The sequence below is a fragment of the Pinus tabuliformis genome, chromosome 8 (genome assembly GCF_031772625.1).
Source record: "Pinus tabuliformis cultivar Carrire ecotype Pingquan chromosome 8, CPIR1, whole genome shotgun sequence".
Classification (NCBI taxonomy): Eukaryota; Viridiplantae; Streptophyta; class Pinopsida; order Pinales; family Pinaceae; genus Pinus; species Pinus tabuliformis.
The window spans coordinates 337,498,509-337,642,687 of record NC_142294.1 but is presented as its reverse complement, the minus strand read 5'-3'; positions in this window follow the sequence as shown (position 1 = coordinate 337,642,687).

The following is a 144,179-nucleotide window of genomic DNA, read 5'->3' as shown; positions in this document are numbered from 1 at the left end:
ACCTCTTGTGGAGTCTTATCCTCCAACACTAATGAAGGTGACCTGTTGACCAAGTAACATGCAGTATCCACCACCTCTACCCAAAATTCTTGTCCTAACTCGGCACCGTTGAGAATGCTTCTTGCCCTTTCCATCAACGTCTTCTTCATTCTTTCTGCAACTCCATTTTGCTGAGGTGTATATGGAGTAGTCTTCTACCATGCTATACCACACTTCTTACAAAATTCTTCAAATTCCTTGCTACAAAACACTCCACCATTATCTTTCCTCAACACCTTTATCTTCTTCTCTATCTGATTTTCCACGAGATCCTTAAATTCTTTAAACCAGTCAAAGACTTCAGATTTCTTCTTAAGAAAATATATCTGTGTATTCCTTGAGAAGTCATCTTTAAACGATAGATAGTACACAAACTTACCTAGTTATGGAACCTTCATAGGTCCAAACACATCACTGTGTATAGGCTCTAATATCTATTTCACCCTCTTACTACCAGAGGGGAAACTCACCCGATTTTGCTTCCTGTATACACAATTTTCACAAAAATCAAAATCCAGAGAGCTATTACTCATACCTTCTACCATACCTTTACCATGAAGTATTCAAAGGCCCTTCTCTCCAATATGTCCAAGCCTTTGATGCCACAACATGGTATTTACTCCAGAGACCACTACATTTTTTGCTCCACTTTCAGGAACCACAAAACTATTGCACCCATCAATAACAATGCTACCTTACAGCTTGTACAGAGTTCCAATCTGAAATCCCCACATCAATACCAGTGCTCCCCGAACCATTTTGTAGGTATCCTTCTCAAACACCCTTTTTACACCTGCATCATCCAGCTTGCTTACAAAAATCAAATTTATGGCTAATGCATGAATATGTAGAACACCTGGAAGCATTCTAACCCTTCCATCTTGCAACTTTAACTTTACTTTTCCATGACCAATGATTCTAGCCTTCCTGTCATCCTCCAAGAAGACATCACCACCATCATATTTCTCATACTCGCAGAACCACTCTCTATGGGGAGTGAACTGAAAGGATACACCTAAGTCAATCAACCATGCCTCATGATCTACATGTGTACTTGAAGAAGCCATGTACTCATCCCCACCTTCATCTGAGGTGGTTTTCGCCTCTACAAAAGGAGCCTCATTAGATCCCTTTCGTTTGTGAGGAGCTTTAGATTTACAGTCCCTTTTATAGTGGCCTTCCTTTTCACATTTCTAGCACACCACCTTTACAGGCTTTCTTGGAGATTTAGATCTCCCTCTAGATTTAGATCTCCCACTTGATGACTTATTTTTGTTTCTGTTCTAGGACAGTCCTCATACAGACAAGGCATCACCATTCTCACTCTCCATATTTTTCCATCTTATCTCCTCCGTCAGTAAGGCTGAGACTTTTTCATCAAAATGTAAGGCAATTGCATTACTAGCTATTGCAATAACCAGACTATCCCATGAATATGGTAGAGAACACAACAAACTGATGCACTTATCTTCATCTGTAATTTTAATATCAACAGATGCTAACTAACTTACTACAGTATTAAATGCATTCATATGCTCTGTCACCAAGTCTCCATCTTTCATCCTTAGGATATACAGCTTTTTCCGTAGGAACAATTTATTCACTAGAGACTTAGATTGGTACAAAGTTCCTAACTTGTGTCACAAAGCCTTCACCGTAGCTTGTCTTGATACATTCAATAATACTAAATCTGAGACGCACAATCGTATTTTGCTCATTGCCTTCTGATCCAACATCTTCCATTTGTCATCGGATACTCCTGTTGGTTTAGTGCCCAGATCTACCACGATCGATTGATCTTTATCCACCAACAGATCTTCCATCTTGAGTTTCCACAACTCAAAACTTTGACCATTAAATTTCTCTATATCTATCTTTCCACTGCTCGCCATCTTCTTTCACCACCAGAATCGATCTCACAGATCTCCCATTGAACAGGGTCTACCACAGGCCCGAGTGAAACCCCTCAGCAACAAAGGCATCCCCTTGAAGCCAAAACAGCTTTGATACCAAATGTATGTTTTAATCCTGTACAGAAATTACCTGCATACAAATTCTAAAACACAAAAAATAAACAATGTGAGAGCATAACACTTAAAACACATATACAGAGAGATTTTCCCCTTGATCCCAAAACTGGGACTACCAGCTTGATTTCTCATTATTTTCCTTTGAATGTTACAATACTTATTTATACATGCCAAAGTATCCAATACCATGGACTGAAAAACCATCGCGTCCAAAACCATGGACTTAAAACCATCGTGTCCAAAAACCTGTGCGAAAATCATGCACAAAACAATAGGTGGGTCTGCCCAACCTAACATAGGGTCCAAACCCCCTATGACCTCCCCCCCTCTAACTCCCAGTTAACTACGTGGGCTACGGGTGCCCCTGAAACCCCCTGTGACCTCCCCCCCTCTAGCCCCCAGTTAACTACGTGGGCTAGTCATGGAAAGAATATAAGATAACCCAGCACGTTGATCACTTAGAGGTTGTCTTCCTTGCACCTGCATTTGTTCTAGAAATTAAGGAAAAAGAGAGAGAATCCCGAAGCCTCCATTTCCAAAAGCTTCGAGGATCTTTTGTAACCATTTACCTCAAATCAAACTCTCAAATCCTCTCCTATACCACCTTAGAGTTTCCATCCCTTATCCTTAGATCTCATCCTACCATCAAGAGTGGATCTCAATCCTAATATTGGTAAAAGAACAAGAACTCCCAACTTACCCCACTCCTCTCTATATTTACAACCTTCCATATGAAAGAGGTTGACTTTTGGAGAGTAATTCTACCTTTATGATGTTGTGAAGAGAGTTAGGTTTTCACGCATTTGGGGTGATTGGAGGTACACTCTAGACAGAGGAAAGACAAATCAACAACTTGGAGGAACTCTTTTACAATATCAACACCTATTTATGGTTGTAACTCACTCCATTTATATCAATACAAATAGTTCTTTTATTTTCCTACATGTTCTATCATTATTTCATATATTTCGATATGATGTCAATCTTTTGAGTGCAATAGATATATGATGCTTCATAGATCCCATAGTTTCTTAGCTTGTGTTTTCTAGCTATGCAAGTTCTAATTTTGGTAGTTGGAGATAAGATTGGAGCATTCAAGCCAATGAAGGGGCGAAACATAGGTAGATTCCAAGAAGTTTTCTTCCCTTTATCTACTCACTTTAAGGAAACCATTGCGTCCTTTGGCATTCTATTGTTATAGGATAGCCACCAAACCTAGGGGAGATATTTTTGTCCACAGTTATAAGTCCCGCAGAACAAATTGGTGACTCCACTAGGGAATAGTGTATTCCCTTGGTGGTTTCTTTATCCATTGTGGTTGCTTTACGCATGGACAGAAATATACCCATTAGGTTTGGTGGATAACCTAGAGCAACAAAATGACAAAGGACCCAATGTTTTTCTTAAATTAGGTAGATGAGGGGAATAAACCTACTTGAAATCTATGTATGTTTCGCTCCTCCTTTCGCTTGAATGCTCCAATCCTAGCTTCTACCACCAAAATTAGAAAATGTACAACCAGAAAACACAAGCCAAGAAGCTATCAGATATATGTAGCACCATTTATCTACTTTATTCAATAGATCGACATGGTATTGAAATATATGAAATAATAACATCACATATAGGAAAACAAAAGAACTCTTTGTATTGATATAAATGGATTGAGTTACAACCATAAATAGGTGTTGATATTGTAGAATAGATCCTCCAAGTTGTTGACTTTTCTTTCCTTTTTCACAAATTGTACCACCAATCACGCCAAATGGATGAAAACCTCACTCTCTTCATAGTATCATAAGGGCAGAATCACTCTCCAAAAGCCAACCTCTTTCATATGGAAGGTTGTAAATATATATAGGAGTGGGGTAACTTGGGAGTTTTTATCCTTTTCCCAATCTTGGGATTGAGATCCACTGTTGATGGGAGGATGATATCTAAGGTCAAGGGATGTAAACTCCAAGGTAGGGAATGATAGGATTCAAGAGTTTAATATGAGGTAAATGGTTACAACAAATCCTAGAAGTTTATGGGAATGGAGGCTTCGAGATTCTCTCCCTTTTTCCCATATTTCTAGAACCAACATAGGTGTAAAGAAGGAAACCTGTATGTGATCAACGTAGGCGACACTGGAGAAACATGTAGGTGAAATTTTTCTAGCAAGAAGCCAAGGAGAGTTGTTCCTAAAACTAGCTCAGATGATGCAGTTCAGGGTGAAAAATGTGGGGAATGAAAGAGTCATGCATAACTATTTGTGCAATGCCGATGCAAAGGGGGAATATGATGTTTGTTGATCCCATTAGGAGGTTGATTGATCACGTGAGACAAAATAGCCTATAACAGAGTGCCCCCTAAAGACAATGTCAAAGGTGATGACTGATGACTAAAGTGCTTTATCTTGTGACAAGTCGGGATCAAGAACAACTGATGAGATTCATATTTTGTTACAATCCATTTACATGATGACAACTTTTTTCAGAGGGAGGAATACATTATTGTGATCTCTATATAACTCATGAAATCACTGCCCGAATGGTAGAATGTAGATCGAGGGTTTTCTATCTCATTCACATGACCAATCAATGTACTAGTCTAACCATGTGAATCAATGAGATGAAGTCAAATAAGATGTACACCATCTGATTACTGGAAAATGATACAAGTCATCAACAGACGTGAGAGAAACCACTGATGATGTTAATGTCTCTCAAGTTACTCAAGTATAATTTGTATGGTGTGAATAAATTACTTGATGTCAAACACCACAACGAATCTTTCGGTTGAAGGCCATTGATGTTAACCTGTCACCAATAGTGAGGAAACTTGTCATTGATGTATGCAAGCACAAAGGTACCGATAGGTGTTTCTAAGTCAACTTCTAGGATAATGTGTCGTTGTCAAGAGTAAGCGACCTCTCGCGAGACGGCATTGATGTATACCCCATCAATGACATGAAATGAGTATGATGATTGAGATAGAATGATAAAAATGATGTTGAAATGGAACTTGATCAAGAAAGGAAAACATGTAATGAAGGCTTAAGAGTATTGGAACAAATATCAACTGAATGACTTCTCTTGAACACACAGGTGATATTGAAATGGAGTTGGCAGCATTGATCCAAAACTTAAATGGAGGTTTTGTGAAGGTATGATGAACTAAAAAAAAATAATATTACCCAAACCAAAAACCATGGAGATGAAGTGGAAGAGTGTCGTGTTCAAGAGCGACTCACTACCATTAACAAATGGAGAAACCTGTTTTCCCAATTTCCCCAACCATACTGGTTAGTACCTCCTTATTTTTTAACAAGCTTGAGGAGGATAACATATGCTTCATTTGTAAGTCCATCCTTCAAATGAATCCCTCAGAGTATATCAATTTCCTTTGGTAAGAATTGGTTTTGTTTTTTATTTGTTCTTCTCACAAGGTCTCTTGAAAACTTGTTTCATTTGATCATTGATCACTTGGATGAATTGTTTTTCTAGTCCTCATTTTGAGAACTGAATTTGAATCGATGATTGGACCATCTTAGTTTTCTCCATTTTGAAAATTAAGTGTCGTGAAAAGAATAAATCTTGCATTGACATTTAGGGTTTTCCATATATATTGATTTAGTAGTAGTCGCATGAAAATGGAATTGCGTTGAGAATCTTGTTTGCTGCATTTTCTATGTTGCACATTGTTTGTTTCTTCACTTCCTTCGGTAGATTTTCATCGAAGAGAAAGATTCCATTTCATAATGCTAGATTTTCATTTTAGGGAATTCATGTGATTTCGTGGTGAGACATAAAACTATAACTTAATTCAAGATGAACTTAATATTTACTAAATCAACCTAAGGAGCATTTGTAACATTAACAAAAACACATAGAGGTCAAGGCTAGAGACGTGTTCTAATGTCGTTAAATGCAGGAGTTGTCATTGTTTTCCAGCGTTGCATCCTAGGGATGAAATCCCGTTCCACATATGTGAGTTTATAGGACCATACTCCATGTACCTTTGGGTATATTGGTGGTACTTGACTGATGCAAAGTATATGGGAATGCTATCATTGAATGGTTATGCATTAGACAACACTACTACGGACTACACTCCCACGTATCATCGCGTATATTTTTGGATTCCCCAAGAGGTTGTTATCCATCCATAGGTAACCAAGTTTGTGGCCTTGTAAATCATGATACACTGATATGACAAGGAATTGTATGCATTGGTGAAAGGTGTAAAAAATTGGAAACACTAATTGATGGGTAATGAAACAATCATTCACATTGATCATCAACCATTGCAATACTTGCAATCTCAATCTAAGTTGGATAAATCAAGGCACTTCCGATGGATGGGTTTTCTTCAACAATTCCACTTGGTAATAAGGTATAAGAAAGGTATCTACAATAAATTTGTCGATATGTTGTCTAACCCTATTATTAGTGCAACTAATTTTCTCAAGCATAATTTTTTTTTGCATGAAAGTTATATTGAGCAATATGCATTAGACAATGACTTTCACAATGTTTATGCAAGCTTCAGTCAAGGTAACCAAGTAGAGGAATTGGATTATCATTTGCATGATAAATTGTTGTACTATCTTGGAAAGCTTCGTATTCCATAAGGGGAAAGATTCAACATTTTAAGAGAGGCACATACTTCTCTTATTGCTAGACATTTAGGTGTAAGTAAGGTGGTGGCACATCTACAAAGGTATTGTTATTTGCATCGTATTCTTGAAAGTGTGTCACATTTTATCAAAGGATGTTCATTACGTGCAGTCAGTAAGCCTAACAATAGGAAGTTAGGATTGTACACACCACTTACAATTCCTTCACGGCCACAGGAGAGTGTTGCTATGGATTTTGTAGGTGTTATTCCATTGTCAAAAAGAGGTCATGATTATTCGTATGTAGTTGTGGATAGGTTCAACAAATGTTTATTTTGATGCTATGTAAAAAGCAAGTTCCAACTAAACAAACAACTCAGTTATTATTTTAGAATGTATGGGTGCATTTTGGATTGCCCACATCTATTGTTAATGATTGAGATTCTTGCTTTGTTGGGAATTTTTAGTCCAACTTGTGGGGATTCATGGACACCAAATTGAAAAAGAGTACATCATTTCATCTGTAAACAGATGGTCACACAAAGATGGTGAATAGGAAAGTGATACATCTTTGTGAGTATTTCAATAAGCATCCTAAGTTGTGGGATGAAAAGTTGCACTATATTCAACATTCTCACAATTGGGTCAAGCACTCCTCAACTCAAAATTCACCATTTGAGACATGTTTGGGACACTTGCCTAAGTCTCTGGATTTTATTTTTTGAAGAGATGTTGCTATTGATGGTCATAGTGACATAGATAAAGAAAGAAGTTCCATTGAAAAAATCTAATTGGTAGACCAAAGAGTTCAAGAACAACTTGAAAAGAGCCAAGGTAAGTACAGATAAAGGCATGACAAGCATCATGTAGATCACAAGTTCCATGTCGGTGATGAAGTTTGGCTTCACATTAGTAAAGAGAGGCTCCAAGGAGAAGCTAAAAATCTAAAACCAATTACATATGGTCAATTCAAAATTTTGGAAAGGATTGGTAACAATTACTTCATGTTAGGGAAAGTTTTAAGAACCACCGTAGATTTATATGGATAATAAATGGGTAAGTCCCCATGATACATAGGAAAAATGGGAGGGTGTTTTATCATTAATATAATATGCATATATAATTTTTTTGGCAAATCTCTCAGTAGATTACATTATCTTGTAATGTCATGGAAAATCTTTCATTTAATTATAAAATCTTTTAAGATCTTGGCAAATATTTCAATGAATAATAAAACATTTTGAAGTCTTGCCAAATGTTTTGTTAAAGCATGAAACCATATATGATAATATGAAGACATATTCATTAAACTGTAATATACTAACATACATGTTTGGAAAAAAGAAACATAATGTTCTCTTCCTACGTACAATGTTGCAAGTTTCAGTGGCTGCGTTTGTAAAGGTTCTTACTATACACTCTTTCATATCCTTCTATTAGTTTTGATAATATTCCACAACAAAGTTCTTGTAGGTGTTGATCTTGACCACCAGTTTTATCAAGGTAGGATAGATTAATTTTTTCTCTACCACTTTTGTTAAGCTACCACTTTTGTCAAGATATGAAATTTCATTCTTCTTCCATAGACTCCAATTGAAAGATAAATAAAAACACATTAAGTTTGTTTACACCAACACGCCAATAAGTATCAAGCCCCAAGTATATAATATAAGAAAGTAGTAGGTATCCCAAAGGCCTGAAGGGGATCTAATGGAAAGAAGTGATTGTTTTCACAATCCTTCCAATCAATATATAAATATATAAATGTATATCTATTATTATTTTAATTGGAAATCTTCAATTAAATAATGAATTTTAATTAAGTCTCTCTCAATCTAAATTTCTTATTAGCATAATTCACTACCTTCATACATCTTGGATTTTTTAATAGCGTTGTAACATGTGGATTAATTTCCTTTTTGGTGCATAGAATCAACCTTTTAGGAAAATGTGGTGTAGTGGCCCAACACCTATAGATCATTACGACAAACTAAGCACTTTTTAGGACAATGTGGTGTAGTGGACCAACACCTATATATCATTACGACAAACTAAGAATAACAAAGAAGATGAAAGGTTGTACAAACGAAAATATTTTTCAGAAAACTAATCAAACATGAGTACGTTAACTTTTTCATGAAGGTATCATATTGAGAACATTTGAAAAATGGTGGGAAATCTGGGCAACCACTATCTCTCTTTTGTGAGGGTGATGTGGAAAGAGTGATAAGATTTCACTATTTTGAATTTTTTTTGTTAAATCAGAAAAAAACAATATTAATGGAGATATTGGTATTTTTTTACTAAATTTTGTGAAGTGACTAAATGTAGCTTTAACAATTCACCTTAAGATGTTTTTGACGATATAATTTCCTAACTTTATCTAATATCTTCATTATCATAAAAACCAACCTATATCCATCTTAACTCTGCATCTACCACTCTTAGAGGGATGAAATCTATTTATCCCTTTCAATACCTGGTAGACCTAGAATTAAGCTGGATCTAGGCTGATAGAATTACCCCTTTAAATAGTCTACTCTCACATGAGTACCATGGTATTACCATCGGTCAATACCATGGGGTATCATAAACCTGGAGGTTAAAAATTAGTATTAGTAATCTATAAAAATTAATAAAATTAATAATTCATTTTTATTTTATTTTTTATTTTAACCAAGTTAAAATGTTTAAGTGACATTAAATTAGAAGATCCATTTTTACTCTTGATCTACCAAGCCCTGCGAGGGATCCATTTTTTGTGGTAGTTTTCATATCACGATATTTGATCCCTCTCGGCGCTTAGTAGATCCTGAGTAAAGATGGATCTATGTTGATTTAATTCCCCTCTCTAAATAGGCTACATTCCACATGAATATCATGGGTCAATAACATGTGCCATCTCCCCGGATGCGGGTGGTCGCTAGACATTTGGCATACAAGGCTCGTCCAAAGGGCAGGTGTCCGCCCGGACGAGCCAAGCATGACGGAAGGACACACCATCAATCCACCAACCTGCAGCATTTAAGGAGGGGAGTAAAGGAGGTTGACAGAGGCGTCCTGTCGACATTCAAGGCGAGTCTTGAGAAGTGCATCATGGCACTTCATAACAGCATTCTCTCGGACATTCTTCCACCATCCCTTTCTGCAACTGTTTCGTTCTCGCCGGAGGTGACGGAGGTTCTGAACTTTGCCTGCCATTCTTGCCCAGAATGTGATTGTGGGTGTGTTGCTGCTGAAGAGTGGGGCAATTGGCAAGCTCACAAGCAAGCCAATTGCGCCTCTGAGAATTTGGTAACGCCTATCTGTCTGCGTCTTTCGTTCGCTCCTGTTCTGGCTTCGTTAGAAGGTAAGGGGGCACAGAGTTTCAGCTCGTATCCATGTCTTTTGTCAGCTCCTGTTCTGGCTTCGTTAGAAGGTGTGGAGGCACAGAGTCTCAGCTCTCAATCAAGCATTAAGAAAGAGGGTCAAGGCTCTGCGGCCACTGCTCTTGGCAATTGGGAAACTCAGACCTAGTCTGGGAGTATTTCTGGGCCGACAACGTTGTTACATTGTGGAATTGAGCGCTCTGCTCATAAGACCAGCATGCATCGCAATCGTGGAAGGGGCAGCAGTGGAAGGGGAGGTTATAGTGGCAGAGCCCCCTCGACTTCTTCCTCAATTGAGGAAACCTCTGAATGCAGAAGGCCGAGGGGAAGGCCTCCGGGCAGAGGCAGATTGGGGGAACCTCCTGCGCGCATGGATTGTGGGCATACGGAACACCCAATGGTGAGATACCGCCTCCCCTGCACCTTAGCCAATTCTACTTTCTTTGTGACTGTATCTGTGGAGCATTGCAGCAATCCTTGGGAAGATGAGGATGACAACCCTCGGGCCAACCCTCCGCGTGTTCCCGGGATTGTACCCATGGTGGATATGGAATTCCCTGCTGTTGAGATGATGCGGCCCTTACATGACCCGGGAGCGAGCCTGAGAGAGCCTGTTTGTGACTCAGGAGCTGGCCCAAGCGACCGTGGAGCGCGCAACCTTGGTAAAGCCATCCTACAGCCTCCACGCTGCAAGGCAGAAGATGATCCGCAGACCACTGATGAAGATTGACATGCCCAGCTCACGCTCCAGGTTTTACAGCAAGAATTTTTCTCAGTCAGCTTCCTATGCGGTTATATATGAGTCTGTCACTCTGTCTCTATGTAATGGTGTCGGTTTTATGTTATCTCTGTTCTGTGTCGATGTTCTTCAAGTGTTTATGTCCATGTGTCAGCTGCATGAGTGTGGCTCTAAGTCTTTATCCATGTGTCCTATGTCCATGTGTCCTATGTAATTCTGGCATGAATTCTCAGGTGTCTACTGTCTGTCCTCGGACAAATTTTACAGGGCCGCGGCCCCGTTGTAATTTTCACAATGTAACTCTGCTCTGGCTGTAATATAATAGTTTAGTTTTACTTAGAAAAAAAAATAACATGTGCCATCTTTATTTTTATGAATACTAATATTAGGGTTAATAATATTTTTTTGCATGGTATTAATAAATAATAATTTGTCCCATGGTATTTAGGCCATAGTATTTGGGCCATAGGCTTCAACTAAATATAACACATTTTTTTATTGTTCTTAAATGTAAGGTAACTTATGGAGTAAATATAGAAACATGTTTTTTTTATTTACCATACCTCTCAGTTATTTATATTTTTTATTAATTTATCATACCTCTTTTATAAATATGGTGTTTGGCCCATATGATTCACTTAAATAAAACCTCTCCTTTGAGCATTATTAAATAAAAAGAGGGTTATGGACTAAATATAAAAAGAGTTTTTTTTTATCTACCATACCTCTAGTTTATTTATATTTTTATTTATTTACCATAACTTTGGAGTAAGTATAAAAAGAGGCTTTATTTATTTACTATACCTCCACTTTATTTAAATTTTTGTTAAATTACCATACTTGTTTGATAAATATGAATTTGGCCCATAGGATCCACTTAAATAAAACCTCATTTTGATATTTCTTAAATAGAAAGAGGGTTATGGACTAAATATAAAAATAGGTTTTCTTTATTTACCATACCTCTAGTTTATTTATATTTTTATTTATTTACCATACCTTTGGAGTAAGTATAAAGAAAGGTTTTATTTATTTACCATACCTCCACTTTATTTACATCTTTATTTATTGGGACCAAACGCAACCTCCCAAACTAGAAAATAGGCAATTGCAAATGAATTTAACATTGAAAAGCAAAAAATCAAGTGATTGTAATGGAATATAACCTCCCAAACCAGGTGAATCAAGTCAAATGAGTCTTTTCATAGTTTATCCATCATTTTTGTTTGGGCTAAAATGAAAAAAATAATTATTTTTTAGATAAAAGTTGGGTTAAATATATGAAATGGGTTCTTTATAAAAACTTCACTCCTCTAAAATGAAAAACCCCTTAAATTTCACCTTTCCACTAAAATTCACCATTCTTCAGGTTGGATTTGTCTTCATAAATGCAAATTTATGTTGTTGTTAATGTTGACAACTTAAGGTTGTATGAACCCAGTTTGATTGAAGATCAAGGAGAAAACATCCAAATTTCTTCTATTGAGGATTTTTCTCCTGGATACCTTGATGAACTACAACAAGACACCATTCTTAAGATAAGAACAAGGTCTTCAAAACAAGGGAACGTGGATTACCTTTGAGTGGGTCTTAAGGCAACAAATCCTTCAAAGGCCAAATGGATCGAGATTGGAGAGGTGAGGGAAATTTACCCTCACCTATTGGACAACTAAAAGTGATATTTTGGGGTCCAAAAGGCTTCTATCGGGGAGGAATTATCAAGTGCTAAAAGAAATAGCTCAGAATTAAAAATTCTCGGATTGGTGTGTAACCTCCATGATCGCGTAGTTCTCATCATTTTGAATCTGATGCAACTTGTTTCACATGAAACGAATTCCGTATGCTCCCAAAAATGAGTTATTTTCTCTTTCCCAAATAGTCAAACTTCAAAAAAGAAAATTGACAACCAAGTCAGCAGTCCACACTGTTGACATGGTGCGGATTGGGCATTTATATGTAGTAGTTCCACTTGGTGAATGGGTTTTCATCATGAATCACAATGCGACAAGTGTCTTCTTGTTATTGTTTGAATTTTCGTGGTTTTGATTGGTTGGAGGGGCTGCCAACCATGGCCTAACACATGACCCAGCTGGAAGCCACCACATCATAGCCCAGGAGGCTATCAAAATTATGTTCAAAGTCTGGGCGGAGGCAACGCAGGTCAAACCTACGATATACCAACAATATTCCAAAGTCTCTACCAATAGGCCATTGAGGTGTTTCTTAACCTTATTATTTGTGGGTTCTTTTTGAAGTTCAATGTCACTCTGTTTGGGGGTATGGCCGACCAACGGGGCCTCACCTTGGTTATATTACCGTGCACATGACTATAGGCATAAGAGGAGTGGGGGCGAGACTGATGGGGGTGGGTCGTTAGCCTTAACCCCAAGAACATGGCCCCCCATGTAGCCACACTTTTTGGAACATAGGTGTTAGTGGGCATTTAAAGTATCTGACAATTTCACATGATTTTCAGCGAAATCATCACTCCGTTAGCGTGTTTTGGGGTGAAATTGTAGGATGCTGTCAGATTTTGGGGAATGTGTAGTGTGATTAGTAGAAGATTAGGAAAGACCATCACTTCTTCAATTTTTTACCAAATCAGGAGTATAAGGAGGCTACACAAGCATTTTTGGGCATTCTAGAGCCATTGGAATAGGTTTCAGAGTTTTCTAAGCATTGTAAAGTGATGTGTTCACACTTTTGAGAATAATATAGAGGGTCAAGCCATTTTAACTCGAACCAAAGAGATGTAGCCTAGGAGGTGTGAACTCCTTCATCATGTGTTGTTGTGATAACGTTTATGGTGATGTTTATGTCTATTATATGTTGTCATTCAGTCATTTTTCTATGAAAATTTGCACATACAAATTACATAAAAACACTCAAAAACTCATGTTTAAACTTGCAAACAATCTCACAAATCCTCAAGCATATTTAATATAAATTGAAAATGAGTTTTAGTACATGAAAACTAACTTTCTAAATCAAATTAGAAAGTTAATATGGAATTTCAATGATATATATATATATATATATATATATATATATATATATATATATATATATATATATATATATATATATATATATATATATATATATATATAGATATATATATATATATATAATTGTGATCTACTCTCCATGTAATAACTTTTGCACATGGAAATACTTCTCATATTATAAAAGCATTATGGATATCTAATTTTCCTAATTTTTACACTGCATAAGTTTCCTCCCATATTTATTGATCTAGCTTGATAGTCTTAGATATCCATTTTTTATCCTTAATGAAAGATATTGCTTCACCTAATGAATGTAATTTTTAATCCTTATTTAACATAATTATATGAGTATATAGGAATCCCAAATTATTTAGTTATTATTTCCATGTAGAAGTAATTATCCTTTGTTTTTTCTTGATTGATATAGTTACCTATTCCAAATTCCCTTCACCAAGCTACTTTACTCTTGGATATTATTATACAATTTTATTTCCTATAGAAACCATGGAACCACATATACAAGCATGCATTTGATCAATTTACATAACATAAGAAATGAAATTTTTTAATTATGGAATAAAAAAATTCTAATTGCCAAAAGCCGACCTCATGATTCAAGGTTGAATTATTTTTTTCTAAGTATCAAATGACCTACATAGATTTGAGCAAATACTTTTCCCAAATTATTATGAGCGCGGTTACTCACTTTCAAATAATTGGTTCATTTACATTCAAGGTTGAATTATTCTTTTCAAATTATCAAATGACCTACATATATTTGAGCAAATATTTTTCCCAAATTATTATGAACATGATTACTCATTTTTCAAATAATAGTTTCTTTAATATGGTGAAATTTTCATAATAACTAAATGTGAATGCAATAAAGGAAATATCTTCAAATATAGTTAAGTTGCTGAAATTGAACATGCATCAATAGTTGGTACCCTCAGGAGGTTACACATATCATTAAGGATTTATTGGTAACTTTCGATTATGTTATCTTTCTGAATACTAAGAGGGAAGGTAATAAGGCCATAAATTGCTTAGCTAAGTAGGGGAGTGGTGGAAGATATGCTGTAGTGGATGAAGAATGGAAGGATTGGCTAGAGCACAATGTTATCTCAGAGTTGAAATAGTGGATGGAATAGGAAAAACAATAAACAAAGGTGATGATCCCAGATGGGGGTGTTTCATTGATTATATGTCACCAGACTCCCATTTTCGGGGGAATGGCACATCATTCCACCCATGATTAACATGAAAGTAGTCCATTTGGCCAAGTTGGAGGGAAGATTTGGTGATCGTTCCCTAGCATCCATTTGGTAGGTATCACATCACATGTGGGCATATATTGGTTTTTGTAGAGACTTCATATGGCAGAGGAAATGTCAGTTTAAATTCACAAGGATAGGGAATGTGTGTTTAGGAGGGTTATTGAAATATCATCTAGTTATCCAGATCAAGTAAAGTTGTGATCTCATACATGGGAATACATATGGTAGTGCATCACCCTCAGAAAAGACCGAGGCCTATTTATTACCTCATCACTTGAAAACTTCTTGGGATGATAGCTTCGTGGGATAAGTACCACACATGGCACTTAGTGGGCATTTTGATTCAACTTGGGCTCACATCTGATAAACGTTGGATTGCTCCTATTGCGGTATATAACAATTTGTTTCATGAAGCAGGGCGGTGAACCCTTCAAATCACATTAAGGTGGAGAACCTTTATTTTCTTCTATATAGGGCTCATTTTGGTTTGTCGCCTTCCTCTCAGCATTACTCAATGTTATGAACATAGATTATGTAAAAATAAATAAAAATAGAAAATAAATAATAATCGAAATAAGATAAATTTAATAATAAATAAAAGTAAATTAACTAATGGTTAGTTAGTTAATAATGAAAAGGCATGTCTTAGAGACATGCCTATTTGTGAAAGGGTACTTACCTAGCTATATATACAAGACCTTCATTCTCATTTGTACTCATCCTACATCAATTCTTTTATTCAATATAGAATTACAATTACTCTCCTACGATGCATATCTTTGTTTACAAATTATTTTAAATATTTCAGCTACGTATACAACTTTTGGTCGTTACATTGGTATCATAGTTGTTCAATCCTATAGTTGCTCAACTATTGCACAGAGGCATGTTCTCCAATCCACGTCTTTCACGGTCAAATTCATCAACATTGTTGTCGTTGAAGCTCTAGAATTTGGAGTTTCTGCATTTCACTATCAAGCATTTGGCCATTCAAATAAAAAATTAAAATTAATATATATGGAGAGAAAATAAAAGTAAAAGAAAAAAAAAGATTAAAAAAAATATAGAAAAAAAATCAAATTCAAAAAAACGAAAAAAAATAAAAAATAAAATAAAATAAGTGCATATAAATATTAAAGAAAAATATTTAAAAATAAAAAATAAATATAGTTTGATGTAAATTTTGAAGGAGAACATTCATATATATATAAAAGGTTCTACATTATTGATAAAAAGTGCATAATAAAGATAAGAGGGAATCTTTCCAAATATATTTAAAATTATATGTAAGAGAAATAAGAGGAGGAAGAGTATATAATATTATATCGATTCTTCATTAAGTGGTTTACAAGCACGTGGCTATAGAAACCCATGTTAATTGCCCATTGTATTTTAAAAGTAAAAGAAAAACAAAAGGAATAAAAAATCTCTTTATGTGAACGGTAAGTTTTATATTTTACGTGGAGAAGCCCGTGGTTTTAGAAACCCGTGGTAATTCCCCATGGTATTTTAAAAGTAAAAGAAAAACAAAAGCAATACAAAATCTTTTACGTGAATGGTAAGTTATACATTTTACGTGAAGAGTAGATAATATTATTTTGATTCTTCATTAAGTGTTTTACAAGCCCATGGTTTTAGAAACCAATGGTAATTGCCTGTGGTATTTTAAAAGTAAAAGAAAAACAAAAGGAATACAAAATACCTTTACGTGAATGTTAAGTTTTACTTGTTACGTGGAGAACATTAATAGAGTCAAAACTACATAAGTGAACATATATTTTATAATATATGCCAAAGGTGAATAGCCATATTTCAATAGGGTTGTAACTTTTCAAAAGGAAAAAAAATATTATAAATAAAGGATATATAAAGAGAAGTATTATATTATAAAGGGGTATTTAAAGAAAATTTCAAGTCATAAAATTATTGAAGATATATAAGTACAAAGCGGCTATTATTATAAAAGGTTACATGAGGAGAAAATATCAGTTAAGAGTTTACATTAAAGTGAAGTTGAATTAATGTTTAACGAGTTATATGAAATTTAAAAAATAAATACAAAGTACAATAAGATATTTAAAAGAAGCAAATTGAAACAGTATTTAGATATTCTTTTTAAAATACAAAAGGAAAAAAAGTGTAAGTAGAATAACATAGAAAGAATAAGAAGAATTACATAAAAAGAATACAAGGGAGTTTTGAAATATTAAGGATAATAGGAATTTGGATTAAAAGAGTTTTGAATATCTATATCTATATATATATATATATATATATATATATATATATATATATATATTAAAATGGCACTTTTAAAGGAGGTTTGAAGTACAAAGTCCAAAGGAACTTTAAATATAATACCTCAAGTCATCTTGACAAAACAAATGGGATCAATCATTGAAAAAGATGATGGATCTCAATTCAAAAATGATGAAGGAAGAAAGGTTTTCCTATAATGGTCTTTCATTTACAGATCACATAGTAATTACATTAAAAGGGAGTATCCAAGGAAGAGAAGTTAATGTCACCATCAACCCAAGCAATGATAAAAATTAAATATCAACATCAACTTGGAAAATCAACTATTAATTCCAGAGCTAAGAAATGGCGTAAAAAAAAATATTTTTGACCAAAATGAGTATAAAATAAGTGATCTACAAGTGACAATACGTCATTATGACTACATATCCCAATTTCATGTTGTAAGGACCGATAAAAACACCGATGTCATACTCGGTCAACCCTGGTTTAAGGATTTGGGTACATTCATGTTAAACATAACGAAACAAGTTTTCATGTTTCCTTATAAAGGTAAGATGGTCATGTTTCAAGACATAACAAGTAAATCAAAATCAGTAAAACCTTCATTAGAATAGCCTAGGGATATCTCATACTTGATTTTTCAGGATAACATAAAAATGATATCAAAGAAGCAAAAAGAGCTTGAAGAAATCATTTGCAGCAAAGATAAAGAAATTTTGTGCCTCAGAGTTCACCAAGAAAAACTACTCGAACAAGTCAAGAAAGCTCAAGCATCAAGAAGGAACTCAACGAGCATTTATGAGAACAAGAAGAAGAAAATTTACATTTAAACAACCTTATCCAAACATTAGTAGAAGAAATCAAGTGTTTAAAAGATTAGAAGCATGAAGGCCAAAATGAAGTTGACTCAGAGAATAGGGAATGCTTACGTCTCAAAAATCATAATCAAAATCTGCTCAAACAGATTACAAATCTTAAGGATGAAAATAAATCATTGACTAATAGGGTCAAAGAACATGTCACAAATGAAGCATCAAAATCTCTAGACGTAAAAGTCCAAAGTAAAGAAACAAACATTAATACCACTAATATCGTAGTTCAGGAAAATCCACACCCTATTGAAGTAAAAATATTCTCAGTGGTTTTCATTCAAATATAAGAGACACCAAATGAGGATTGAATAGTTAAGTCAACAACAATAATGCCTAATGGAAATTAGGAAATTTTCAAAAAAAAGTTTAAGGAAATTCAGACAAGAAAAAATCCTTATCTAAATCTGAATCGCAAGAGTAGACACCTTCATTAATGTACAAATATATATCACGTAGAACATAAACAAACTTATGTTTTTAAGAATATTGAAGTGAGCTCAATCTATTCATATGATAACTATTCACCACACATCTCCAAGATTCAAAAGATTCCCCAGAAGATTAATCTAGGATGGTCTGATCTGTTTTCAGTACAACAATTCTTTCTATCACTCAGAACATCATATCATCTTGTATCAACAAAGATAAAATCTCAGAATAGTAGAAGAGATCCAATTCTTCATCAGTAAGCTTTGAGGACCAAACTTTTTGAAGGAGAAGGAGATGTTATGAACATAAATTATGTAAAAATAAATAAAAATAGATAATAAATAATAATCATAATAATATAAATATAATAATAAATAAAAGTAAGTTAACTAATGGTTAGTTAATGAAAATGCATGTCTTAGAGACATGCCTATTTGTGAAAAGGTACTTACCTGGCTATATATATCGAACCCTCATTCTCATTTGTACTCATCCTACATCAATTCTTTTATTCAATATACAATTACAATTACTGTCTTATGATGCATGTCTTTGTTTACGGAGTATTTTAAATACTTCTATTGCGTATACGACTCTTGGTTGTTACACAAACTCAACTAATATCATCTTTTATAAAATATGTATTTCAATTATGGGATTTTGTCCTTAACTAGAGTCCTCAAGTCAACCTAAATGTTCTTTTTGGTTGTTTTCATATGTTATTTTAGTATACATCACGTTACGTATCACTCCTATTCATTGGTTTTGGTGTCGTATGTCCTACAATTATGTTGTTTAGGCTATCTACAATATTTTAGTAAGTATTTGTTCTAAGGTGCTTTACAGTTGAGGGAAACGAGTTACAATAAGAGGGCCAATTTTATGCGTGTGCTTTCTTCATAATACCTTGTCTATGCCTTCATTTTAGCTTTGTTAGGCCACGAGGTAACACCTCAAATGTAGTGGTATTATTCTTTCAGGTTCTTCATTGTTATATACAAGAGGGAGTGACTATTCAGTTCATCTCCCGATGACTCTCCATTTTCTTTATTATTTATTTACACTAATTGCAGTTGTTCAACCAATCCCTATGATTAGGTGTCAACATTACCCTCCTTAATCTGAAGGGATGTTGGTGAGTCCAATCATCATTCTGAATCTTTCAAGCTTTTCTCTTCCAAGCGCTTCAGTGAAAATGTCTGTAATTTGCTCATTAGTGGAACAATGGTAAAGATGGATTGTTTTGGCCTCAACATGATGTCGAATCAGATGATATTTTTTATTGATGTGCTTCATTCGATCATGGAACTTTGGGTTCTTGGCCAACTTGTAGAGCTATAAAAAGGGTCTCTTTCACCTCTAATTACCTCACATTAATATGTCAATCCGGGAACGTTTGGTTATTTCAAAGAGTGACTCAATCCAAGGCTATTTGTCAGAGTAAGGCAAGTAGTACAGCATCCTACAAAATACAAGAGTAATCTGATGCTTGTCTATAACTAAGTTTCTTCACATTACTAAAGCACACACTCTCAAAATATCAGTCAAGGGTCCAACAGCAGTAGTCCATCCCTTTGGAAACTGATGGAAAAGGAAGCTAGAACATAGATCACGGGTCTGGGAGTAAGGCAGTAAATGCAGAGGCTCACTACAGCCACAGATCGTCTCTCACACCAAATGCGAGTAAATGAAATAGCAGATAGAAATGGAACGGCAAATAGGAAATTAAATAGTAAATCTAGAAAGGAACAGCAATGCTTAAAATGGAACAGCAATTCTGAAATGGAACAGCAATCACTAAACCTCGAGAGTAACAATCACACTTTATACTATCAACTCAAAAGCTCTTATCGTAATCAAAACTCCAATCTTTCTTTCTCCAAACGAATCACGCAATCTACTAAAGGAACAATAATAACTCTCAATTATGGAACAACATGTGAAAGTCATACACACATAATATTCTAAGAAAGTAATCTGAATTTAATCTCAATCATCAACAGGAATTATAACTGTGTTTCCAAATGGAACAGCATGGATTCTGAATCATAAAGAACACACCTTTCAGATAATTACCTTAACACACATACTCAGCTTAGAAGCTTCATAAGACAAGGATAATATTGTTGAATCTAATAAGATTTCATCCACTTCGAAAGTATTGATAATATAACGTAGAGTCAATGGAAAGAAAATTAAAGAATGAATCTTAGCAAAGCATGTAATGTAACTTATAAAGCATATCAGGTTACCAACTAGTGACAATAAGCAAACCACGCAGAAATCAAATCCTAGTGATACAGAAGCAAGTGTCCTCCGGGGCCAGGCCCTTAGCCTCAAGGGTACACCGCTTTAAGCTAATCCAGATGCGAAGATGAGATAATCACCAAGTTTATATTAATGCATAAAACAGAAAGTGCAATGAGCCAAGTTCAACGAGACTCGACTAACAATCTCCCCTTAGACTAACAGTGTTGTCCCTTTATATAAGGATAACGGCAGAGATGTCTAAGTGATAAGATAAATAAAGCAGCGATCCCTCAGGATCGAAGATCCTGAGGGATTTGCAAAAACTGTTAACCCCTAATCACTTCTTTCTCTTCCACCGAGCTGGTGCCTTTTCCACCTTCGGACCGGTTTACTTCAGCTTGCTTTGCCTTTTCTGCACTCGGTCCTTCGTCAAAGGGACAACAGTTACCCTGTTCTTATCTTCTTCTTTGGAACAACAGCTCCTTGTTTCTACCCTTTCCTGCATAGGAAAATGACAATTATCAGTGGATAAGTCTTTGCATACTAATTCCACATATTCTACCATAATTCACTATTGTTTTCCTCATTCATGATGTGAAAGATTCATAAGTCCTACTGAAAAGCCACTAAAATGATCATTAAAAACATACCTTTTTAGTACTCCACACACCCCCCTGCTTACCCTATTTCATGCCCTCATGAAAACATTGTACTTGACATGTAAAGCAGTGAGAGAGTAGGCTAGAGAAGGAATCTCATCTGGAGGCCTACAGCCATGGTGAGTGACTAGGTAGTCAAAGAACTGGCCTGTTTGACCCTCAGGCATCTCATATAGGGCTTGATATCTGGGTGCAGGGTGCTAGATAATTGGACTGCAGAATCTATATCCTAACCAGGATGGCCCTGCCCTCAAGATGCTTTCGCCATAGAGGTTCAAACGATTGGCGGCTAACTGAAAATTCTCATACTTAAATGGCTCCCTGAGTTGGATGTTTGGATTAGAGGTTCGGTACCGGAATTTGGCTGCATCAATGGCGAGGTCTTTGATAGAAAGAAAATATTCTAAACTTTGTCGAATGAGTGCCTCGTGCATGGGTCCTAATGTTTCAATGACACCCAGAGTTCTCATAAGGTTTCTATGTGCTCTCCATAGCTGTGCTGGGTCCCTAGGCTCAGCCCTTACCCACAGGTCTAGGCCATTTTCCTGTCTCTGAAAAGTGTTATAGGCTTTGAGCCATTTAATCTGATTGACCCCGAATGAGATGAATGCTTGCAATTGAATGTCCCCAACAAAAGGGCCAGGGTTCAACTCAGTTTCCTGATCTAGCACGAGGTTATGCAAATAGAATTCACATAGCAATCTCTGGACCTTCACCCCATAATGTTTACAACAATCTATAAAGTCATTGACAATATTAATTTGTATTGGGGCACCTGCTTTAATAGCCTTTATCTTTAATTGCAAGTATTGCTCCAATAAAAACAAAGCATAGTTTTTGGCAGGGGCCCTACATGCTAAAACGTCATTGTATAAAGAACACAAGGTATCCATCTGTTTGATAACAGTATCTAACCTACGGGTTACCTTTGCAACTTTCTCCTGTTCCTTTTGCCACCCTTCAAAGGCCTGGCTTTCAGATTGATTAACATTTCGTAGTTGCTGTTGGAGTTCTTCATACTTCTCACGAGGGACTGTCTACTCTCTAAGCCTCTCCATCTCTTGTTGAGCCTCTTTCAATCCTTTGTGCAGGGTCCTTGTCTTTGGATCTCTTTTCCATGCATCAGTGGAGGCCAGGAGTTTTACCTGAACTTTCTTATTTCGTTGCTTTGAGTTCAGAACCCTTATCACCCCTGAGGGTGGTGCCTCTGTTTGAATCTCCTTGTTGTCTTTTTCTATTTTAACACGAATACCGACTGGCAGCTGTTCCTTTTCAAATGGAACAACAGTCTGTCCCTCAGCTTTATTTGGAACAACAGCTGAACTTTCAGCTTCATTTGGAACAACAGCTGGGCCTTCAGCTTGATTTGGAATGTCAGTTGGGCCTTCGACTTGATTTGGAATGTCAGCTGAGCCTTCGGCTTCATTTGAAATATCAGCTGGGCCTTCGGCTTCATTTGGAACAGTAGCTGGGCCTCCATCTTCAATTGGAACAGCAGTTGGATTTTGGGCAGGGTTTTGATCAACAGAGCGATTTTTAGTCCTCCGTCGTTTTATCCTGCGGTTTCTTACTACAGTGGTCATCTTTTTCTTACTAGCGATATTCCTTGTCCTCTGCCTTGCTTTCAGAATCCTGATCTGCTGGTGGAGCTGGGCTATTATGCTCAGTAAGCTCCGCTGTTCCTTTCGTAATTCTCTAATTTCCAATGTTTTGTTAGAAGGAACAGCAGGCTTTTTGCTGCGTTATGGGCCTTGACTAGTCCCTTGATTTTTCTCCTGGGGTACTTCTTCACTATGTTGTGTTGGCTGTTCTGGGGTAAGAACCCTAGCTGATTCCGTGGCTTCGCTTTCTATTCTCACTTCTTTTGGAATTTCTTCTGGTGTCGTGGGAACAGATTGTTCCCTCTCGGTATCTCCTATCTCTTTTTCGGGCAGATTTCCTTCCTCTACCTCCTCTGCATGTGGTTTTTCAGGTGCATCTTCTTCCTGGGGTTTTTCGCGGAGGTATGGTGGAGTGGAACGTTAGCCATACTCACCCATATTGGCCAAGATTGCGGCCAATTCCTCTTCTCCTACTGGGTCCTGTGGTGGGCTACCTACCTGCTGTCCCATTTCCTCCTCCTGCCTGGATTGTCCATCTTCTGCCTCAGGATGCTCAATTTCTATTTCAGGGTTCTCGGCTTCTATCTCAGGGTGTTCAACTTCTGTCTCAGGGGGCTCGGCTTCTGTCTCAGGGTGTTCAACTTCTGTCTCAGGGGGCTCGGCTACTTCATCGTTTTCTTCTTCGGATTGCTTAGCCTTCTCGGCCTCCCCTTCCTTTTCTCCTTCAACTTGTTCTTCTTCTATCTCTGGTCGTGTGGGTTGTTCATCCTCAATTACCACTGGCTGGCTAGTGCTTTCCTGGAGTTTTTCCAGCCTTCCTCTTATTCGGGCTAACCGGACTGATTTTCTGCGTTTCTCTGGCTGTTCCGGTGTCTCAGTGTCATGCTTCCGTTTTACTGACTCCTGGCGGGTTTCTGGTCGTTCGGATGTGCTTGCAACAGGTTTTTGTTGTCTTAATTCTCTGCGTTTTTCCGGACGTTTTGGTGTGCTTAGAGTATGTTTACGTTTTGGGGAAGGTGCTGTCGCTCTCCCCTCAATTATTGCAATTAATTCTTTCCAGCTGCTTTGCTGCTGGGTAAGACTATGACTAACTATTAATCGGATTAATCCATGGTGGCTGACAACTGATTCTACATGCTGTGCCTTTTTCAGGCTTCGTGCGGTGTCATGGAGTAAAGAATTCAAAAGTGCAGGAAGGTTTACAGAGCATTTATGTTTTAAAACAACTAAGAGTTTAAGGTGTCGTGGCCTTACGACGTCTTTTCTCCCCTCACAGGTGATGTAGCTTTGCACTGTTCTCACTAGTTCTGCCCAGGGTTCTCCTAGCGTTGCTAGCAGGACTCCCTTCCCTTTAACTGTTAAGCTCTGGCCTTCGTCTTGGAAAATTTCCATGATCTTCTGGAGTCTTTCCTTCTTCAATGTCCATACAGGTCCGGTGGCTGGTAGTCCTGAGACTTTGGCAATTATGTCGTCGGTGACTGCTATTTGCTTCCCCCGCACCGTGGAGTGATCCTCCTGTAGATTCTGCATAAATTCCATTGCTACTGTTTCATTGGACTCCTTCAGGCGACTGAGATAAGTCAGTTTCCCTGCTCTTTCCAAGATCTCCCGAGCAGTAGTGGAGACTGTCAACTTTTGTGGTTTGCTTCGAACTGCCCTACCTCCCATGGTTTCACTGTGGAATCACAATGGAACAGCAGCTGCTTGTGCTGTTTCAAACACAGAGAGAGTAGTGATTGGCGAATTTGGAAAAAAACATAGAGTATGCAATAGAAATGAGTTATGAACAACAACTTGTATATAAAAAAAATAGAACTGTCATGCTGTTAAGCCATGCCATTTCCTGGTATGCTATCTTTCCCGAATAATGAGCTGACACATAACCCGAGGAATCATGAGGTGAACCTCCCCCCCCCCCACAATGTGATAGGCTGCCCTAGCCGTCAAAGAAAGGATCGGCACCCCGATCTATAACCAAGTCATAAAGGAACAACGTATGAAAATATGCCATGTTTAGAAAAACAACCGTTTGCTGAAATCGAGGCGTAAAGTTGGATCGCATATTACGTAAGATGCTGCTACGATATGATGCGAGGCTAGGGATAGGACGTCTGTCATACTTGCCAAATCTCAAGTGGTCATTGTCACCTCCTTTGCCATGATTTGGTGTAATAAATGTCCATGTGGTATATAAATTGGGAGATAATATATGATTAGTGCCTAGGGTATAAGAAAGAAAAGAGTATTAGTATCTTGTCTATTGGGGTAATTAATGTGACCTGGATACCATTAACAGTGCTCTGCGGGTTACAGGTGTCCATAACCTTGGTAGAGTTGTTTATTTCACCCGCGGAACCATGATCCTTTGTGTGCATATTAAGGACTGCGATGTCAAAGTGTAGGTCATTATGCTGGCTTGGTAACCAGGTAGCCATAATGCCATTCATGAGGAGGGGGCAAAAAGTGGGCAGTCCGTCTCATGATGAGACCTCCTGTTCCAAGGTTTTTTCTTTTACTATACCTTTTGGACCATATCCCTGGTGTGGTGGCCATAGTGGGAATGCCACTTCGCTTCCATACTTATGATCATGGTAGGCTGGCTCTTGATGAGACCCCCTATCCTGCATTTGACAATTTATAATTCATTTTCTTTTTTTTTCTCTTTTTGATAAAGTACTATTCCCTATATATCAACAAAGGGTGGTTCAACACTCCTTAAGAGTAGGAATGGTAGAAGAAGTCTTATCATCTCAATAGGAGGATATAAACCCTTTTCTCTTATTTCTGAACAAAATCAAAGAAAAGAATGGCATGATAAAAGATAACCAATCAGGGCAAGATTAGTAAGACAATGATAGCAAAAGATAAGTACATCATTCCTTCTATCCTCTTACCAATACATAGCCTTATAAAGATAGCGATTTATAATTGCCTGATTTCAGTGTGTTGTGATTTGGATTCATTGCATAAGTGCATTGCTTGTCTCTAAAAGACTTTGAAAGAATAGGGGAAAGAAGCATCCTTACTTAGACCAGCAAGAGGTTAGCTGTGTCACAAAGAGAGAAGAAGTATACTAGATGAATAAAGGAGCATGAGTTCAAAAAGTGCAAATGTCGTTCCTTTTGAAAAAGAAACAACAGAACACATCAATGTCCTCCCTTTTGAAAAAGGAACATCAAAAATCAAAATGTGTTGTTCCTTTTGAAAAGGAACAATAGAAAATCCAAACGTGTTGTTCCTTTTGAAAAGGAACAATAGAAAATAAAAACGTGTTGTTCCTTTTGAAAAGGAACAACAGAAAATCAAAACGTGTTGTTCCTTTTGAAAAGGAACAGCAGAAAATCAAAACGTGCTGTTCCTTTTGAAAAGGAACAACAAAAAATCAAAACGTGTTGTTCCTTTTGAAAAGGAACAGCAGAAAATCAAAATGTGTTGTTCCTTTTGAAAAGGAACAACAGAAAATCAAAACATTCTGTTCCTTTTGAAAAGGAACAGTAGAAAATCAACAAGTGTTGTTCCTTTTGAAAAGGAACAACAAAAAATCAAAACGTGCTATTCCTTTTGAAAAGGAACAGCAGAAAATCAACAAGTGCTGTTCCTTTTGAAAAGGAACAGCAGAAAATCAAAACGTGTTGTTCCTTTTGAAAAGGAATAGCAGAAAATCAACAAGTGTTGTTCCTTTTGAAAAGGAACAACAAAAAATCAAAACGTGTTGTTCCTTTTGAAAAGGAATAGCAAAAAATCAACAAGTGCAAAAGGAACAAAAGAAAATCAAAAAGTGTTGTTCCTTTTGAAAAGGAACAATAGAAACATGCAAATGCCATTCGGCAAAAAAATTGAAATCTATGTATGCACAACAAGTTTGAAAAAAAAGATTATGTACAAATTGTGAAAAGAAATAAATTCCTTAATGAATTACGGATGAGGAAGATTTCTCTTCCTCCCCTAAGATCTCCATATCAGCGTCTCTGCGTAGCTGTTGGCAGAAGGATTCCCGAGTGAGTGGTTTACGATAGAGACGAACCCGGTGGCCATTCACTTTGAAGGTGTATCCAGACCCGTCAATGGTAGTTAAAGTGATGGTCCCATTGTCATGTACCTTCTGGATTTTGTATGGTCCTAACCAATGAGTCCAGAGTTTCCCAAGGAAATCCTGAAACCGAGAGTCATATAATAGGGCCCAATCTCCTTCATGAAAGACTTTTTTTTTTATAAGGGCATCATGCCATTTAGCTCGCTGCTGTTCAATCAATGCTGTATTTTGTAGTGCAGAGAGCCTGATTTCGTCCAATTCATTGATCTGCTGTAGTCGATTAATCTGTGCCTCAGTTAAATCTAAGCCGACTTCTTGTGCTGTTCATAATGTTTGAATTTCAAATTCTATAGGGAAAATGTGTTGTTTTCCAAAAACTAGTTGATAAGGTGAGTAACCAGTGGTGCTTCTCCGTGTTGTTCTATAGGCCCAAAGTGCTTCAGGTAGTCGGGCAGCCCGGTCACGCCTATGTGAGGCAATGGTTTTTGTTAGGATCGATTCTATTATCTTATTGGTGCTTTCTACTTGTCTGTTGGCCTGTGGGTGATATGGAGTAGTGATTTTGTGCTGGACATGATAATTATTAAGTGTTGCTGCTAATCTATGGCCAGCAAATTGTGGTCCTCCATTGTGATTATTTCCCTTGGAAGGCCATAACGCACAAATAGATGGAAGAGGAACTGTATACCAGAGTCTTATGTGGCCCTAGGCAATGCTTCTACTTCAACCCACTTGGTGACATATTCTGTTGACACCAAGATATATGTTCTCTGATTTGATGAGGGGTTGATGGGTCAAACGAAATCAAGAGCCCATCGCTCAAATGGTTCGATGACTAACTGAGATTTAAGGGGCATCTCATTAACTTGACCAGGACGTCCTGCTCGCTAGCAACTGTCACAGGCTTGGACAAATTTCTTTGCATCTCTGAAAATCGTGGGCCAGTAATATCCTGTCTGTAATAATTTGTGTCTCGTTCTACGCTCAGCAAAGTGTCCCCCACATGGTCCGTCGTGAGAGGCTTTTAGGATGTCAAAGATTTCATCTTCTCAAACACATCTCCTAATATGCATGTCTGCCCCTGTATGAAACAAATAGCCCCCAATCCAAGAAAATCGAGTACTCTTCTGAACAATCTGTTTTCGCTCATTAGGGGTTAAGTGTTTTGGTAGTTTACCTACTGCAAGGTAATTGACAACATCGGCATACCAGGGCGTTCGAACGGCAACAACAAACAGATGTTCGTCTGGAAATTTATCTTCAACTGCTGCTGCATCGACTGGCTTTGGCATTCTTGAGAGAAAATCGGCTACAGGGTTCTCTTTGCTAGGCCAGTCCTTGACTGTGATATCGAATTCCTGCAATAAAATCAACCATCTAGTTATTCTGGCATTTGTGACAGGCTTATTTGCTAAGTATTTTATGGCAGAATGATCCGTATACAAAATAACAGGATAGCCTGTAATATAATGTCTAAATTTATTGACAGCATGTATTACAGCTAGGAATTCCTTTTCAGTAACAGTGTGATTTAATTCAGCAGGGGATAAATTTTTGTTGATATAATAGATAGCATATGGTTTTTTATCTTCTTCCTTCCCAAGGACTGTGCCAATGGCTGTATCTGAGGCATCAGCTGATATTTGAAATGGCAGGTCGCAGTTTGGTCCTCACAGGACTGGGGCTGTAGATACAAGCTTCTTTAAATCCTTGAAAGCACATTCACATTTGTCTGTCCAAAGAAAATCAACGTTGCCAGTTAGTGCATATAAAGGTGCAGAAATATGTGAATAATGTTCTATAAATCGTCTATAATATCCAGAAAATCCAAGAAAGTTGCGTACCTCTGTTTGAGTAGTAGGAGTGGGAATAAGCAAAAGTATTTGGATCTTGGCCGGGTCTACCTGAATGGCGGCTGCTGAAATATAATGTCCTAGAATAAGTCCTTCAGTCATCATCATGTAACATTTTTCGTGACTTAAGCAGAGCCTGGTAGCTATAAAGCGTTGTAGGAATTTTTCTAGGGTATTTAGTGCTGGATCAAAATCATCTCCATAGGGTGTAAATTCATCCATATACACTTCAATTCAGTCATTTATTAGATCTGCAAAAATGCTAAGGATAGCCCTTTGGAATGTGGCATGAGCATTACATAGGCCAAATGGTAGGACTCGGTACGAAAATGTCCCCCAAGGACAAGTGAAAGTTGTTTTGTCCTGGTCTTCAGGGGCAATATGAATCTGATTGTATCTACTGAAGCCATCCAGGAAGGAAAAGAATTTTTTCCCTACCAGAGTATCTAGCACTTGGTCTATGAATGGGAGTGGAAAGTGGTCTTTTTGTGTTGCTTTATTGAGTTCTCTGTAATCCACACAAATTCTCCATTTCCCATTCTTCTTTGGTACTACCACAAGTGGAGAGACCGATTTACTGTCAGAAAGAGGATAAATAAAATTAACATCTAACAGTTTCTGAAGCTCTGCTTTAACCACATCTTTTAAATGAGGATTGAGTCTTCTCTGCGGTTGGCGGACAGGTCTAACATCTTTTTCTATATAAATGTGGTGTGTGCACAAATGTGGGTCGATTCCTTTCATATCAGGGTAATCCCATGCAAATGCCTGTTGATATTTTCTTAATACATGGATGAGCTTAGTTTCTTGTTCAGGTGTGAGGTTGGCATTGATATTTAAAGTTTTTCCCAGTTCAATTTCCACAATTTTACTATTTGCGACAGAAGTAACAGGTATTGTTTGATCATGTGTGTCTTTCAGAGGATTTTCCTTTAATTCATTATCAAATGTTGCTTCTATCATGTGACATTGTGTGCAGGATTCAAGTTCAGTTTGACTGATGAAATTATTAATGACATCATCTTCTGTTTGATCTTTAAAATCAAGTGCCTCTTGCAACGTTAATGGATATCTAATGTTATCAGTAAGGTATGATACAAGATACTTGTTAGTTCTAATTATTGTGAGACTTGGCTGCGCTGGAGGGTATAGAACCAAATTCTTAATATCGGGTCCTTTAGTTATGGTCATATTTCCTTGCCGGCAACCAATGTAAGCATCGGTGGTGGCAAGCCAAGGCCTTCCTAGGATTAGTGGGTGTCCATCAAGTCGGGTTTTTGGATTAATTATCAGGAAATCAGTCGGATATTCCCAGGAGTCTACAGAGACCATGACATCGTGTAGAGTACCTTCCGGTCTAATCACAGATCGGTTAGCTAATTCTAACAATGTAGAGGTAGGTTCTATAGATGTAATGCCGAGCTTTTGACAGGTGGTGGTTGTTAAAATATTGATTGCAGCTCCTAGATCAACTAAGGCATTAGACAAGGTCTGACTGTAAATTTGAACAGTTACAATTGGATTTCCTGGGTCTTCATATTTGATGGGTGTTTCTTTCCCGAATAAGAGATCAGATAAAGTGCCGACTACTTGGACTCTTGGATTAGTTGTTATATTCCTCCTTGGTTTCTTTATGCACAATCCTTTAATAGTTTTTGCATATATAGGAATGTCTTGAATGGTTTGGAGGAACGGGATTTTTATGTACAAATTTTGTAATTCCCCCAGAATGTCAAAGTCAGGGTACTGTAAAGGTCGAGGTATGACTAATCGTTCTGGGAATCGGGGAGAGGATGTGGTTGCTTGATTATGAGACTGCTGATTATTTACATCCTCTCGTTGCAGTTGATGTCTCTTACTAACTGATCTTCATTATGAACTGTTTTATCCCCCTCATTTTGAATGATACATCCAGATCGTAATTGAAGATCATTACACTCCTGCAGATTAGGTCCTATTTCTGGTGATTCAATGATTTGAAGAGATTGGACTGGTCTGTTATTTGGATTGGGGTTGGGTTGGGCTGGGAGTTGCGGTCTCAAATTAGACTGGGGATTTTGTTGTAGAGCTGGCAGAGTAGGTTGAGGGAGCGGAATAGTTCCTACTGGCTGTTGCATCGGTCTTTGCCAGTTCATCTGCCAGGATGAACCTTGTGAAGTAGGGGGAGTCCATTGCGGAGGATATGGGCTATTTTGCCAATATGGTGAATTATAAGGGAAATTCGGCCAACTAGATTGATTTGGATGATTCAGCCATGGGTTTGAAGAAGGAAACGGTGGTGGTGACCAATTTGGGAATGGGGGTGGGGGCTGATTTTGCCACATATTATATTGTTGAGCGTTATATTGTGGAGGTTGAAAAGAAGAGGTTGGGTCTGAAAACATACCGGATTGTCTTTGCTGCCACTAGCGGCGCTGGTTGATCAAGTACACTGATTCTGGTTCTTCCTCTGCTTCCTTATATACTGCCTTTAATCCAGGAAGTGAGGGGCAGCTTTCCGTAAGATGATCGTTTGTACAGATGGCACATGTTTGGACTTTATCTAGTGGACACTCCTTGTGGCTATGTTTTTTTCTGCATCGGGGGCAGAAAATTGCCAAATTCTGTTCTGCCTCCATCTGCTTCTGCTTGGCCTGCAACATATCAAGTTGTGTAGTTAGTGCCCCTAGAATATCAGTTTTAAAATTTTCTAATAAATTTCCAATCTCCACACGCGTTACTCCTTCTGTTTCTATCTTATTGTCTCTTGCAAACCGATCATATTCTGTCGGTTTTATTCTTGTGCTGCCTCTCGAACTCCTGATACATAGATCAATAATGTCAGCAAAATTCTCTCGATAAATATCCCCTTTTCCCATAATGTTTAATGTTTCGATCCACTATTCTTTCATGCCCCTAATCAATGCAGTTTTTAACACATTGTCAGGTAAAGGTAGTGATGCATAAGGAGATCTTTGTAAATTATATTGAAAACGTTCCACATATTCTTCTAATGTTTCGTTTGGTTTGGCTATCATTTGAAATATTTCATCTTTCAATTCTCTAGACCTACAATAATCCTGATATTTTTTTATGAAGGATTCTTTCATCTGATCCCAATTGTTGATGACCCCACCACCTAGTCCCATAAACCATCTTAGAGCAGCCCCTTTTAATGTTGAGGGGAATAATTTCAATTTCTGCGGATCGGTGGTGTAATCATATCCCCTACCCAACACATCGAATTCATATAAAAATGCATCTGGATCTTCTGATGTAAGACCGTGAAAGGTTGGGATATGTTGAAGAGGGATAGCTTTCATGGGTGCATTTGCTGCAGAATCCACTATAGGATATTGTAATGTAGAGGTTTGAGTATTTGGCTGATTCTGAGCCATAGGATCAAATATGTGCCAATAACCTTCTGGGATATCTAGGAGGGTATTCCTAGGTCGAGAGGGAACGATTTTAGCAGGGATAGTTTTAACAACACTTCCTTTATATGGGATAAGAGGAATACCTGATGTTTGAGGGGATTGAATTCCTTCAACAATGATTTTCGTAGCACTCCCCTTATCTGGGATGTTTACTGGCTGATCTGTTCCAATGAGAGATTTTGGTTCTTCTGTTTCCCCTATTTCTCCTTCTCCTTCACAAAAGTTACTGAAATTCCCTTCCTGCAATAGTTCTGGAGTAGAATTTTCAATTTCCTGAAAGTCCTACTCTTCAGTTTGACCATGCACCTCAGCAAAGGCTACAAATAGTGATCTTGTGGCCTGAAGGGAACTAGTAGGCTGCTTAGAAATGGTTTTCCTGAAACCTACTGATGGCTGAGACTTTGTTTTCTTATAGATTTCGTCTATGGAAGTTGTTCGGCCAAGGGTCACCGGCCCCTTGGCTTTTTCAGGTTTGGATGGAAGCTTGATATTCTTTTCTGGTTTTTTCTTCTTAGGCATGCACTCAAATAAACTACTAAGTTCTAATCAAAGAAAAAGCAAATCTGTTAGGAAAGCGGACAATGGAGTAGGGCTTTTAGATGCTCCGTACGTAGGTTCTTACCTTTCGCTTTTAAAATCCAACTCTTTCCCAGCAGGTTCGTACACCACTCTGAGGAAACAAATGGCTACACTCTTTCCCCCGCAACGGTGCCAAAATGTAGAGCTATAAAAAGGGTCTCTTTCACCTCTAATTACCTCACATTAATATGTCAATCCGGGAACGTTTGGTTATTTCAAAGAGTGACTCAATCCAAGGCTATTTGTCAGAGTAATGCAAGTAGTACAACGTCCTACAAAATACAAGAGTAAACTGATGCTTGTCCATAACTAAGTTTCTTCACATTTCTAAAGCACACACTCTCAAAATATTAGTCAAGGGTACGACACCAGTAGTCCATCCCTTTGGAAACTGATGGAAAAGGAAACTAGAGCATAGATCACGGGTCTGGGAGCAAGGCAGTAAATGAAGAGGCTCACTACAGCCACAGATCGTCTCTCGCACCAAATGCGAGTAAATGGAACAGCAGATAGAAATGGAACGACAAATAGGAAATTAAATAGTAAATCTAGAAAGGAACAACAATCACTAAACCTCGCTAGTAACAATCACACTTTATACTATCACCTCAAAAGCTCTTATCGTAATCAAAACTCTAATCTTTCTTTCTCCAAACGAATCACGTAATCTACTAAAGGAACAATAATAACTCTCAATTATTGAACAGCATGTGAAAGTCATACACACATAATATTCTAAGCAAGTAATCAAAATTTAATCTCAATCATCAACAGGAATTATAACTGTGTTTGAAAATGGAACAGCATGGATTCTGAATCATAAAGAACACACCATTCGGATAATTACCTTAACGCACATACTCAGCCTAGAAGCTTCATAAGACAAGGATAATACTGTTGAATCTAATAAGATTTCATCCACTCCGAAAGTATTGATAATATAACGCAGAGTCAATGGAAAGAAAATTAATGAATGAATCTTAGCAGAGCATGTAATGTAACTTATAAAGCATATCAGGTTACCAACTAGTGATGATAAGCAAACCACGTAGAAATCAAATCGTAGTGATACAGAAGCAAGTGTCCTCCGGGGCCGGGCCCTTAGCCTTAAGGGTACACCGCTTTAAGCTAATCCAGACGCGAAGATGAGATAATCACCAAGTTTATATTAATGCATAAAACAGAAAGTGCAATGAGCCAAGCTCAACGAGACTTGATGATCAAAGTTAAGTCTTAACAAAAAGTTACATAAAAAGTCTCCCCTCAGACTAACAGTGCCGTCCCTTTATATAACGATAACGGCGGAGATGTCTAAGTGATAAGATAAATAAAGCAGCGATCCCTCAAGATCGAAGATCCTGAGGGATTTGCAAAAACAATTAACCCCTAATCACTTCTTTCTCTTTCGCTAAGCTGGTGCCTTTTCCTCCTTTTCCGGACTGGTTTGCTTCAGCTTGCTTTGCCTTGTTTGCACTCGGTCCTTCGTCCAAGGGACAACAGTTACCGTGTTCTTATCTTCTTATTTGGAATAGCAGCTCCTCGTTTCTACCCTTTCGTTCACAGGAAAATGACAATTATCAGCGGATAAGTCTTTGCATACTAATTCCACGTATTCTACCATAATTCACTATTGTTTTCCTCATTCATGATGTGAAAGATTCATAAGTCCTACTGAAAAGCCACTAAAATGATCATTAAAATCATACCTTTTTAGTACTCCACACAACTTTATTTCCAAGGTATTGTCAATCATGAGTGGAGTCGATTGTACTTCTTTTGCCTGCAAACATCCAAGAATTTTCGTGAGCCACACAATTTCTTTCGTTGCCTCAACTGCTGCCACATATTCTACCTCTGTTGTGGAATTTGCTACAACTGATTGTTTGCGTGATGTCTAGGAGACATCTCCTGATCTAAGACTCATAGCATAACCTGAAGTAGATACCCCAGTTTCTTTATCTCCATCGAAGTCTGAATTAGAGTATCCAATGAAGCTGAAGTCATCCACCTATGTATACTTGATTCCAAAGTATTTAGTTCCCTTCAAGTACATTAGAACTCTTTTTGCAGTAGACCAATGTCCCTCACAAATCTTTTTCATAAACCTATAGAGGAATTGAATAGAAATCAAAATGTCTATTCTAGTAGTAGTTAGGTAGTTGAGACTTCCTACAAGTTGTCTATACTTTGTTGCATCCTCAAATTCTTTTCCTTGAATGTATCTAAGCTTTAAGTTTTGTTCCGTTGGAGTAGTCAGAGGATTGCATTCAATCATGCCAAACCTATTCAAAATATCTCCAATGTACACCTTTTGAGAAATGAATATGGATTTCGGATGTTGAGTTACTTGAATACCAAGATAGTAATGAACATAGCCCAAATTAGTCATTTCAAAACCTTTCCTCAATTCCTTCTCTATGGATGCAATGTAGCTCTCATTGTTCCCTGTCATCAAAATATCATCTACATATACCACAAGATATACAACTATTTTTCCAACCTTCTTTTAAACAAAGTTGCATCATCATGATCATAATGTTTGAAATTGAGTTTCAGAAGATGCTCAGTTAGTTTTTCATACCACGATCACGGTGCTTTTTTGAGGCCATACAAGTATTTCACAAGTTTGCTACTTTATGTTCATGTTCTTTCACAACAAATCCTTCAAGCTAGGAGATATAAACATTCTCTTTTATATCTCCATTCAATAAAACATTTTTTACATCCATTTGATGGAATTTCAAACCATTCTGAGCTGTTAGGGAAAAGAGTGTCTGGATGGTAGCCCATTTTGCTATGGGGGCAAAAGTGTCCTCATAATCGACCCCTTCCTTCTGTGCAAAACCTTTTTCCACAAGCCTGGATTTATGCTTGTCAAGTGAGCCATCAACTTTATACTTGTTCTTGTAGATCGACGTGTAGCCAATTTGTTGGGTTCTCAATGGAGGATCAACCAGCTTCCAAGTGCCATTCTTTATTAAGGCATCATACTCCCTTTTCATTGCTTCTTTCCATTCATCATGAGAAGCAGATTCTTTGAAGGAAGTTGGTTCAAAATCTGTAGAAAAATTCAATTCACAATCATAAGAACATCCATATCAATAGGTGAATCCGAGTCATCTACATCACCTCCATTTTGCCGGTATGAATTTCTAGTTCCTGTCTTTCCAACCTCATCAGGATGAACACTTTCACGTGTCTTTGTCAGCCATTTTGGGGGACCTTTCTGAGATGGTCTAGGCTACTCCGTTCATTCAGTTGGGACTGAATCAATATCGAGTCTCCCAATTCTATTAATCACATCACTCAAATTATCATTCATTTTTTACGTTTCATGCATGGGAGAGAGTGCTTCAAAAGAAGATTCCACAGGTTGATCTAGTATAGGAATCCCGTGTGCAAGATGTGGAATCTGATTATCAAATTCTTGAAATGATTTTGAATTTATGAATCTATCCAAGAGATCAAGTTGTCACTGAACAACATTGTCAGTTTTAGATGATTCAAGGAATGTTACATCTTTAGATAGAAAAAACTTTTTATTGACTTCATCATAAAGACGGTATGCTTTGGAGGTGTTCAAATACCCCAGGAAGATATACTTACGAATTCTTGCACAAAGTTTGCTTTTATGTACCTTTGGTATCAAGGCATAACATGTGGAACCAATGACCTTGAGATGCTTTACCGAAGGAATGTGCCCGTACCACATTTAATAAGGAGTCTTGTTTCTAATAGCATTAGATGGACATCTATTCTTTACATATACAGAACATATAACTACATCAACCCAAAACATCAATTTTGCACTTATGAAGAACATCACGGAGCACACCACATTTAATATTGTCCTATTCATTCTTTCAGGTAATCCATTATGTTGGGGATTATAAGGCACAATTATTTGATATTTGATCCCATGTGGCAAAGATAGTTTTCAAATTCATTTGAAGTGTATTCTTCTCCATTATAAGTGTGAATAGAGCCAATATGAGATTGTGCATCATTTTCAATCGATGTATGAAAGTTATTGAATCTTTGAAAAGAATTAGATTTGTTCTTCAATAAATAAACCTAGAACATTCTGGTGTAGCCATCAATAAATGTCATCATATATTTATTTCCATTTGCAGAAGGAACAGGCATTGGGCCACATAAATCTGAATTAAGGAGTTCAAGTTTTCTATGTGCTCTAGAATGTGAATCATGAAAAGACTGTTTGCTATGCTTTCCTAGAATTCAAGCATCACATTGCTTAAGTTTCCTAGGAATTGTAGCCAAACCAGTAACACCATTTTTCTTCAACAAGCAAAGGATTTCATAGTTCAAGTGTCCAAATCTAGCATGCCATAATATGGAAATGTACCTTCTTCATAATGAGAATTGTATGAGAGATTTTGTGCACAAGCAGAGGTACCCTGCAGCTTGAGAAGCCTTTCTTCTTTTATTCCCGTCATGACAAGTGAGTGGTATGATGCTTTTCTCACCTCAAGCTGGCCATCAAACATATGAATGGAGTGTCCTTGCTAGCAGATGTGGACCAAGGACAACAGGTTTCTACTCAGCTATGGGAGATACAAAACATGATGAAGAAGAAATTCTTGAAGACCAGGCAGTTTAAGCCTAATTGTTCCAAGCCCTAATGGCTTGAGTTTTGATTTATCTGCAAAGTATACTGCTCCATCAACATTTTCATTAAATTATTCAAAATAATCTCTTCTAAATTCATGTGGCAAGTTGCTCCTAAATCAAGCAACCAATCATTTTTCCAAGAAGCAAGTGAAGCTTTAAATAAGCCTTCATTTACTCCAATATTACAGTGTGCCACAACATAGTGAGTGGATTCAAGTGCTTTAACTTTCTCTTTGTCATTAATTGTACCTTTTGGTTTGTTTCTTTCCTGCTCAATTCTATCCCAAGGAAACTTGTTTGTGGATGCATCATGCGATCCATCTCTTTTGCATCATATGCAGTGCAAATCTAACTTTTCTCCTTGAGAGTATTTGGCCTCCCTTCCTTTGAAATTTCTGACCTCTTCCTCTTCGACCAATCCTTCCTCTGGAAGAATCTTGAGCAAGATTCTTTTCTCTATCAGCAAGGCACACAGCCTCTTCAAAAAACTGAGGAGTTGTCTTCTTCTTAAAATCTTTCTCTCTTTCAGCAATTTTTTTCACAAGGGAGTCAAGGGTAATATCTTTGAGGATTCCATTTGCTTGCAATGACTCAAGATAATTTGAGTAAGTGGGATAAAGTGCCTTGAGAAAAGCTATCAGAGGAATATCAAGTTCAAAATTAGTGACTTTGATATCATGCATAATAGATTTTACGTCTGATGAAAGGGCAAGAGGATCATCATTTTGTAATTCAAGGGTGAACAGTTTAATCATGAGTTGAACAACTTCAAGTGCAAAGTGTGAGTCATAGAGTTCCTTCAGTTTTTGTAAGGCTTCGAAAGAATTTGAAAATGGAAAAATATGGCAGCTCACCTCTTCATTTACTAATGCTACAATCAATGCATAAGCCTTGTTGTTCTTATTTTCCCAAATGGCTAATTCCTTATCTGAGGTAGGTTGTTCTCGCTCTTTGTCCCCATTTCCAACACACACTCCTTTCCACAGCTCATTAAAAATGAGAGTGTGTTTGATTTTCCACGACCATTCTGGATAGTTCTCCTTGCTGGTGAGAACCACTTCCACAATAGATATTAATGAATGCATTTTAAAAATCTGTGTATTGTAAAAGTACTTCTGCTGCCAATGTATACAATTTGTACTTCTGGTGGTAAAACAATCACAATATGATATGTATAGGGTGGAGGTATTACTGGGGGATGGTATATTTGGGAGAGGGAGTATGTAGGGGAGATATTAGAAATAAATCGGATTTATTTACCGTGTAATGGAGTTATATGGAGGCACTGCGAGTGGTGGGACTTGTCCTGCAAGTTAAGAGGGAGAGGATACCCTATAGCAGATATATGTGGAGCAATGAAGATGTGGGAGTAGTGTAGTGTGGGAGGAGGGGTTGTATGGTCTAAGGAGCAGCGCAGTGTGGTACGAGGGGTCATATGGTCTGAGGAGCAATGTAGCGTGGGAGGAGGGGCCGTATGGTCTAAGGAGCAGTGCAACGTGGTAGGATTTTAATGCAACGTATGGAGTGAGTAGAGTGGAAGTCTGTGGATATCTTATATTTCACAGTTACAATTCTATTGTGGGTAACCCGGGAGTGGTATGGCCACATAGCGTATATAATAGGTAGTGGCAGGCCTTTGTAATATGACAGCATGCAAGTCGTATGGAGTATGGGAGGTGCTCGACAGTGTGGGAGTGATGGTATGGGAGCATATACTTTCATAACAATGCATTCATAACAATAAGAAAAGGTGTATTAAACAATGTGATGGAGGTTCTATGAATGGTACCAACGTGAGGGAGGTGTTATGAAAACAATGTTGAAAACATTGTGGCTCAGAGCCATAATGGCACCATAACAGTTGAGTCTTGTCCCCCAGTGGTGTTCCCTCCTCGGCCTTCGATTTTTCTTCTGCAAGTTTTGGACTTAGCGGAGTTTTGATTTGGGAGTGCTAATATCCGAATTGGAGGTGTCAATAGTAGATGCTGGAATAGGCACCATAATACACTCAAAGGTGTTAGTTCTACAATATGAGCAGAACATAGGTAGAATAGGTGGAATAGGAGTTACAAGGGAAGGGATGCTAAAAATAGAGTTGGCTCTGATACCATGTCAGGCCAGGAGGTAACTCCTCAAATGTAATTTTATTATTCATTCATTTTGTTCATTATTACATACAAGAGGGAGTGACTATTCAATTCATCTTCAGATGACTCTCCATTTTCTCTATTATTTATTTACACTAATTAGAGTTGTTCACCCAATCCCTGTGATTATGTGTCAACAAGTTTGTTGTTGTTCTTCCCTCCACTGACCTTCAATCCTTAGAGGCATCCAAAGTTTCGTTCAATTCCCTGGTTCTGGTCATGGGCATTTGGTATAGTGGGTATTTTTCAAATTTTTTTCTATTTTGTCCTCTATTGAGCTTCCAAGAATTCTTTTATTAAGTACTCTCAAGTTCTTGTCTATAAAGGGTTCAACATTAGATTGGGTTAGGGGTCCTCCTATATTTTTCTCGATGATATACATATCGGATTTTCCATTCATAAGAGTAACCCTCTTGATAATTTTTACATAGTCCTTCAAGTTCTAACTGGGTTATCCTTCCCACTCTTTAGTCCAAGTCACTTCACCTAGTTGTCCCAATTCTCAGGCTCTGCTTTCCTGGAGCTAGTAGTTGTCTTTCATGGCCCCTTGTCAATGACTACTCAGTCGTAGAGGAGGTTCATATGGAGAGTCCTCTTCAAGACAATGTAGACTCTTCAAATCAGATCCTCCTGCTAGATTTTTTGATGTGGTTCCCTTGGAGGTCTAAAAGGAAATCCGCATGTCAGAAGCTAAAGAGTTCGAAGACTACATGTATTTCTCATATTTTGAAGTTTGCAGTGGTGAAACTAAATGTGGGCTAGACTCCGGTAAAATTCAAAAGATGAGGCTATATTTCATGAATTCGATATCGACACATAGGTACATGGATACTCTTCCTCACATGGTGTTCTGAGATGAGAAAGTTCATAATTATAAGCTCTTTGTGCGTGAGGAGGAATTTAAGAAGATTCTCTAGGATATTTGCTATGATATCGCTAAAATTATGGTGTGATTGAGCAATCAAGAATGTTATGTCATCGAAGGCTCTACTACTGATTCAAATGCCACTCCATATGTTGAAGCAGTTACAAATGCTCAACCAATCAATATCACCATTGTAGTCTCTTCTCCATATCACTTGTTCATTATCTTGGATGAATAAGTCCAACTTTCGTTCGATTCTATTTCATGGTTTCATAGTTAGTGGTTTCTATTTTTTTTTTATCATCCTTTTTTTTGCATGGTGATGCATGTTAATGAATAAAATGATCAACTACTAGTATCTCTTGAATTTTTTGTTTGGTTGGTTGGTTAACATCTTAATAGTTTACTCTTTAGTGGTATGCTTTTGTTATATACTTATAAATATACTACTATTTTGACTAGGACAATATTGGGCTATTCAAAATACCTTATGTAGTTTTGTTTTTTTGGATATAAATAGAAATCATGGTCGAATATTACAAAAATAAAGTACATGCATATAATTCTACATTAGAAACTGAAATTTTACGTTTCCCGTGAGAAATTTGTAATAGGCTACACATTCAAGTTTAAAACCTAAAATCAATGTGGAGAAATGGGAGGGGCCTAATATTTTAACAAGATCATCCCATTCAAAAATTTTATTTTTTTAAAGACAATTTATAGGTTGAATTTTAAAGAATTATTTAAATCAGATAACATTTATCTTAACTCGTAATGAATGAAAATAGAAGTTTCATGACCAATTACAAGTCCATAATTTTGAGTTAAGTACTTAGATATATATATTTAGAATATAGAGAGGACAATATTGAAATGGAATGTATGTATATATATCTATTGAATATCATAAATGATAGAATGTATGCTTAGTGAATGGTAGTGTCACTACTCTCGATACTGAAAATCAATTTGAAAGAATCATTTCATATAAAAAGTGGAAGCATGTACAACCTCAATTTAATTCAAATGTTAATATAAAATTGTTAAGTAATAGAGAAGGTATCATGTTAAGCATAAATCCCCATGTAAATTAATAGATGATAAGTTATATTTAAAAAGAATTACAATTGTTGTCTATACCCTTCAGTTGTGATTGTATCATTTTTCTCCTATGTATATACAAATGAGATCGAGCATAGAATTATGTTATCTCCTTATATATACATGTGTTCTATTCTAGAAGGATATTTTCCACTTGAGGAGGCATATACTTCATTGTTTTGTCTATTTCTCAAGGAATATATCCTCTTCTCCATCTATTTTTAAGTGATCTTGATATTTTTTTGTAACAATAATACAACATTTATGGTGAAGATTTGGAATTAGTGATATTTATATGATAGAACTATAAAACCATATTAGTATGTGAAATTTCTTAATGCAAGCACATGAATGTTTTATCATCCAATTTATTTTTAAACTATAAAAGGAATGATTAATGAGTAAATTAGGATAAAAAACTAGGAACATGGACAATAATTTGTTTAAGTAGTCCTTATAAGCGGATCTAATTTGAAAATGTGGCCTGGTTGGGGCATTGATAACAAAAATTAGTCTAAATAGTAATGAAGTGGCGCTAAATTAAGCTAAATAAACTATCATTTAACCAAGGTTTCAAGAATACTAAGTAACACCACTCTTATAACTATTTGAAGTAATCTATGCCAATAGGGGTGGTTGAATGCAATAATCGGTAGATTGGTCAGGTGAGTCTCCTCCTTGATGCAATTTGAAACCATGAATAGGTGGAATGTGTGGCACATGAAATTCCACCATGGAAGCTTTGAGATGGTTGGTTGTCTTATTATATGCACTAGTGGAATCAAAAGGTTGTTGTTATCGGTCTTGGCTATGGGCGATAATGAAGGTGGTATAGGAGAAGACTCATTTGTGTAGGATATGATGCTATGCAAACTTCTTTGGCTCTGGCACTTAGTGGATTTGTATTCTACCTGAATTATCAAACTTCATGGATATACTATTGAAAGAGTATAGCACTAGGTTTAGTACCTGGGAGAGCTACGTAGTTGGGGACTTTAGAGTGAGGTGAACTGGAAGAAATTGAGGAGGTTTCTAAGATGTTTGTGGGGAATTGAGTCATGGAACTAGTTCCCAGACCCAGTTATCATAGTAAGCTCAATTAATGACTCCCTTATATCTGTAGTTTTTTTTTAATTATTTCAAGGAGAAGGTAGCTATATGGCGGTTGGACCTATGGTTGTTGTCTTTCTATTTTTAAATTGTCCTAGACTTTCAATTCAGTGTAGAATATTGTTATTTATTGTTGAATTACATTCTATAATACTCGAGTTGATATTAGTGAGTGGGGTGTGGGAGCAAGCTCAAAACTTGTGTCAAATACTTGCTAGAAGTGGCTTGAGAGAAGGGTGGAATACATGGCCTCAGGTTATTTTTAGTCTTTTGGAGGAGAATATTTTTGTTACAATGGGTTTTTGGTGGTGAGCATACACCAGTTTAGGTGGATGGCTAGCATATTAATGTCTTGGTCGCTAGACCTGTCGTGTATTGTGGAATTCGAGTGGTCAGGACCTGTGGTTACGTCATCAATGAAAAGTCACAATGGTGTGTGGGGGAGTGAGTTTGTAGCTCAAAATCATGGTTTTTTTATTGTTGGTTTTTAGAGGCCACTAGACCTTTCAACTAATAAAATCATGCATCTCCTTGAGAATTGGGGTATGAAAATAGAAGGACAGATGGAGATATTCGAACAAAGGGGAAACGAGGGAAGGGAGGTAGGGTGATGAGGCTAGGGTGTGGTGCATTATGAGATGATGTTATAGATAGATGGGAATGGACCAGAAAGTTGAGATTTAGGAGGTGGTAGCCCCTAACCCTAAATAGTCACTTAGAAGTGTTGTTTTACCCGCTTCTTTAGACAACTTGGGATCACAATTACAATAAGTTACAATGCTCCTAGAATATTTGCATGAAAATAGGCGTGGAAACCAAAATTAACATATAAAATTCATGAATGACTTACATAGGAACTAATTAGATATGATGGACAACTTTGCATCACTATGACCTGGAAAAACAAGATTTATTAGGTGCTTAGAGAAATCTGAGGGGCATATAATACAGGTTGAATTCAATGCTCCCTCGACGCTTGGTCACCCTACTCATCCTAATATAGGCCTAGACCATCCACCTTTTCATTGATGCATGTGGGTTTTGTACTCATCTTAGGAATATTTTGTTTGTATTGCTCTTTCTAGTTTTTAATCCTATTAATGTTTTGACATTTCATCAAATATTTTAATTCTATTATTCTAGCCAACAAATCCAGTAGGATTTTTTTAGTTGGAGCTATTGATAAGGAAAGAAAGAAATGAAAAACTGAATCGAAACCAATAATAATTACACAAGTAATACACGATGTTTACGTGGTAAAACCTTGGCAGGGTGTCCAGGAAACATCCATGGGGCATGGGATTAGATTTTCTATTAAACAAGTATTGATTCTCCTTTATTACAACAATTCGGGCATTCATCATTTTATGGGAGGCTCTTCCGTTACATAATAGTTTTAATTATAAAACCAACTTGGCATTAAATACTATTTTACTCATATTTACAATTAGTTGTCAAATTCCAAGAAACTCCACCTTGACAACAAATTTTCCTAATCCCTTGCCCATACCCATTTATCATCTCTTCTACAAGCCAAAAGAAGCTAAACACCATCGCAGCTTCCCTACTATAACTGGCATCGTGAATATGTCTTCACAATTCTCCTGAGTATGGACCTTCTTGAGAGCTACTTTTCTGCCATTAATCACATGTCACAGAAAATGATACCTTACATCAGTGTGCTTGGTCTTGCTGTGATAAGATGGATTTCTAGCCAAGTGAATAGAACTCTAACTGTCACAGAGTACATTCACTTTCTCCTATGTCCTTCCAATCTCATCAAGTAGACCCTTTAACCAAATTGCTTCTTACTGGCATCTGAAGTAGCTATATATTCTACTTCGGTAGTGGACAACACAACTGTTTCTTGAAGCTTTGACATCCAACTAATTTCTCCACCTGTAAGAGTAAAGACATGCTCCATAGCATATCATCTTTTGTCCAAATCACCTGCATAATCAACATCTGCATATCCGTAGACTGATTCTTGACTGCCATTAATGATGATGCAATGGTCACTTGTGCCTCTTAGATATCGAATCACCCATTTCACTGCTCACTAATGTTCTTCACTTGGATTTGCCATAAACCTACTAACAACTCCAACTGCATGTGAAATGTCAGGTCTTGTAGATACCAGCGCATACACTAAGTTGCCTACAGCATTTTCATATGGTATATGAGACATATACTGCTTTTCTTCATCAGTTCTAGGACTCAAAACCAAAGAAAGCATAAAATGGGAAGCTAATGGAACATTAACAGGTTTCACATTGTTCATACACAACTTTTCAAGTACTCTCTCCACATACTTTTGCTGTGATAACCAAAGCTTACCATTTTTCATGTCTTTATATATCTCCATTCCCAAGATATGTTTTGCTACTCCAACATCCTTCATATCAAACATCCTAGAGAGATGAGACCTTAAATTGTTGACCTCTTCCATGATTTTGCTTACAATAAGCATATTATCAACATACAAAAGTAAGATAATCAATATGCCACGGAAATTCTTGAAGTATAAAAAATTATCATACTCACTTCTAATAAACTTCTAGCTCACCATGAAGGAGTTAAAGTTCTTGTACCATTGCCTAGGAGATTGCCTGAGACCTGTTGAAGCCCCGAAAATTGGATCTACAACAAGGGGGATACCCACCTGGTCTGGACCTTGGTTAGCAGCTCCTTTTCCATTCGGTATAGTCGGTCCGACTAGGGATATGGGACCAGTTTCCCAATTTATTTGTGTGTGTGTGAAGAATTGATATTTCCTTTCTAAAAGTTCCTAAGTGAGATGCTCTAATTCTAACTCTAATCTAATAACATGCAAATTGTATTCTAATAAGAAGAAATATCTAAGTCTACACTAACCCAGGGTGTAATCCTTCTGTTATGTGATCTAAAATGATTTCAGATAACAATTGGTAATAAAGATCATTCAACTGTTATGAGAAAAGAATTCAATACAGATAAACCACTTCGTATAAAAAGTTAGACGAAACAGTTGTGAAAGGCATAGCTCATAATAAGCTACTCATAAGCTACTCATACATTAAGCATAAATAAATAGCTATCACCGTACAAAAGTGCCAAATGATAAATCACGCATTCACGCATAAATATATAAACAACTAAACTTGAATATCACTTTCACACAAAGGGAGAAATAGTTAAGAGATAAAAGTACCATTTATAACTAGTTCTACTCATGAGCTTCAAGCGATAATGATTTATCTCTTCTTAATCCAACATCCACTAAGAGTACAGAAGTGCAACTTCAGTAGCAGATATTAAATACAGGTATCAATAAATCTTGTTCCATTCATTCATCAAAACCTCCGCAGAGGGTACAAAAGTGCATGTTCTGGGGATAAGTTTTTGACAAATTTTAGGACCCTTCTCTATATGCATGAGAAGGGTTTAAATACTACTAACTAAATCTAAAAATAACTTATTACAAAAATGTAGGATGTGGTTTAAATGATCGTCCTCATTTTAGGCAAAAATGAAACAAAATTAAAACCAATGTTGAGTCTAAAACTAAAACTACTAACTATTTCTGTATTTGATCCTTGAAATCACACACGTTCAACATATGTTTGAGAAGAGTTCGTTGGCCAACTTCCGACTTTAGTTGTGCTGTGAAAACAAAATTGGCAAGAGTTGGCACCATCTTCTCGGCAGAGTTGATGATACACTTGAGAGTCATGCACTGCCTTTGTGGTTTTACCAAGTATGCCCAATAATAATCCAAATTCAATTTAGTTAACCTTTGGATTGATTCTGCCTTTTCCTGAGCCTTCTATCTCCAGTCTATTTGTAGTTGTTGTACTTATGTACATACCATATTGAAGATGTTTCACACAGTTGCTACTGGTTTTATGATTCAAGTTTTACTTTTTACTAATCCTCTAGCGTTCTTTTTATGAATTTCTGGGCTTACAAGTGACTGATCACTTAGAAGCTTTCCTTTTCAAGAAGTTTTGCCACTCAGAAACTGACTCCGTTTCTTGATCCGGGCTTCCTTCGTGTGTTTTTCACCTTTTATGCATTTTCTTTTAGTGGATATAAAGCTCAAATTTTGTGAAAATAATGATTTCGTAAGCTCTTGACCCTGAGTTTTAAATTGATGTTTTTTATGTCATCGTTGTCCATTACCCATTTAACCATGTTCATGTATGGAAGAATTTTGGGCCTCGCCGCTATCTTGTGTAAGAACAAACATGCTAGCTCTGTAATGGTTGCCTCAGAAGAACTATGTGAGCCTACAGTAGCCTCAACCTCCATCACTCTTGGATTCTCTTCCTCAAGTAGACTATACATGCCTTCCCATGTAGCAATACCAGCGTCTCTGTTACAGGCAGTGTCTGTATACAAGGGTGCCATTTCTTTCTCTTCAGAGATCGGGGCTTTGCCTTTCTTTCCCATCATATCCTGAATACTGCTTTGTATCATTCTCTGTTCTCCGTTCCTATTGTTTACAAATGAGGTGAGAGTCATGATAAGGAAAAGGTGATAGGAAAGCTTTAAATGCCAAAGACATATAAAATATACCACCTTACGTGAACTGGCTTTTCGATAAGCACAAAACCATATTCCATTAATGACTGGCAACTAACTCATTAATTAGCATTAAAGTGCATAACCAGGTCTCGGTTTATGGAAAATACTTTTTTGAACAACGAGCCCGAAAGATCTTTGATGAAGCGATTTTGTTATTTTCTTCGCAATATCGCAGATCGCAACATCACAAGATTTCTAGCTTCACTATATAGCAATGTCACAAATTCACAATATCGCTTTGTCGTTCTATCGCAGGAGTGTGGCATATAACAATTTTCGTTAATATGTTTTCTGCGACATGTGATTTGCGATATGTGCCATCGCATATTGGAAGTTTGAGGTTTTTCAGCGTAAGTGATTTTTTAGGCATGCAATGTGATAAATGTTTTCTTAATGCGTAGTTTTGCATCATGATCTCACAATCTTAGAATTTGGCTTGCAAGGAGGTATTCATTATCTTTTTGCGATGTGATATTTCCTAAGGAATAATTTTGTCTTATCTTATCATAAAACTTAGACTTTTTAGATTTTTCAAGGATATTTTCCTATGTTTATGATGGTAAGTTTTATTAAAAAAGGAAATACAAGCACTAATTGATTTTTTAAATTTTTGACTAAGGGTCCCCACTTAATAACACTAAATAAGAAGGGGGGTTCTTGCTGGCCACAACAATTGGTGATTCACTTCGAAGAACCAGTTATCTCTACTTTTCTTTTGGATTTTCTAAACTTCCAAAACAGAAAATTTTCTAAAAAATTAAACTTTATTATAGAAAGACAAAGTACATTATGCTTTTACCTGTCAATGATATCTCATTTCTTCTATTTTCAACTTTGATTATTTACTCCCTCAAGCTAGTCCTTGTATCTACATCAGCCATTACCTGGTTTATAAAGATCAAAACAAAGACTTCTCTATAAATTAGTTTTGAATATGCTCATTTGTCATAGGTAGAGCCTATACTGCCAGCAAGCATTTATAGCCTCGACAGGGTTCCCTGTTACCCAGCAATGATCCTGTATCCTACTTATAGAAATTTACAACTTTCAAAGAGAAATCCATATCCACACTTATTGCTTTCATTTTCTTTATTACCCTTAAAGAACAATGTCTTGGTTTGGTAGCCAATTTATGACACAGTCATTCACTGATTTATAACTTTGCCGAAAAAGTTGGCTCATGATGAGACCCCTTGTCTTTTGGTTGCAACAATCTTAAGTCATTCCCCTGTTGTGGTATGCAGTATTGGCAAAGTCAGCAAGATATAATATCTATGATCATGATAAGTCACCTCGTGATGAGACCTCTTAATCTTTAAGTTAAAGTGTATCTTTTGATCATTCTCTGAACATTGCAATTTCCTAGGTGGGGAGGAAGTCATTGTTTCTTTAAGATGGCTGTGGACGACAATAGTAGAGTTTTTGGAAAGAGCTTTTCTATAGAGAATCTTAGTTTTATTATTGATGCCTTTCATTGGACTGATACAAAACAATTTCCCACTAAAGGTTGCTTTTCATCAAAATTTACAAAGTCGAAACTGGTATCATTTCTAGGCGTAGAGCCTTTAAATGTATCTTTCAATAATAATGATCAATTTTTTAAATAATTCTATTTATACAAGTGAAAAAACAAAATCTAAAAGATAATTTGTGTCCTTTTCATAAATCACAAATGTAACCATTTACAACCGGTTTTACTATGAAACTAAAACAACTACTCTACAAAATAGAAGAATGATTCTCCTATGGAAAATATTTTTTGAGGATCTGTCTATTAACAGGTAAAGAATCTCTTTTTCCTGTTAAATCCTATAACATAAAAGTGGACGGACCTATAACTTCTATGATTTTGAAAGGGCCAAGCCACATTCTTTGAAATTTTGTATGTTTCCCTTTTTCTTCATGAGCCTTGTCCCATTTTAAAACTAGATCTCCCATCTGAAAGTCTTTTCTATATATCATGTTTGAATCAAAAGAGGCTTTTACTAATTCTTGATGATGAGCATGAGTTATTTTAGCCTATTCTTGTTGTTCTTCTAACTTAATTATTTCCAGCTGCCTTAGTTGTAAGGAAGAAGTTGGCGCTTCATCAATATATTGAACCAAGGCTAAAGAAGGAATTGCCAAATGAGTTGGAAGAACCACTACTTTCCCATAAACTAAATTGAATGGAGAAGTGCCAATGGAGGCTTTCTGTGTTATTCGATCTACCCATAAAGCATATATTAAAGATTTGTGCCAATTTTTATGTTTTTGATCAATGGTTCACTTAATGATTCTGATTAAATTTTTATTTGTAGATTTAGCTAACCCATTCCCTTGTGGGTAATAGTTGGTAGAGTATTTAAGCTTGAAACCCCTTTTGAGTGCAAATTCAATCAAAGCATTACCAGAAAAATATGATGCATTATCAAACATTAAAGCAGAAGGCAACCCAAGCCTGGTGATTATGAACTGATCTATGAACTCGATGATATTTTTAGCATTAGAAGTCTTCAGTGGAACTTCTTCTACCCATTTAGTAAAGTAATCTGTTGCTGTAAGGATATATCTATGATGTTTAGAACAGTGAGGAATAATCTCACCTATTATGTTCGATCCCCACTGATCGAAAGGCTTCTCAATGTTAACTGGTTATAGTGGCAAGGATGGTCTCCTTTGTCTCCCAGCAGCCGTTTAACAGACTTGACATTTGCTCACTTAGTTATGTGAATCTTTGAATAATGTGGGCCAGTAATAACCTGCGCGTAAGATTTTATGAGCAGTAGCATTTCTAGCATAGTGTCTGCCTACTGTCCCATCATGGAGTTCCTGCAATACTATTTCAACTTCAGATTTCTCAAGACATCCAAGGAGAATAGAATCATAATTTATTCTAAAAAGAACATCATTCACGAGCTGCTGATATTGTTTGGCTTTCAACCTTAGAGCTCTTTTTTTGGTATATCGAGGTTTGAAGAATCATATCCATTCTTTAGATAATAAATGATATTAGCGTATAATGACTCAACATCGTTTAGGCTTACCTCATACATTTGTATCTCTGCAGATGGAATTTCGGACATAAGAAATGCTCCGGCCAGCATTATGCAAAAGCTTTGACCTTCTACAATACTTGTTGGTTTGATTTCTACGTCATATACTTGTAAGGTAGTGACCCAATTGGCTCTTTTCTCACCCACATCCTTCTGTACCAGAAGATTTCTTACCGCTGGAAACAGTACTATGATTTTTGTATGTGTTTCGAGTAAAAAAGGTCTGAAATATTTAATTTCTTTGAAAACAGCATAAGCTTGTTTCTCCACATCTAAATAATTCAACTCAGCCCCTTGTAAATTGGAACTAAAAAATGCAATTGGGGCTTCTCCCTTTTCTTGATTTGCTTGAGTGAGTATCGCAGCATATGATCTATCAGAGGCAAATGTATATAAAATAAAAGGATCGGAAAAATTTGGAGTTGCTAAAGATGGAGCATTAACAATCGCTTGTTTGATCAGATTGAATGCCTCCTGTTCATCTTGGCCCCATTTAAAGTTTTAGTTCTTTTTAATCATTGCTTGTAAAGGAGACACGATTCTTGAAAAATCTGGAACAAATCTCTTTACAAAGTTAATTTTTCCAAGAAAATATTGCATGTCTTTCTTGTTGTGAGGTAGGGGTATTGCGGAAATCTCCTTGATTCTATCAGGATCAATGTGAATTCCAGATTTTGACACTATGAATCCAAGAATTTTTCCTTCATTTAATGTGAAAAAGTATTTTTTTGGGTTAAGTGAAATTCCATACCTCTGACAACATTCGAACATTTGTTTTAAATCTCTAAGATGATTGTTTTGTTTCTTGGAATATACAGTTATATCATCTAAATAGATTACGACTGATTTATTAACTAACCGCTTGAATGCGATGTCCATGGCTCTCTGGAATGTGGCACCAACATTAATCAGACCAAATGGCATCTTTTGATATGCGTATGTGCCCCATTTAGTTCTGAATGTGGTCTTTAATTGATCATTGGGATGTACCAACACTTGATTGTATCCTGAGAATCCATCCAAGAAGGAAATCAATTCTGACCCTGCGACTGCCTGCAATATTTGTTCCATGGGAGGCAAAGGAAATTATCCTTTTGGCAGGCTTTGTTAAGATTTAGAAAGTCAATGCAGATTCTAATGTCTCCGTTTTTATTTCTAACAGGGACCATATTGGAAACCCATTCAGAATTTTGAATGGGAAAAATTATTTTGGCTTTCAATAATTTATTGAGTTCAGATTTGACCTGGTTTTCTAGATTGGGATGGATCTTTCTCAACTTTTGTTGGATAGGTTTTTCATCCTCTATCATTGGAATAGTATGTTGGATGATGGAGGTGCCGTACATTTTGAGTTCATCGTAATTCCAAGCAAAGACACTTTGGAATTGTCTCAAGAGATGAATATAGGCTAATTTTTCTTCAAGAGCTAGATCAAGGCCTAGATTGATATTCTGTGGTTTGGTATCAGTTCCTAGATTTACTAATTCATAGTTGAAAGTTGAACTTTGGAGTTTTGGATTGGTAGATCTTTTATACCGATCTTTCAAATCATAAAGGTCTTCTAACTTCACTACTGACTTAGGTATGGCATTGTTAGTGCTATCTTGTTGCAATTGTTGGTCATGTTGATCTTCGTCAATTATTTGATTGGTGTAAGATCCTTTAGATGTGAGGAAACTCACAATATCGGGATCGTCATTAAAAATCCTCCAATTGGTAATGTTATTAGGAATAGATGGTCTAAAAATTAATTCAATTGAAAATCGATCAGGGCTAAAATCTTCTGAACGAATGAGTTTGGAAGCTACGTTAGCTAAGAGGTCTGAACTAGCATTCTGGAGTCTAGGAATTGTTGAAATATTAAATGCTATAAAGCATTCAGTTAGATCTTGAACTAAAGATTGGTAATTTTTTAAATGACCTGATAAACAATGTATAGTATTACGTAACTATCTCATTACAATTTCAAAATCTCCAAAAACTTGAAGGTATTTGATGTCTAATCTGATTGCTTTGTATAACCCTTGGACTAAAGCCTCGTATTCTATGGTATTGTTGGTACAATCAAATTTGAGTCTGCAAGTTAGCATAGTTTTATCTCCCTCTAGACTTATTAACATGCATCCTGCTCCTGCTCCTTCATTAGACTTAGAACCGTCAAAAAATAATTTCCAAAATAAATATTTATTTACAGGACTGTCTATAAAATTAATACATTTAGAACTATCTGTTTGAGAAAAAATTTCTGCTTGAGATAAAACAGAATGTTCTAAGTAATGTGAGATATGAGCATTAAAATTTCCTAGGAAAGAATCTACTGAGTAGTTTCCAATGATGTTATTGATGTATGCTACTGGTTCATTTTCTCCCTCCAGTTCTGTTACTATGTCTTTCTGATGTCTTTCCCGCTCAACTTTTATTTGATTTGGTTTACCATTGTAAGGGAGCCACATGTGTGACCAGTCAGTTGCAATGTATCCATGAATTTTTTTGACCAATCTCTGCTAAGAATTAAGCCATAAAATTCCGGAATATCAGCAACTAAAATGTCGATAACTTGACATACCTTTGGGTTGGATGACAACCTTATGGTAACCTGATTTAATTCGCCAGTCACTTTGACTTTCAATCGATCTAATTGAACTATGCGCACAACGGATTTTTGTGTTTGAACATTCAATTTTGCACATATTGACTTTGGTAGAATATTCGATGAAGCTTCAGAATCCACTAAGCAATTATGCAAATTTTTATTGAAAATTTCATAAGTAAGAAGAAATGGGGGAGTATGAGATCTCGATCTTCCTCCAATTAAGGCGATATCATTTGGATCAACTTTATTGATCGTGTTAGTTGGAGGTATTCCCATGTCATGGGAAGCTTGAGAGATTACAGTGGCGGGTAAAGATGCAACTGGTACAGCATGTAATTCTTTCAAAAGTATCTTCTGCTGGTGTTTTAACTTGCTCAATTCATAAAAAGTGATATTGGCCCTAGTATTTTTCATGTCTTCTATGATATTATACTCCATCTCATCCGAAACGGTTAATGTTTTAGATGGAGTTGATGGGTTTGTTTGGACTAGGCTGGTTTGAGTCACTTTAGGTGTCGTTTTCTTGGTTGTGACTTTATCCTTAGTCATTGAGCTTGCGCTTTTTGGCTTAAGTTTAGGTTGAGAAGGATCAAGCTGATTTCTATTGTGAGTAGTAACTGGGGATGCCTCTTGATCCTCTTCATCTAGGAGGATGAAATCCCACATACCTTGTAACTCTACAACTTCTTCTTCATCGGTATGTTCCTCAGTAGCGATTTCCTCTTCTTCTTCTTCGGATTCAACACTTATAATAGGATTAGGGGGTTTGGAATCGGTCTAAGGGTTTCTTTTAAAGGTCTACATGGCTTTTTAGAAGAAGTTTCTACCACTTGTTTCTTAATGTCGACCATCTCGTTAGACATGGTCTTCAAAACTTTTTGTAATCCTTCTAAATCAAATGGATATTTCGATTGTTTTTTCTTGGGATCTTCCTTGAAGGAAACGTTCTTAGATTTTCGTTCTTATATCACGTTTTTCTTTTCTAGGGCTATAATACATTTCTCTACTGCTATTGCTTCTTTCATATTTTTGACTAAAGTTGATTTGTTATCCCTATCAAAAAAGATTGCTATGTTTGATGGTAAAGCAGTGATGTACCATTCACTTCGCACTTCTTCGCTAGGCTAGGAAGCAATAGAAATTTTGTTTAACAGTTTATTGAAACGTGAATTGAAATCTTTGATAGGTTCTTTTAACTTAGCCCTAAGGTTAGATAGGTCGTTGATCAATTTCGCCATAGACCTGTCATCACTGAACTTAGTCAGGAATTGTTCTTGGAAAATCTCCCAACTAGTAATAGATCCAGACAGTAATGAGGAATACCATGATCTGGTTGTTCCTTGCAGAGTATAAGGGAAAAGTCAGATGACAACATCTTCGTTGGTAACTCCATTGAGATTTATGGATAGCATAAAGTTATTTATGTGTTCTTCCACTAGCATGCCTACCTCAGGATTAAACTTAGGCATCCATTTTTCAGGATGGGTCGGTAATTGACTCAAGGGTGTAGGCATTAAGACTGCCCCTGGGTTATTCCATGGAGATTGGGCCATTGCTGAACTACTAACAGAGGAAAGTACAGAAGATGATCCCTATGGTTGAGAAGATGAGGATATTACGACTCTAGATGATTGAGAAGGAGATGTAGGAGTACCGGTGGACGGATGGACAATGATATGAATTGGAGGAGTGGATGGTTGACTTCGTGGTGGAGAGGTTGAGATGGATGATGATGATTAAAGAGTCTTGCTATCAGACCCTTTAGGAGATTTCCTTGCTCTCTTCCTTGTCGGTAGAGGTAACTCGGTTGGCTGAACGCCAAATTTTTTGCTCTTTAATCTGGTAAGAGGAGGTAAGGGAAAATTTTAGGGGCTAATGTTCGCCCAGTGGGCAAATTTTCCATGATTATTCCACAAAAAAGATTCGCCAATTTCCAATTTTATAAAAGACGATTCGCCCAAATTTTAGAATATAAAATTATTTTACCTTAAAAATCGCCAACATTATAGAAAGACTATATATAAAATAATTATAAATTTGATTAATTTTACAAATATATCAATAAACATTTATAATTTGCATATTAGGGATTAGTGAGATTCGCCAATGTTTTAAACTTCAAGAAAATTTTCCATCCTTAAAATTTTCCTTATATTGCAAAGTCATGCTTCCTTGAGATTTATGAGATCTTTGAGGAGATATAGAAAATCGTTGAAGCTTTTGAATCAAAGATTCAACTTCAGGAGGTTCAATAGTAGATTGTTCTGAAATGTTAGGGTTTGTAGCAACAGTTGTTGCTCTTGCGACTTCTGGCTCTAGATTTAAAGATTCTAAATGCGATGGAGAAGTCGGGGGAGATGGTGAGGGCGATTTACTCTCAGAATGGTATTTAGATTTAAACTTGCTTGCCATTCATAGTTCGAGGCCCTCCTTCTAGCGCCAAATATGTTGAAGCCCCGAAAATCAGGTTTACAACAACATGGATACCCACCCGGTTTGGACCTTGGTTAGTAGCACCTTTTCTGTTTGGTATAGTGGGTCTGACTAGGGATATGGGACCAGTTTCCCAATTTATATGTGTGTGTGTGAAGAATTGATATTTCCTTTCTAAAAGTTCCTATGTGAGATGCTCTATTTCTAACTCTAATCTAATAACATGCAAATTGTATTCTAATAAGCAAAAATATCTAAGTCTACACTAACCCAGGGTGTAATCCTTCTGTTATGCAATCTAAAATGATTTCGGATAACAATTGATAATAAATATTATTCAAGTGTTATGAGAAAAGAATTCAATACAGATAAACCACTTCGTATAAAAAGTTAGACGAAACAGTTGTGAAAGGCATATCGCATAATAAGCTACTCATAAGCTACTCATACATTAAGCATAAATAAATAGCTATCACCATAAAAAAGTTCCAAATGATAACTCAAGCATTCATGCATCAATATATAAAGAAGAAGTTAAAGAAAAAGTTAAAGAAAAAGTTAATCCCCTCCTGCGAAACGGTCCCTAGAATCTATGGATTACCCAAGATCCATAAGGAAGGGGTCCCCCTTAGACCAATTGTTAATACTATTGGTTCCCCAACCTATGAACTTGCCAAATATGTTGCTAAAATTCTAAAACCCCTTGTTGGAAATACTGATTCCTTCATCAAGGACTCCAAGGACTTTGTGAATCTGATTAGAAATGAGAGGTTGGAGCGTGATGATATCCTGGTCAGCTTTGACGTAGTATCCCTATTCACAAAAATCCCTCTTGATGAAGCCATTCAGGTTATAAAAGATGTGACTGATCCAGGGACTGCAAAGCTAGCTGAGATCTGCTTAAGGTCAACTGTGTTCACTTTTCAAGGAATATTTTATGAGCAGACTTCCGGTGTGGCAATGGGATCACCCCTTTCGCCAATTGTGGCCAACCTATACATGGAATACTTTGAAAAGAAGGCCCTGAATTCATATCCTTTAAAGCCAGCCTGGTGGAAGCGGTTTGTCGATGATACCAATATAAAATGGACTCATGGTAAAGCAGAACTCGACAAGTTTTTCAGTCACTTAAATTCTATCTCTCCAGAAATAAAATTTACGATGGAGCTTGAAGAAAACAAGATCATCCCATTTTTAGACGTTCTTATCATCAGAAAAGAGGATGGCTCTTTGGGCCATAAGGTTTTCAGGAAATCAACCCACACAGAAAGTTACCTCCATGCTGATTCCCACCATCACCCAGCCTAGAAGTTTGGTGTTCTAAACACTCTTGCCATTAGAGCCCTTCGAATTTCTGACTCGGAGCATCTGGATGAAGAAAAGAAGCATCTAGTTTCAACTTTTAAGAGTATAGGCTACAAAGAGCATGAAATTAATAAGGCCATTAAGAAAGCTGAAAGAAAGTTGTTATCGCAGGAACCTAAGACTCAAGACAAAACTCAAGATGGTAGAGTTTTTCTTCCCTATATCCATGGAGTTATAGACAAAATCGCTAAAATCCTGAAAAAGAAAAACATTATCACACATTTCTCAGCACCTGGTACTATCAAGCAAGGTTTGAAGTCTGTAAAAGATGATATTGACAAACATCAACTTAAAGGAGTCTATAAAATAGATTGTTCTTGTGGAAAAAGCTACATTGGTGAAACAAGTCGCTTCCTCAAGACAAGACTCGAGGAACATGGTGCTGATATTAGGAACGGAAGATCTCGTACTTCAGCCTTGGCAGAGCACTCCTCGAAGACTAAACACCATATCTGTCTAGAAGACGCATCAATTATCGCAAGGGAAGAGCAGCACCAGAGACGAAAGATAAGAGAAGCACTTGAAATTATCAAGCATCCTCATAATCTGAACAGAGACAATGGTATGGAGATCAGCGGGAGCTGGCTTCCCTTGATCAGGGAAATAAAAATCGCAAACACATCCCCAGGTAAAACCCTCATCAGGTAAGTTTTCCCTCTCCCTCTCCTTTCTTCTGTTTTAGTCTGTCCTTTTATTAATTTCTTAGTAGAACAACTTCCATTAAAAAGCTATTCTTATATTAATTTCTATAAAGCCTTTAAGTAAGGTGTTAATTATTATATTAATTAGTTATAAATATTAGTTATTTCTAATGGTTAATATGATTTAGTTAATATATTAAATAAAATTATATAGGAATTAATATTTTCCCTAGTTTTATATTGATTAAATATATTAATTTCTATATATCTATTAATTAATATATTAATTATTATATTAATCAATTATAATTATTCATTATTTATAATTGTTAATATAAGCTAGTTTAATATATTATTTTAATTTATATAAAAACAAATATATTTTAGTTTAATAAGCTAATCTAAGTTTTTTAGTTCTATCCCTAATTTAATCTTAGGTTTGCATTATTCCAGCAATCTTAATAAATAATAATAGAATAATAATAATAAGTAAATGATGAAAGCAAAATAATATTAGTTTATAAAAGTTAATTAATATTAGAGCCGACAGTTTGTATTTCTCATCACTATTTATTCCTTCTGAGTTGCTCTTCTTGTACCATCATTCTCATATCCTGATGATGGATCCCATTTGGGATTCGAAACGTTGGTATAAAAATGTTCAAACTGTGGATTCTCCGGTCAATGATTCAAAAGATACAAGCCACAGATCTCTTAAATCCAATATATAAACAACTGAACTTGAATATCACTTTAACACAAAGGTAGAAATAGTTAAGAGATAAAAGTACCATTTATAACTAGTTCTACTCATGAGCTTCAAGCGACAATGATTTATCTCTTCTTAATCGAACATCCACTAAGAGTACAGAAGTGCAACATCAGTAGCAGATATTAAATACAAGTATCAATAAATCCTGTTCCATTCATTCATCAAAACCTCCTCAGAGGGTACAAAAGTGCATGTTCTGCGGATAAGTTTTTGAAAAATTTCAGGACCCTTCTCTAAATGCATGAGAAGGGTTTAAATACTACTAAATAAATCTAAACATAACTTATTACAAAATTGTACGACGCAGTTTAAATGATCGTCCTCATTTTAGGCAAAAATAAAACAAAATTAGAACTAATGTTGAGTCTAAAACTAAAACTACTAACTATTTTTGTATATGATCCTTCAAATCACACGCGTTTTGCATTTGTTTGAGAAGAGTCGGCTGGCCGACTTCTCACTTTATCTGTGTTGTGAAAACCGAATCGGCAAGAGTTTTCGCCATCTTCTTGGCAGAGTTGATGATACACTTGAGAGTCATGCACTAGCTATGTGGTTTTACCAAGTATGCCCAGTGATAATCCCAATTCAATTTAGTTAACCTTTGGATTGATTCTACCTTTTTTTGAGCCTTCTGTCTCCAGTCTATTTGTAGTTGTTGTACTTATGTACACACCATATTGAAGATGTTTCGGACAATTGCTACTGGTTTTAGGATTCAAGTTTTACTTTTTACTTATCCTTTAGCATTATTTTTACGAATTTCTGGGCTTACAGGTGACTGAGCAATTATAAGCTTGCATTTTCAAGATGTTTTTCCCAGCGATGCACGATTAGTGCTAGGTGCTAATCGCGCATCGAAAACTACCTCCATTTCTTCATTCGGGCTTCCTTGGTGCGTTTTTTTCCTTTTACACATTTTATTTTAGTGGATATAAAGCTCAAATTTTGTGAAAATAATGATTCCATAAGCTCTTGACCCTGAGTTTTAAATTGTCTGTTTTTTATGTCAACGTTGTCGAGTACCCATTTAACCATGTCTGTGTATGGAAGAATTTTGGGCCTCGCCACTATCTTGTGTAAGAACGAACAAGCTAGGTCTATAATGGATGCCTCAGAAGAACTATGTGAGCCTGCAGTAGCCTCAACCTCCATCACTTTGGGATTCTCTTCCTTGAGTAAACTATACATGCCTTCCCATGTAGCAATACCAGCGTCTCTGTTATAAGCAATGTCTGTATACAAGGGCGCCATTTCTTTCTCTTCAGAGATCAGGGCTTTGCCTTTCTTTCCCATCATATCCTAAATAATGCTTTGTATCGTTCTCTGTTCTCCGTTCCTACGGTTTACCAATGAGGTGAGAGTCATGATAAGGAAAAAGTGACGGGAAAGCTTTAAATGCTGAAGACATATAAAATATACCGCCTTACGTGAACTGGCTTTTCGATAAGCACAAAACCATATTCCATTAATGACTGGCAACTAACTCATTAATTAACATTAAAGCGCATAACCAGGTCTCGGTTCATGGAAAATACTTTTTTGAACAACGAGCCCGAAAGATCTGCGATGAAGCGATTTTGTGATTTTCTTTGCAATATCTCAGATCGTAACATCGCAAGGTTGCTGGCTTCACTATATTGCAATGTCGCAAATTCACAATATCGCTTTGCCACTCTATCGCAAAATCGCAATATCGCAATATTGCAGGAGCGTGGCATATGACAATTTTTCTTTAATTTGTTTTCTGCGACATGCGATTTGCGATATGCGCCATCGCATATTGGTAGTTTGAGGTTTTTCAGCGTAAGTGATTTTTTAGGTATGCGATGTGATAAATGTTTTCTTAATGCGTAGTTTCACATCACGATCTTGCAATCTTAAAATTTGTCTTGCAAGAAGGTATTCATTATCTTTTTGTGATGCGATATTTCCTAAGGAATAATTTTGTCTTATCTTATCATAAAACTTAGACATTTTAGATTTTTCAGGGATATTCTCCTATGTTTATGATGGTAAGTTTTATTAAAAAAGGAAATACAAGCACTAATTGATTTTTTTAAATTTTTTACTAAGGGTCCCCACTTCTTTAGTATTAGTAATAACAGTAAATAAGAAGGGGGGTTGTTGCTGGCCACAACAAGACCATACAATGATTTCTTGAGCTTACAAACTAATCTTCTATTGTGACCTTGTACAAAACTTTCTGGTTGTTCCATATATAACTCTTCACTGAAATCACCATGTAGAAAAGTTGTTTTAACATCTAGCTGTTCTAAATCAAGGTTCGGTAATGCAGTTAGTGCCAACACAATATGAATAGAAACAAGCTTTACAACTGGTGAAAAAATCTCATGAAAGTTGATACCTTCAACCTGAGAATACCCTTTTGCTACCACTCTTTCCTTATACCTTTCGATACTTCCATCAACTTTTCGTTTCAGTTTGAAGACCCATTTCCATCCAACAACACTTCTCCCTTCATGAAGTTCTACAAGATCCCAAGTATTGTTCTTGGCTAAGGAATACATTTCTTCTTCCATGGCCTTCTTCCATTTTTCGCTATCTGTATCATCTACTGCTTCCTGATAACAAGAAGGTTCCCCATCTTCAGTAATGAAAGCAAAATATGAAGCAGAATCTTCATACCTTTTGGGAGTTTTTCTTTCCCTTAGAGACCTTCTTAGAGTGACTGGTTGCTGAACTGGTTCAGAAACATCAAGAGCTTCCTTTGTATCTTCAACACCTTTTCCTCTAGACTTTTCTTCTTGATTTTGACTTTCAAAGAAAGGTCTAGCCTCCAGCTAAATTTATTGATTTCGCGATACCTGTTCATGTTCAATTCTTTCAACATTTAATTTTAAAAGAGAAGATTCATCAAATGTTAAATCTCTTCTATTGACTATCTTCCATGGCGTAGGATCCCACAACCTGTACCCTTTCATCACATAGTCATACCCAACAAAGACATAACATTTCGATTTTGGATCTAATTTTGAATGCTGATTTTTAGGAATAAGAGCATAAGCATCACAACCAAATATCCTTAAATTTGAATAATCACAAGACTGGTCTGACCAAACTTCTTCAGGAATTCTACAATTAATTGCTACTGAAGGTGATCTGTTAACTAAATAACAAGAAGTGGATACTGCTTCTACCCACAACTCCTTTTGCAAGTTAGCATTGTTGATCATGCTTTTGGATCTTTCCATAAGAGTCTGATTCATACGTTCAATAATACCATTTTTTTTAGTATAAACGATAGTTTTGTGTCTAACAATTCCTTCATCATTATAATATCATTTGAATTCTATAGAAGTAAATTCACCATCATTGTCAGTTCTTAAACATTTAATTGATTTTCCTATTCTTTTTTCTACCATTGCTTTAAATTGTTTAAAGACATTGAATACATCAACTTTCGTTTTTAGCAGAAAGACCCAAAATTTATGAGAGATATCATCAATAAATGTCAAAAAAATATAAAGCACCCCCATATGGTACAACAAGAGATGGTCCCCATAGATCATAATGAATATAGTCTAAACTCTCTTTACTATTATGCCTTCTAGTTTTAAATCTCTCTTTACATTGTTTCCCATACACAGAACGTTTATAGAAATCCAACTTCAAGAATTCCAAATCAGGAAGTGATTTACGCTTCATCAGTACTTAAAGACCTTTATCGCTCATGTGACCCAATCACTGATGTGATAGGTGAGTACTTTCTTCTTCTTTCTCCGCCACAACTTCTGCTTCACTAACCTGAGTACTTCCTTTGAGTCTATAAAGATTTCCAACGTTTTATGCTTTCATAACAACTAGGGCACCTTTAGAGACTTTCAACACTCCATTCTAACTTGCAAACTTATAACCATCCGAATCCAACACAGCCAAAGAAATCAAAATTTTCTTCAATTCAGGTACATGTCTAACACTAGTTAATGTTCTAACTATGTTATCATACATTTTAATCCTAATATTTCCCATCTCAACAGTCTGACATGATACATTATTACCCAAATACACATAACTACCACTTACATCTTCATATGAAGTAAACCAATTTCTCTATGGACACATGTGATGAGAAGCACCAGAGTAAAACAACCAACTTCCAAACTTCTTAGAGAAATTACTAAAGGTAAATTCTCATCTATCATACATAATTATTCAAAAAATAAAACTTTGTCTATCATACCTGAATCAACCTAATTTGTTTCTTTCTTTCGGTTATCAGACACTTTTCGTTTCCAACAGTCTTTCTTGAGGAGTCCAATTTAATTGTAGTGTGAACATTTTCCATTACACTTATTTCCATTTGGTTTTGATGTGGAAGACCCCCTTGTTTTTTCTCCTCTCTCCTTTGACTGCCCTCTGGTTATAATGGCTTCTGGTGCAATTGTCTCAATACTGGATTTCCTCCATACTTCTTCATATAAGGGAGCTTACAAAACTATTTCAAATTTCAAAGAATCAACAGTGCTCAAACTGATTGAATTTATGAAGTGGTCACATGACATGGGAATAGAACACAACAATGTTATAGCTTTTTCTTCTTCCTGAATTTTAACTTCCACATCTAATAATTGACATATAAGTGTACTAAAAACATTTAGATGTTCTGCAACTTTTGCACCCTCCTTCATCTGAAGACTATATAATTGTCTTTTTAAATGAATTCTATTGGTTAACGATTTTGTCATATATATTTTTTCCAGTTTTTCCCATAAATCTGCAGTTGTACTCTCTTCAACAATGTTGAAGAGAAATTCATCCACCAAGCATAACCTGATGGTGATGAGAGCTCAGGTATCCAAGTCCTCTGAGTCTGAACCTGTCATGCTAGTAGGTTTCTTATTTTCTTCATCCAAAGCTTTGTGAAACCCTTGTTGCACCAACAAATCCCCAACTTTTAGTTTCCATAGAGAAAAGTTGTTCTTGCCGGTGAATTTCTCCACCTCGAACTTTGTGTTTATCATCTTGGCCATCTCATTCCTCCTAGGGTTTCGGTCTTTCAACTAAAATATTATGATTTTCCTTCTTCAGCTAGGGTTTTCAAAAAAATTATTTCTAATTTTGATTTTCTAGACAAATCAAATCAGAAAATCCTTTTTGATTTGATTTTCAGCACAAAATCTAATTATGTTGCCTTGTTTTTTTTAACTCTAAAAATTTCTCAATTCTCTTAATTAATTTCCACAATTTCTTTACAACACATTCTCCACATAGTCCTTTTTATAAAATAAATAAATAAATCTTGAAATTGACCAAAAACTCTAAACCCTATTTCTAGAAAACTTCCAAAAAACTTCAAAGAAATCCTCCTTTTTTTTCATCGGTTGATGATTCCTTAAGCCATAAAAAAAAAAAAAAAAAAAAAAAAAAATCTTCTCTAAAAAAAAAAAAATTAGAAATACCTGGCTTTCATTTCAATCCCCGAGACAGGAGGCTTCTCATAAGTCATCAGCAGATTTGGAGGATGTGTCATTTCTTTCTTAGACAATGGATACCTGGCTTTCATTTCATGGCTTCTCCCTTTTTTTTGTAGCTCGACCTCCAGATACACGCAATAAACTGTGGCTCCCAAAAGAACCGACTCTCTACCTTAGTTGGCCCTCAAACTTTGGTGGATGCCTCTAGGGTTCTCAAAACTAGCTCTCTCTTGTAGAGTTCACATATTTTTTAAAAAACTTCCACCAGGCAGACACACCATTCTTTCTTTTTGGCTCTGACAAACCAACAAACAGACCTCACAACAAAGAATACACCAGTTGGGCTTGGTAGCAGATTCTTGACAAGAACATCGGATACAATAGTCAAGCTCTTCCCTTCAGTGACAAGTTATCTTTCTTTCTCGGTGGGTATCCTCGACTTTGACTAGTGGCTTTAAACAAAATGACAACATCATATGGGCTCATTCAAATGAACCCTCTCTCCTCCAATCGAACTTCCTCAACCACCCAACTCACCCAACTCACTCTGATACCAATTGTTTGTTGGATCAGTTGATAAAGAAAGAGAGAAATGAAAAACTTAATGGAAACCAACAATAATTACACGATTAAAACACAATGTTTACGTGGTAAAACATTGACAGGGTGTCAAGGAAACATCTGCGGGGCAAGGTTTTGGATTTTCTATTAAACCAATAATGATTAACCCTTATTACAACAATTCGGGCATTCATCATTTTATAGGAGGCTCTTCCATTATATAACAGTTTTCATTATAAAACTAACTTTACTCATATATACAATTACTTGTCAAATTCCAACAAAATGGCATTGGAAGGAAAAAAAATTAACTATCTACTTTATAATATTTTAATTAATTAGTAAAAATATTACTATTTCAATTCATCTACAAATTATTATTTTTTTAACTTTACTTCTTAAATTACAACTAAATGGTACTAGATACATTTATAGGAATTAAAATGTCTCCATATTGTTCATAAAAATACTAAACAAATATATCATTACACTTATTAATTAACTAGCTTATGGATAATGAAAAAATTTGGACAAAATTCCAAATAATATAATGTAAAATTTTACTAAATATTGAAAATTAAAAAAAAACTATATTAAAACCAAAAATACAAAAATTCCAATTACTAAAATCTAAAATTCTATGAAATTGGATTATTATAACTATTAAAATTACTTCAAAAACTCTACTACAACCAGAAGTAAAGAATATTATATGTTTCTCAGACCTATTGAACGAGACGGTTACAAAATGATAACGGCTGTCATCCTATCATTCTCAGTGACCGTGATTTCCCATTATCTTCTTAGTCAGTATTTGTTTTTCCTTTCATGGGTTGATCACTTGGCCCAAATATTTTTATTATATCCTTATATATTTAGTTTATTACATTTCATTTTTAATAAATATCTTTTACTTTTAACAATGTATATGTTCCCTTACTCAACAGCATAATATTAGGCTGATGTTGATATATATTATGTTAGGTTGATGTTGATATATATTATGTTGTTCATATTTATAGTTATTTTCCTTACATTATTCTGAATGTTGTCTATGTTCGACTTATAATTTTCTTCTTCATTTACTCACAACCATTACAAGGTCAATATTTTGATTTCCCACTATATTCTTAATCATTATGTCTTCGTACACTTTCCATTGATGGGTCCATCATTTCACCCAAATCTTTGGATTATATCATTATATATAATGATTATCTCATTTCAGGTTTGGATAAATATTTTTTCCTTTCGAAAATATATTCATTCAGTTGCTCAACATCATAATAACATCATTCATTCAGTTACTCAACATCATAATATTAGATTGATGTTGATATTTATAGTTATTTTCCCTTCATTATTTTCAATATTATCTATTATATTGGGTTTGTAGTTTTTTTTATCGGCTATTTTTTATAATATTAATATTTTTTACATTATAATTTTAGATTGATGTTGAAATTTATAGTTCTTTTATCTCTATTATTTTCAAAGTTATTTATTATATTGGATTTACAATTTTCTTTTTCATTAACCACAACCTTTACAATGTCAATATTTTTAATTTATCGTTGAAAATTTTAATGACTATATAAGTCACTATTATTACTATATTCTTATAAATATTTTATCAATTTTATATTGCTACTTAAATATTTTCAACTCAACAAGTTAGTCTAATCATATTATTTTAGTTATTGTAGTGTGAAGCTTAAGCCTGGTTGATAAAAATATTTAGCAAAACTTATTATATCTATATTGAAGCATTATCTTTAATAGTTATGTTAAGGTATTTAAGATTGTCCATTTTATTTGTCTTAAAACATTTTTTTTACTTATTATTTATCTTAATATTTCTCTTATACCCACCTAGTTTATGACATATAAGGGAACTAAATATTGTAGTATAATCATTCAAATTCCATATCCTAGTGTACGGGTATTCTTCTATTTTAAATTACACTTCAATATATTTTGTATAACTTCTAATTAACATCAACCATCAGGTATTCTCATTTTTCTTTCATTTAACTAATACACAACGTGACAATATATCATCTTTGAGAATACTTCCCACAATTTCTTTGATTATTATAATTGGATCCAACCTTCATATTTTACAATAAATTTTTCTTTTTCTCAGCAACACTAACTACTACTGTATTAATATGTACAGATAAAACTTACATCCAAGAGGACTGGCTGCCCATGTCCAGCTGTGGCTCCATGGGCAGCTTTAACTGACTCAAAATTCTCTTGCACCTGGCTATAATTCCAGTCTTGACCAGTGCACCAGCAACCAAAAAGATCCCATACAGTTCTACAAAAGCCCACGCAGGGGCATATTTCAAATGACATGTAACCCAGAATTCTACGAAAGCTGCATGTATGACCCGAAACAGAGAAACTACATTGTTTTCGAACACGACCCAGAACAGAGAAGGAAACATGTATCAACAAAAGACTTGAGACTAACAACATGAGACATAAGACAAGAGGAGGGAAACCGACCACGATCCCATACCCATCCGAAAAAAGCGAGGGAGTGCCGCTGGGAACTATTCTTCTGGTTCCGCTTCCAGGATACGAGCCCAGCCTTGTCCCTCGGGGTATCCGTCCCACATTTCCATGGAGGCTGGCAATTCTGGTTCACGAGCGCAGCCTGGTGCTTGCTGGGACCCCAGCAGTGAATTGCCCCCCGAACTTGATGCCTCTCCCATTGGACGCTTCCCTTTGTCAACCGCGGGATTTTCCTCAGCCAGGGGCTGCTGCAGTCCGCCAACATGCTCCTCAGGATTTTCCACTGCAAGGGGCAGCTCAATTCCACCCTCATTCTCCTCCGGGATCCTGGTGAACAGGACTGAAATGTGGGCGTTAATGCCCGCATTGTCCCTGGAGCTCCCCAAAGTAAAAGTAACTGAGCCAAACGCAGGAAGTCTTGGCGCACCCTCGTTGGATCCCCCAGCCTCCACAAACTGACTTGCCCGAACAGGGGAAGCTCCCACTCGTCGATGACAGTAACAGCAGCAGCAATGGTGGTGAGCGTCCGCTGCAGGTGAGCGAGAGGAGCTACCACGCCCTGAGCCCCTTCCTCTTCTGCACGGCATCCTTTCTCGCACCATGCTTCCCTCGTCTTCCTTCTTAAGCAATTCTCCCCTCCAATTTGGCTCGGGACAGAACTCAATTGCACACAGGCAAGAACCAGGAATAACCAGCAGCGTGCCAGCCTCACCCAAATCAGCAATGTCACCGCTCTTCTCCGAGCCCTGGGCAAATACAACGTCGAACTGAGCTTCGCCTGCCCACATTCCCAAATTCTTAATGCCTTCAACATTCCTTTGGAGTACTCCCGCATTGAAGGCGATCTGCGACCTCTTCATTATTCCCAGCGCCTTCATTAAGGCCATTAATCTGCATTGCCCGGCTTAAGGTGATGGCGGCGTGAGGCATTAAAGACCTCCGGCCTTCACGTGGCCTCCCTCGTTGGGCAAGTGGCTCTTCCTGAGCTGGCGACGTAGCACCCGCATCCGGGAATATTTTACAATAAATTATGTAAACCAAAATAATTAATTAGAACTGTAAAAATATGAATGAACATTGTCTTGTAGTTTCATTATTTGGAAATGTAATTTAATATCACCTAATATGTTCACATTGAATCCCCTTTCCTGTTGATAGTAGGTATGTGCATTATTTTCATCTGCTATTAATCTATTTATTTGTCTATATATTATAGACAATAATAATAAATGGCCTCTCTCAAGGAGGTGGTGAAAGGATAGTAATGTAGTTCCTTAGAGGATAAATTAAAAATTATTACAGATATAAGTTAAGAAAATATTAAGTAACCAGGAAGAATGATATGCCTTGTGGAATATATTAAAACTAATAAAAATAATATCTCCTTCTCAAGAAAATAATTATCATATGGAAATACGACAACATCAACTGTCATTTTAACTGAGTACTATTTTAATAAGCCTAACACTTATCCTCATTCATAAAAGAATAATTTATTGCTTTCATTCATTCTTGTAGTTTATTTCTTTTCATGTTGTATGGAAATTATATACTATGATATACACTCGTGAAACTTAAGTGTAATGAGATCTGTTCAAAACCCTTTGGATTAAGGAAAGATTCATCCCCCGTCATATTCCTTGAATACCCTTTGCAACCAAAAAAAAAAATGTATGCCATAGCATTAGCAACGATTCCTAACAAAACGGTGAGACATGGTGGAGGGAAATCGCATAGGATTTTCGTCTAATGGTGGTTGGAATGTTGGCTTCACAATGTGGAGTTACCACATTCTCATATTTGTGCATTAAATCACAATTCAAGCCACCATTTTTTGTATGTGCAATGCATTAGTTGGAATGTTGGCTTCACAATGTGGAGTGACCACATTCTCATATTTGTGCATTAAAACACAATTCATGCCGCCATTTTTTTATGTGCAATGCATCAATGTTGTAGGTCAATTAATTTTATCATGGGAATTTTGGAGCTATAGGAATTGTGGCACTATGTTTTTAAATTTAGAAATTTTGATTTAAATTTGGAGGTTGCATCTTATCCATGCAATATCACATCCACTTCCTCTTTATTTACGTTGTTTGACGGAAAATTTAATATGTTCATAGATCAAAGCGTACAACTATGAATTTTCATTATTTTTCCTTTAGATGTTGATGTATAGTAGCAATTGAGGTCCATATAATAGTTTTAATGGTGATACTTCCATTCTAATTCCAACTATGGTAGATTCTACGGATATCAGGAGTGTGTCGGAATACAGGGGACAATATGGTGGCTCAAACGGGTAATAGGAAAGGATGAACAAGATGAATATTCACAAGTGAAGCAGTGCTTTTAGAGCTCCAAGAAACATGCATAGCCCTTAGTTTATGAATGGATCAACTAATAGCCTCCCTCTCCTCTACAATGGAAATTGGGGTAGAGCTAAGAGCATTGATACACATGGAATGGGAATATTGATAATATGCAAAGGAAATCAGAAGATTTTCATTTGAAACTAGCTCAATCATATTCATTAGTGGAGACCTCCTCATTCTCAATTAATTTGTCTTGTAAATCTATGTTTAAATTAAGTTGAACACCCCCTAGTAATTCTAGACGTAGAGGAAGCTATCTCTACTTAAAATATAAGCTAAATTTTCTTAATGGTTAATTTTTATTAAATTGGACATGTACTTTGTATATTTTACTCATTTAAAACTCCGAAGGTATCTAATTTTTTGAATTTTTTAAGAAAAAGGGCTAATAATGGGTCTCATGTAGTGTAGTGTAGTGATGAGTAGATTTTTTTTTCCAAATATGCTCTACTATGTACTCTTTATGTGCCTTTACACATTTTTTCTAACACAATTTATTAATCAATGTCAATAAAGAAAAGCATGATTTTTCTTTTTTTTCATTAATTATTTTTGTTAAATTTTGTTAATTTTTTTTCTATAAAATGTGTTAGATTTATAAAGTTATATTATTAATTTTATACAATTAATTATTTCAAGAAATTTCAACTAAATTCATTTATACATTTTACTTAATATAAATCATTACTTCACTAAAAATTATATAAATGATTTTCAATTAAAAACAAAAAGTTAAAACATCTATACATTACAGTCACAAATAATCTTACTTAAAATTAAAATTAAAATAATTAAATAAATAAATAAAAAACATCATCTCCTTAGACTTTGAATCTTCAACAACTAAGTGAGATAGTCCTTTCAAAAATCTAAAATTTCTAGAATACTAATGCTTTAGTTTTAAACTTGTATGCTAACTTATTTTAGCCTCATAAACGAAATCAACATATCTTATTTTTAGGTTGTGTCTTGTGCAAGATTATCTGGTCATTAATGATTCTCTCGCATCATTGCTTATGATATGAAACCTCTTTCGATAATTTATTTTTAGAATTTAATGTAATAATATTTTTCATATTATATTGATTCTGTAAGATGATTTCCTCCATTATTCCCAAACATTGCAGTCAAGACAAAGCATCCTTATGCGACACTTGCTTGAGTCGAAGGTGGGGAATTTTACTAAATTTAGAATAAATTTAAAGAAAATTATTAGAATCCATGTTGTATAACTTCTTATACATAAGGTGGCTAATCATAGTGACTCTTTTAATGGGAACATTATTTTCTCCTATCAGTTGTATCAGGTTGTAGGTTATAAACTCCTTTTGAATCTATCTAATATTCCTCTATTAATTTCTAGATATAATAAAATGTCAAACCTCACAACAATATAAAATAAAATAAATGAAAGCACAAGTATGAGCCCTTTTTTTTATTATCTCAAATCCAAATATATGTCTACTCACAGTTGTTTTCAATCTTATTGCAAGCTTTCCAACCTCGTTGTTTTCTCAATGTTATAATTTCAAAAGATATTATTATGGATTTTGATTCTTGGATTATTGTATAAAGGATCTTCCTCCAAGGAATTGTATCATAAATAAAAGTACCATAGGTGATCCTTTCGATTTAGTTATCATGACTCTAGTTTTGTGTATATTTATAGTCATATTCATCTTGGAGAATAAATCCTACTCTATTTTGAGTTTCTTGCTATGATTGTTATAGTACCAACCAAGTTATTGAAGCTTCCAATAATACCAGTGAAAGACCTAGATCAATATATGATATAAGCAATGTAGTCTACAAAATGTATCTCCCTTACATTTAAGTAACTATCAACAAGATCTCCCATATCCTTAGGAACAAAAGCATTAGAACAACCTTTAAACCTATTAGAACCTTTCATAGCCACCTTATATCCATCAAATATCTTATTGATCCCAAGAATAAACTTATGTTGAAGAAATTTGTTGTTGTCTAAAAATTATAATACAACAACATTATGTTGAGCAAAAACACAATCACTCCCATTCCCCATATTTGGTAAAACACTCAATAAAAATGAAACACCACATTTGTATTGAGAATGTGAATATCTTGTTAAGGATTAGCCACTACCACTAGAGAAAATTAAAAGAGACAATTGAAGAAAAAATTGATTCTCACTGTGTACTAAAAATTTGTCTATATAATCCTTTTCCCTCTCACTTTTATTCTCAAATTCTTTTGTTTGCTCTTACTCCATATATCCTCCTTATCATAATACAATTACTTAAATATTTCATATATATAATTATTTATTTTAATTACAATAATGTACTAATATTATAATTAATAATATATTATACTTTTAACTTATTATTTCATAATCAATATCAAATACTAATAATAAATTTAATTGTACCCTATAACATATGTAATAGAAACAATAAATATTAATATTAATATAATTAACATTAATTATCACAATAAAGAGCTATTACATTACCTATAATGATGTACAAATATATTAATATTATTAATTCATTTAACCATTATGTAATACATATTATCATATAATATATAGCTTAAGATATTATTTCTATTAATGTTGATTAATATTAATATCCGTATTAATTATTATCAATAATATGAATGCAAATAGTATTTACATTAATATATATTAATAATATAATAAAGTTTCATAAAATTAGAAATCTTTATACCTAATTTAAGGTTTTTTATATATTAATTTTTCTACCTAACCTCAGTTTATTCATTATTTATTACTATTTGGCATGATTATGTTTCTTCAACATTTTTATTCTTATGATGAGCCGTATTAGTAAGTTTGAAACATTGATAATCAAAAAGTCTCATGCAATGGATTGATAAACAAATTCTCAACAAAACTCAAATCGTAGAAGCCTCAAAACTATATGATTGTAATAACTCCCTTTTAAAATAACAATATCATCAAGATAAATGAGAAGAGTTATGACACGCCAATGAGCTTGGGGCCAAGATTTATGACCATAGAAATGAGTGTTGGTTGAACACAAACTTTATCTTCCAAACACTCTTCTATCTTATCAAATATATGCCAAAAGGGGTAAGGGATGAGTGACACCATTTCCTGACTCGAATATTGCATTTATCTTTTCATCCAAACCTCACTAGATCTCTGCTTCAAATTAACATTTTCATATAGCCTTGTCACATCAACCCTCAAGTTGAGAGGAAAAATTATCTCTTCTAACCTATTCCATACCTTTACTAGAGGAATGAAATCAAAATCTTTCGTGACATTGAGAAAACAAAAACATTTACTAGTATTATTATTGTGGCATTCCTAAGAAATAATTCGAAGTATAACAAGGTGGTGCATGTTTGAATGATATCTCCTAAAAATAGATTGGACTTTATCTCTTTTAAAATGGCTCTCATGTCGAAGGATAATCTTCATTTTCAAAATAATCTTATACATCTAGGCTAAAATGTGGTTGATCATAATTTTCCTATAATCAGAGGGGAATTTTGTAGCCCTAGTCTTAAAGATAGGGATAATAAGGATCCACATCCAAGGCTTGGGGAAGCCTTAATTCACTACTAAATTCAAGATATTGTGTATGTGTGGAATGAGGATAGATTCTCCTATTTTAAAATTTTAATATTTTTATTCATCAATATCCTTATCTCCTTAGCTTTCCCATTAGTGGATTGCTTAACCTTAAACTCAATGTCTTTCTAGGATAGTATATCATCATCTATAGGAATATGTGTTAAAACTATTGCTTACTTTAGATTTTTTCAGGTTTTTTTTTGGAGATTGTTGAGATATTATATTGACCTCTATCTCCAATTTTTGCATAAGTTCGATGTAAAAATGCTTATATAAGTGTATTCTATTTAGATTTTTACTTAGAATAATAATTTAAACTTTTGTCTTTGTGAACATTTTTTTCCAATTTAGCATTCGAGTATGTGGATATAGGTTTAACTCCTTTATGAGAGGGCTTAGGAAAATGTGAGAGGTGAGAATAATTTACCATAGAAATATGTTAGAGTAGATATATTGGTGTATTGAGTGAATATTGTTTTATCGATGATAGTTGGGTGTGGTGTATCATATGGATTTGCCTGAGTGTATGGAAAAATGAATGTAGATTAAAGTTGGATAAGAAAATGATGACTATCTAAATAACATGTGTGTAGCTAAAAGTTTTGGCTTATTGACTAAGTTTATGTTGTAAAGAGACATTCAACCTGTAGAGTGGTGCATGGAATCAATACTCTCACATTTTCCACTCATGATGAGTTAATTAATTTGTGTCGATCGTCTAGGAAATCAAGTTATCACAAGTTCCACAAAGACAACTTGATTCAAAAATAGTCAATTTATTTACGCCCAAGGCTTGCTTGACTGAAGCAAAGTGCTCCATATAGATGCAAGATAAATGTTGTAGTTGCCTAAAATTGACTCTATTCAGAATCAAGTTGTCACTGGAAAGTTGCATATTTCATGGGTCAATTAATAAATAGCTCATGAATTCCCTTCCCCCTTCATACAAAGGTCATGTGGTTACATGAAAAATTCTCTATCATAACCTAAACCTTTGCAAAAATTAATTTATACATAATTAGTTTTTTTAATATCATGTATGTCTTTCAAGTAAACATGTTCCATAATTTTCAATTGAGATGTTTTCTACAAAGCACCATTTTTATGGTATAGAAATCCAATACATTATACACGTCGTTGGGTGTGAACCCTTTCAACTATTACTTTGTTTGTCCCCAAGAGCGAGAAGACCAACCACAAAAGAAAGAATAATGGTGTCGATTTGTGAAATGAATTATATATATATATATATATATATATATATATATATATATATATATATATATATATTACGGAACTTATATGATGAAGAAACAATCATAAAACAAAGTAACATAATTTGTAACATAATTTAAGATAGTGGTTCATGGTGTACTTTGCTTCTACCATAACACATTTGCTAATTAGATTGTGTACAATTTATTATAAGCTAGTATTTGTTGATATACTTCATTGCTCCAAAAAACAATGGTTACTAGTTACCTTTTTCAGTTTGTGAGCTTTTGTATGTGAAAAAGTTAGGTTGTATGATTTTCTATTGGATACCTTTAATATCTAGGCTACTTTCCTATATAATTGGATAACATATCAAGTTATGTATGTCAACAAATAGAAGTATGTCAATAAAATGATCAGTGTCGAAACTATTTTTTGAAGTATTTTAAGAATCATTAGTCAGTAAAAATATCATTGAAATTGAAAATAAATTGTATCTTCAATGGATGACGTGATAGCTCATAATGAATGGCTTAGAAGGAGTGTAGTCTATGAGATACGTATTGGATACAAATGTTGATGAAGAGAAAATCATATAGACATAACAGTCCAAAAATACTTTTATGTGATTTCAATATTATTATTTCTAATGAAAGCATTAAGAGAAATTATTAGAATTAATGTTTTCCTTAGAGTCGGCTAGAGATTTTTGGATATTGTTGAGATATTATTTCAACCTCCATCTCAAGTTTGGAGTAAGTTGAATCCTACACAATTATAAGTGTCTTATATCTTGGTTTTTAGTGAGACTAACAACTAAAAGTGTTTTCTTTATACATATTTTTTTCTAATTTCACATAATCTTATTACAATCACATTAAAAAAAGTTATATCTACTTCACACTCAAAAATTATTATTTAATCATATTACAATGAGTGCATTAAAATCATAAATAAATAAATAAGAAAAGAAATATATTTTAAATGGAAAACATGTTGAATAAATTTCGTTACATGAAATCAATTTCTTATTAATAGAACCATCATCTGGTAATCATAGAAATTACCTGTGAAGTTTCCTCATGCACCTAATTACCCATGAAGTTATGTATGTCGACAAGTTGAAGTATGTCAATAAAATGATTAAGTGTCAAAACTATTTTTTGAAGTATTTTAAGAATCATCAATCACTGCAAATATATCATTGAAATTCAAAGTAAATTGTATGTTCAATGGAAAGAGTGATAGCTCATAATGAATGATTTAGAAGGACCATATTCTATGAGATCCATATTGGATGGAAATTTTGATGAAGATAAAACCATATAGACACAAGAATCCAAAAATAATTTTATGTGATTTCAATATTATTATTTCTAATTTAAGCATTAAGAGAGATTATTAGAATTAATGTTTTCCTTAGAATTGGCTAAAAATTGTTGGATATTGTTGAGATATTATTTCAACCTCCATCTCAAGTTTGAAGTAAGTTGAATCCTAAATCATTATAAGTATATTATATCTTGGTTTTTAGTGAAAATAACAACTAAAAGTGTTTTCGTTATACATATTTTTTTTTCTAATTTCACATAATCTTATTACAATCATATTAAAAAAAAATTATATCTACTTTACACTCAAAAATTATTATTTAATCATATTACAATCAGTATATTAAAATCATAAGTAAATAAATAAATATGAAAAGAAATATAATTTAAATGGAAAACATGTTGAATAAATTTTGTTACATGAGATCATTAGAAATTACCTGTGAAGTTTCCCATGCTCTTAATTACCCACCATAGGTAATCCATGCTTACAAGAAATTTCCTGTGGATTTTTTTTTATATTCTTAAAGAAACATTATATTTCCTGGTGTAATCACCAAGTTTAAGAGTGTTCCAAAACTTCTCGAATATTAAAGGATTAAAATTAAAAATATATGCATCTTAAAGTATTATACAATAAAAAATTAAGGCAAGGACTTAGAAAGGAATAATATTTTACCAACTTTCCATTTTATATTATATGGCTTTGATTGGTGCATAAATTTGATTATTCTCTTTTAAATATTATGTTATATATATTTCTTTATTTCAAATTCTACTTTGGAAGATTTGATAAACCCCCCCTATTGATCCTACTCTGTCCATTGATTCTTCTAATATAAAACGAAAGCTTCACGAAAATAATATTTTTTTTTTCATAAAACAGTGCATTTTTGGTTTCATGTGCTTTACAATGAATTTTTCAATTCTAACTCGGTAATCATGTTCTTGGCCCTTCTTGTTTTTGGAGATCATTAGTACAAGTGTGTTATATCGTGGCTCTAATTGAACACTACTACATGTGCTCCTCTATGTTTGATTGGTTTTCCTTTATTCACCTAAAAAAATATTAAGATATAGACTTTTGTAGTATTAAATTATATATTAATAATTTTAAAATATAAATTTAAATTAATTTTTAAAATAGTTAAATTGAAAAGTAAGTTTAAAATCTTCCAATATTTTAAACTGGCTATTAAATAACAGTTAAAAATTAGTTGTTATAAGAATATTGGATAATATGTAGTACAATATGTTCAACATAGTGTGTGCAAATTACCCTAGAAAGATATCATGTGATACTTTGAAATAGTGATAATTCAAATTTAAATGAAACATAGATCATGATTATTAAAACTACTTTTGCTTAATTCAAAACCTATTAATTTAAAAAAAAAAACATCAAATCTATTTGTGTATTGTTTTATGTTCAAATTTATTTAAAACATAAAATGTTAAAATTTCATCAATTACTTTGAAATAATGATTATTCAATTCTAAATGATATACAAATTATGATTATTAAAACTAATTTTTATTAATTGAAAAATAATTAAATTAATAAAATTCGTTAAACTTATTTCAAAGAAATGCAATGTTGTTATAATCTACTAGAACATAAAAATTGCAAATTTTCCAAATACTCAATAAATGGTTTCCAAATATGAATAAAAATAGATGTTAAATAAAACAAGACGAAATATTATCTTTACTCTATAAATTCATGGAAATAAATACAACATTATTTGTAAATGATATATAATTTTAAAAATAGTTTATACAAGACAGATCGCATCATCAACAATTTATAATAAATTAAGAAAACTGTTATTATTTCAGAAAATAAATGCGATTAATATTAATTAGAATCATGTCAGAATGAGAGAAATGTAAGAGTTTATTAATTTTTAATTATATATATATATATATATATATATATATATATATATATATATATATATATATATAGATATATATATATATATATTTTAAATTTTTAACTTTACTTTATTGGTTAATAAATAGATTCTTTCTGTATTATTCAATGTGTCTAAAAAATAGGAATAAGAATAAAAGAAGTTATAAAATTAATTATATATATATATATAATTTTTATTATAAAATTTAATTAATGAATAAAATTGAAATTAAAATAATAAAAAGATAAAAATTTTATTTAAATAATAAGAAAAATGAATATTTTCTTAAACTAAATTATTTGAATAAAAATATATTTAGATATAATTCATATTAATATATTTATTTTATTTTCAAAATTGTATAGTAATTTTTTTTATTAATTTGACGGATGAAAAATTTAAATCTTAAATCTTATGATTTATACACTATTTTATAATAATAAAAAATGCCAAAAAAATATAATAATCTTTTATAAACTTATTACTAATCATTAAAATACCAATCTCTTATCTAAATTATCAGGTATATTAATTAAAAATATATCTTAATTAAAAATAAAAATAGATTACTTTCTATCCAATTATAAATTTTACAGATTTGAAAAATATAAATATATTCTTGTAACAAGAAACAAACTTCAATTTGAAAACCAATAGAGTAGTGTTTAATGTCTTAATTAGGTAATCGCAAAAAAATAGTGAACTAGTGATCCACGATTGGAAATTTATCCGGCCGCGTCAACAATGAATATTGAAAGAGAAAGCAAACAAAATCATTTTTTAAAACAAAATAAGACTTCGGCCACGTAATATGGTTAGAAACAAATGATGGGATGGATTTGAATTACCAAATTGAAAAACTGGTGAACTCATGATTTGTGATAGTAACTCTATCCTTGGCATTATCATTAAGTTATTAAGTTTGTATAGAAACAATAGGCTGATTTAAGCAAAATATAATAGGTATACTTACTTCATCAAACTCTCAAGAGAGATTAAATCTTTTAGTATTCAAACACTATATAAAAATTATAAAAAAATGGAACGATTTAATAATAATAATAATAATTTATTTATATAAACTAAACTAAATTAAATGTAATATTAGAAAATATTAATAATAAAACATTTATAAATAAATAGTGTTTTTTTTTAAATATTTACTATAATATTTAAATTTTAAATATTTGAACATTTTCAATACATAGATTTCAAGATAAAATAAACCAATTATTAAACTTTTTATTTTATGTTTTTATAATATATTTTTTTTATTCTATTAATTTTTTATTTTATGTTTTTATAATATATTTTTTTATTCTATTAATTATGTGTTGGTTGCCCCCAGATGTGGGTGAATAGTTGGCTCAGAGGTACGAATCCGGTGTGGAGGGTGGGCGCGTGGCCATCCACAAGCGCCAAATGTTACGGTTGCAGGTGGGCGACATGGTCTCGCACAAACCCATTAATGGCAGTGTTAATGTTGCTCTCCCCAGAGTTAGTTTTATTTGCAATGGCGCTTGGGTTATTCTTCCATCAGGTCTCTCCTCCACGCGCTTCCAGACTTTGTTATATTTGCAATGGCGCTTGGGTTATTCTTCCATCAGGTCTCTCCTCCGCGCGCTTCCAGACTCAGCAAGGTTGCAGCTCCCTGCTGCACCTCAACCGCTAACTCCAACCTCCGCCTTCCGTCAGCTCTGATTCAAGGCGTTGATAAAGTTCAGCGTGCTCAGTTTCCTCTTTACACGGTGTGCTTGTTCCTCAAGCGCTTACCTGTCATTCCCTCTGTGCTCGCTGGTCTCGCTCGTCGTAGAATGTCAAAGGAATGACCCAGAATGGGACGCAGACGAGGCAGTTATCGCGGTCATGGCTCCCGCCATCCATCTTCTACCACCTCGGAACCTTCCTTGGACGCTTCGGAATTCTGCTGCAATAGATACCCGGCTACCAGAAGTGACAGGGTTAGAGGAAGGGGGCAAGCAACAACTGAAGTTTGCTCGCATCATTCTCATACGCACACTACCCGTTTTCACATTCCTTGCTCTCTAGGAAATTCATCTTTTATTGTTTCAGGCTCTGTCGAAATGTGTGAGGTAGCGATAAGTTTGAGGGAAGTTAATTATGAGTCTCCCCTATAGTAGAGGATGGTTAACCAGCACGTTACCCAGTGCCAAGACTCAGGTGGTTTGCACACTATGAAGACAAATGTAGATGCCGGCCCCAACGCCTGCGGGAGGTGACCCTTGAAGTTCTGCGGCCCATCCTTATGATTCCAAAGACTCAGATCATTTTGGGTGCAGAATTGTTGAAGAACAACCATCAACCTCGGAAGATGAATGAACTTGTCTGCACCTACGGTCTTTTTTTTGGTCAGTTGGCAAAGAAAGATGCTTGTAAGTTCACTGATTCTGGTCTCTGTCAATTTTACATGTCGGTCTCTACTATGAGGCAGTGTTTTTCTCATATGCTGGTGTCTGTTAACGTCTATGCTTATGGTGGAACTTGTCCAAGTACTAGCTACGCGCAAGTCAGTCCTGGTCACTGTATGGGTCAGTTTCTAGTCACTGTTTGGATCAATTTTGGTATGGTCATTGTCAAGATTTGGAATCCTATGTTCTCCGAGACAACAAATCCTGATGCAAGTCATTATGTAGGTTCTCTGTTTGGCATGTCAAGAGTTTTTTGTAAGAATGCCAACTCCATGGCTAGAACTTTCGTGGCCTCGGCCTCTCTGTAATATCATTTTGTATCAATATAGGAGTAGACCAATTGAGAAAAAAAACATTTATATGTTGGTTGCCATGCTCAAAAATAAATATTTTATTTTTATGTTATTTGCAATTCACTTAATAAAATCAAACTTGTTTCTGGTAAATTATAAAATTATTTTTCTAATCATTTATTTTTTAAAACTTTTTTATAATGATGATGATGATGATGATTGATGTTTACTAAGATCAATATGGTTTATTAGACATTAAAAGAGTAAGAGATTATTTGTATGATCAAATAGAAAAGAGAGATTCTTTGTCCATAGTTTTGTTGACTTTAACAAATGAATAAAGTTGGTAGTATGACAAAGATTATGAAAAGTAACATGGATGTAAGCAATTTTAATTTTAATTACTTGTGATTTATAGGTTTTTTTAACAAAATATAAAAACAATATATACACTAATCATAAAAATTCTAATACTACTAAATATTTTATAAATATTTATATACATATTTTTATTTCTACGAGTTGAGAGCTCATTCTATAGCCCAGTGAGATGGGTAAGTATGTCCACTATGTCCATCCATCATAAAAATTGAACTTTTGCTCAAAAAAAAAATTGTCCCTAAAAAAATTAGATCCCTCTCGATTTTTAATAAAATTCCTCCTTATATTAAAAGGTTATCAACAAAACGTTATTAAACTACTTAGCAAGATATAATTTACTTTACTAACTCGGCTTAGTCTGCATAGAGCAATAGTCGAGACACGGAAACCTCATCTAAATTAAAAACTTTTAAAACCCTTATATTGTCCCATATAAAACTTAACCCCTTATACTACTCTATATAGGTAATGTTTGTGGCATATAAATGCTAAAATGCACTTTTTATATTTAACATTTGTGGTTCAACTTCTCAGCAACCCCCAACTAAATATACGACTACTTAGGGAACTTGAACTTAGTCATGATATAAATTCTATTTAATAACTGTACTTATATGCCTCCCGATAGATAAATTGTGTTTAAATTACAAGTCTCAACAACCCTTTTAGGTAATTATCGGGATGCTACACGTTAAAGATAATAATTTTTATTTTATTTTTATTATAAAGTACCATGTGTTTTAAGTATTCAGTTCTATTTTTAATGGTTTATTAGTTTTTTTACCAAATTTTTTTGTTTATTTATTATTTAATTTTAGAAATTTAATGTTTGTTATTTAATATTATTATTATTTTATTTATTTGTAAGGTGATTGATTAATATTTTTTTATAGGTTGTTTAGTAACTTCCATTTATGTTAATTATTATTTTTTTCTAGGTTTCTAGGTTTTTAATTTTATTTTCTGTTTATTTTGTTTTTTTTCCCTTTTCTATTATTTCAGTTATTTCTACATATACTATTATATTAAAAATAAATTTTAAAAATTTAATTATAAAAAATTATATATATTAATAAAAAATAAATTGTGTTTAAATTACAAGTCCTACACATTAAGAATAATAATTTTAATTTTTTTTACTATACAGTAGCATGCGTGTATTCAGTTTTATTTTTAATTGTTTATTAGTTTTTTTTGACCAAAAATTTATATGGTTTATCTATTATTTAACATTGGAAATTTAATGTTTATATTTATTATTATTATTTTCTTTATATTTATTATTATTATTTTATTTTATTTATTTGTAAGGTGATTGATTGAGGCTTTATTATAGGTTATTTCGTAATTTCCATTTATCTTAATTACTGTTTTTTTTAGGATTTTACATTTTTAGTTTTATTTTCTTTTTCTTTTTATTTTTTTCCTTTTTCTATTACTTCCGTTTTTATTTATAATTTTTCTCGATATACTGTTATATTAAAATAAATTTTAAAAATTTAATTATAAAAAATTATATATATTAATAAAAAATAAAAAACACATACACATATCCAATTATATATATATTAATATTAGTTACTCATATTTGTTTTTTTGCGATGAGATTCAACAATATTATTAATTGTTTTATTTTTGTAATACAATGTTTATATTTATTATTTTTTAGTTTAATAAAATTATATTTAAACTAAAAGACTGCTATATAATATTTATTAATTAATCAATAAACTCTATATAATCTATATGTATATCATATAAACTTTTATATTATTTACCATAATCAGACTTTTTCTCATCTCCCGAATCAACCTATTAGCCATTCTATTGGCAATTACCCTCAGAACATTGTCAAGCTCCCTCACACCATTGCCCACGCTCAGACGCAAGTGATTCAATCCCATCTAGCTGAATTAGTTTTGAAGTAAATATTTTTTTTAATAGGAAGGGATGCGTAAGGTTTTGTAATTTTGATAAAACTAATTTTAAAATTATAATATCACTTATTTGATTTCATAGATTGAACATAAGATTTTGTAATTTTGATGAAACTAATTTTAAAATTATAATAATCATTTCTTTGATTCCATACATTGGAAATTTAAACTAATATTAAATGATACAGCTGTAATAATTTTTATTGATGCGTAAATGATGTTATAAATATATTTTTTAATTTCGTTCATCGTATTTTTTTGGTAACGTTGCTCAGTATGGTTATTAAAGATAAGTAAATTGATAAATATAAAAAGATAAAACGAATTTTTTGGGATATGAGATATAATTTGGATAATATAATGATAAGATTGTCTAGCAATGAATATTATGTGACATTAAAGATAAGTAAATTGATAAATATAGAAAGATAAAACGAATTTTTTGGAATATGAGATATAACTTGGATAATATAATGATAAGATTGTCCAGCAATGAATATTATGTGACATTGAATCAAATGAACACTATCTATATCCAGCATCTCTACAAGTGAACTCTTCTACAACATCACCAGTAATTATCTTTGATTGAAAATTGTCAACTTTGCAGCTCTATGGGTTATATAGTAAAAAATGCGTTTTTCCGTAAAGAGTCTTATAAATCTTTTTGCAAATACTAAAGGCATATATATAATGGCATACAAAATATAATTTTGGTAAAAATAGTAAACAAGAAGATTTAGCTTTTTCAAATTAAAAAAATGTTCTTTTTATAAACAGTCGTATAAATATCTTTTCAAATATTAGTCTTTAAAAGGAATATATGTAATAGGATAAAAAAAGGGTTTTCATAGGATTGGTAAACAAGAAGTTAGTTTAGTTATGGTACATGGCATTTTTACAAATATTTTTGGAAAATGTGTAAGCAAAATCTTAAAACAAAAGATTTACCAAATTATTTAGAAATCTAATAAAAGTTTTATTTAAAAAACATTAGTTTTTGAGATAATTAATAAACATCAATAAAAATATTTGAAAAACACTTAAAAAAATAATTTAAATATATCATTAAAAATATTCATGAAACAAATAAAAATTAAATTAGACAAATTTAAATTCTATAAATAATTGATTATGTAAAATATTTATCACACAATTAGTTATAAATAACTCATTATATGAGATATTTATGATACGATTAATATATTAGATGGTTCATTTTTATATAATATATTACAAAAAGAGTGGATAAAACAATGGTGTTTATGTTAAATAATAAACTGTGTTTTCATAAATTTATTGAAAATAACTTTATGCATGATTTACTAATAAAATGATACACTTTCATTAATCTTATATCATGATTTAGGAATACATCTTCATTAATCTTATATCATGATTTAGAAATAAAATACTACACATTCATTAATCCTATATCAGCTGATATATATAGATATAAATATAAATTCGTTTGAGATACTGAATTGCAATTGGTGGATGTTTTTTTTTTTTTCCCCTGGGAAAAAGTCGTAATTTCTATTAGTACCGAAGCATATTCATATGGAGGCAGCAGTTCCTGTCAAGTTCATAGTCTGTAAATTGGTGAATGCTATATATATACATTTTATACTATAAAAAGCTATAAGATATATACTTCCTTTCTTTCTTTTTTGTCGGTATGTTTCACATTATTAGTTGGTTCATACATATGGTAGTATAGTAATTATTTGATTGTAAATTTTAATTTTTATATAATATATATTTTGGATAACGTTTGAGTAGTATAGTAATTATTTGATTGTAAATTTTTAATTTATATATAATATATATTTAAATAACATATTAGTTTTTAGTAAATAAAAAAATATTAAAAATATATATTGTTTATTTTATATAAACAATATAAACATTTTTTCTTTTGTATAAACTTTGCAGTAATCATGAATTTAAGCTCAGAAGGAATATAATTAAATTTTCTGGAACATGTAAACATACCTGGGACACCACGCTTCTGCTTCTTTGTTAGCCTTCCTGGCAATTGCCTCCTTGCATGCTCGCTCGCTGAACCTGAACATGGTTTCTGGTCCCAGACCCTCAGTAAATGCTAATAAAAGTATATTTATAGCTATAAAAAAAGTATCAGGTGAAATACAATATGTACATATGGGTATTAAAAAAGTATTAGGTGAAATACAATATGTACATATGGGTAGTTAGGTTGAAATCGAAGGGCAAGTAAAGCGCGCATGAATTTGACTTATTGTTAGAGGGGCTCAGCGCAGCCGAAACTCCACCTTCCAAACCGTCAACTGTTGAGGTAGTTAGATTTTATTATCATCCGAATGGACAGCGCCCTATTCATTATTATCAATATCTAGTTTGACTTGCATAAATATTTTAATAATCAGTTTTCAAGGGACCGTGGTCGCAACAACACTCCACCTTTGAGGACTGTCTAACCTTCTCCTAAAGACCATGATGATGATAAGGCCTCCGTTTTCCACATACTCGTGAGTTTTTTTGGAGTTCACTGGTTCACCTACTACTCGTTGGTCTGTATAGTACTTTACAAGGGACCCAGTACTGGAATTTGCCGACCAAGTTGTCCTATTTTAGCTATCAAATATTTATCAAAATCTTCCGTTGCCCTATCATAAAAATAGGGTGATTAGTGTGGAAGGTAGCCCATAAAAAGTACAGTGAACAGTGCCAAAAAGGCATAAATTATAGGAAGTTAGAAACCATCTTTCCAAATTGGAGCCATTAGAGATCAGTGAAATCTCGGTTGGGATAGCCTAAGTTTCTCATGTTAATAGAGATTTCTCTTTTAAGAAAAGCTGTGCGAAAAGGCAAATTGATAAGCAGATGATAAATATATATATAGTTTAATGCAGCTCTGTGTAGTGATATCATGCTATTACCGCAGCTTGTAGGGTCTGATTACCGGTACCAGCTTATACGGAAAGAACGATTCGAAGGTAAATGAGAGAAGCAAGAGTTATGGGATCAACGGCTCCGAAGCATAATCGGTTAGCGGACAGTCCCATCAATATTACCATATCACTCCGAAGTCGTCTACCCACTAAGTTCAGTAAATTTATTTAGACTGGTGATTGATTTTTTTTAAAATTAATTTAAAGTAGTGATTGATTTTTTTATAGTAAAAAAACAAATTCAGCATCATCAAAATCTCTTAATACTCCTATAACAATAATTATTGTTTTCAATGGTCTGAATTTAAAAATGAAATATACACGCGCCGATATTGACATTGCGGCGGTGCAACGGTTATGGCAGCATGATCATATTTTATAGGTAATAATATGCTTTTAGTATGGAGGATTGAAGTAATTTTTAGGTTCTAGGAATATTCTATAATCATGATTAATAATATCCTATAATAATATCCTATTATATTGTACATAGTTTGGTTTTTCTTTATATCCAATAAACAAATCTGCCAAAACTCAGCCTGGTAAATAATAATAATAAAATTATGAGTAAATGAATGCCCCTGCGTGAGATAGGAGTTCAACTTTTTTAACTAGTGTATTGGTGCTAACTTTTGTTTATGGAGGGGAAAACACCAAAAATGACAAATGAAAGATTTTGTCGTCTTTTCGTTGTGACGAAGCATTCAGTTGATTACATTAAATATTTTCAAGGGTTTCTGAATTTCAACCATATTTGTAGGCGTGACTTATAAGCAATATGAAAACAAGTTCCATCAACAATTCTAGTTTTTGAAGTTTTGATGTTTAGAATAAATTTACAATAATTTCACTCTTGTGATATGTAACAATAGAAACAATAGCTAAACTCCTAGCTCTTAACATTTTCTATTACAGCTCCTTTTTCAAAAATTCTCTTCAACAACAAACACAAAATAACTAGAGAGGTAGATGTTGGTATTCCTCTGGATCTATTTCCACATTGGGACCTTCTCAAAACCTCTCTCCTCCAGGGTACGCGTTCAGCAGATGATGACCATTTGGTGTGGTCATTATCTCCTTCCTCCTCTCATGCAATTGTCAAGGATATTTACATGGATCTTACAGCCCTCTCAAACAGAGTGAACAGCAAGCGCTTTGCAGCACTCTGGTGGAATTTAGGCTGCCCTCTCAAAGTGACCTTATTCACGTGGCTGGTGTTTTCAAACAAAAATCTGATTGGGAGTCCTTGCGAAAGCGCTCTTGGCATGGGCCTAGTAGATGCGCCCTCTGCAAGATGGACGAGGAAACCAATTTTCACCTATTTTTCAAATGTCTTCTCAACAAATCTAGTCAGAACTTGCTCAGCTCTTCTCTTTCCCGCACCTTTGTTTCATCTCAGTTGAGGCAGCTTTTGCATGGTGGGGAAGACAGACTGCCTCCCTTCGTCCTATCCTTCCCATCGCTCTATGGAGCCTCTGGAAATGGAGGAACAAATTTTTTTTTGAAGACTCATCCCTTTCCTCCATTTATGTCCTGTCTCTCTTCTCCGCTCTCTTTTCTCCTGCCCGCTGATGCTGTTTCGTTGTGGGATTTTTGTCCATATCATGGCTGCCTATGCTTGCAGCCCCTTTTGGTTTCCCTCTCTTCATCCTCAGATGCTATATATTTTGATTATCAGCTCTCTCTCAGGCGATCCATGCTACAAATCCATCAGATCAACAGATCTTCTATGTCGGTCTCTCTTTTCAGATGATCATCCATCGCTCTTTTCAGATCTATCATGTCCATTTTGTATATATTCCCTCAATATAATATAAAGCTTTTTCTTCTGAAAAAATAAAAATAAAAAAGTCGAGGGGGCTGAACATCGTTCCCTACCTGCCGTTGATTTTGGTGGGGACAATCTCATTCGTCTAAAAGCGCCAATTCATTATTACAAAATTACAAAAACATCTCATCGTCTTGTATTCACCATTTAAACCATATTTTTGCTAATTTAATCCCGACAAAAATCATACAATGGGCAGCGAATTGCCTTTTTTTTAGAGTATTTTAATTCATTGTTATTTAAACCATACTTTTGCTAATTTAATCCGGACAAAAATCATACAATGGGCAGCGAATTGCCTTTTTTACCAGTATTTTAATTCATTGTACTGTCTTTTCCCTAAGTATATTTTCGTATAGATGTCTTAGGTTATTGAATTTGGTATAATTTTAGTTACAATAACTCACGGATAAATAGTTTAGAAAAATACCAACGCTCTTCTTAATAATCTATAATTCTACCATAACATTGCTCTTCGTTATTGTTTTGCTGTAAATTCTTATTTGCAAAACCTCCCTGTCCTTGGATTCTTTAATCACGGTACTCACTCTTTAACTTAGTTACAAGTTCGGCCGTAATTGCCATAAAAATTGGAAAATACGCCCGTTCGATTCCGTCCGGCAGAAAAATCGCCTTCTTTTTTATGAAATTTAATATTTAAAAAATAATGTTTATTTATTTTTATTAAAAAATGTTATAATAAATTATAAATGGTATATTAAAAATCGTTGATGGTATATTAAAAGCAATCGTGATGTAATTTGGTAAAATTTTTAGTTAATATAAAATTTAATATTTAAAAACTTAAAACACAGAAATTTCTATATTAAAAAAATTACAATTTGGAAAAGATATTTTGTTAATAAAAATTTTAATCTTTAAAAAATTAAAAAGAAATTATTTAAAAAATACAATTATGATTTAATTTGGAAATTATATCTTCTTAATAGAAATTATAATATTTAAAAAAAACAAATAATGAAAATTTCTATTTTAAAAAAAATTGTAAATAGTAAATTACATATTAAAAATATTGGAATGGTGAAAAATAGTAAATTTATATTAAAATATAGTAGAAAATAGTAAGTTTGTAATGGCTAAATATAATAAATTCTTATAACAAAAAATAATAAATTCTTATTTATAAATATTTGTAAAATATAGAGGACCATAAATATCTTGAGCTAGTTTTAAATTCCGGCCAGAATCACCTAAGGTTCAAACGAGGTTGCTATAAAGACCCTATGGCCTGGTTAAACCATTGGGAGATCGCTAGAATATTGCATTGCAAAGCATTAATAACATTAAAAATATTATTACTTCTAAGTTCAAAGAAAAAATGTGGTGTAAAAAAGATTTAGCAGTTAAAAGAAAATTAAGATATTATAAGGAAGTCATCAACCCCACCCTAGAAGATCAAAAGTATCTCTCTGTTTTAGCTAACTCAAAGAAGAAAATTAATATAGCCAAGATTAGAATGAACTCTCATGAGCTCCATAGTGAAATGGGTAGTTGGGCAGTTCCTAAAACACCATGGATGGAAAGGTTCTGCCATCTCTGTGAGAATATGAACATCGAGGATGAAAATCACTTCCTCTTAGAGTGACCCGCATACAACCACATTAGATCTCAGTTTCAAAATCTTTTTTGCAATACTGACCTTCTTATCCTTTTATGTTGTCAAAATTATAGTGTGCTAGGGAGGCTTTTGTCCAAGTTTTTTGAGCATATGAATAAAATCTTAAATCAAACTAAATAATTCATTTCTTTAGGTCCAATAGTGATGGCTTAGGTGCAGGCGTTAAAGACAATCTCCCTAATCTACCTGCAAGTTCTTCTATATCTTGATCAATTTCCCTTTCTTCAATTCTTGGCGCATCAGTCATTAAACTGATATTTCATTTCTTTTAAAAAAATAACACGGTCATGTTTTATTATCAAACAGTGGCTTTCGGGAATTCTTAAAAGAAATATCCCTTTTTGTGGACTTACGCATACAACAAATATATATTCATGTTATATATTCCTCTTGCATCAGCGACGTTTATAGACAGAATTTTACCATGGGCAAAGGCTTGTGTATATGTATCGCATCGGTGATAGTTATGTATCACCGCCCTCTATGCTAGTTTCACCGATATATATATATAAGTCGCAATCGCCAAAGCGATGGTCTTCTTCCCTTCGAATCAGCGGATCCGATGCACTAATACATGGCCTTTAATAAATCGGTGGTTCCGCTTTTCGGCAGTCGACTCACTTAACAACTCTTCTACCTCCGAGATAATGGACCTAGCGATACATATATGTTGCAATTTATATTAATTCGGCTCCAAATTTGGAACTCAGCCCTTTGTCACGCTATGGCTCATTTCGGACCAGAAGGCTCTGTAAATCGGGCATTCAACTATCAGTTCCAACAAACCTCTTGACGCCGATATGGTCTCGAATCAACGTGGGTAAGAAATTACAGTTATAAGATTTCAAATATACCACGGCCACTTAATGAAATTATGCAAGAATTCTTGCTATAAGCAGAGACATATGCGCTATTATAAAATCGAGCCTGTATAAACCATAAAATGAAAAGGGAAACGATTCAATGATTAACATACAACATTTGTAGTGTGAGGAAATAGGAACCTTTCAACACCATCGCACTATCCAATAATCGACAAGTACATATTACTCTACACATGCATATCACAGAGTCGTTTAATAAGAGACACCGAGAAAACAAATTTTTCCAAAATAATACTATGGCGCTCGCCCCTCTCTTTTGTCTGATGAGAGCTTTGCTGCCTCTTTATTTATAACTAAGGATAGGCCCTCTCGGTCCTTATCCGATACAAAGAAAAGCATGCTTTACAGGATGATTTAAAGCTTGATAAGCTCTGTTACAAATAGCATGATTTATTGCTAGAATTTATTCTATTTTTAACTAAGAAAGCATAGAAATTGCAGGCTAAAGGACCCCACTCCCTTGCCTGTAAATTTTTTTTGGATTTTTGGAATAATTTGGAAGATTTTTCCCCTCTGAGTCACATGCTCCCGCACCAGACTCCTGAGGACAAAATTCTTCATGGGCTCCTATCCATGAACTCATCTATAGATTTGCCCAATTTCTGTAGAATGTCTTCTGTAACCCAAGTAGCTTCAGCGATCGGCTGTCCCTTCCATTTCACCAGATACTGGAAATACTCTCGTGCCCTTGTCTTCTTATACACTTTCTTGTCCAGAATTATTTCTGGCTGTAAATTCTTGGCTGTGGGTAACTATTTTACGCAGTCAATCTCTGGAGTCTCTTGATCCTGTGCTGTATCATCTGCAGCTTCATTCTCATACGTGTACAAGTCTGCAATATTAAAAATTGGTGATATTCCCACACCAGGTGGTAATTCAATTTCACAGGCATTTGGAGAGAATTTCCTCAGTATCCTACATGGTCCAATTTTCTTGGATTTTAACTTATTATACTTTCCCTTTGGAAATCTCTCATTTCTGAGGTGTGCTAAAACCAGGTCTCCAACTTCAAAGTTCATTTGTCTTCTCCTCATGTCTGCTCTGGTTTTATATTGAATGTTGCTATCCTGTAGATGTTGTTTCACCTGTTCATGTATCGCCTGCATTCTTGAAGCAAAGTCTTCACCTTCTGCACTTTTCATTTCTTCTTTTCCCAAATTCCTTAATTTAGATATTCCCCTTGGGTGCATTCCATAAACAATATAGAATGGGCTCTGTTCTGTGCTCCTGTTCGGTGGATCATTATATGCATATTCAACTTGTGGTAACACTTGATCCCATTGCTTTGGATGCTCTGCAGTAGAGCTCCTCAAAAGATTGCCTAAACTTCTATTCACAACTTCAGTCTATCCATCGGTTTGTGGATGATAAGCAGAACTGAAACTTAATTTAGTTCATAGCTTCCTCCATAGTGTTCTCCAGAAATGTCCAACGAACTTTGAATCCCTGTCTGAAACAATACTTTTGGGCAATCCATGTAATCTTACAATTTCTTTAAAAAACAAGTTAGCAATATGAGAAGCGTCACTAGTTTTATAACATGGAATAAAGTGTGACATTTTTGAAAATCTGTCCACTACCACAAAAATTGAATCATAGCCTCTTTGAGTCTTTGGCAATCCTAGCACAAAATCCATACTTACCATATCCCAAGGCCTATCTGGAATTGGCAATGGATTATACAACCCTGTGTTCTGGCTCCTTCCCTTTGCATACTGGCAGACTTTACAATTTCTTACATATTTCTCTACTTCAGATTTCATTTTCGGCCAAAAGTAAAATCTGTTGAGCTGTTCAAAGGTCTTCTCTCTACCAAAATGTCCTGCAAGTCCTCCACTATGCTTCTCTTTGATTAAATTCTCTCTCATTGAACAGTTGGGTATGCACAACTGATTTTTCTTAAATAACAGTCCATCTTGTATAAAATAATCCAACCACTTGCTCCTGTCCGCCAAAACAAGATTCTTACAAGCTTCAAATGCCTCCTTAAAATCTGAATCGGTCTCATATAATTCCTTAAGAAAAGAAAAACCCAACACTTGGATTTGACTTTCTTGGAGCAATACACTTCTCCTACTTAAGGCATCTGCGACTTTGTTTGACTGTCCAGTTATATGCTTCAACACAAAATGAAAGCCTTGAAGATATTCTACCCATTTAGCATGTCTCTGGCTGAGTTTGGGCTCTTGCATTATAAACTTCAATGCATGGTTATCTGAATAAAGAATAAATTCTTTTAACATTAAATAATGCCTCCACTTCTTTAGTGCGTGCACAACTGCATAAAACTCCTTATCATAAGAAGAATACTTCCTTTTTACATCATTTAGCTTTTCACTGAAATAAGCGATTGGTCTATCTTCTTGGCTTAAAACTCCTCCAATTGCTTCTGCGCTAGCATCACACTTAACTTGAAAAGTTTTGTTAAAATCAGGAAGAACCAAAACAGGCTTTTCAGTTATTTTCTTCTTTAACAGCTGAAAATTCCTCTCTGCTTCAGCAGTCCACTTAAATGGTTGTTTATCTTTTCTTATGGTCTCAATAATAGGTGCATTAATCTTACTAAAATTCTTAATGAATTTTCTGTAAAAACTATCAAGACCATGAAAACTCCCTACCTCAAAAATACTCTTGGGTGAAGGCCACTCCACAATTGCTTTGATCTTTTCTGGATCCATCTTTAATCCTTCAGCTGAGATAACAAATCCCAAGTACACCAGCTCCTCTTTCATAAATAAACACTTCTTCAGATTCAACAATAATTTTTCTTGCTGTAGCTTCTGTAGAACATAATTTAAATGCCTCAAGTGTTCCTCCTTGGATCTGCTATAAACTAATATGTCGTCCAGATATACTATTACAAATTTACCAATGAATTCTGTAAGAACTTCATTCATAAGCCTCATGAATGTACTTGGTGCATTGGACAACCCAAAAGGCATCACTCTCCATTCATATAATCCTTCATTGGTCTTAAAAGCGGTTTTCCATTCATCCCCTTCTCTTATCCTTATCTGATGATAGCCACTTTTAAGATCTAACTTTGAAAAATATTTTGCGCCAGACAAGCAATCCATTAAATCTTCAATTCTGGGTAATGGAAATCGGTACCTGATTGTAATCTTATTGATGGCTCTTGAATCTGTACACATTCTCCAGCCTCCATCTTTCTTCGGACTCAACACTGTTGGCACTGCACAAGGACTCAGGCTTTCTTTGATTAACCCCTTGTCAAGCAATTCTTGCACCTATTTCTTAACTTCTTCCTTTTCTGCAAGAGTCATTCTATACGCTACTTTGTTAGGTAGACTTTCTCCAGGAATCAAGTCTATATGATGACTGATTTTTCGAATTGGCGGTAATCATTAGGCAAATCATCAACAATAATATCATAATAATTCTCCAGCATTTCTTGAATTTCAACGGGTAATTCAGAAATTTTAGTAGAAGTCAATATTACATTGGGCTTGCAAATTACGGCAAAATTTACCTCATTTTCTTCAATCTGCTTCAAGTATTCCTTCCCTCCAAGTAACAGAGCTTTTGGATCAGTCTTCTGTCCCGTTACATCTTCTTCTTGCAAAGGCAACAATGTATGATTAACACCATCTTTTCCAAACTTGTAGGTGTTTCTCTTTCCGTCATGTATGGCTCCTCTGTCATATTGCCAATGCCTCCCAAGCAATATGTGACACACGTCCATAGGCATCACATCACAAACAATTTTATCTTTATACTTGCCCAATTGAAATTCCACTTCACACTGTTCACTTACCAATAGTTGATGTCCCTTTTGTAACCATGACACCTTATAAGGTGTTGGGTGCTTCATTGTCTTCAGCTTCAACTTCTCCAATACTTCTGTAGAGACCAAATTATCAATGCTACCACTATCAATGATCATCTGGCAACATTTTCCTTGGACTTTGCACACTGTCCTGAATAAAGTTTTTCTTTGTGGCGGTTCAGCATCCACCTCCTTCATTGGCTTAAGTAAGACTTTATTAACCACCAGAGATTCTCCTCTTTCTGGTGTATTTTCTTCTTCTGCTACTGCTGCCGCTGCCGCTTCTTCTTCAGCTGGAGCAACAATTGCATTCCTCTGCTTTATATCTGCATTCTCTGGGCACTCAAAAGCTCTGTGTCCCAGCTTGTTACATCTATAACATCTTATTTCTCTGCCTCTTCCTCTGCCTCCTCTTCCACTGGAAAAACCCCCTCTGCCTCTTGCATCACCTTCTCTGGGTGCATGCTGGGTTGAGCTACTGCTAGCTCCATCTCTAGGTGCTGTAGATCTTCCTCTACCACCTTGACTTCCTTTTCCTCTGAATGTCCCTCTCCCTTTGGCAGACTGCTTCCTTATGAGTTTTTCTTTAGCTTTCAGCGCTATCTGATAAGCTTCCTCTACTGTTTTAGGAGACAACAGACTTATCTCATTCTAAATGTCCATCCTGAGACCATTCATATATCTAGCCACATTCTCATCTGTGTCTTGGGCTTCTCCAGCTCTTATGCTCACTTTATAAAACTCTTTTGTATATTCTTTTACTGTTAAAGCTCTCTATCTAAGATTTTGCATTTGTCTAAACAATGTTTGCTGATAATTACTTGGCAAGAACTTACCTCTTAACTTTGCTACCATTCAGCTCCAATTCTTGATTGGCTGTTTACCAAGTCTCTTCCTTTCCGCCTGCACACCATCCCACCAGAGTGCTGCGTGGCCTTTTAACTTGGTGACAACAAACTTTACTTTCTTCTCATCTTCTGTTTCCTCATAATCGAAGAATTTCTCCATGCTGTTAATCCAGTCGATCAATTCTTCTGGATTCAGTCCTCCTTGATATACGGGTACTAATTGGTTCCATGGCGTGGCTGTGGATTTTAACACTGACTGAAAGAACTTCATCTCAGGAGTAACCTATAGAGCTTCCTCCTCTTCAGCAGCTTCAATTTCAGGTTCACTAACATCTCCATCATCTATATTTCTATATGAAGTTAATGCATCCACTCTAGCTCGCAGCTCTTCTACTGTTTCCATTAGTTCGGCATCTGCAGCAGGTCGTCCTCTTCCACCACGTCCTCGTCCTCTTCCAACTCTGAAAGCCATCCTTCTTCTGCTCCTGAGATTCAATTCAATGTCAGTTGTTGGCTCTGATACCACTAATGATGGCTTTGGTGCAGGCGTTAAAGACAATCTCCCTAATCTACCTGCAAGTTCTTCTATATCTTGATCAATTTCCCTTTCTTCAGTTCTTGGCGTATCAGTCATTAAACTGATATTTCATTTCTTTTAAAAAAACACCACGGTCATGTTTTATTATCAAACAGTGGCTTTCGGGAATTCTTAAAAGAAATATCCCTTTTTGTGGACTTACGCATACAAAAAATATATATTCACGTTATATATTCCTCTTGCATCAGTGATGTTTATAAACAGAATTTTACCATGGGCAAAGGCTTGTGTATATGTATCGCATCGGTGATAGTTATGTATCGCCGCCCTCTATGCTAGTTTCGTTGATATATATATAAGTCGCAATTGCCAAAGCGATGGTCTTCTTCCCTTCGAATCAGCGGATCCGATGCACTAATACACGGCCTTTAATAAATCGGTGGTTCCGCTTTTCGGCAGTCGACTCACTTAACAACTCTTCTACCTCCGAGATAATGGACCTAGCGATACATATATGTTGCAATTTATATTAATTCAGCTCCAAATTCGGAACTCGGCCCTTTGTCACGCTATGGCTCCTTTCAGACCAAAAGGCTTTGTAAATCGGGCATTCAACTATCAGTTCCAACGAACCTCTTGACGCCGATATGGTCTCGGATCAACGTGGGTAAGAAATTACAGTTATAAGATTTCAAATATACCACGGCCACTTAATGAAATTATGAAAGAGTTCTTGCTATAAGCAGAGACATATGCGCTATTATAAAATCAAGCCTGTATAAACCATAAAATGAAAAGGGAAACGATTCAATGATTAACATACAACATTTTTAGTGTGAGGAAATAGGAACCTTTCGACACCGTCGCACTATCCAATAATTGACAAGTACATATTACTCTACACATGCATATCACAGAGTCGTTTAATAAGAGACACCGAGAGAACAAATTTTTCCAAAATAATACTATGGCGCTCGCCCCTCTCTTCTGTCTGATGAGAGATTTGCTGCCTCTTTATTTATAACTAAGGATAGGCCCTCTCGGTCCTTATCCGATACAAAGAAAAGCATGCTTTACAGGATGATTTGAAGCTTGATAAGCTATGTTACAAATAGCATGATTTATTGCTAGAATTTATTCTATTTTTAACTAAGAAAGCATAGAAATTGCAGGCTAAAGGACCCCACTCCCTTGCCTGTAAAGTTTTTTTGGATTTTTGGAATAATTTAGAATATTTTTCCCCTCTGAGTCACATGCTCCCGCATCAAATAGACCAAAGTTTTCTTTCAGTGGACATTCACCACCACCATCATCATCATCATCATAAAATTTCAAATTTTTTCATATTGAATTTTATATAGCAATATGTTTTTCCAAAATTGGTGAGCATGTTTGTTATAAATATTTGTAATATCCAATTTTTCCATATTGAATTTAATATACACTTTTTTCTCTATTGAATTTTATATAGTAGTATTCTTTTTCAAATTGGGTAAGTATTCTTGGTACACTCTAATGCTCTTCCCCACCCTTAACAAAATCAAAAACCATGAATTAAGATTTGGTGTGTGTTTCTCTCTTCATGTCTATTTTGGATTGGGTAGAATAGGCAACCTTCAACTCGGTAAAAGAGATTAGATTTTTTTTGTTATTATATAATATCTCTATTTTTCATTTTTAAAAGTTATATTAAAATTTATGATTTGACGTTGTTACACTTTTTTAAAATTATATTGTTTTATAGTTTTTTAAATAAAATTATATAATATTAAATATACCTATAATATTTTAATTGTTTTAATTTATAAATAATTGATTCATATAAACATATAGAGAAATATTTTATAATTTAAAAAAATATTAATAAGATGTATATTTCTCTATTTTTTTACCTATTAAATTTTAAGAAATCAATTTTTCTTATATCTAATTAAATTCGAATTCAAATTCAAATTTGATAACTATAACAATTACTCTCTTTAAAATATCTTTGGATGTCCATAAAATTTTTAAGATAGAGTGTTGACTCCCATTGTTTTTGCTCGCGTTGGCAACATTCATTTCCTTAGTTATGTTTCTAACTTTTCCTCCGGTTGTCTATATTCTTTTCTTTAAATCTCTTTCCAAATTAAATAATAAATCTTACCGTCTAAAAATTAATTATTTTTTTAATTCTTAATTTTAAGTAAAAAATTCAATTATGTTTTATTTAATATTATTAGTTAATGTTAGTAGTAATATAAATCACAAAATCATAATTTAATTAAATATATGTTAAAACAAAAATAATATTAACGAGTAGAGATTTATTTGTACTTTGAATGGACTAAAATTTTAAAGAGATTAAATTTCTCACAATGCAATTTTCTTTTCCTTTGCAAAAGTTAAAGACAAATTTAAATTTCTAGAAATTTGGTTCTTTTAGACACTTATAGATCTAGAGTTAAAATAGATTTATATTGTTACTTTATAATATTATTTATGTTTACATATATTTCACATCATTATATATAGAAATATTCTTATTTTTTATTTTATTAAATCTTTGAATATATATATATATATATATATATATATATATATATATATAGTAAGATTGGGAGAAAGTAATGAAAGGACATCTTTTGTTCTAGGGCAAAGAAGGACACTTTAATCACCCATTGATTACCAGATTTTTAATCATCAATAATGTGGTGTCAAAGAGGTTGTAATGCCCCTCAATTATTCTAAATATTTTGTTTTACTTACTTTTACTGCAAAGACTTGGTAAGCCATGGGCTATGTAGAAAGCCTAGTGGAAAACATTAATGCTGAACGTTTATTTTTATTTTATATAAAAGAGATTATTACAAGCCATGGAATTCAAGGTGAAAAGACACTAAATTAAATTTTTTTTACTTACTAGATAGTTAGAGGATAATTGCACCATTTCAATTGGGAAAAGAAGTTAAGGGGGAATGAGACGAAGCCTGAGGAAAATAAGAAAGGAGAGGTAAATAAACTAGTACCTTGAATAGGATGTTGTTAAGGAAAGACAAGATGTTGTCAATTATGGTATCCTTGGCTTGGTTGGGGAATTCCTATGTTCGACTTGTTATAGACCATGGTCTATGTAGAAATCCTAGTGGAAAACATTAATACTTAATGTATATTTTTATTTTATATAAAAGAGGTTATGACGAGTCATGGAATTCAAGGTGAAAGTCACTAATTTAAAAGCTTTTCACTTACTATATAGTTAGAGGATAATTACATCCTTTCCGTATAGATATACCATTTCAATTAGGAAAAGAAGCCAAAGGCGAATGAGAGGCAGCGTAAGGCAACTAAGAAAGGGGAGATAAATAAACTAGTACCTTGAATACGATGTTGTTAAGGAAAGACAAGATGTTGCCAATTATAGTATCCTCGAGTTAGTTGGGGCAAGTGGAATTCCTAAGCTAGACTTGTTGAGTCTCTAAGTTAATGGGTTGGACTTGTATATTCTTGATTCCTTTGGATAGACCTTGCTAGGTCACTATTACAGACCTATTATTCGAGTGGAAAACTGGCTTGAGTAGAGAACTGGTGGTTTTCGTTTTCATTGGTTGGGAGGATTGTACTTCTCCTTTGTGAATTCCTTGGCAGCGTAAGCCTAACATATAAGTATTTTATGTTATTTATGTTTCTCTCAGAACAAAACTATTATAGTAAATGATTATATAATATGAAATCTTTAACTACAAGTAGTGACTTAATGTAAAGGATTTCTTAACTTCTCTGTAAATTAACAGAACATCAATATGTGCAAATTCTCTGATATAGTTATGGTAAAATTTCTATTCAAGGATCTGTGTGAAAGGGAATATGAAGAAAGATTTATATTTTTGCTAAAATTCAAGTCTGTATGTATGATATTATTATTAGTACACACACTATCGAAACAGGTTAGTTCACATTAGTAGAAAAAAGTCTAAATTATGAATATTCCTTGTCTCTGTAAATAATTATACCTAAGCATGCTAGAAGCGTGAAAGATAGGTCCCGACAGGAGGACACATCTTGATTACCCATTGAAGTGTTGTTAGTAATATCTCTATAAGAACCTGATTATTAGATAGAGACCGGAAATAAATATACAATTGTTGACGAATAGGCACTAATATAAAACATATAGAATAAGGAAATGAACAATATTGATTCTGTATAACTTAGTGAAAACAGTTCATAATTCTAATTAAAAAAAAAGATTGATTGGTAGCCATGCAAGATTCACTTCTTAATAACACGATCCAAATCTGGTAGTAAGAAAAGAACTAGTTTAGGGTTAGAAAATTGACACGTGCAAGTAATACACACACATATATATCAGAATGCCAGGAATCATATATATTGAAATTTTAATATTTAACGACAATTGAGACCTGATATGACTAAATATATTGCAGAAAAAATAAATGAGATTAAACTGTATGAATCAAAAAAAAATATAAATAGGTTGTGACTTTTGAGTCACCCATATCAAGTTCCCTAAACCCTATTTGACCTTCTATGTCAACAAAACCTGGCAAATTATGAAACTCATATGGGATAATTGTTTGAAATAACAGGAGCTTCAGAAAAACACCAAAATGAAGCTGACCAATTTATTGAATAGAGACAAACAATAACCTACATAAACCAAATACGTTCGAGATTAATATAATGACCTAGGGTTAAAAAAATAGAGTAAGGTAACGATGGAGGAAGGATTTGTTACTTGGAATTTAATTCCTTAATAATACTCTAGACACCTACTTGGAACAAAGGGAATTATGATTCAAAACCTGACATGGATACTAATAGAATTAAAATGGGACAAAAAAAAATAATTCTCTTACCATTACCTAGATATAAAAATCTTTGAAACTCAACAGTCGATTAAACTTTGTTCCGTGCCATCATGTCCATTAATGCTAAGGAAAATACAACAAGGGAGTTAACCAGTTATTGTTGTACGCCATAAGGCAAGAAAAATCGAAACAAGTGTATGCAACCTTCCATCGTAATTGTTCAGGACTAATATAAAACTTCAACTTGGAGAAGTCTTATGGTTTGTTACAAATATCCACCATCTACATTGAGAATGAGAGTGAGTGGTGGTGATGATAGGGTAGGTGGTAGTTATTCCTTAACTGCCTCGCTTTGATGATGACCATGATATCAAAAACCTACTAATCCAACAATGTAGAATCTAACAAGCATGCATGCTAGTGGGTTTGGGAATAAGTAGTATGAGACAACTAGACCCGTCAAGAGAGTTCCACTCTTACCAAGGTTTTCTCACCACCTTTTAACAAACCATATGACCATCAACGAAATCGAAAGTGTAAATGAAGCAACCCTATATGTTTTTCATATCATAATAAGTTACAAAGGTCAAAGTTTTGAAGGTATCAAAGTATAAACATATAGAGACACACCCAACAAGAAATCATATACATACATTACACCATGAGCACAATGAACTAAGATCCAAGGTAACAAAAATTTAATAAATCCTACCATAATAATAAACCTTCACATATATCAAATAAATGGATTATAACTTTTATTCCACCTTGTTAAATGAAATTATTGTTATGAGGTATAGTAAATATAACTTTAGCGAATGGGTCAAGTAATAAAGTAAAAAAAGGAAATTAACTAGGTTATTAATGGATGTTACAAGTGGTATCAGAGCCACAGTTTCTACTATGTGTCATGTTTACAAAATTAAGGAAATAATAAAAATGTACTAATATCCACAAAGAAAGCGTTATGAGGAGAGAAGTTATAAATACACCACTAGTAAGACCATCCATAAGGTCTAATTCCATACCATTTGTAGAAGCCAATCCTAAAATGTGGGTTCAATTGGATGAGGAGTCCCAAAACCCAGCTGCTATGTTGCTATAGTCAGTTCAATAATTAAAAAAAAATTGGTTAATCTCAAGGATGACAGTGAAAGCTTTAAGTGAGAACAACAAAAGATTATGGAAAAATTTATAGATAGAAAAAATCAATTGGAATAAAGTTGCAGGGTATAGATGAAGAGACAATGACATGCAGAAGAAAAGTCATAACCAATAATTTGGAGGAGGTAGAGATGAAAATGAAGAAGAATTTGGTAATGTTTCTGGCCTAAAAGTGGTGAAAAAAAAATATTGAATTGCTAGGAGAATTTTAAAAAATTAAACGTCTAACCTTCGATGGTGAATCAAAAGAAAATATTGAATTTTTGTTGATTAATATGTACAAATTTTTCCAGGTTTATGAGTATGAAAATAATCTAAAGGCTCAGTTGGAGATTTACCTGCTTAAGGGAAAAACCACATTATGGTGGGAGGAGGTTATGATTGTGAGAGGAACTGACAAACAAGAAGTGACATGTAAAAATACTCAAAAACATTTCAAAGATAAATATTTAACTGAACGATTTTATGACGAGAAAGAAAATGAGTTTCACGGCCTGAAATTGGGGAAAATTTCGATGGACGAATTTGCAACAAATTTTATATATTTATTAAGGTGTATTCCCTATATACATGAAGAAAATTCCAAAGTGAAACATTTTATGAGTAGTCTACCTATATTTGTGAAGGAGCAGTTGAAATTTGACAATCCTAACACTGTGGACAAAGCTATTCGGAAAGCCTGAATATGCTATTAGGAAATGAAGCAAAAGTGGAAGGTGGTAAGAACTAGTGTAGCAAGAGAGCACAAATGAATTTCTCGAGTAACATAAATGTTAAAATTATCAACAATAAAAATTCACATAAAAATAAGCAAAACAATTTCTCTCGAAAAAATCAGTAGACACCACGACCACAAAATGATCCTAAACTAGAGGAAATATCTAAAAAACTAGAATTCAGTGAGACCTAGAGATCCCTGTTGTAGTGTTGGGGTTGTGTGGAACCTCATTTTTGTAAACATTGTCCTCGTTGTGCAAAACCGAACAAGATGCTAATATTCAGGAAACATCTATGGTTTGAGACGTGGCTATAATCATACCAAAAATTAATGCTACTTTGGAGGATTATCACGATGATTATCAACCTACGATGATAGATTGTGAAGGTAAAATATTTAACAATACTATTTATATTTTAATAGACCCAGGAGAATGTCCAAGTTATATTAGCCCCAAAATAGTAGACTCATGTCGTTTACAAGCAAGTAAAATTAAAATCCCCTAGCTGGTACAACTAGCCACTGCAGCAAAGATAAGAGTGATTGTTAAGGTAGAAAAGTGCCCTGTTGAAATAAAAAGTCAACAAATTAAGGTGAATTTGAATATACTACCTTTAGGGTCGTATGATAGCCTAATTCGTATGGACTGATGGGAAGGACATTGGTCCTTCGTGAAATGTAAAGACACAACTATTAATTTCCTTACTAAAGAGGATGTTAGGTAGGAGATTTAGGGCATCATGAAGCCTATAAAATTACAAATAATTATAGCCTCATAGTTAGGTGACTTCATTAGGAGAGGTTGTCAAATATATGTCATCCAAGTGGGTACACCAACTCCAAATATAAGACAACCACCTTAGAAAATTGACTAGTTGTTCAATATTTTTGTTCATGTGTTTCCAAAAGAAATTATAGAGTTTCCTCCTAAGCGGGATATTCATTTTGTGATACAATTGTTCCTAGGAGCTACCCGAGTGTCAAATTATCCCTACAACATGGAAATCCCTGAACTAACATAATTCAAGATGTATCTGCAGGTGTTTCTTGATAAGGGATATATTCGCCAAAGAATGTCACCTTGGGGGGATCCTGTGTTGTTTGTTAAAAATAAGGATGGCACTCTATGATTTTGTATTGACCATCGACAACTAAATAAGTCAGCTATTAAGAATGACTATATGTTGCCTAGAATTGATGAACTATTTGATCAGGTGAAGGGTGCTACATTATTTCCTAAGATTGATTTGTAGTTAGGATATCACCAGATACAAATTAAGGAGGACGACATATGTAAAACAATTTTTACAACTTGTTATGGCCATTATGAATTTTTTGTGCTACCATTTGGGATTACTAATGCCCCAATTATGAGTCTTATGAATGGAATTTGCCATGCCTATCTAGATAAATTTGCGTTAATTTTCATTGATGACATACTTATTTATTCAAGGATCCTAGAGGAGCACAAGAACATCAACTATGTAGTAATTATAGTAAGTGTTATTTTATAAGGATCAAATATGATATTTGGGACAAAAAGTATCATTAGAAGGAATAACTATGGACCCTCAGGAAGTCAAAACTATTATGGAGTGTTTGTCCCTAAAAATGTTCTAGATATTCGATCTTTTATGGGTCTAGCTAGTTATTATTGTCGCTTTGTAGAGGGGTTTTTTTAGAGATTCTTATCCTAAAACTTATTTGAAAAGGAAAGGAAAAACATTTAAGTGGAAAGTGGAATGAGAGCATAGCTTAGAATAGCTAAAACATTTATTGACTACAACCCCAGTGCTAAGAATTACAAACCCGAAAAAAGAGTTTGTGGTTTGCACATATGCATGAAGAATGAATAGGAGGGGTGTTGATAAAGGAGTGCAGAGTAATAGCTTATGAATCTCATAAGATAAAATATCATTGGCAGAGATATTCTTCATATGACTTATAGTTGATTGTTGTAGTTCACGCCTTGAAGGTATCGAGTCATTACGTATTGGGGAAATTTTTATTTTAATGACAGAACATAACAGTTTAACTAGTTTATTCAAACAACCAAACTTCTTTTCTAAGTGAATTTGATTTTGACATTAAACATCTGAAAGTGAAATAAAATATGGTGGTTGATGCATTAAGTACGAAGCTACATTATGTGTAAGAAATTTCCTATACTAAAATAGAATTTAACTTTTCAAACAAGATTAAATAGGATTTTCTAAGAGATCCAGAATATAAATGTATATGGAAGAAAACTAAAGAAGCAAACAACTCTAGAAATCAGCTTGAATATGGCATTGATGAAGATAATTCGTTGAACTATAGGAAAATAATATATGTTCCTAATCAGTAGACTGTTAGACAACTAATTTTGGATGAATTTCACAAAAGTCCCTATGCTTCCCATCCTAGATATGATCAATTATTTTTTATAATAAAGAAAAATTACTTTTTGCATGGTATGAGAAAACACATTGAAAAATATTTAGCCAACTGCCTAGAGTGTCAGCAAACTAAAGCTAAACATCAACACCAACTTGGTCTACTCCACCCATTAGCCTTTCCTGAGTCAAAATGGGAAACTATTACATTAAGTTTCATTGCAATTTTACATAGATTAAAGAAACATAATCACTCGATTATGGTGGTGGTGGAAAAACTGGGTAAATCAACATATTTTATTCATGTACAATCCACATGCAAGATTCTTCAAATTGTTAATATATTTATGAAATAATTTTTTGGTTGCATGGTATACATAAACTGGAGATTTTTGATAAACATGTGAAGTTCATGTTTACATTTTGGAAGACTCCTTTTACTTGATTAGGTACCCAAGTTGAATTCAGTATCACATACCATTTAGAGGCAAATGGGAAAAACAAATCATTAAATCAGGTACTTGAATATATGTCAAGGATCTATGTCATGCAACAACCAACCAAGTGGGAAGACTATAGCCACCTCGTAGAATTTGCATATAACAATAGGTACCATGCCTGATTAAAAATGTATCGTTTTGAAGTATTATATGGAAGGAAATGTGGGATACCTATAAATTGGAGCATTCTTGAAGATAAGTTGATATCAGGGCCTGATATGATAGCAAAAACAAAATAGACTCTAAGAAACATTCAATAGAATTTAAAGGCTTCCTACAATAGGCATAAGGTTTATGTAGAGATGAGGACTTATAGAGAATTTTGAGTTGGAGATGATGTGTATGTTAGGGTTAAACCTAAAAGAGTACCCTGAAGTGGGGTCGCTATGAAAAAGTAGATCCCTGATTCTATGGCTCTTTCCAAATATAGGAAAGAATCGGACCTGTAGCATACCAGTTGGAACTACCTAGCCACATACGAGTACATAATTTATTCCATGTTTCTCCATTAAAGAATTATATATAAGACCCTAGGCATATCATTAACTGGCAAGATGTGCAGGTAAAATTGAATATTAAATGCTTCGATATGTATATGTCTTATATTTGATTATTGATATAAGCTAATGCTAGCTTTTATGACTGCGGAATAGGTCGAGATGTCTAGATAATTCTTAGTATAACCTCTATGTATTCTCGATCAGAGAGAAATAATGTTATAGAGGCTATCTATCACCCAGGTTGAAGTTAAGTGGGGGCACTTTAGCCCGGAAGAGGCCACTTGGGAAGATGAAATTTTTATGTGAGAAGCATATACCATCTTGTTCCATGGGAAAGAGTAAACACCAAGGATAGTGTTTCACACGAGAGCAGAGTCGTAATTCCCCTTAGTTATTGTAAATATTTCGTTTTATTTATTATTACTGTAAAGAATTGGTAAACCATGGGCTATGTGGAAAGCCCAATGGAAAAAATTGATTTTTAATATATATATATAAGAGGTTTGGAAATTCATGGAATTCACGAGGAAAACACACTATATGAAAACATTTTCCTTATTATAGAGGTAGAGGACAGATACTCCATTTCCTTAGAGATAGCTCATCTATGTTGAGAAAACAAGTCGAGGGGGAATTAGAGGAAGGCTAAGGCAAGTAAGAGGGGAGAGAGAAATAAAATATTACCTTGAGGATGATGTTATTAAGGGCAGGTAGGACACTGCTAGTTAGGGTCTTCTTGAGATGGTTGGGGCCCAAAAAATCCGTAAGCTAGACATGTTGATTCTGTGGGTTCTTGGGATGGACTTGTACATTTTGGATGCCTTCAAACAGACCTTGCTAGGTCACTATCAAGAAACTATTTTGGGAGTGGAGAAACTATTATGTCTTGATAAGAGAACTGATGGTTGTTGCTCTAATTGGTTGGGAGGAGTGGTATTTCTACTTTGTGAATCTCGTGAAAACCTAACCCTAACATATAAGAATTTTATGCTCATTATGTTTCTCTTAGAATGGAACTATTATTGTAAATGATAATAGTATATGAAATATTTAACTACATGTAGTGACTTAATGTAAAGGATTTATGAAGTTTTCTGTAAAGTTACTACAATGGGAATATGTGAAAAGTCTCTAATATAGTTATGGAAAATTTTCTATTCAAGAATACGTGTGAAAGGGAATGTGAAAGTCTTATTTTTATGACACAATTCAAATATATATGTATGATATCATTATTAGTACACACACTATAGAAACAAGCTGGTACCCACAAATAGATGGAAGTCTAAATTGGGACCAGTCCTTGTCTTTGTAAATAATGATACCTAAGCACAATAGAGGGAAAAATGGCAAGTCTCAGTAGGAAACCAAGTCCCGCCTAATGACTCAAGTTCTAGTAGTAATATTTCTGTCAGAACCTAACTATTAAATAGGGACCGAAAATAAATATTCGACAAACAAGAATTAACATAAAACAGAAAAAATAAGGAAACAAAGAACAATTATTTTGTATAACTTAACTAAATGAGTTCATAACTAGAATTAAAAAAAAAGGTCTCATAGCCATGAAAAATTGACTTCTTAATAATAGGGTCTAGAACTGGTAGTAAGAAAAACACTAGTTTATGGTTAACATAATGGCACACAAACACACACACACACATATATATTGGAGTTCCAAAAAACATATATAATTAAAGTGTAACCTTTATCAACAGTTGAAATTTGATACGAGAAAATATATTTCAAAAAATATATTTGAGAATAAACTGTACAAATAAAAATAAATTATATATAGGTCGTGATTTCTGAGTCACCCATATTTAGTTTCCTAAATCCTATGAGAGCTTGTAGCTAAAAAACTACAAATTTAATTTTCAAGTATTAAAAGGGAGCCTTGACCAATAAAAATGATGTCCACATAACCTAGGAAAATGTTAACCCTATATCAGATAAGGGTTTGTAAACACCAACAACTTCATAAAAATCCCAAAATGAATATACCCAAATTATTGAATAAAGGTGAGAAACCCTAACTTGCATCAACCAAATATATTCCATATTAATATAAGGACCAAGGGTTTAGAAAATAAAGTAAATTAACGATAGAGGAAGGATTTTTTCCCTAGAATTTAATTCCTTGTTAATCTTGTATAGGTCGCCCAGAACCAAAGAGAAATATGATTCAAAACTTGGCATGGATATTGATAGAATTAAGAGGGGGATAGCAAAAAAAATATTTGTCATATAATTACCTGGATGGAAAAAGTGTCGAAACTCAACAACCGATTAAACTTTGTTATATGCAAGTCTAGCCATCGATGCTGATGAAAGTACACAAATATAATTAACTGGTTATCTTTGTAAACGAGAAGATAAGAAAAAAGGAAAGAAGCATATGAAACATTCCGGCCTACGTGTTGAGGATTTGAATCTTTGTGTTTGCTCGCGAGCTCCACCTGTTGTGGTAAGAATGAGAGTCAGTGGTGGCAAGGGTACAAAATGGCGTAGTTACCCATTAACCACCCTACTTGCACGACGACCATGAGCTCATAACCCTACTGATCAAACAATGGATAATTTAGCAACTGTATATGCTAGTGGGCTTGGGAATAAGCAATGCGAGACAACTAGACCACTTAAGAGAATTTTAATCTCACGAGTGTTCGCTCACTGCCTATTAATAGGCCATATGACCATCAATGAAGACGAGGAGGTAACTGAAGAACCCTATATGTGTTTCATATCATAATAAGTTACAAAGGTTGAAGTTCCTGAGGTATCAATATATAAACTTATAAAGACACCCAACAAGAAAACATATACATATATTATACCACGAGCACATTAAACTAAGAATACGAGGTAAGAAATAATCAATAATGCCTACCATAATAATCGGACTTCACATTTATCAAATAAATAGATTATAAATTTGATTCCAGCCGGTTAAATGAAATTATTGTTATGAGGTATAGTAAATATAACTTTGGCCAATGAGTAAAGTAATAATATATATATATTTTTAAGGGGTTATTACTGGATGTTAAAAATGCCAATATGGGTGAGGTTATCATAACTTTCTCTTCCCTTATGGAATCACAAGGTACTTGAGGATATTAGGAATGCTTTGGATCATCTAAAAAATGGATGTTGAAAGAATGGAAAAATGGTTATTCATATTTGCCAAAATCTATGTAGAAGTACATCTAAGCAAAGATTTACACAATCCATCAATAATGGCTCTGGGTGAGTTGGAAATGATACATGTTTACCCCCTCCAATAGGATGGCAGAAGGTCAAGAGGAAGAAAGGAATGAAAGAGAAGTGCATTCTTCATAACACCTAACTTCACTTATGTTATTTTTCTACTTTTTGTGCTCGTGAGTTGAGAGACTACTCATACTAAATATTCTTAGCATCTATAAAATCTAATTTTATTCCTTTATTAAAAATTGAAGAAAAATTATAATTTTCCCAAAATATATAAGTTTGTCATTTTTTGAACATATTTTATAATTTTTTAATGAAATAAACATAACATTTTGATGATACAAACATATAGATTTATGATTTAAAAAAAATATTCTATAAATCATTTATATAGATAATAATTAAATATAAATATAAATTATTTAATGAATTATATCTATATCTATATCTATATCTATATCTATATCTATATCTATATCTATATCTATATCTATATCTATATATATATATATATATATATATATATCACATTTTTATATTTGGAAATATTATACTTACCATATCAATTATTCAAACTCATATTTCTTTAAATGTGATACTTACACTATCATATCCCTATCGTAAATACTTATGTAAAAACTTAAGTAAAATAAAATATTCATAAATAATGAAGTTTATCTTTCACTGTTTTAGTTAGGTTTCATTTCTTGATAACCACCCTTAACGTTCTTTATTCATCGGAGATCTCTTACGAAGGGGAAAGTAAATGAAATTTATCTTTCACTGTTTTAGTTAGGTTTCATTTCTTGATAACCACCCTTAACGTTCTTTATTCATCGGAGATCTCTTACGAAGGGGAAAGTAAATATAATAGAGGTGGAGGCAAAATGCGCAGAGGGGAAGTTGAATCGAGTAAGTGAAAATGGCAGCAAAAGAGTTGAATGAGGTTGCGCATACGAAAGATTCCAAAGATATGACGCAGTAGAACAAAGCTCTCGATTCTCTCACCGATCATGTCGAGGATAGACAACTTAACTTTATGAGAGTTCATGAGTTTCGAACACCGCTGTATGAAGATCTCTTATGGAGAGGGGAAAAATAAAAAAAGGAGGAGAAAAACGCAATCGGTGGGCACACTCGGGGCTGGGGGTTTCATTCTCGCCTGGTGCTCGAGTATAAATTCATGAGAGTATTCATTTTGCTCGCTGATTGCAACATAGAGCCCATTTCCACTACCTGTCAGGATGGGGTGCTACCTATTACGGTTCCCAAGCTTCCTTCACTAGAGCGAAGAAAACTAAGACTATTGAAAGGCACGGTGTTTTTCTCTGGTCTTCAAGAGATTATCCAAATATATTACACCATCAGATAAGTAACTACATTCTTTATAGAGAAGAATAAGTTGTTTTTTGGATTGTTGGAAAATATCATGTTGTTGCATTTTGCAGTTAAAGATTCTTTTTTTATATGTTTTCTTGGTAAAGAAAATATGTTAATGCATGCAGTTAAAGATTGAATATTTTATATGTTTTCTTGGTAGAGAAAGTATTTTAATGCATGCAGTAAAAGATTGAATATTTTATATGTTTTCTTGGTAAAGAAAGTATTTTAATTCTTGCAGTAAAAAATTGATTATTTTAGATGTTTTCTTGGTAAAGAAAATATGTTAATGCATGTAGTTAAAGATTGAATATTTTATATGTTTTTTTGGTAAAGAAAATATTATAATGCATGCAGTAAAAGATTGATTATTTTATAGGTTTTCTTGGTAAAGAAAATATGTTAATGCATCCAGTTAAAGATTGATTATTTTATATGTTTTCTTGGTAAAGAAAATATTTTAATGTGAGCAGTTAAAGATTGATTATTTTATATGTTTTCTTGGTAAAGAAAATATAGTAATGCATGTAGTTCTTAATTACTACCTTATGTGTGACTAATCTTTTTTGTTTTTATATAACAATGCAAATACCAATGCAAATACCTTTTATCTAGGAAAAGATAGGATGCATCCTCTATATTTATCCAAATTATTTTCTTGGGAGTGAATAGAAATTAAAGAGGGTAATTTGTGAAATATTCTAATGAGTAAAAAAGTTCTCTTGAAGAAAAATACTTAGTTATGAAAAAGATAATAACCTGTATGCACAGAGATAAGGCATAGGAGCTTTCTTTGGAAAGAATATATTTTCTTATGCATGAAATATAAGTTAATGGTGTTAATCCCTTTGGAAGAGTTTACAAAAGTTACATGTTTTGGTGAGTAAAGAGGTAAAGGATTTGGTTGTTGCATGTTGGGTATTTTGATTTATTTGCGTGGTTTAATGCATAAACGGTTACCGATATTATTATTTCAGTTCTTATGTGCAAAAGAAATGTTGATTATAATACTTTGTCAAAACAAATGCATAATAGCTTTGTACATAAATGATAGAGAAACTATGATGGGTTCTTGAAAAATAACTATGTGAAAAGAACACATAAGCAAAAGCATAGAAACAATAGTTATTACATGTATGAGGATATAACTATTGTGTTACATATTGTAAAGAGGAACATGGATTGGTATAGCTATTGGGTTAGATCATTTGAAGAGAAATATGCATTAATGTGAATAAGAATTGTGGAAAATAAAATAGGTATTTACTTGAATAAATGTATTACTTATTTATTATGACATGCTTGATAATTGTTTGTGCACAATGTTTTTAGAAGAAGCTTGTTGTGATATATATTTACAACTCATGCACATGAGTAGATGCTAAAGGATCACTTTTAGAGACTGATTATTGATTGATTAATATTGTAACTAGACTTGTTGCCAAAGCATGTTGAAGACAACAATGACAGGAAACGACGACGGTTTGTGCCAAAGGAGAAATGATGTTTAACATTGTGGTAGGGGAAGAACTAACGGTCCACGCTCATGAGTACGAGTTGTAGAATCGTACATGGATAGAACAATCATGCCACAAGGATGTAAAGGGTGGTGATATGTAGGTAAAAGGTTTCATGGAAAATGTAATAGCTTTTAGCTAGTTATGTGATATTTTAATGATATTTCATTGTAATAATTTATAACAATGGATAAGGGATGGAATCCATTATAATCCATTGATTGAGCGGTGAAAACCCTCACGAGCGTTTAATAATAAGATTAAACGTTTGTTGGTTTTCACCCTATGAGGTTTCCAAGGTATATCGTGTTCAATGATATGATTGCTTATTGTGTCAGATTGATGGTGTTGAAACCTTGATGATGTTGATTCCTTATTTGATGAGATAATCATAATGTCAAGTTTGTGATTAATTAATATGGTTAAGGGAAATCATGAAATGGTTGCAAGGTTCAACATACAAATTATGTAATACACTATAACAGTGATAGACAATGGTTACGAAACATACTGTCCTCTATTGAAGTTTGCTTTATGTACTAATGAACATTATATTATATCTAATGGTTAATGAGGAATGTGGATTTGTGATTTGGATAAATATTTGTGGGTAATTTGTGTAAAAAAAATTCTAATTGCCTACTTTTACATGTGAGGTTACCAAGATATGTTACCTACACTATGATTTATTACCAAAAAAATACTTTTTATTTTTATTAATAAAAATAATGTTATATTTTAAATAATTAAATGGAAAAATTAATTTTTTTTAATTAAATTGTTATTATAATTTATTATTATTTTTTTAATTCGATTTTTTATATTAAATTAACATTTAAATATTTACAATTATTTATAAATATTAAAAGTGTACTAGTTATACAACACTCCTCAACCTAACAAATTAATTATTTTCTAATATATTAATAAAATAGACTGTGGTAACAAAATATATATATATATATAATTAAATTATTTAGTACGTGGTAACTATCGTTCAGACTCAAATGAATTGGTATGCTCACTCAGGAGGAACGCTTTTACGAAATAAATACGTGATAAGCATGAATAAAAAAAATTTAGGAAAAAAATAATATTATCCAACATATTTGTTGGACTATTGCTGGCTGACCCTGATACAGGGTCGTGAATTTAATAATTAATTTATCTGAAAAGAAAATATTTTTAAAGAGGTGAAGATATATTGATTTGTTTGGTCAGAAAAACACCCGTTAATCGTAACAAATGTATCGACTCATCAAAATACTAAATAAATTATCCGATTACATATTTAGATTATATATTTTATTATAAAAATATTATTTAAAAAATGGAGGAAACAATAATGGGTATATATTATTAATATATAAATGTTTAATTTTAATTAGATTATTGAAGAATAAAAATAGATTATTTAGGAAAATTTCTATAATATTAAAAATACTATTACTAAATTGTCATGAAATGAAGAGATAGAAGGGAAAGGAAGCTATGAATTATAAGATTTAATTCTAAAATTTAAGAGAAATTGTTGTGAAATGAAGAGGTAGAGGCGAAAGAAAACTATGATATTATAAGGAGTTGATCAATGGTAGACTAAAAACAAAAATTATTTCTTTTTTTATTAGTTTTAAGAAGAAAATGAATATTCAAAGATTACAATTAATTATTATGAGATTAAAAGTGAAACTCAATTGGTCAATTCCTAAAATACCATGAGATGAAAGAGTTTTTTGACATGTGGGATCCTAAGAATGCTGAAGATGAAAATGAATTTCTCTTAAATTTTCCATCTTATACTCACATTTAATTTAATCTTCAAAATTTCTTACACTACCAACCTTCTCAACATTTTGGCTCAACAAAACTTTAATGGACCCAAAAACCCTTCCCTTAGTTATAGCTTTGCATACAAATAAAATGTTAGCACATTCTAATTAATATCTTACTTTATGAAACTTTAATAAAATATATAGACTCATTGGACATTAATCTTCATGACCATCATTACTAATAGAAAAATATAAAAGTGTGATATTTCATAATAAAAACAATCATGTGCAAGTATGTTATAACATTCTCTTTGATTTTGATGGAATAAATTTTTTCTTTTAATAATTTTTTTAAGAATAATGAATGAATAAATATTTATTTGGAAAATAAAACAAACCAGCATGAGTAGCCAAGTTCATTCTTCTCATATAAATTTGTAATTCTTCTTTTCTTACAATACTATACAATAATTATAAACTGTTTTCTTACAATACTATACCATAAGTATAATATTTTTTCTTTTATAAATAAATTTTGAAAAATGAATGTTTGATCACTGCTCTGGGGAAATTAAAGTTCTCGGCATTAATGGAATCAAAACATCAACTTTCTCTTTACACCATGATAGAACCACTTGAGTAATTTTTATTGATGTGTGTATTTATAATTATATTGAACTTTTGTATTGAAAATCATATTTTTTTATGTCTATTTATATAACTCCCAATAAATCATTAACTATTACAAAAATAATCATTGATTACAATTTTATTATTCCAACACGCCATTACAAAAAAAATTATTAACTATAATTTTATACCCTTACTTATAGTTATATTGAACTTACTTATAGTTATATTGAACTTTTGCATTGAAAATCGTATTTTTTATTTCTATTTATATAACTTCCAATAGATCGTTAACTCTTATAAAAATAATCATTGATTACAATTTTATTCTTCCAATACATCTTTAACCTTTACAAAAATAATTGTTAACTACAATTTTATCCTCTTACTTATATATACTGTAAACTCTTCCAATACATCTTTAACCATTACAAAAGTAATTATTAACCACAATTTTATCCTCTTACTTATATATACTGTAAATTCTTCCAATACATCTTTAACCGTTACAAAAATAATTATTAACCACAATTTTATCCTTTTACTTATGTACACCGTAAAATTGTTATGCTCATATATAATATATATTTCTAATAAACTCTAAGTAAACTAATAAATTAATTTAAATAAAAGTATACTTTTCCAATATCTAAATCAATTTGAAATTAAATTTTTCATATAAATAAGTTGCCAAAATGGTTTTTTTGGAATCATTTTTATCTTATTATTCCAAATTTATTTTCTATCAACTTTTAGTTTAGCAAATTCTCCAACAATCCCTTCCCTATTTACAATACAAAACTAACCAAACATAACACAATTTCATTAAATAATTTCATTTTATCTATATAATGTCTATACCAAAGGAAAAGAATCACTTCATATAAAGAATGTGGAAATTGCTTTTATTTTTAACTAAAATTTAAAATTATTCTTTGTATCAATATTTAATTAAAAAACTAAGTTTCTTATTTTTAATTAAATACATGTTTCACTTCTTAAAAGTGTAAGAGAAAAATCAATTAGGAAAAAACAAAATTTTTAAATAAAACCAAAAAAGTTTTTAAATATAATTTATTATTATATTATTAATATCAAAATATATTATTAATGATAATTTCTTTAATAATTTTATTCAACCTGTTATATTGTATTAAAAATTTACAACCTAACTAAAGTTATAAAGAATTTACAATCATATCTTCCATTAAAAAAAAGGTTGTTAATGCTTACTCTCAAATCAATGGTACTTTCTAACATATATGCAATATTGATACTTTCAATAAAACATGCCAAAAAGCTCTTCCCAATATAAATAGTGAACCAATGCTCTTTTCCTAAAGACACGTAAACTAATATTCCTATATTTTTTTGGATTACATGACATCACTTAATTTATTAGTAGAATATTTTGGGAAAAAGTGCATCAACAATTTATTAAATAACTAGCACACCTATATAAAGAAATGAAATTTATATACACCAAAGGAATTAATACACCATGAGGTCAATCAGCATAATTTAACATGTTTATTATAATTAGCTATTAATATCCAAACGAAGCCAATCACCTATTTAGATATTTCTATAAATTAAAAAATTAAAATTATCCTCATATTATTATTATAAGGATTTCCTCTACAACCACCGATCTAACTAGCCAAACAATACAACTCGCCATGGCAACATGCGTTATAATTTTCGCGCTATATGTAAAATTAGTACTTTGTTATGAATCTAGCATCCATTAGAGAACCCTATAAATATACAATTTCAATATTGATTCTATTTTAAATCCTTGTGACTTTTCAATAACTATTGATTCTACTAGAAAGCATCGTTTTCTTTATAGGTTGAAGTTGTGTATGAGCGAAAATGAATGAGCAAAATTGTATGTGGATATATACTAACATAACTAAATTAAAATTAAAAATATAACGTGATTGATATAACGAAAGACATCATTTATATCTAGCATTAATAAATATATTATAATAATAATAATATATATTATTAATAAGTAAAATTTATTAATTTATATTACTTATTATTTAATATTATTATTAATTAATTTATTACTATTTATAATAATTATTTAATTAATTTATTAATAATAATAAAAATATGAAAATAAAAATAATATTACAACAAAATTATTGTTGTCATTTTAAAATAATAATTATAATGAGTAATTATTATTCTTAAAATTATTGTTATTAATTAATATTTTTACTATTATCAAATAATAAATAATAAAAAAGTAGCAATAATATGGTTAGTAATAATATTAATTAATTAATAATTGAATTAAAAATTGATAATAATTAATGAATAATTGATTTTCATATTGAGATAATTTTTCTCTGAATGTGATGTTCGATCATGGTTACCACCATGGTTGATCACGAATGACCATGATTGGACATTGTTGATCATGGTTGACTGTCGTTGACGATGGTTGACCATGACTGATTTTTTTATTGAGACAATATTTATCACAATGTGACATTGAGCCATGGTTGACCATCATTATAAACCTAATGGATTTATATTAAATGATAGGATTAATATTCTAAACCCTATGAATAATTTTACACCCTAGAAATATGAATCCTTAGACTAATAAACCTAAGGGATTGATACTATAAAGCCAAGAGAATAATAAACCTAAGGGATTGATACTATAAAGCCAAGGGAATAATAAACCTAAGACATTAATACTAAAAACCCAAGGGAATAATACTAAAACCACATAATCAATATTATAAACATAAATTATATAAATCCCAAGATAAATATTATAAACCCTAAAATAAATAGGGTTGACCATGGTTGATTTTCATATTGGGACAATAATTTTCACAATGCGATGTTGGACCATGGTTGACCATGGTTGATTTTCATATTGAGACAATATTTTTCACAATGTGACATTCAACAATGGTTGACCATGGTTGATTTTCATATTGAGACAATATTTTTCACAATGCGACATTCAACAATGGTTGACCATGGTTGCCCATCGTTGTCACAATGTGACATTGGACCATGAGACAATTTTCATCACAATGTGACCAAGGTTGACCATGATTGACCATGGTTGACCATTTTTTATTTTCGTATTGAGACAATATTTCTAACAATGTCATGTTAGACGTTGACCATTGTTGACCATGGTTGATCTTCATAGTGAGACAATATTTGTCACAGTACCGCATTGGACCATGGATGAGCATAATTGACCATGGTCAACCATGTTTGACCCAAAGATAAATATTATAAACCCTAAAAATTAACCCTAAGGCATATAAACCCTAAGATAAATATTATAAATCCTAAAATAAATATTAAACCCTCACATTAATATTATAAACCACAAGCTTAATATTATAAACCTAAGGGATTAATATTAAAACCCAAGGGAAAAACATTGAACCCAAGCATTAACATTAAACCATGGGAATATAAACCCTATGATTAATAAGTCCAATGCATTATTATTATAATACTAAGCCTCGAGTAGTAAACCCAAGGGATTAATATTTAAAACCTAAGGGATTAATATTGAGAACCCAACTTATTAAAATTATAAACCATTTTGATTAAGATTATAAATGTGTTCATTCCATAATATTATCTAGATTTTCAATAACTGTTAATATGATTAGAAAATAATGTTTTCTGTATAGCTTTAAGTTGTATATGAGCAAAGATGAATGAGTAAACTTGTATTTGGATATATATGAATGGGATACCTAATTTTTATTTATTGAGCCAATCATTTCCTTTCGTTTACTTTTTGTTCCTTTGTATTTTCTAAATTACACATACAACTCAATCGAATGGACTAAAAAAAAAAACAAAGACTACAACAATATCCACCTTCATCCTTAAAGAAATATTAATTATAACCCAAATTATAGGTATAACTCTAAATGTCTTTCAATAATTATAATGAACAATTTATCTAGGAGTGAAGTAGTTTTTGCCACTGAAATATCATAAGAGAGTTACGGCTTTATCTTTGAAGAAATATAGGACCAATTTATCTTGGAGAAAATTAAATTTTGCCACTAAAAGATTAGAAGAAATTTACAACTCCATCTCTGAAGCAATATTAATTGTAATATAAATTCCATCTATAATTATGAATGTCATTCAAGCTATAATTATGAATGACATTCAACATATAGACAAAATTATCCGATAGTTGGTTAATTTTTTTTCACATTGAACGACTTAACAAAAATGATAAGAAACTTATTTCTCTATCTTGGAATAAAAATTAACTGTGACCCAAATTAAAATTCAAGTTGTAATTGTAAATGACTTTTAATAAATGAACAAAACAAGGGAGGTTGCATGGCAGCTAGTCCCTACCTTGAACGAGAAGTATGGCTTGAGTGCCTTCGTGGCCCTTGATTTCAGTGAGTGAAGGTTAATGTTCAGATGGGTGCTCATGATGGCATGCTTGTCTACTCAATAAAAAAATTCACCCAATTACCCATAACCTAGAAGAAAAATCATAGGCAATTGAGGTAGACCTAGTTACAGATTGTCGAGATCAAGTGGTTTATTCAGTAGTTTTAGATGTAGGTAGAAACTGGTTGATATCTTTTATCCAGTCACAGTAGAAATACCTAAACCAGTTTGAAAGAGTATTACAATTGAACCAAATTTTAAAAAACATTGTGTTGGCAATAAAACAATTATCTTATTATTAAAATTAACCTCCAGAAATAGGACCGCTTTGCAACAACTACTAGAAACTAAAAAGATAAATCAAGGAGGGAAAATAATGACAGGGATCATAATTTATGGGACCTCATTAGAGAACAACTAGTTAGGAAACTAATATCACTAAGGACAAAGTTTGATGTTTTAAGCTTTAGAACAAGCTGCAAAATTTGAAACACCACTTCAAGATGTCAATTTGAAATAAGGATGGAAGATTACAATCGTTGGTGAAAACGATCACTTGACAAAGAGAGGATTGATGTCAATATGTGTTTGTGTGATCAATCAAAGTCTATGAGGTGAGTCAAAGTCTATGAAGTGAGTCCATCAATAAATCAATATTTGTTGGGACAATTATAACTTATAGATTTTACGAGTCTCTATCTGGTTTCAAAAGTATCTATCTAACAATTAATATATGGTTTTCCAAGTATCTATCATTTATCAATTAATCCATGCAACACAACATTTTTCGATCAATCTTTCAACCCCAACTTGATAATAAAAAATGCATTTTGTTGTGTCTTTCAGGGTACCCACAAGAAATGGGTGGGATGGAAGCCCTACCATGCCTTCACGAAGCATTGATTGAGTCATTGAGCAATGTGTCACATTCAAGGAAGAAAAAATGCTTGTGTTGTGAACTGCTAGTATATGCTAAAAATTGTTATACATGAGTAGATGGACAAACAACATAATGTGTTATATGGAAGAAGGTATTATAGCGCTTGCTTAAAAATCTAATTCCGGGGAAATTTATTTCTTATGGAAGCTTTGGTTCGCATAACCCTCTCAATCTTCTCAACTTTCACATAGTCTGACTCAGTCACATGTCCATCAGGGAGGGAAATTATCTCTACTACCAAATGTGGGGTAGGAAGTTCACCAAAGAATGATGTAACATTGTTACAACACACACTCTCTCCATTGGAACTCTTTGTTCAAATTTGGCAGCCCTGCAAATGGAAACTGCATGAATAAATTTAATCAAACCCAATTTTTACAAGCAGAAATGAATCATGATTGGGCAATTTAAGTAGGAAAAATGTTTACTAGGCTTCCTAGCTTATGCGATGTTGCATCCCTAAAGCTATCATCATCTGATAGAAGATAAGAAATGGAATTTATAACTCTATGACCTATGATTTCATTGGCACCTTGTAGCTTTATTTGATTGTGCCCCTTGTTGTAACATGCCATTTACACACCAACTTCCTTATGTCATTGGTTGCTTGAGTTTCTACATATCCTAGTTAGCATAACAAGTATAAAAATAATTTTTTAGGAAGTTCAAAACACATGAAATCCACGAAAATATGTTGGATGACCTAGCACAAATCTCATATGTATGCATATGAAATTCGAGAAAGATGAGAGGATAGTCATAGCCAAAAATTAATTTCATCATCAGAGTAATGTGTTATGGAAATCTACATTTTATAAACAGAATGCATCATTATTTCTATAATGAAATGGATCCCAATAAAAATTTGACGAGATATATCCATGATTCATATTGAATCTGAGAGGAAAATAATTGTATGATTAAAAATGATAATTAGAATGGCTACATAGTTTTATGATGAAATCTAGCCCATTAAAAAATTTCCTTAATAGTTCCACAATTCACATTGAATCTGAGGGTGGGAAAAACAATTGTATAACTAAAAGAGATAACTATAATGCTCTCATAGTTCTCTAGTGCAATGTAACCCATTAAAAATTTTCTCAAATAGTTCCACACTTCATATTGGATCTGAGGGAAAAACAATTTATGAGGGAAAAACAATAATTTGAGGAAACATGTACCCAGGTAGTGGTTCAATGCAGACAAACTCCATACTCATATACTTAAAGCCTTTTAAAAGCACAAAAATGTGATGGATTTGTATCCATTATTGCAAAGGTTAAAAGGAGAAAAGGAGATGTTACAAGGGATGTGGTACAAGGAGGAGAAATAATATGGTAAAAGTAGAAGTTAAAAGGAAGATTTGTTACATATTCACAATCTCAATACGATTCTCAATTTTAAGCTATCCATTTGCTTTCTCTTCAATATAACGGTTATCAATGGTTGCGAGAAAAGAAAGAGACCATTATTTTGTGTGAATTGTTGCAGATATTTATTGACTTGTGTCGTTTAATCCTCTGTCATAGTTGCTTCGAGATTGATTCTTGAGGGTTGCAATGGTGGTACTATGTAATGCGCCAAAATTTTGACAAAAATCACTATGGATTGGTTATATGTGGCCAGAATTGAACCCATAGGTAACTTTGTAGCTCTCTAAAGTTAGAACCACAATGACAAGGGGACACCTATTATGATCCTTAACCCTTTAAATTGAATAAAAAACAATACATAAAAAATGCTAAATATTTTATTCAATATCAAGCGAATGGGATTTGCTATCATATTATTGTATGTCTTGTGTGATTTCATTTTTCGATCTAAGGTATATAAAAACACTTACGGAAATAATACCGGACAAGAACTTCATATCAGCCCCATAATAGAGGCTAGAAAGAGAGAGTTTAAAAAAAAGGCCAGCATCAACATTCAACACAGAAATCCCTAGTGGTGAGCACCAAAATTTAAATAGTTAGGCAGAAAATGGCCACATAATATCCCTAAACAAGAATCCTTCCAGAGAGCAGAAACACACTTCAATATCTCTGAAGAGGGGCTGAAAATAACCCCTGAAAAGGATTGTCTAGAATAGAAACTAGTAAATATATTGTAGGTGGTTCCAACCAGCCAAAAAATATTTTAGATTAAGGAGGGAGTTTCATTATTTCTCTCTGACCTGACCGTTTCTCACATGTTTCACTTAATCTCATTCTTTCATCATGAAGATTCGTACACATTAATAGTTGCAGTGTTCTATATGCAGTTGAAGAACCCCAAACATGTATGGCCCTTTTTAACATTGTTTGGAGCCCTCAAGCTGGAACCACCCTTTAAGTAGCCCCATAGATGTTCTTGTATATAGACATTGATACATTGAATTAACAGATAACTGGGTCCATTGAGATATTGGAGCACGGATCTAAATGACTCCTACATGAACCAGTCACCATAACTGAATACTTATTGACATATGCATCATCATACTCGATGACTTGTAAATGTACTAGCCACCGTACTCTAAGATTATATATTTGAATTGGACTAGTAGAGGAGACTACTGGAGACTACAAGTTCAAAGGCTTGGCTTAAGACCTGGCTTCGTTATCGAAGGCTCATGAAGTCTTGGCTTAAGACTTCTATATCATAAAGACTTGGCTTCTTGTTTTCTCGAAAGCTTGGCTTAAGACTTGGATATCATGAGTTTGGGGCTTGCTATCTCCTTTTGTACACTCATAAACTAGGCTTGGGAAACTCGACTTAGCTCTTGGTAAACTAAACCATAAGGCTTGGGATTAATGGATAGGATTTAAATAACCTTATAAGGCTTGTGATTATGTGATATATTTATTAGACTAGGATTGGGAACTCGGACCAAGAATAGCGACTGGGACTAGGACTAGATTGATTAGACTAGAAAATGGAGGTGATTCGACTTGCATATATTCCACTTGCCTCTATTATACAGAGTTATAGGTTCAATTTCCTCATTAATAATTTATTTTCCACTAACTAGAAGAAGCTTAGAGTGACCAACATTGACTGAAGCAAGTGAGGGTATCATCTACAAACTATATATAGGAGAGACATCTGGAGAGGAGAGACCAACTTGATGGATATGGATTTGAAGGAGAATTCAATGCTAACATCGCAAACCACTTCTTTCCAGACGATAACACATAGGTTCAGTGGAGGAGGTCGTGTTCACACCTTGCACTTTATATTTTTTTATTATAATTATTATATGATATAGTATTTATTTTATATGAATTTGTGATAAATTAAAAAACAATAAAATTAAAATTAGAAATAAGAGTAAAAAACATAGCTAAAATTTTGTTTATGTGCATGCAACCCACTTGTTTGATCATTGAACAAATACTCACCACTTGTTTGATCATTGAACGAATACTAATGGAGCCCATGCAAAAGTATAATCTCCCAACCCATACACCTGAACATAGGAGAATCTCCCATTTCTATACGCCATGGTCAAAATCGAATTTACGAGATACCTATGATAGTATCTACATCAGGTTAACATCGAAAGCCTCATACAACAACTTCACTGAATTGAATAGCTCTTTCTCGCCAGTTATAAGAGTAAGATTTCCCCTCCCCTACGGGGTATAATTGTAAGATACATACGCCAACTTCACGCAGGAAAATTTACCATATAATTTGATAATAGCTAGAGATTTTCCACATATCATATGCCAGCTTAATAGATACAAATTTACCATAGCCATGTTCACTGAGCAACAAATTTGACCATTTTATATGCCATTCTATATAATTTGATAATAGCTAGATATTTTCCACATATCATATGGAATCTTAATAGATACAAATTTACCATAGCCATGTTCACTGAGCAACAAATTTGACCATTTTATATGCCATGCCAATAGAGACATCTTTTGACCATTAAATACCAAGTGAGAGGGTTGGAGATCTGCAGGATCGATGCCTCCCTAGCTTCCTTTGAGTTTGGAGTTACTAATTATTAGTAATGAGGGGCAGAGATAGAAATCGACACTTTACCTTTAGATAAATGCTAGAACTCTTCTATTATGAAGCAAGCATGGTTGATCTACGTGTTGTTTATCTAATAAGTTGATTCAGTTGGTAGATACGGTAGTGCTTCATAGATAGTTTCTATATTCTTATCCTGTGACATGTTCCTATGTTGTTATAGACGATTTGTGTTAAATACAATATTTTCAAATTTCCAGATGAAATTTGATAACCGAAATTGATTTACTTTGATTAAAAATAATGCGTACATTGAGAATTGCATAATAATGTTGGGGCTACTCATAATTGCATCTTTGGATTGGACTCCCTCAATAAAATAATAGCTTCTAACTTCCTTGATGTTATAGGTATCTCAGGATAATCTCCACTTTCCTGGGCTTGTTGGAGCATTTGCTAAAAATCCTAGACATAACACCATTCTGTCCAAAATAAATACAAAAAACTGACAGAAAGTAATTCCTTTTTGGAAAAAAATAATTATTTCCTATGTAGCGAAAAAAACCCACAAAAAAATGAGAGTACTTGTCTAATCCTAACATAGTTATCCTATAACATTTTAGTAGAAACATCACTTGTAATGTTGCTGGAAGTATTCAATATACCTGTTATTATGGTGCATGCTCCTAATGAATAAGATCTTTATAAAACATGTTTTACTTATTTTTTAACCATAATATGACTTCTAAATTTTTATATCTAAGTACTTGAAAGAATATGATTAGATCACAAAAATGATATCTTTTCAAAACCATTTTTTGCTCACCTTTTAAGCCAATTTCTCTATCTCTAGGATCTGAATATTTAGACATGGCTTGTGCATTTGCATGGACTTTGATAATATTATGGATACAATTAAAATAAGATCAAATCGAGAAAGAATCATTGTCTGCAAATCAATGTTGTCTTTTGTTGTCTAGAGATGCATAGTAAATGAACTCATATCAAAGAAGAAAGGTACAAGAGTTGGGAATAGTTGTAATGCATTCTTTTGAAATAGCTATTGTATGTTTCTCCATTACCTTATGAAGAGGAACTCTGTATTGATATTTATATCTACAGGGGAGTACACCTACCAAAGCTGGGTAGCTCACCAAACCGACAACGATATATTAGCAAATATAACTGGTGTTTTCCGTGGTTTCCAAATCCGGACTATTGTTGCAATGGGAAGTGGAGTCAATGTAGGTTGCATCCTGGGAGATGCATCTGCAAGAAGAGAGCTAGTATCTTTGGGTATTTCCACTCATAAAACACTTCTTCAGAATCATTAGAAAAAGGCCCCAAACTAATGCCCTAATGCCTTTTTATTATTGATACCTCTAATTTCTTCATTTTTCCTCTATTCTCCTTTAATTACCCCCTCACATTCAACCTATGACTTTTGACCTCACTTTTCTCATATTTTCCTTTATTTTCATAAATAAATTCCAATAATGCTATTTTTCCTTGTCAAAGCCTTTTCCAATTTCCCCTTAGCCAAAATACATAACTAGTGATGCCCACTAGGGCATTTTTCTGAACATTCAACTTGGAATATGTGTCCCATGACCTTGGTCTTATTTTTCCTTTATTAACTTTATTACATGAAATTTTAACCCTGTGTTGTCATAGACCCCTCCCGCTTAGGGGAACACCGTCCCCAGTGTTCTATGACACCTATAACCAACAAAAATACTGAAAACCAAAACATACTTCCCATGGAGCTTTATAACCTAGCTCGTTGTAGTATTTATAATGAACATCCTGCTCAAAGGAAAAAACCATCATGAAAAACATGAAAACATGACAACAACAGTGCTTATTAGAGTTTATAATGCAACTCACTGTAGTATTTACAATAAGAACCATACATAAATATGTACATATACCAAAACTGCTTTGACTCAACCGATAAGCAATGAAGGATACATTGCCCGCATTTGAACAACCATATCCCATGTAGATTCATTTGGCCCAAATAGATTCCATCGCACTTTAAATTGCTTGATTTTTCTATTTCTAAGCACAAGTCGTTTCTATTGTAATATGCACTGAGGTTCCAGTTGGAATTCTCCTTCTGGATCCACCTCCACTATAGACCGATCAGTCACATCATCAACATCCTTTACATATCTTTTAAGCAATAAAATAGGGAAAACATCATGGAATTCCATTGTAGGAGGTAGTGCAAGTTCATAGGACATTCATCCAGTCCTTTAAAGGATCTTGAAATACTTGCAATACTGAGGTGCCATCTTGGCACATGAACCAATCCTGAAGGATCTCTTCTTAGGCTTGATGTGCAAGTAGACATGTTCTCCAACATGAAACTCCTTAAATACATTATGTTGATTTGAATAAATCTTCTACATGTCATGTGTTTCCTTTAGATTCTTCTTGATAACCTCCATTTTTTGTTCCATTTCTACCAACGTGTCTGATCCTATCAACACCATGTTCACTCGATCCCTCCAACTGATGGGAGTATTACAACTTTTTGTGAGGACTGCCTCAAACAAACTCATCCTTAGTGACTCCTGATAACCATTGCTGTAATAAAACTCAACTAGTGGAAGATACTCCTCCCACTTCCATTGTTGATGCATGATATATACCCTAAACATATCGTCTAGGATCTTTTTTACCTTCTCTGGCTATCCACCTATCTGTGGATGACAAGTGGTGCTAAAGGCCAACTCTATACCCAAACTTGCAAATAACTCCTTCCAAAACCTGAAAGTGAACTTACCATCTTTGTCAGACACAATCGTCCTTGGAACAACATGCACCCTCAAAATCTCCCTAATGAAGACATGTTGTAGCTCACTAGCTGAATAAGTAGTCTTTAATAGAACGAATTGAGCCACCTTGTTCAACCTGTCAACCACAACGATGATTGAATCATGCTGCTTCGATATTCTTAGAAATCCTGTAATGAAATCCATGGAAATGACCTGTCATTTTGGTTCTGGAATTACAATATGATGTAACACATCAGTTTGGTGCTTACCCTCAGCTTTCACCTACTTACAGTTGAATCATCTGGTAACAAACTTCACCACTTCCTTCTTTAAATTTTTCCAGTAGTAGAACTTCACCACTTTCAATGTCTTTTGATATCTTGGGTGACCCAGGTATCGCTTGAAATGAAACTCCCTCAAGATAAGCTTCTTGAGTTCCTAGTCATATGACACATAGATCCTCTCCTTGAATCCGACCAAGTCATCTGTTGTGAAACAATAGTATATGTCTTTATCACATGTACCCTACTGTAACCTATCCTTAAGATGTTGATACTTTTTATCCTGTTGTCCTACTTGTAAGATTTGGTCCTATAAATCTATCCCATAACAACTCATAGCTACAACATGATTTACCTGCAATCTCCTAATAAGAGAATTTACAACCCTATTTTTATAATTTCCCTTAATGTATCTTACCTTAAAGTCAAACTCACTAAGGGCATCCAACCATGTAGCTTTCCTAGCATTAATATTTTTTCAGTCAAATAGGTACCTCAACCCATGATGATTTCTCATCAATACAAACCTCCTCCCAAGAATATAGTTCCTCAGCATGTGAAAGGCATGAATAATCACTACAAACTCAAGGTCACAAGTCACATAATTATTGTCGTTCTCATTCATTTTCCTTGACTCATTACACGTCATTGGTCCCTCCTACACCAGAACTCCAACAAGTCATCTCTTGCAAGCATCTATGAAGACAACAAAATATTTATTTGGATCTATAGTATTTAACATGGAAGAATTTATAAACAACTTATTCAACTACCCAAAACGTGCTACAAATTCTTCTGTCCATTGAAATTTATTTTCTTTCCTCTACAATGATGTAATAGGATAGGAAATTTGTGATAATTTCCTAACAAGCCTCATATAATAATCTATTAACCCCGTGAATTATCTGACCTCATACACATTTATAGTAGTTTCTCATTCCGTGATAGATTTGATCTATTCTAGATATACTACTATGCCTTCCTTGGAAATCACATGCCCTGAGTAATGTACCTTTATCTAAAATAAAATGCAACTTCTAAGCTTGAAATACAATTGATGCTCTCTTAGCAATCTCAATACTTCTGCTAAATTTGTTGACATGCTCTTCCTCATTCTTGGAATATATCAATATATCATCAATGAATACAATACCAAACTTGTCGAGATGAGGATGGAGCACACTATTCATGAAACACACAAAAGTAGCTAGAGCATTAGTCAAACCATAAGGAAGTACCACAAACTCATAATGCTCATACTTGGTCTGAAAAGAAGTCTTGTACACATCCTCTTCTTTAATGTGTACCTGATGGTATCCTGATCTCAAATCAATTGTTCAGAACATTGTTGCTCCCTTCAACTAGTCAAGAAAGTCATCGATTTTTGGCAATAAATACTTGTTCTCGATGGTAACCTTTCTTAGTTTCCTATAGTCAATGCACAATATAATATTACTATCCTTATTCTTCACAAAAGACATTGGTGCACCTCAAGGGATACACTTGGCCTAACCTACCCCTTGTCAAGAATTTCCTTCAGCTGGAACTTCAATTCCACTAACTCTAGAGTGCTCATTCTATATGATTCCTTTGATGTTGTTGCTTCCCCTTATACCAACTTAATAGGAAAGTCCACTTCCCTATGAGGAGGCAACTCTAAAATCTATACTGGAATCACATCTTGCAACTGCTAAAATATAAGGTACCTCTCGAAGACTTATGCATCCTCAACATCCTTACCCTCATCACTGGAAATATGGACTGCAAATAGTACACACCATCCTTTGCGATTGCTCTTCCCTACTAGATTTCCTTTTCTCCATTATCATCCAGGGACTCAATAGCCTTTTCATAGCAATCTACTTCTCTTTTTTGGAGGTGTTGTTGTGCAAACACAACACCCTCTATTTTTAACTTATTTGTTTCAAATAATGGGGACCCTTTCGGTAAATTTTGGCTAAATCACCTTTTAATGTTTTCTTTTGGTTAAGTGTTCTACGATTTTTCCATCTTTTTATATTTTTCAGATTCTTTTTTTTTGTAAGCTTAGGTAGGTCCTCCTTTTCTATTTATATAAAAACAAGCTGAATCCACATACTGTCAATAGGTGGCCTCAACTTGCCCAGTGGGAAACCAAGTCTGTTGGCCACCTATGCATATTATAAGCCATCCAAAATTGGTAAGTTAACAGTCTTTCTACCCAAGCTATATATACAGAACTATTTATAAACCAGTTTTTAACCATAGGTCCCATAAACATGCATATAGAAAGAAAACTAGCCGCTAAAAAAACAGTAACCTGAGATCATGAGCTCAGTCTACTCCTTGGGCTCATCTTGATCTGGCTCAATGATTGCTGGGTCTTTAGCTGAGCCTTCATTCGCTGGTGTCATTTCCATGATACAGGGAATGTGTCTCTGTATTCGGTCAAGTCTAATATCCTGCTTACATAGCTGGAACTGTATGGTTTGCAGGTCTCGTTTATAATCAGGCATATCTCTGATTATCAACGCCATCCCCATGGATACTTGCTCCATCACTTTTCCAACCAGCCTCTTCATGAGCTAGTACAAATGTAAGGTCTATTTATATTGAGACATCTGCCCTCTAGTATTTCCACGATCAGGAATGAGGTCTCTCCACTCTTCCATCTCTTCCTCCGAGTCCTCTTCCTTAATCCTTTCTTCCATCTCCTCAATAATTTTTCTGATCCCTTCATCCGTGTCTTTCACATAAGCCTTGGCTACTTCCTTCACAGTCTCATCCATGGGACATCTTCCCATTCTTTTTCCTGAGGTTCCAATATCCTGAGAGTGCGGTCGATTATTTGTCCTGCCTATTTGACTGCAACCTCTAACTACCTGCTCCATGTCTTCACTCCCTTCTACCTGTTCACAATGGACACAATGCATAGTCAGGATAAAACCACCATTACCCATCCAAATTCCCATTGTTTTTGAGGGTTTATGTCTACCTGCACTATCTCTCTTATGCCTGCACTCCTCTGCTCCCAAGTACCCCATTGAGCTTGGGATGGTCTGCCCCTTCTCCCTACTCCCTCTTTCCTATTTTTCTTTCGGGTCTCTGGGTACTATCTCTCCGCCAATTCCCCGTTCTCCCTCCTTAGTTTCCCGAGGACTAACCCCCTCTCGAAGCTGCCCTGGGATAGTGAGCCCATGGGTCTGCCTGCTAAAATTATCCTCTCCCTTTCTACCTTGCTTGCTGACACCACTCCCTCTCTTTTCAGCATTGCCCCCTTGGAAGGTCATCCCCTTCTTTCTTTGATTCCTACTCAGCTTTCCGTCCCAAGCTCGCTCCCCTCTGTTACCCAGGATTCCCTCACCTACACAGACTCCCTGTCTAGAGAAATTTTTCAGACTATCGGACCTCCCAGCCTCACTGAAAAAATCTATTTTAGCCTTTGTATCCTTGGTTCTGAACTCAACAGCCCCAGCTACTGGGCCACTCTCTCTCCCGGTTCCTGCACTGTTTATATAGTAGAACCTCTGCACAAGGTCTTTCATTCCCTCCCTGACCTAGGCTCCTTACCCCTTCCAACATGCTGAAATTTCCATTTTAAATTATAGAGTAGAGATAGTAGACATAGCCAAGATTATGCTTCCCATATGCTAGATGTTTGTCTGGCTTTCCTATCATGCTCCTTCTTCTTCTCCCTTTCAATCTAACCATCCTTCCTTCCTTACCCCCTCTTTCATACTCTCTCACATCAACCTGCTATCCCATCCTTCCTTCGCCACCATCCTCACCACCTCTCCTCTTCCCAACATTCCTCATGCCACTTCTCCCGTCTGACATCCCTCTTGTTCTATAGTACCTCTCCACGTTCTGCCTTACAATCATGTGAGCTGCGGTAAGAAGTCCTTGCACCTCACGGCTTCTGACATTGCCATTATATCTTCTTACCCATTCTGTCACCCCGATCAGGGGCTTGTTATAATCATTGTTATTTCGGTTATTCATATTCCTCATCTTGGGCTAATATTTCACTTAGTGGATCCATTCTGGTATCCCTTGGCTGAATAGGCTAGGCTCTTTCCATGTGTCCCATTTGTGGATTACATCCCCAATTGGCTAAGAAATCGGCCGCTTTATTCCCTTCTCATTTAACGTGTTTGATTATCATGTAATCAAATCGTTTCATTATTTCTCCCAGCTCTTGGATGAGGCTTGTTGTTCTCCAACTGTGGCTGATCTTATCCCATGCCTTTCCATTATAAAGTTTCCTCATCATGTTGATTACCATTAATGAATCCCCTTCCACTTCCAGTTGTTTGTACCCAAGCCTTACAGCTATTCTCATCCCTTGTCTTACTACCATGAGTTCTGCTTCATTATTGCTCATCATGCCTCCATATGCCGCATACAACAATCAAACCCTGCCTTGGCTGTCTCTAAAGATGCCACCTATTCCTGCATTACCTGGGTTGCCTTTGGAGGCTCCATCAAAGTTCAATTTGATGAAGCCCTTTGCTGGTCTGCTATACTTCTGGGGTGATACCCCGCTCGTTCACATTGCTTTCCAGGTATTCGCACCCACCATTTCCTTGGCTAGGTTAAGCTTTTTTAGGATTCTTGTTTCCTGAGGCAGGGTCTCCCAGTCTTCTTGGCGCCATTCATCTGCTAAGATGGTTTCTCTGATATGTTCGATTACTCCTCTCCATACCTTCTCTGGTGTTGATTCCTTATTTTTAAAGATCCTTCGGTTCCTTTCCTTCCATATCATCCAAAGATTAAAACCTACGGCTAGCCCCCATGCTCTATTTAGGACTAGGCTGATAAAGTGGTTGCGTCCCCATTGTTGAACAGTCTCTTTTATGCTCTATTGATTCCTATCCGTCCATTTGAAGACCTCATAGATAGCTTCCCATTTTTGTTGTGCAAACTGGCATGAGTTCAATAAGTGTTTTATATTTTAATTGTCCTTCTTGCAAAGGTTGCATAGGGATGGTCCCTGCATCCCTCTTCTTTGTAGTTGGTCCCATGTCAAAATTCTGCCTTTGCATGTTAGCCATAGGAAGTGAGCAACTTTTGGCCACCATTTTCTCTGCCAGATTTGTTTCCATAAATGATGGTTCCCTTCCTGTTCCTATTCAGTCTTTAGATCGTATGCCTCCTTTACCGAGAAAGTTCCTTTCATTGAGTGGCCCCATCTCAATATATCAGGTCCTGCTCTGATTGGTATTTTTCTCGTTCCCATTTCTTTCATATAGAGCTCTCTCTGTTCTTCTTCTATATTTTTCCCCCACTCTTCTGGGTTTTTCCAGACTCTCCAATTCTCCTCATTGTTTTCAATCTTCCAGAAATCATCTACTCTATTTAATCCTACATCTTTTGAAAACTGAAGAATACTTCTAAGTTCCTGCTTTCCATTTAATTTTTCTCGTTGTTGCCAAGCCTCATCCTAGAACTTTGTTGTTTTGCCATTTCTTATTTCCCAGAAGGCATGGTTTGTGATTACATCCCTGTTCTCGCTAGCCAAGTTCCAAATGGTGGAGCCTCTCAGTTTTTCTGTATGTCTTAATATATCCTCCGCTCTTCCTGGCATGTTATACTTCTTCGTCCATATTTGCTTCCAAAGGTCCCCTCCTCTGGTCATCCACCTCCACCACAACTTGGCTCCCATAATCTGGTTGGTGAGGTATGGATCCCTCATTCCTAGGCCCCCTTCCTCCTTTTTTCCAGTCATCCCTTGCCATGACATCAACGACCATTTTTCTTCTATTGATAGCCTCCCCATATGAATTTCTTCAATATTTCGGCCATTTTGGAGCAAGATCCTTTTGGAGCTGCCATCCCTAATAGTTGGTAAATTGGTATGCATTGCAGGACTGCTTTTACCAATACCACTCTTCGTGCCAGGTTTAGAGATCTGAATGCCCAGTTGGCTATCCTTCCGTGGATCTTCTGTATAGTTTGCTACCAATTTACCATTTTTAAAGAGTTGACTTCTAGAGGTATACCTAAATACTTGGTTGGTAGCTTCCCTTCCCTAAATCCCAACATTCATAAAAGATAAGGTTTGACATTACCAGTTGTGTTAAAGAAGTAAGCACATGATTTCTCTTTGTTAATTTGGGTACCCAAGGCTTCCATGAAGAGATCCAGGATGTATTTCATCCTTCTAACTTTCCTAAGAGAGACATTATAGAATAACATAATATCATCCATGAACTGCTGGTGGGTTATTGGGAGCTCATTCCCCCATACCCTTATCCCTTTGATTGTATCCTCCTGTAATTCCTTTTTGATATGCCTTCCTAGCCCATCTGCTACAATAATGAATAGTAAGGGTGATAGGGGATCCCCCTATTTGAGCCCTCTAGTTGCATTGAAGGTGGATGACAGGGTTCCATTTAGGAGGATTGAGAAGACTGGGGTAGATATCGTTGCTAGAGTCCATTCTATCGATCTACTGCAGAACCGAAAGGCTTCCAAAACTTTCCTTAAGTACACCTAGTTTAATCTATCGTAGGCTTTGGATAGATCCAATTTAATCATCACTCCAGCCATCTTCTTAGATTTTAATGAATGCACCACTTATTTTGATACTATTAGACCATTTAGAATCTGTCTACCTTCTACAAAACCTATTTGTTCTGGGGATATAATTCTTGGAAGAATCGGTTTCAATCTCTTAGCTATCATTGTAGAGATAATTTTATAAATAACATTACAAAGAGCAATAGGTCTAAATCCTTGTGGCTCGTCTGACTTAGAAGATTTAGGTATGAGAGATTGGAGGGTAGCATTTAGGCTTGGACATACCTTTTGGTTCCTTCTGGATTCTTCCACCATCGCTAAGATGTCATTGCCCTTGAATATCCAGGTAGCTTGATAGAATTCCACCATAAAGCCATCTGGTCCCAGGGCCTTATTTCTCTTCAGTCCTTGCACCACTTCCTCAACCTCCTCTATCGTGATTGCTCTCATTAATGCAAGGTTTTGCTCTCTGGTGATTAACTTGGGGATCTGGTTGCATATTTTGTGTGCTGCCTCTTATCTTTCCTCCTAAGGTTCCATTAAAGGTTCTTTGAAATGTCTCACCAGGGTTTCCTCCATTTCCTCATTTTGGGTTTGTCGCATGCCTTCTGAATTTTTCAGGGAGAAAATTTTGTTTCTCTGCCTATGTTGTATCATTCCTTTGTGGAAAAATTTAGTGTTCCTTTCTCCCTCCCTTAACCAATTCACTCTTGACTTCTGCTGCTATAAGATTTCTTCCTGCTTCCTGTGCTCCTCTGTTTGGCTAACCAATCTGCCCTCTTCTATTGCTAAGTCTTCACTTATCCCTTCCATTATAATTTCTTGTGGAATTTCCTTCATCGTTTGACTTAACTATTGTTGATACTTTATTATGTTCCCAAATTCCTTTTGGTTCCATTCCTTTATTTTTTGCTTTATTTCCTTTAACTTGCACTGGAATGTTTGCATTCTATTCCTTCCCCTTTATTCACTTTGTTTCCACCATTCCTCTACCTTGTTTATAAACTTAGGATCTCTGAGCCAGAAAGCTTCAAATCAGAATGGTTGGTTTTTAGGGCTAGATTTGAGTTCAATCTCCAATCTCACCGGCTAGTGGTCTGATCCCATCCCAGGTAATATCATCGCTTCCACAAAAATATCTCTGCTTACTATCTCTTCAAATATTAGGAATCTATCTAATCTTGAGGAAATTTGATGTCTGCCCCCTCTTCTATTATTCCAGGTATGAGTCCCATTAGTAGTTGTGATATCCACTAGCCTCTAGTCATTTATGGTATCCTCAAACAGTTCCATGTCTGCATCCACCCTGCACACTCCTCCTCTTTTTTCATTTAGGGACTTAATCATATTGAAGTCCCCTCCTATGATCCATGGAATATTTTGGTACAGACCACTCACTTTTGTTAGGTTGCTAATGAAAATTTTCCTTTCTCCTGGGATATGAGGACCATAGACCCCTGAAAGAAGGATCCATTCTTTGGATCCAATATTTCTAAATTTTCCAGAAAGTATTCTTGGCATACTTGTCCATTCTTCAAAAAAAAATTCTTCCAGGTTGCATAGTATGGCCAATCCTCTGACACTTCCCATGCCATCTTGTCCTACTAACTTGTATCTTGGCCTGAAGTTTCCCATGATCTCCTTCAGTTTTAATTCACTGATCTTGGTTTCTTGCAGTATCATAACACTGGGTTTATCTTTCCTCAATCTTTCTTTGAGGTATCTCTGTTTCCCTTTACTGTTTAGACCTCTTATGTTCCAGGTCATGATTATCATTTCAACAATTTGGTTGGTTGGTGGAATACCTCTGATAATGGCACCACTCTCCCTGAGTTAACGAGCATTTCTCCCACCATTTGGATGGATTCACTCATGGATCTTCTGCCCCTTTTTTTTCCTCCTTTACCTGATGCTCCCATTTCTAGACCTTGTCCACCCTGTGATCCAAGATGCTCTGGTTGATTTATCACTATCGTTCCTCGTTTTATTTTGTATTGTTGAAACATTTCTTTGTATAGTTGTTTTTGGTCTTCTGGGATGAACCTCTCATCCAAGTGTCTCCACTCCTGCAGTAGTCTCTTCATTACTTGTTCCTCTTCGCTAAAATTTTCTTTCTGTGGGTCTATCTCCATCTGGCTTTGCTCTGTTTGCTCTCTATTTATTTCCCCTTCTTTTTCTTCCACTGTTTTTATTTGTTCCTGTTGTTTCCCTTTTTCTTTCTGTTTTGGCTTAGCTGGTTCTTCACTACTTTCCACAAGTACCTCTTCCATTTCCTCCTCTTGTAGCACAACGAATTTGTTTTGGTTTTCCTACTCCTTCTCTTTCTGAGGACTCTTATGGATACCTGACGGTTTTTTATTCCTTTTTCTTCTGTGGACCTCCTGAAAGCCTCCTTCCATTTCCTTACTCAATCCTTCCTCCTTCTTGTTTCCCTGAGTGTTCTCTGGGATGTTCTGGGGGCAAGATCTAAATAGGTGCCCATATTCATGGCATCTCCTACACCTGAACGGTATGTGCTCATAATCCAATGGTTGTTGCCATATTTCATCATGATATTCTACTTCTATGCAGTCAAGGAGAGGTTCTATTATGTTCATGTAAACACATATCCGGGCATAAGAAGTGTACCTTCATTTTCTTGTTGTGTCTGCCACCTTGACGAAGGTTCCAATCGAATTTCCTATTCCTTCCAGGATTTCTGGGTCCCAGAAATCCATTGGGAGGTAAAACACTCAAACCCAGATTGAAGCCGCCAGCATTTTTTCCTAATCCGGGTTATAACACTCTTGCTTGTGTCGTGTGAATAAGCCAACATTATTGAAGAAATAGGGCCCCTCCTCAAAAACCTTCTCTTTGTCTGCTAGGTTAGAAAATACTACTGAAAAGAATCCTTTCGCTCCTAGTTTCAGATCTATGTGACCTTTTGGTTGCCAACGTTGTTGGATCCATTTAACCAGTTCTTTCTCTGTAGGCCAGGCTCCTATGAATTTATAGATCAACGCGTGATCTTTCATGTACCCCTTGTATTCTTCTAGTTTATTATTGGGAATGACAAACCTAGGTTTTTTTGCTGCTCTGGGCAAGCATTTGCCTCTGAGACCAGCTTGCCATCACGCTCCCATGACCGGTGTGTCTTTGCTCCTTTTTCCCTGATTTCCGTTAGTCCCATTTCTGCTCGCTTCTCCTGCTGTCACATTCTTATAGGAGGGGATCGTGCCCCCCCTTCCAGCTCATCATGCCTTCGTCAGACCTCACCTGCCTCCCTTTGTCTCATTCTACGATCTGTTGTAGTGTGCTGTCATCAGGGTCTGTTGTATCCCCTGCCTGCTGGTGCTGTAGCAGGCTTGCCAGGGCAAACCTACTTCAAACCCTAACTCGTGACCCTAAGTTCCTTGTCATCGCTCCTCCCATGCTTAGATTAGATCAGCCATTTTTCAGATTCTTCTTTTGATTGTTTTAATTATATTCATTTTTTTGCAAGATTTCCATTGGTTCTTGTTTCATCTCATATGCATGCACAATTTGCAAATGGTGCTGATCAAAAGTTCGATAATTTTTGCCGCCAGGGCTAAAATGTACAAAATGTACATTATTTTAATTTTTGTAGATTAGTTGTAAATATTTATTTTTAATAATTTTCTATTAATTAATTCAGTTTTCACTAATGATCCTTCAAAATCACCACAACCAAATTGTAGAGAAATTAAAATTATGTGTTTTCAGGATTTCAGAAGTCTATTCCAAATCCCAATTTTAAAAAATTATGGGGATCTGAAATCCCTAAATTACAAAGTGGCTTTAGTTAGTTATATCAGAAATTTTACACAAGTAGCAGTAGTTTATGATTGAAGGGACCCATTTCACATGGGCCCTACTTCACCTCACCTCCTTATCTCTCCACCCGATCAAAACTTTTGTTTATCGTAACACCTCTTTAAAAGAACCTATGATGTTTAAAAACTATTATACTTCACTCCTCATGGCTCCCATCCTCTCTCCTCTAATTTCTCTCTCCTCCCATATCTTCCTCGGCATATATGTTTATCAGACTGCAAACTTCTTGTCACCATAAGACACATTTTGAAAATGTTACGATACGCTATATCTCCTGATTGCCTTATATATAAAAAATGTTGATACTCCATACTCTCTCATTATATATTAAAACCTTAGGGAAATATTTTATCGTAACTTCAAGACAATGAACCTACGATATCTAAAATATTTGATACTCTGATATCCTAATTAAAACAATGCTCTGAAATCTTTTAACACATTTTGGCATTTAAGACTTGGTATTTAATGGTTGGTTTTTAATAACATTGTAATAATACTTAAATGTTATTTAAATGTTGTTTGACTTATATTTTCATTGAACTAATATAATTAAATTAAATTTTAATTAAATTTTTTTTATTTAACATTATATATAATTCAATTGATTTCTAAATTAACTATTCTATAATTAATTAAATTTTTTATTTGATTTGTATATAATAATTAATTTTATAATTGTAATTAAATTGTATGTAATTGATCTAATAATTGTAACTAACTAGAAATTAATTCATTTAATCATAGTTAGATTTTTTAATTAAAATCTACTTAATTTTGGCCCGGGCAAATTTTATTCTAGAATTCTGGCAATTTTGACACTTCAACTTTGGAGGGTGATAAGCGAAAAATGAGGCCCAGGATGGCTCATTAGAGACACTAAGTCATGGATAATGTTTATGAAGTGGATGGATGGTCATATTTGGTCAATAAATGTGTCTAAAATGTATCAAAAATTAAGCTCTAAATTTGTAACCAAAACTAATTTTATGATTTTAGTTTCTGCATTTTCAATTGGCCATTTGAAGCCTTTGCTGATTGTAGACCCATTCAATTCCATTATCTTTGACCAATAAGATATTTAGAAGGATCAATGGGAAGCTCATAATTTGTTTTTATTTAATTAAATTTTGATGTTCATTTTCCTAGATTTGGTATTTTTTATTTTGATTTTCAATATAATTTATTTTTTATTTCTTTTTCACAAGGGAGTAGTTGAGGAAATGAGGAAGAAAATATTTTGAACAATGCAAATTCTCTAGCAAGAGAGGAAATAGAATTTTGGCCAATCAATTTGTTAAAGAAAAATTATTTCTCCCACAACTCTCTCATTTTTGTTTTCATCATGTAATTATAAATATGGATTTTGTAGAATGGGGAGGGGGCTTCCAGATATGAAACTTGGGGAGAAAATTCTCTACAAAGAGAGGAATTTTTGTACTACTGTAGGGGGGAATTTTTTTGTAAATAATTAGCTAGTTTGCACCAAACTCATGGACATTAAAAGAGATGTATTTCAACTCTCAAAATTTCATGCTATCATGAAATTTTCTGAGAATTTGATGTACTCGATGGCTTTGATCAGATCTTTAATTCTTGTACACTATTGTCAGAGATAAAGGTTGACTCGTGGCATATAATTAGTATAATTTGAAACAGTTTTTGATCTAGACAAGTATGCGTCTGTGAAATTTTTCTATTGTGATTTTGTTTAATACATGCTTGTTTTAATCATTTGAAAGTTATTTATTAATGATGGTTCTAATTGATATCACATTTAATTATGAATTTCAATGGATAAACATAACATACTATTGAACTATTTAGAAAATTCATGTAAGGTTTATATTTGTTTTGATAATTATTTTTTTATGACAACAATTTCCTTAATGCAACCATATATGTTCTAGTTTGAATTCATTATATTTGACCAGAGATCAGATGAATATTCATTACATAGCTGAATACATATAATTTCTTGAACTACTAATAAGTCTTGGAACTATTTCATTGCCTTATTGACTTCATTTTTATTCCAAATTCAAAGTTGGTCCAAATCTCATTTTTACCTTTCTCTTGGTTGATAGGGGGACTAATCCTTCTTTCAATCGAGATAGATTTTGGATATAATTTTTGCTACTTAGAATATATCCAGATTTAGTTTTAAATATTTTATTGCAGAAGTCCTCTTACATAGGGGGAGATATTAGAGTGGCTTGGCTGAGCCATTAATTCACCTTCAGGATCACCTTCTTGAAGGATCTCTGCAAGAGGGAAGATATGATGTCTCTTCTCTTTTGGAAAGTAATAGATATGCTATAATCCAACATATTAAGAGAGGGTAATTGAACCTAATTGAGCCAGTCAGAACCACCATTCCAAATGGAAAAGGAGTTGCTTTAAGTTCCCGACTGGGTGGTCTCCCTTACAATGTTGACATGGTCAATTTTTTGCAATAGAAGAAGGACCATAATAAATTGTTTTCTTGTTACAATGGCTCCATTTGAAAGACCTCCTTAGAGTTTCTTGATTGGACCCCATCCGACTATTAATTTGGTAAAGGCAATACAGACACTATATGAGATAAAGTATAATGCTAACACATCTTATTTTAATCATATCCTTCAATTTATTTTAAGTTGCAATAAATTTAATATTGACGAAGACATTATTTGTAGGATTTTCACTCTCACTTTCAAAGGAAAATCGAAAGGCTAGTGCTTATCTCTTGCAGTTGCCTTTGTACATAACTAATACAATTTTTTGAAGATTTTTCTTCACTCATTGTAGGAATATGATTATGAAAAGGTGTGTCACCAGTTAGAAGAATTATGTAGGATGAAAGGTGAGACTTTGGATATTTTTTTTATTAGAGCTAAATTAATTTTAATGCAATTTCGGTCCAAATATTTTCCTCCTCAATTCCAATTAATTAGATGGCTCAAAAAAATTGTGTCTCTATCATGTGATATTATCAAGAACTAGAAAAAATATGTACTTCCATTGGAAAATCGATTTTTAAAAGTGACAATGATGATCCTCTCCTGAAAACAAAGATTGTCAATGAAAATTTTTAGGAAGAAAATAATGTTGGCCAAATAAATAATGGTACTTCAATTCACAATAGTTATTGTACCTCAATTTTTTATTATTATATTGATGAAGAATATCAAATATGAAGGAGAAGCAATCAACGAATAAATCAGCAAATTAAACTGCAGATTGCATTAGCAAATTGTGAACTTTATTTTACTAAAAATAATAATTCATCACAAGGGAAATCTAGAAGTAATTGGCAAGATGGTCAACTACATCTTCCTCCTAATATTCTTTCAAGTGATAGAAAATATGGTTTTTCTATCATCAAGGACATGTATGAGAAATTAAATTTCTACAACAATGCAAATCAACAAGAATCTGAAATATCTATTTTGGATAATGAGAAAAATTCTTCAAGAAGGGAAATTTTGAGGTACATAAATTCAAATTCTCATTTTTCCCTCTACCCAGATATTTTTGATAATTGAAATTAATTAAATAAATCTTCAAAAATATCATTTTACATGAATGTAATTTCATAAAATAGAAAATTTGTCATTAATAATGAATTTCTAGTTAATTCTGGTTGGGATAGACAGGATTTAACTATCCATAATTTCAATAGTCCTCAAAATTATTTTCATGCATCCAATTCTCTACGTGGTTCTGATTTATTTCCCTGAAAAGAACCAAACAATAATGAATTTATTGATGATGATGAATTGAAAATAAAAAACTATGAACCTCGTTTCCCTCTTACTCAAAATTTTGTTTTGACTGTCTCCCATATTTCTCATTCCTTAAGAAAATCTATTTTTGAAGATAAGAGGAATACTAATCAAGAAATAATTTCAGTCCATTCTCAAAATCATAATAGTAATTTTAATACTCGTGATTCCATTCCAATTTATGATTCATACGATGATAAAATAGCCTTTTTAAATCCTAATCTTGAAAATTTCTCATCTCTACAAGTAGATGCAAACAATAATTTCAACTTCATAATTTTTGTTGACAGTTGTGGCAAGGAAATATCTACAAAAGAATGCCAGTCATGTTGTATCATTATTTGTAACATTAATGTAAATTTGAATCTAATTCGTCCTCATTTTTCTCGGTTTAAATTTTTGTTTCGTTCAAATTTTACTTTTATGTTTCTGAAAACAATACGCTAGAACTTTGAACATGATCACTCGTGGCACACATCCAGTGCAATAATATACTTATAAGAAAATCAATTCCATAATTTCAAGCATGAACATAAACTACATTTTATTTTGAAATTTTATTTGATGATCATGTTTCGAGGATTTATTTTTGATTTTCAAATAAGTACATCATCAATTCTAGCGTAATTTCATCATCAATTCTGGCATTGGAGAGTGCACCATTTTATTCTAGTTAGAAATGGAATACTTCTATAAACCTTTTAAATATTCATCCATAATTTATTTATCCATTTGAAAAACATCCGGAAGTTCGAGTGCTCAAGAATATTTCTGATTTTTCCAGTGTTTAGCAGACTTCAATATTTGAAAATGTATCATTCAATCCAGGCTTAATGTTCATCTTCCTTTGAGGTGCTTTCAATCATTCACTAAAATACATGTTGATTTTCATGATCCCATAGGCAAAGCTTTGGAAGAATTTCAAGATAATAACTTTGTAAATAATTTTCTTTATCAAACTTGTTAGATGTATGTAGTAGACTGAATATTTCTTTTAATAATTCAGCTAAAGTTTTATTTTTATTTTTATTTTTGACCTTTTCATTAGTGCAAAAATAAAACTGAGGGAGTGGCTTGATTGGAAGTATGAGTATAATTAGTCATATGCTTTCTCAATTAGTTAGATTAGAAATAGAATTAGTTTACTTATTTTTTTCTTTCCTATTTTTAGTTTAATTTGTTTAATTTTTAATAAACAAGTAATGGGCTGAAATGTTTCCTCTGCTGTCGATTTCATTTTTGGCAGAAAGTGACTTAGAGCACTTTGGACCATACACATGCATGATGCTCTATGATTACCCTTCATCCCAAAATTTCAGCGTAACATGGAAATTTCTTTTCTCAAAGAAAATGATGAATGATGAAATTTCAAATAATTATTACAACTTGGCATACCAATCTCCCCAAACTCTCAAGCATTTCTTTATGGTCACTCTTACCACAATTTCTTCAATTTAAATGGGAAGTAGATGAAAATTTCTCATTACTTAATATTTAGTTAGTTTAGATTGTATATGTAGATGATGTTTAAACATAAGAAAAATAAAATGGTAATACAAAAGAGAATGTTGAAATCTATAAGGTACTCTTGCAATTCAACTCTTCTAGGTATGCATAAACATGTTCATCTTAATTTGTTGTTAATTTTAATTTTTTCATAGTTTGCTTCTTATGTTTGTTTGCTTGTTTTTGCAAGTCTTCATTAGATTGTTTTGAAGACTTGATTTTTACAAGAAAATTCAGTTAGATTTATAATAAAATGTGTGCCCAACCCTTTCCAATCTGTAACATGTTCAGGGAAGTATTTGCTATTTCATCAAAATCTGGGTATTCTATAGTTTTTCTTCTATTCATATTCCATTTCTTCAAAAATTCATGAGATGAGCCAATAATAATTAATGAAGTTGAAGTCGAATGTTAGACTCTTTCTTGTTCATATTTGCTACAAGCAAAGGAAATTGCAAATACCTTTTTCATGGTATAACCTATGCTTATTCTAATCCTTACAGTTGCCAGTTCAGTTAAGCCTTTCCATTGAAATCATTCATATTACATATGCTTCATAAATAGCTCCCTCTTTTGAGATGATTCAGAGCCTCTTACTTACAAATATTAAAATCTCAAACCCCTGCTTCTTGTCTTGTTTAAAAAAAAAAATTATTCCGAGATTATTTCCCACAAGACTTGAAAATTCAGGACTCAGCAGACTCTTAGGTCCATATTATATCAGAAACATTTTAGAATATGATTCAAGGTTTATTATTTTAGAACTAAGTACCTCAAAACCTCAGAAACACATTTTAGCATAATCATTTTAAAATATATTTCGAGATTTCTGGTCCAAGATGCACACTTCCTTTACTTGATTGTCACACCCATTACAATTAATTAGGAATATGGCCCTCACTTTAGTGTATTCAGTTTAGTCTCATGATCTCAGAGTATCGTATAATGATGTGATTTACAAAATGGTTTTCGAAATTTTTGATACATTCCTCTTATTCACATTTATTGATCTCTAACTCCTTTTCTCAAATTTTTATTTTACGTATAGCGCATGATTTCTCTTCCACAATTTACATTTCCCACTATACTGAGCATCTTAATTTCTCGGATTAGTAAGATATCAGAGTAATATAATCTTGTTTGCCTTTCATCAATTCATTCATTTCTTTATAGTATGACTTATCATTATACTCACATGGAGTACTTTTCTTATGTTTATATGTTCAAGTTTACTTTCATGTTACTTGGGTATTTGAGAGCTGGGATGCATTTTTAATTCTAATTTAGTCCAGCACACAAGAATTAATTTCTCGGGATTATTAAGTGACTTTGAGGATATAATTCTTCATGGTGTGTGCACTTAGGCCTCTCTTTACTCTTCAGGAAAATCCTCCTATCTAATGAGAAGTGCATCACCTATGTCTTTCCTACATTTTCATTGTTATCCTACTACCATATGTGCATCCTGATAATTTTAAGTATGCATCCTTATTTTCTTTTCAAAGACACTTGAAAAACCACTATGATGATGCAACCAGTTGGTAGGAATTTGGAACATGTAAAAATAATGGATCATGGTTAATTCATGTTTGTATTCTCTTTTGTTTAAATGTTTGATATATCACTCCATATTTAGCATGTAAAATTTCAAGACCTCTCCATGCACACAAGTACTACATAGGTTGGGTCTCAGTCTTAAATTTTAATACTTTACAAAAGATCACGGAGTAGATATCAAATATGAAATATAAAGAGAACAATTCCTGCTACAATTCATAAAGAAGCATATCTTCATTTTTATTTATGATGGATTTCATTTCTTCTTCAAACTCCTTGAACATAAGACATCATTTTTTATAGCTTTACTGCTTGTTCCAATTTATATTTAATAAATTATTATTTTGGGTAAATGAGATTTAAAAGAGCACGATTTATTCATGGTTTGAATTTCAATCAAAAGAAGAGGTTATCTGTTGTTGGAGCAAATGATATCTCTTAGGTAAAATTAAATGAAATTCTTGAATGGTAAGCTTCATATGCCCACTTTCATCCTTTTCTGTTTCCTTACGTTTTAATTTTAGTTTTATTTTCAGTTTCGCTAATATTAAATTCCATTTTGTAAGACTTCAATAATTGTTTCACACCCCTACTGGCCCACATTGGGAATTCTTTCTCCTTATTGATTCCTTTTAAGTTTTGAAAGAGAAGTAATCATATTCATTGAATCAGCTAAATTGCGGAGTCGATGAAATTTATATTCATTTCACAAGCATTTATTTTATTTTGAAAAAATTTTAGATCTTCTCTGTAGTTTTTTCTTGGAAACAAGAAAATTTGTATTAGGCAGCGACTTCTCATTTGGCTTAATTTCACCTTCCAATTTTATTTTCCTTACGGTTTGGAATCCTAATTTCTTATAACTCTACAAGATAAAAAAATTTAAAATCTCAACATAAGATCAACACACACATGCTTGTCTTATTTTATTCTTTTGTTTAGGTATCTTTATAATAAGTCTTCTTGGGATTTATCGTTTTATTTGAGCTTGTCTTTTTTTTTTTATCAAGTAAGAGTAGGACCTTCTATTAAACTAGCCAAATGTACATAATTTACATGAAGCGGCACCCGCTCTGTGAGAATTCAATAGTCAGCAGGGCAGGCAGAACCCAAACATTCACCTAAAACCAAGAGAAACCTAAATAGGAAAACCAGGGAGAAAAAGTGAAACAATTAAGGCACAAGGCCATCTGGTAGTGTTTCCGTGCACCAAATGAACCTAGAATTCCTTGGAGGATGATTCCATCAAATTGGGGGCCACAAAGGCCACAAAAGTCCCACCGAGG